This window comes from Athene cunicularia (genome assembly GCF_003259725.1).
Source record: "Athene cunicularia isolate RWA chromosome 3 unlocalized genomic scaffold, athCun1 chr3_part1, whole genome shotgun sequence".
NCBI lineage: Eukaryota > Metazoa > Chordata > Aves > Strigiformes > Strigidae > Athene > Athene cunicularia.
Window position 1 is genome coordinate 2125030 of NW_020799097.1, and position 123593 is coordinate 2248622.

Here is a 123593-nt window from a genome sequence, read left to right on the forward strand (position 1 = left end):
CCCCTTTTTTTTTTTTTTTTTTTTTTTTTTTTTTTTGAGGCGGGGGGAGGGAAGAAGGAAGAGGAAATGAAGATTTTAAGCGTGTTCGCTATTTGTCTGTGGAGTCGGGTATATCTCAAATTGTTTTCCTGCTCAGGTAGCATTAGGAGTAGGGATAAGTGGCTTTTAAGTACAAAATGTGTATGAACAAAAGCTGGAAAGATCTAAACTTTGTAGGGAGGAAAGCGTTAAACTGATGGCCCGGGCACGCGTTTGAGAGCACCGTCGGAGCAGATCTGATAGACGCTAAGCTACGTGCCCCTGCCTCAAACTAATGGTCATGGAGCAAAAAGAAACTGGTGGAAAAAAAAGCCCTACAGTTAGCGTGAATGATACCATGTAAAATAGATCGGATGGGAGAGAGGAATTGTGCTCTGCAGACGATTTTGAGGGCTGGTAAAACCCTGAAGTGCCTGCTTGCGTCCCGTGATATGACTAGCTCATTTCTGCAGGGCTCATCAGGTACAGACTCTGCTTCCTTCCTGGGATGGTGCAGCTGGCATTTGATTTCCTCCATGGATGGGAGAGGAGGAGTCCTGTGCAGTTTTTTTCCCCGAGATGATTGCATTTTCTTTGGCCTTGCTGTACCCTGCCTCATTAGTAGGAACTGCATCTATATTTATTTACCATTATACCACATCCCTCGGGATGTCGGGTGTAGTTTGGAGTAGGTATATATGGATTTATCACTCTTAACATTTTTTTTTTCCTCCCATCATGCTAGGACCAAATCTGTCAACAGCAGAGAACAAACTTAATTTATTTCTGTGTTTTGCATCTCCCTTTTTGCCATTTCTCTTCCAAATTGTGAAGAAAACATCTCTGAGATGTGGATGGGGGAGGGAAGTAGGGAAGAAGTAAGAAAGGAATGGAATATGTTATCTGTGCAGGGATGCATTTGTTATCTGCACGTTCTGGGAGCACTGGGCTCTGTGAAAGAGCAGGGCTTGATACTGCATCTGAAAACTGGGGTTTGAAAATGCTCTCTTCCCTCATGTGGGGCTAGAGAAGAATCCTCACGACAGCCCCAACTTTTTCTGTATGGTTGACAGATTGTCTGACGAGCCTGGGCATGAGACTAGGAACAAGGAACTTGTGTTTTACTCAGCGATGTCTGTTCTTCCTCCTGTCGTTCCTTTAGCACCAGTGCAAGCACCAGAACAGGCATCAGCATTTTTACTCCTGTGTCATCCAACTGTTCAGAGCAGGTCTAGACGACATTGTGGTATGCAGACTGCCAGCTGTGTTACAGGAATGCTACCATAGGTGAAACTCCAGGATTTTTAAAGAGTAGTAAGGAAATCTTGAAGAAAATCCTGTGTGGATGAGGCCTGCTTATCTCTAACTGCTCTACTGAGCAGTCTTGAGCAATTCCTTTCTGTTTGTTGACCTTTCTAGAAAATGTGCATCTCTCTAGCATTGTGATTCTGGTAATTCCACAGAATTACTAACCAGTGTCAGTGGCAGAAACCTGACTTCTGAGACAGTTTTTGTGGGGGTCTTACTAGTCTGTTTCAAAAGGATGTTAAAAGTTCATGGCTGTCCAGTGTTTTGAAAATTAAATTATTATGAAGTGTTTATAGTGATAATCCATAAATTCACGGAAGTGAATTTACGTTTTTTTTATTGGAATGTGGAGTGTAAAACAGCGAGGTTCTGACATTCACTTTTAAAACTAATTTTCTTTTTAATAAAATAAATTTTTAATAAACATGAATGTCAAGAATTGTTTTATCATTAACTTTTGGGGACTGCTTTTTTTTGTTTTATGTCAGTGGGGCAATGGTGAAGTTTGGCTCTTTAGGACGTGATGTTTGGGTGGGGAATTGGAAGAATTAATGAAACTGAAACGTGAGGAAGGAAGAACGCTGTACTGGCCCTTTCATAAAGGGATCTCAGAAGATGTTTGGTTGTGTATGTTAGAAAATAAACCAATTTGCATGAAATGACAGCACATTTTAATCTAAAGCAAGCAACTTATGCTTTACAGTGATTTCTGGGCAGGGCTTTTAGGGACACTACAGAAATACATATTACAGTGTTGGAATCTGTGGCAAATATTTTTCATCTGCTGCAAAGTTTAAGATTTGAAATCAAACACTTGAAGGGATGCTGTCAGCTTAAGAATTCTCCTGCAAAACAACCCCTCCATGCCTTCGTTTCTCTTTGTCGATAACTTTATGCAGCTTTGACACTTCTTCTAGAGTAACTGAAGTCGATTTTACTTTATACTGATTTGAATGGAGTGGGCATTGGATTCTGCATACACGTCCTCATGGGACTGGGTTTTAATTATACCTGTGCTGATAATATTATCTTGTGGGTTATCAAAGAAGTGAGACCAGTGTCATGATTATAGTGGGATTTTTAAGAGATAATGAGGAGAATTTGAATATTTTTTGGTCTAACTCATATCCCTAAAGCTGTTTTTATTCATAAGATTAGTAATAAACTGTATTTTAGCATTCTAATATTCCTGTATTGACTAAAGCTCCGTTCTGACAGGTATAAAATTAGGATGGCTGGGTAGCAAAGTATACTAAGCATTCATGTTTGAACACTCAGTCATGTAAACGGATTGCATGTTAGCTATGAATGCAATTTCCACTGTTAATGCTAAAGATAAGTGTTTTGACAAATGCTTTTAATTTGGGGAAGACTACAAGCAAGAATAACAGGATATGAAAAGAAAGTGTTATTTTTCATTTTGCAGGTGGCAAACCAAGTTGTAGAGGGTTTTAACTTGCCCAGGTCCCTACATGGAGTCTGCGGCAGAACTAGTAATCCATCTGTGGTCTCATGGGCTTGTCGGGGCTTTAATCAGAGTTTTTCTTCCTCTCCTCATTAATTGGCTAATTTCCACATTTTGAAAATAACGTCTAGAGATTTTTTTTTTTTCCTCCAGTTTCAAACTTTATAGCCTGAAGTTTTTTTCATTTTCAGTCAGGGCTTGAAAACACAAGGCTGGAAAGCTTTGTCTGAACAGCACCTCCCTGACATACGATACTATCTTGAAACAGCCTCTGACAAGTGAACCCTCTCATTGAAATCATGTGAGGAATTTTATTACTCAACTCTGAAGATCTTCTGGGGGAAAGGAGGTTGCAAACTATTAACTATGTGGTCTTCATTGCAAGTTGGCACATAAAATGTTCTTATGTATTGAGGCAGTCATGTGGTCCACGGCAAGAAGTAGAGAGTCCGCTCTGTAGTTGCTGGCCAGCTGAAAATTTCAGCTTGTAACTGTGCGAAACGCGTTTATTTTTGTGTTGTGCCTCCTAAAAAAAGAGATAATTTACCTGAAATCTGGTCTTTCTTTAAACATGGTATTGCTGTCCTTCCCCTCTCTTTCTACTCAGCTAGGTGCTTATACAGGGTTAGCCTGTGACCATAAAAGCACCTGGAGAAGCTTTTTATGATGGATAACCTTAAAAAGTGTATTGTATTTGAGATGGTTCTTTTCTTTGCTGTTGCAGTTGGGTTTACCAAAAGCTCATTGTTCATGCAGGCTTCCTGCATAATACGCTGCTGAGCAAAGTGCTCGTTTCAGTTATGAAACTGCTGCTATCGCAATTACTGCATCGTAAAGCCTAACCTAATCAGAAGTGATCGATTTATGGCTGTAACTTGTGTGGTGTGCTAGTGGAGTAGAGCTCGGATGGTTTGTGTTTGATCCATTATGGCTGAGCCACTGTCCTTCTGTGATAAAAAATACTTTGTACCTTCATTTGTAAATCTTTTAAGTGCTTTACAGAGGTATTTTGCCAGTAGAGAAACTGAGGCATAAGGTCCAAGTCAAGGACACGTGCCGAATCAGTGGCAATTGAACGTGGCTGCCTCTTCCCCGTTTATATTGCACTTCTAGATCTGTGATATATTAATATATATTACCCGTATGAGGAATTTATTGGCTGGTCATCTAATGTGTTCAATAAGAATACCTAAGTTGGTGAGATTTTTTTTTTTTTTTTTTACAGTGATGGGAGGATTTCCCATGTTCCATTGACTTACATTTTTTGACACTTGTCATTCTTATTTATTCAGTTGATTTTATTGCTTTTCAATCCATTAAATTTTTTTTTCTACCTCTGTCAGGCCAAAAGCACGACAGGGTAAACTCTCTCTCAAGACTGTAAGGGATGCCCTTTTCTCTTGCATAGCTTTTCTTCTGCTTTGTTTAATAGTAGTTTTTCAGTGTTGGACTTCAGATCTATCTCAGGAATGCACATGCATGTTTGTTATTTGTTTTGATTCAGCACCGTGTTAATGTAGACACCAAAAGGTTGAACAATTACTGGTTTTATGCACTTTTTAAAGAATTTAAAAAAAAAAAATTTATGACTGGTTATTCTACTGTCTGTGTGCAGATTTTCCAATCAAAGCTGCGTGCAGAGTTTGAAGTTAAAGACTACTCTTAAGACTGGGAACTGCTGTAGTGCAGTGCTTCTGACAAAGTGTATTCTGCTTTATCTTTCCTGTGCAGCCAACCAGAAGGTATGGAAGGTCAGTTAACTCTTTCTCCTACAGAATTCCTCTCTGAATATTTACTTCGTCATTCCATATTGGTTTCAGTGCAGTTACTAGCCTGAAACTTAGTACGAATCAGGGCCCTTCATCAGGTGGTGTGTACCTACACACCAAAAGGACTTCTGTAGCATGGCTTGACAAAGACTTAACTTTTTGGTGTATGTCTGTGATATGTTGGCAAGTACTTCTTTCAGTCACTGTTTGCCCAATGGGTGGAGTGTTGTTTCCAGATCTAGTGAAGAGTTTTTTGCAGCTTGAGGAAAGAAATTTTCTTACCTGCTTTGTGCATAAAGGTGGAATTCTTTTGTTCTCCATAAATGTAAGATATCTATTTAGGTTGTTTTAAATGGATGTGAACCCTGTTCACTGCTGTGGTTGTAGATGAGATCTTGACATTGGGCTGAGGAAGTCATTTACAAGCTAAGCATACAAAATATATTAATTATGTTTGCCTGTACCCCCAGCTGAATCTCACTTGCCCTGAATTCCTGTCATTTGCTTTCTCCCCACTTTTCAACTTAATTTAAAAAACCTTATTGTCTTTTCACTTTCTAAAAAACCCCCAAATTAATTACTACATTTTAGGTTCAACAGTAAACCAACTTCTACTACTGAAACAATACTGTAGGCTACTCTTTCAGTCAGCCTTGAGAACAGCCAGTTTTATTCTTCTGATAAGCCTATGCCCTATCAATTGGGAAGTGTAGCATATAGTCATTTCCTGCATTTTGAGCTGCCCGTTTCTTATGAGCTCTGAAGCAAGCACTGAATCTGCTTTTTGTTCTTCCAGTAGTACTGTAATACTAATGGAAGTAGAAAGCATTTAGTTAGTTCATAAAATACAGGCGCTGTTTCTACTTGGATATTTATTCTGACCTTTATTTTGGACAGTTTCTCTGCCCATGATCAGATTCTCTGATTACAATGTCAGCTTTCACTAGAAATCTCTTTGTAATTTAACTGGCAGAGTTTGGGAGTTGGAGCAACTGGCTTTGCAGCAGCTCTGACATGTCAGTAGTGCTCAAATGTGGAAAAGGAAAGCTCTTCCTGGCAATGAGATCGCGCTGGGCTCTCATTTCTAGGCTTTGTCTTAGGTCTTATTTTATGACCCAGGGCAAACTTCTTGACTTGCCTGTGTTCTAGTGTGTAATATGAAAATAATCCTTTCAGGGCTGTTGAGATGCTTTCACGTTCATAAAGTATTTGAGGATTCTTGGCTGGGTGGTAGTGCATGCTGCTGCTCTCGGTAGTATAAACATGAATGTCATAAGTGTGTTTACACAGAATAAGAACTAGTTATTTAAGCTAATAGTGATTTTTCATGCCGCGGATGGGAGAGGTAAGTAGCTGATCACAGTTTTCTCAACTGAGTTGTATTATGCACGGTTTCCAGACATCGTAGTCGGTCATTCTCTGACTGTTTGCATTTCATGGGGGCTCCATCTGTTTGATGGAGCAGTGCTGTTTAGTGCTAAGTACAGCAGTCTGAGAAAGAGAGAACTTACTGAACTTGAAACTTACTCTTCCCTCTTTAATTTCCTGGTCCATAGAAGTAGAATGATGTTAACGTATTGGAGATTCATAAAATTTAAGGCGCAAACAGACAATTAAATTGCCTCCTCTGATATGTTTTATATGCTTTGTATCACAAGCCTTTAAATTTTAATCATTTACTCTGAAAACTGAGACTAGTAACGGATGTTTGGCTAAAAACAGTTTGAAAGCTTTCCAGCCTCGAGTGTCCATCACTGGTAATTTCAGACTCATCGTTTCTCTTGGTAGTTTGTGCCATCTCACTGTTAAAAATAAGTAGCTGATTTCTGATTTGAATTTGTCCAAGTTCTGCCGCTGGTTCTTGTTACGACTTTCCTGACAAGATTAGAGCCCTTTAGTATCCAGTGCTTTCTTGCCATGGAGGTACTTACACTCTGTAATCAAGTTACTCAATTGATAAGGAAACGGAGTTGAGCTTTTAAGTCTCACTCTGAGGCATTTTCTCCAGCACTCAGATCATCCGGTGATTCTTCATGGTCTCAGTTTATTTTTAACATTGTGGAAACCAAAAATGGTGAACGTTCCAGCCTGTATCTGATCCATACTGAACACCAAGGTTTTTTGCTACGCAGCTGTTTAAAAGGTTCACGGTAGCCCTTTTGCATAGGAAAATCCTGTTTGTCAGCCTCGCTGCTCCAACACTGAGATTCTTTCTAGTAAAGTCTGCCATTTAGTAGTTACAGTCTGCATTTCTTAGATTATAAATTTGCTTTTATATTCAGATGTGGTTTGCTTTCCTGAGCTCAGTTCAGGTACATACTGAGACTTCTTTCTTTTGCTGTCCTTGCCTCGTAATAATGTACTGTTCCTATAGTCCTTTTGTCAGTCACAGATTTTTATCTGCAGTGATAAAAATGTTGAACTGCATCAGACCTTAAATTTAGTGACAAAAAAATTAGCATGATGCAATCCCAGGAAGTGGATTAAGAACTGGCTAACTGACAGCTCTCAGAAAGTACCAGTCGATAACGGAGCAGCCGATGCGGATTTCCACTAGAACCAAAGTATGCTCTATGCACATACTTTCTGCTGTTCACCTGCGTTTGTAATCTCAAAGAACAAAGTCTTTTATCAAGACATTAGTCATTAAAACATGATGACTGGCACCACTGGTGTCCCCGTTCTCTAATTCTTTACTGGGAAAATATGTTGTGGTGTTTTTTGTTTTTTGTTTTTTTTTTTTCCTCCTGTTGGATTGCTGGGATTGATATGCAGCTTGACTGCCTTACAGCTCTTGAGGTTTGCGTTTTGAGCATTAGCATAAGAACATCCACCTGGGCTGGGGGTTTGCCTGCATTTTCTAGAGAGTTCCTCATTAAAAAAGTGAAAAAAAACAAACCAAAACAACCACCCTACAAGACTGCTGAAAGCCCTCTGCAGTGTGTGTTTTTTAGGCTGATTGAAAATGTTTCCCTGCTAACAGATTTGCTGAAAAACATCTTTTATTACTGGTGCTTAGTGTGACGAAACCATGTTGCCCCAGTCTAATGAAAACCCTTCACGGTAATCTCAGTGGTTCTCCCTTCCACTGGAAAGTTCCTGGGTTTTATATTTTATTACTGTTATTTTATTTGTATTTTATATCTTGAATCCCACACTTTGGTTATTAAGAGGACATCCCAAGACCTTTTGTTCCTGAACGTCTACAAGTATAAAATTGCAATGCTTCTGGGGTGGCCGTGGTGCATCCATCTGCTGGCAGATTGCATGGCATCATGGAAGTGAAAACCTTTACAAGCAGCTACTTCTGAAGATGCTTGTGAATTATCCTTCAGTTGATTTCATGGGCATTATTCTCATAAATATTGGTGTCACACCTCTGTCACACTCAAGTAAATTCTGTTTTATTCATAGCAATATGCCTTCTTGCTTTTTGTTAGAAATGCAGCTGCCTTCACTTGCTGGCTGTTCCCTTGAATTTCCCTTTTCCTGTCCCAAACTGATTTAGCTTTTACTCCCTTCATGTCGCAGCTGTAATCAGCAGTGCACAGCAATGTCTCTTTCTGTAGAAGAGGCAGTATTTTTGCCTTGCTTTTTAGAATACTGGATAATACGGGATCTTGAAACCAAACCTCATTTAAATACCGCTGTCAGTAAGAAGTGAAGTGTGTTGTGTTTTGGGTTTGAAATTTTTTTGTGTGTGTGGTTTGTTTTTTTTTTTTTCCCCAAGGTAAGTGTTTGAAAGGACTTGTTCCTTGAGAAAGTCCCTGTTCTCAAACCTGCAAATTCCAGGCAGATAAAATGCAAAGAGGTCAGGTGAGTGGCTGAAGTTTGGGATGTCTGCTTCCTTTCTGGCTATTGAGTGGAAAACCTGCTGTAGCGATAGGCTTTGAGGAAAGGTTTGGGAGGTTGAAGAAAGGGAACTGAGGCACAGGATCTTGGAGGCTGGGAAGGATACTGTGAAAGAAGGTATGCCCTTTCCACTTCTTGCAGTCTGAGGTGTGGCACTGTGGAGGTGTAAGGCAAGTAATAGAGACTCAGAAATGCGTGCTGTTCTGTTGGACACAAGTATTTTGTATAATGCAAGCCTCTGAGCTCAGCCAGCAGCATTCCTGCCTCCTAGCTCAATCAGTATCTGATTTTTCTGTTCCTCTGCTGTCTTCTTGCAGGAGTTGTTTATTGAGTGAAATTGTTTCCATATGGCTGCAATGTAGAGCTTGATTACATTAAACGTGGCGCTTTCCTGTGGCATTGCAGTGCTATGGAAAGATCATCCCTCTTTTTCTCCTTCCAGCCTCCCCTTCCTCCATAAAACCTTGGTTTTGGAACATGTAACTTGTTTGGGTACTATCTCTTCCCCCCTCGCCCCTGCCGGCTTCTAGAATGGGAAAACTGGGATCCAGTTCTCTTTGGCTCTTTGGATCTGATTGCTTAGGTGGGTTAAGTTTTCATATAAATTGCTGATAAAATACTTAAGATTAAGATTCGAGATTAAGATTCGGATGACATGGTTGCAGTTTGAGAGAACTACTGGAGCTGGGGCCCCAGTGTGTTAAGCACTGAACAAGCATGCAGACAAGAGATAGTCTTTACTTCCAAAGAGCTTACTGTCCGTCAGGACAGTCCATTTAGATTGTATTTGTTGACACTGATGATCAGTTTAAATGCTGCTCCGGGGTGTTAAAATTCCTGTACTGGGCTTCAGGACACTAAAGGGCCAGATTCACCACTTAATTGGAGCCTGGAAGTTATGTCTAGTTTGTGGAAAGCAGATACATTTAATAGCAAATGGATGCATCTGTATCTTTGATAAGAATAAGAGCTGATTGTTGGTTAAGTTAGCTAATAAATGCAGCAGTTGAAGCATCTCCACCCTCTATTTGCAATTTTTTTTTTCTTTTATAAGCTTAAGTTTATAACCTGGATGCAATATTTGGTTGTTGTTAAAAATATTTTCTATTTAAATAGTATAAAATACATAAATACCTTTTCCTTAAGCCTAAGCCATCTGATGTAACACCTACATTGTAATGTACTTAACCAGGACCTAGGCAATGTGGTTTTACTGCCAGTATCTCAAATGAAGTCAAACCAGTGAAGTGATGGTGGTCACTCTTGGCTGAGCACATGGAACCAGAATCTGATGAAGCAGTAAACCAGCTTTTGACAGAAGTAGCCTCTCCTGCATGTGCATAGAGAATACTTTCTTCATTTCTGTATATTCAGATAGTTCAGATCACACACTATTTAATTCAAAACTGAGAAACCATTTGGGAGCTGTAAATACAGAAATGCTTGTTTTCCTTCCCTATCATAAGGTAGGAAAAAAGAACAGTGAGAAAGGAGGTTCGCTAATACTGAAATACTTCACTGGAAGACACAGCAAGTTTCAATTCACTTAATAAAGATAATTCATTTGTTTTCACTAAAGCATTTTAAAATGCAAACCATGTTTCCATAACCTTTGGATCTTAGGGATAATATTTTTCCATAACCTATGTCCAACACATGATGTATCATTCAAGATTAATAAAATTGTCATACATAAAAGCTGGCATTTTAAAATTGTTTTATAAACACTCTGGCTTATAACCCAGGGTAGAAACTGAAGTGCAGGTATGCTCTTCTGGGTGTTTGTCTTGCTAGAGTGTGAAGCTCCCTCCAGTCCTTTTTTTAATTCAATACAAAATGAAAGCCTCAAGGGGACAAACTAAACTTTTCCTAACCACAGGCTATCCGGTGACTTGCTGGGTGGTGTAAGGCACTCTGATGTTAGAAGTTTGAGGCAGCTTTATTTAAATGTCCCTCATATTTAGAGGTGTTTGACTAGTGAGCTGGCAGGTAAATGGAAGATGGTGACCACGAAGCTGTCGTGGCCATCTCCTCTGCTTGTCTTTCTCCTTGAGGGACTTGCTGCTGCCCAGTGCTTGTAGTAAAGCTGTAGGCGCCTTGTTCCAGTTGCACCAGTACAAATCTTGTGGTATGATGGAGCAGCCTCCCTTTAGCCCACACCAAGGCAACAGGAGGGTGGATTTAAAACCTTTGATTCCCCTTTACATTTCTACTTCAGAGGACTCCCTGTTCAGCATGCTGTTTTTTGGGGATCCCTTGGTAGATGACTTGTGTATGTTATGAAGAGAACTTTTTTTATGAAAGGCTTTGGATCCTACAGATTTGGTAGGATACCTACAGGTCCTGATATATCATGAAGACCCTTCTTCTACTCCTCGTTTTGCAAAATGCTGTGGGAAAGATAGGCTGGAGAAGTCTTAGTTTGCTTCCATCCCTCAGAAAATGCACTAGCTTATGTGGGAACAGAAGCAAGGATTAGAGTGCATTTAGTTTTCAGTGTTGTCTTTGCAGAAAGGGAGAATGAAAGATAAATTGTGACTGCTGCAGACCTTGTCTGTTCTACTTGCACATCAGCTGCTGCTGCTTAGCCAGTGGATAACCATCTAAAACAAAACCAAAACTTCACCCCTTCAAACCCCTCCTTTACAATAACAAAGTTTAGTTAGTTTGCTGGTTACTTTTCAGTGGTTTCCAGAACTGTTGAAACGGCGTAAGTTGATGAAGACTCTCTTGTGTATTTTATGTGAGCTCAGATGTTTGAAAAGGGAATACAAGTAGTACTGAATATCTGTGATTTCCATTAAATTTCAATGCCTTTAAGGGATGAGTCCTTAAAACAAGATGTAACTAACATTAGAGGCAGTGGGAGTGCTCTCTGTTGGCTGTCACAAGAACTGAAACTACATTGAGGATATTTCTTTGATTAAGATCACTGAGTTCTAGGTCCTTTCATACTTAAGACTAATTCTCCATATTTTTTTTTGCTTTTGACAGACTTTTACTGTCAACCTTCCACAGAAGACGGTGGCCCTTCCTCCAATTATTTGATGAAACAATTTAGTACGGGCAGCCATCCCCCTGCCCTTCATGGTAGAAATCTGCTCTTGTGTCCTCCTGGGTGCTGCTTCCCAACTCTGCTTTATGTTTTCTGTCTCGTACAGATAAAAACCTGCAGAGTGTTGGGATCAAAACAGTTTTATTCTCCTTCCCGCTCTTGAAAAAGTCCATAGTGCTGGCCTTCTAGTTAACAGCATGCGTTAACTGTCCCACAAATAACTGAATAAAGAGGATCATCCTAGTTTTTTACTAACGAGAATTGCTCTTTAGAAGAGACTGCAGGCTCAGGGCCATAGTGCCATTGCAGTATTATCAGTACATTTGGCTGCAAATGTGATTTCTTTTTTTCTTAAATATTAAAGGGAGGGGTTATGACTTTTGAAGTACAATTGTGTAGAGACATTACTTGGGCAGACCTCCTAAACTCTCCTGCATTAATTTGGATGTGCTGGGTATGAGCTCTGTGCGCTTACAGCCACAAAGGAGAGTTGTGGACTGTGACTGGTGTTCCCAGAAACCAGAGAAATTGCAAATAATGTGTCTGCTTGCTGCTGCATCTTGAGTCTCTTTTCCCTCTTTTTGCTGCTCCTGTTGATGGTGTTTCTTTTGTGCTCATTCCTATGCCATTTGCCGTCATAGTTCCCAGTTATAAACTGCGCTTAAAACCCGTTTTAACTAACTTTTCAGCTCTGGCCTTAGTCAGCCACCTAGCAAAAGTGATTTAGCAATGTTCTGCCAGGTTTCTGCAACCACCATGCCAAAAAGTATGGGCAACCCTAACCTCGCGGCTCTGAGACATTTAGTTTCATAGGAAGATGTGTCTTTGTAGTCCAGCCATTACCCCAGCACCAACCTAAATCCAGGTGGATCATCGTGTGCCTGTACATTTATTTTTAGAGCCAGTTGCACAGCAAAATTGCGTATGCAGGGAGGTTAGACCTGAGGAGCTCAAGAGGTGGTATCCAGCCTCCACAGTTCTGTGGTACGTGCAGATGGAGAAAGTAAACTAAGAGTTTTCATATGGATACATCCTTGTGCTTTTTATCCTGTCCCACATTCTTTCTCCTTATTTTTGAAAGGTGGACCTTTTAAAGCCTTGTATAATAGTTCTTAAAGACATACTGCTACTCTCACTGGCTTTAACACCATGGCTGGGAAAAGAGAGGGTTAGAAGCCAGTTGTTTAATTGCTGTTTTACATGGTAGGCTTTGAAATTGTGAATTCAGTGAGGTTCCTGCTTTGCTGCGCTTTTTCTACAGAGCAGCAGTGGTGCACGCACACAGTACTTCTAAAAATAAGGGTGTATGTCATGAAAGTATTGCTTGAAGCTAGGCTCTGATCTGCGGTAACAGCAGAGCTACGCTAATTTGTACCTCTGAATATAGGCAGCTGTAAAAGAAGATTTACTTAAGAGTTTCAATACACGATACGAGACTAAGCTCAGTTAAAATCAGGTTTAATAAATGAATGGCTGTAGTGGTCAGCTCAGAAGTTTGCCTTGTCTGTGGCACAGGTCTAGATAACCAGCAGTCGTGGCTGCTGAGGAAAGCCTGTAGGAATATTTGATACCTCAGCAGCACATACTTGCGAATATCCTCACAGTGTGCTTCAGGCGTTCGGTGTATCTTTTGTATTCCATCTTTTCCACTCACAGAGAAGTCTAGGCATGTTAAGTCCTTAATGGCCCATTTGTCTAGACTAACCGCCATCCTCCACTGTGGCCGTTGCAGTGTTTTCTACCCGATAATGTCACATACCTGGAGGCTAGGTAGCCTTTGTGAAGTGAGGTGCTTTTTTTAGTTCTGTTCCTAGTGAGCAAATGTCCTTAATTTATAAATTGTCACATTTTTGTTGTTGTTGTTGGCTGGGTTTATCCCTTCTTTTTTTTTTTTTTGGCATCTCTGTTCAGTTCCATGCCACTTAAGGCATGAACAGGCTTTTAAATTCTTTTAAATGTCCTAGATAGTAAACAATTATTGCTGCCCCCCGAAGGTAACTCACCGATCTGTTGACAGGGCTGCGTGATTAATAACTCTCTCATTTGGTTCAGATGAAATTGGGATAACAGTGACCTAAGCATAACTTCTTGCTTGATCTAGCCAGTGCTCTGCGCGATCTTGGGGAGTGCTCACACAAAGTAGGTGCCAGCAGGACTCTGCAGGGAGGTGACGGCCGGAGAGGCAGGACTTGCAGAGCTTGGCTTTCTACTGACATACCTGCATCCAGAAAAATACATCTGTCTCCGTCCAGAGTAGCATGAACATCGCAGAACGAGGGCAAAGAATGATTTCTCTCCATTCTAGGTCATCTACAAACATCTATAGGACTATCAAGTTACTGTTTAACTCCCGCTCTGTGTACTCTTCGTACATAAGGACTAAGCCTGCTGTCATTTAGAAAATGAAGGTGTTTTTCTGACTTGTCAGTACCTTTTTGGTGTGGTATGATCGCTATTTGGCTGTCATTTCTCTTAACTTGTAAAGCTGTCTCCAGTGTGTGCAGTTTTATATCCCATTAGCTTGCTCTTTCTCATGCTCATCATATTGCACTGCAATCATCTGTCCTCTTTTCTGCCCCCTAATACTGCTGGATCTTTCTTTCAATACTGTGTTTTCTGAAAACCTTCCTATAAAATGCCACTGTGCGAGACCGTTTTTTGGCTACGGTGATCTTGTAAGTCTTGAACAGGAAATTCGCATTTTAAATTTTTTTTTTTTTTTCTAGATATGTATTTGATAGCCTTAGCTTTTTGGAGCCTGACTGCCTCCTAGTTTACCTAAAACATTATTTTTTTAATAGGATATGTTGGAACACGGTTTCAAATGCTGTACAACAGTATTAGTTCCTTAATTGAGGGGGAGAAAGGAGCTGGAAACAACACTGCTAACGAAGTTCCTGTGAGTTGCATCACTGAAAGCAGAAGGGTTAATATTTTTCTCCAGATGTTAATCTGTTTCCTGCTTTTATTTTAATGTATGCTTATAACAAGATTTTGGTTTCTTTGTCCCTTTGCACTTGAACTAGAAACTGTAATCTATTTGTGGTGCATAGTAGAAAAGTATTTTTTTTTTAGTCTTCTGGTTTAACAGAAGTTTCTCCGTAGAGGAGGAAAAAACAGATAGAGACATCCTTCCAGTGAAATACAAAATGAGAGGACTGCAATATCTGAATTTAGCGTTGTCTCCCCTAATAGGAACAAAGATGTCAAAAGAGATTGAATGGTCCCTTACTCCCTCTGTTTAGGAGAAGGCAAGGCAAAGCAGTAGGCTGAAGAGAATAATCTGCAAATAAATGGCTGTGAATGACATTTGAATTTCTCCTTGCACGAAGTTGGTAACAGTTCTAACAGGAATGGATTGGAAATGGGTTTCCTTAACCTGAGATGAGTAGCATGCTTAAATTTTATTGCTGCTGCTGATTTCTAGCCAAAGATTTCAGTTTTACAGCTGTTATTAAAAATTTATGGGGCAACTTGAGATCAAAGCAAATATATATTTTCTTTATTATGTAAACTTGAGTTTTGTGCAACATATGCATTGCATCTCTACACGTCATGCAGGAATTCTTGTTCTAGCAAAGTCAGACAGCCTTCAGATTGTGCAGCTAGACTTGAGATGTGGAAAAACAGTTATATCCCGGTGATTAATGGTGGTCTGATTCTCTGTCTTCTTTCCTTATCTCCCAAGTAACTTATGAAAAGGAAGATCTCTCCTGAGGTGCTGTACTTACATGTCTCCTGCTTGAAATCTTCAGTACTGTGCTTCATACTGAGGTTTTGTCACACTACTTTTTTTTTTTTTTTTTTTTTTTTTTTTTTTTTTTTTTGGTGTTCCATATCACCTAGGTTTCCCACTGCTGTGCTGAAGGCACTACCTTGGACTAGCTCTCACTTCTTAAGACTTAGACCTGGAAACATTTTTCTATAGATACCTAACCTTACGTGATGGATCATAGTCTCACAATTGGGGCTTTAAATTACAAGGGGTTTCCAGGAAGGGGGTGAGTTTGTCACTGAGAAAAAGGTAGCCCTTGCTCCAGGTACTGGGCTCCTCCTAAATACCATCTGTTCATTCATACTTCTTCTCTAAATATCTTCTCATCTGCCATTCCCACCTTGCTGTATATGAAAGTAAACTGTCAATATTGGCACCTTTTCTAAAATTTTTAGGGTGGTTTTTTAGTGTGTCAGCTTTGAGAATCTACATGTTATCTAACAATCTCAAATTTCACCAGGACCCAAGAGCTCATTTTTGCAGTGAAAAGCTCGCAGACATGCACCCTGATGATTGCAGTTTGAGAAGACAACTGAAAAACCCGTAATTGCGTGGTTTCTGAAGGCTGTGGTGGCTTATATTCAGGCATCTCTTTGAGATTCCTGTGTGCCAGTTCTTTGGTTTGTATTCCACTTCTGACCTGTCCTGTGTCTCCAGCTAGTTGGTGGTTTCTGAGCTCTCACATGAGCTGTTACTTCTGTGCTGGACGGGATTTGTGCGTGCCGTCCTGGGTGTATCTTTGCTTTTGGTGTGCTGTTACTTTAAAGCACTGATAAAAAGACTGGTAAAATGGGTGAGGGAAGGCAAAAATCTGAAAAGCTGCTGCGTTTTAAAGATTAATCAGCCTGGTTTAAATAGCAAAGCAAAGCTACAAGCATTCTTTTCTACACGGCGTGTTTTCTTCCATTCTGCTCTTGCAAAGTTCTTTCTCCAGGGGAAGATTTCAAGCTCCATAAGACTGTGTTCTTATATTAGTGTCAGGACACAGGCTGAGATTATTTGTGTGAATATGTAGAAACAGTTACATTACCTGGGGTTACTTTCAGGCTTTCTCGCTTGGTGGAATTACAGCCTCATATTTCATGATTGCTTATCTATTACTGTTTATACATATCTTTATTTACAAACTCATACCAGGGAGCTCTTGTGTGTGAGCTTCCATCTTAAGCAAAAGAGAAGTCAGTGGAAATGATAGGGGCTTTCTAGCCCGTGTAGATGATAAAACCCATCCTGTTTATAAATACTATGAAGAATATACAGTAGTATTCTCACAAGAGGGGTACAGTCAGATCTGGAGTTGTTATAGTTAATATTTAGTTGGTTAGTGGGTTCTTTTGGTTTGTTTTTAGTTGGGTTTTTTTTGTTTGTTTGTTTTTTTTAGTTGAAGAGTATGTACTCCTATGTCTGTAAATGACTTTCTGCATCCTTATAACACATAAATAATTGTTTCAGCTTTGCTGCAAGGAGAGAAGTGATATGAGTAACCTGAAAGATGGAGTCACTTCCTAAAGCAGACCAAGCCCTGACGCAGTTTGTTCGTAAACCTGTTTTCTACTGGCAGCCACTTACCCTCTCTCTTCTCTGCTGGGGGTTTTCACCTCCTCTGCTGTGCTGGTTTAACTGCTTGCATAAGTAGGCTCAAAGAAGGGTTGTAAAGCTATGATGGGAGCAGGGGGAGCAAGGGAAATGGATAGAAATGATAATTTATTCTTTTACATTTTCTCCTCTTTTCCAAATTGATTACCAGTTGTGCTTACAAAGCACCATCTACAACACAGATCAAAAACTGAGGAGGTCTTGTTTAAATTGGTATCAAACAGCAAGTTTCCATATCGGTGTTAGTGACTTGCTCACTTTTGGTGGTCTATAAGCTATTAGAAAGGGGACCCTGGAATAATTACAGCAAAATTAAACGTTTTGTACTACTTATGGTCGTGTTCTCCAGTGCTGTCAGTGCTTGCTGGCATTGTCTGAGAAGTGTAAGATGAAAGGATGCAGGTTTTTATCCATATTTTTAATTAAGAAAATGTTTTACTAAAAGTTTAGTGGTTTTATGACTCTCCCACTTCAATGTATCTTAGTGTTAGTGGGGTACAGGGTGGCCCATGGAGTTGTTTCAAAAAAGTTGAGGCTTTTTTAAGGTTAAGAAATGTGATGATCTTAGCCTTCAGCCAAGTGCAGCGGTTGTGTATAGTGTGCAGGTTACACAGCACATCCTAAATGGCCAACAGACCTCTTTGCGTGCGTCCTATGGCATTGGACTGTGTAAAGGTGCCACCATCTGGGGTTGTAGTGAGAATTAATAGTTTTCAGTGTGTTCTGGTGATGGGGAAAAAAAAAATATATGCGACATAACCGAAAATGTGTATTCATTTATTGAATAGAATTTGATACGAGATCAGAATTTTCATTTATGGGGACACTAGCAGCTTTTTTTTATCTTGCACCATCAAAAGCAGAGAGAGGTGGGCAAAAGGGCAGGTGTGGATCATGGGGAGCAGGTAGATGTTGATCTGACCAGATGGAAGCTGGACATTGATGCAAGTGAGGATACTGGGGGGACTGGATGTGGCCCTTTGGAGTCATAGGAGGGGGGGCACAGGGCAATAGGGCTCCACCAACCAGAAACTGTGGCAGAGTGAAATGGCAGAGATGATAATCAGTGGATGGAGAGGTTGCTTGGTAGTTGGGGGTTTATTAGGAAGAATTTTGCTCCTGAGAGAGGCTTAACTCCTGCTCCATCAAAGAGTGGTTATCAGATCACCTGGCAAGCAAGAGAAAATAAGGAAAAAACAGAAACTGTGTTTTCTAGCACCCTCTGTCCTGTTGCTTCCCTAGTCATGATTTTTTGGGGACAATTTTTTTTTCTTTTTGCTGAATAGTGGACTCGCAGATCCAGGCAGTTAAGGGAAAATCAGAGTGTTGGTCCTTACTTGAAACCTCTTGGAAAGGAAAGTATTCAAGGCAACAGTGAATGCTCTGGTATAATGCAGACTAAACCATACTTAAAACAAGTCTATATCCATCACTCTGATACACTGAAATCCCAATCTGCGATTTGATGTCAGGATGATGAATTATGACCTTTTTCATTATTTATTTTAAGGTTTAGTTGCAGACTTTATAAAAACATAAAGTGTGTCTGGCTCTGGTTGCAAGGTTTATTGAATGGCTGGGAGAAGCTTTTATATTTGGAGCACAAGCGGTGGTTTGTTTTCATATATTTATATACACGCAACTGCATTTGTATGTACATGCGATTTATGTTTGTTTATTTATGTAATTTACAGTGGATAAAATTACAACCAGGTATAAATCACATGTAGTTACATGCATGGTAGTGGGTAGAGGTCAATTCATGGGTGTCGCCTTGCTGTGCTTAGCAGAGCTCTTACATGTGGAGAGACAAGTTTAAGCTGCTGGGGAACCAATTTAAGATGAAACAGCGTAAAGGCACTCACAGTGACATGCAGGTTTTGCAGACTTATTTAAATTGCTCCGAGGTCTGGTTTAATCCTTCCAGTTTGCATAGACAAGGCCATTGGAGAACATTCCTGAAAATAGCCTGCACGTGCCTGGCTTCGCATAGCAAACACTGCTCTGCTGCAGGGCTCCTGGTGGGACCAGTGGGATGGCTTCGTTCAGACCCCGTTGACTGCACTGTGTCCCAGCAAACACAGCCCTTCAACGCTGCAGTGTTTGCCTGGGTAAGACTGTGGAATCTGCTGCTTTGTATTTAATCAGGTATGGATGGAAGGGTTGCACGTTACTAGTCCTTTGTTTTAAAATAAAACTCTCAAACAGCTCTTTGGCCAAACAGCTCAAGCTGTCCATCTGCTTTCTGTTTGCCAGTGTTTGCTGGATAGCTTTGGCACTCAAGGTGTTCACTGGCTTGTGGTCGTGTTGACAGCTTGCATCAGCTTGAATAGATCTGATATGAAATATCATCAATTATTCCTCATTTGAACTAAAACCTCCTCTGCTTCTTGACAGTGAGTAAATCTTTCCCTAAACGTTTTGACCGTTGCTTCTCCTGCTTCCGAGCATGGGAGTGACCAACTTTGTGAGCTCAAAGTACAGTTTAAGAGTTGTTTATAAACAATTTACTACACCTGTTTGAACAATTCTATATATCCCATGTGATACAAAACTGATAGCCCCAGCCCCTTCAAGTTTGTGGTTTTAGAAGGTGGAAGAAAAGGTTGGTTGTTTTCAGTTTGCGTGTTTCTTCCTAAAGGATGGGTGCATTTGTTTGCTTGAATTTCACATTTCTAACAGGTTTTTGCCCCAGTTGTACCATAGAAATGCAATTGTCAATTCAATGTTGCTTTTTTTTTCCCCCCTATCAAGCCTAGAAAGCTGACCAAAAAAAAAGCTTGTGCTTATCAAATAGTGCAGAATCATTTTGTTAGATAAGGCAGACAATGTCTTTAAGTCTGGCTTCACTGTGAAAAGTTAAACCTGGCTGTACCTGTGCCTCTAGGTGTAAATATTCACAAGACGAATGCCAAATCTGGTTCAGAGACTTGGAATCCAGACAGCCCTCCTACCTGTAAGTATGGGCAGGACCTTTTACTTGAGTGTTGCTCCTGCCCGTAGCAGTGCAGCAGGGGCAGTGCTTTCTATCTAGCTTGTCATTTAGGTGTCCACAAAGACTGGCTTTGGCCTCTTAGAAGACACAGAGAAATTCCTCCAGGGAGTAACTCATAGGATCTGCAATGAGGTTCCTCTTTTGAATCGTCTGTAGAGGACTTCTGTCTCCATTACCTGGAAGAGGAGCCTAAGGAAGCTTGTTCTCTTCTCCCTGCTCTTACTAACCCACATGGAACAGCCAGTGGCTAAACCACCTAAATGCCTCTGGTCTTCTCCTAGAATTTCCTTTTCTCTCCTCCCCTTAACTGCTGAGGGCAGAGATTGAACTGCCTCCGGGGTAGGTCAAAGATCTGTTAGATACGTCCCAGAAATTCTCTTGCCTCCGATAAGTGCATCCCATAGATGCTGTATTAACCTAAGTATGGCTTCAGAGGGTGGATGGTTGTACCAGTGTGTCGATCATCGGAGTTAACACTGCGGCATGTGGATCGATTTAAATCAAAGTGGTTTGAATAGCAGGCAGGAAACTGGTTTGAATAATTGATCTTTAGTTTTGTTTTGCACCTGTATTTCTTGGGTTCTGCTGAGAGCCTCATAGTTTTCTAGCAGGTGTCAAGAATAACCTAAGCAATTAAATTACTTCCTGTACATTTATTACAGTGCTGAATTAGAAAATGGTTAATTCTCTGTGTATTTCCCAGCTGATTCTTATTTACAAATCATGTCAAGCTACATTTGGATGGAAACTGAAATTCAGTTGAAAGCGCAGTTTTACTTGATGTTAAGGCTGTGTTACTCTTATGTCAAAACACAGTTTTTCTTTTAAAATACCCTTCTTAAATACAGTGAGTCTTGTCTGGGTAAGGTAGATTTCACTTAGTTTTTGGTTAACCTTGCCCTTCAAAAACATAAAGCTGGTGGAGCTCATCAACTTATTTTTATTCCTCATTTAAAAGCCAGAAACTGTTTTTCCTGCTTTCTCAATTCCCAGCTGATTTCTTAACTTTGAAAGCAGTGGTCATTGAACTGAGCTAAATAAGCAAAGTAAAAAGAAAATGTTTGTTCTTTTGTACTTGCAGACAAGGATACTGCTTGAAAGATAGGCTGGCACTTAATAACACACTAGTTCCCAGTGCTTACCAAGTGACTTCCACTAGTTCACTGGCTTGATACTCTTTTTTTTCCCTTGGAAAATTTTTGCAAAATACTCATCTTACTCATTCATTTTGGTAATTTACATTATTTTAAATTGGAAAGTAATTTTAAAGCTTTTATTTTTAATCTGCATGACTCTGCAGTGATGCAGATGCACCTTTGCTTATGAGTATTGCAGCTGTGTTTGTGAAATCAAGGGCACGTGTAACAGCAGACCCAGCCCTGTCAGATCTCCTGTAGCTGAATGCAGGATTGACAGGGCATGCTCCCACCCGGCTTTTTTCTGCAGGATGGGGATCTCGGGTGTCTGTTTTGCTCTGGGGCTGCATCTCCCAAATCCGGGCACTCATCCATGATCAGCCTTTCAGTGGTACGTGAGGCCACAGACAGGGAAAGAAATGATGATGTCCTGGAGCTGTGGAGGGGAAATGTCCCCTGTTAGAGACTCAAGCTCAGAGTATTGTCCAGATTTGAGTCTAGTCTAGGGATTTTTCCTTGGGCGGGGAATGACCCTGTCACTGAGAGTGTGTATTTGTTGTCTGCACATCTGGACTTTAAGAAATGACCACAACTAACGTGCTTAAGAGCGAGCTCTTCTCTTAAGGTAATGTCTATGTGAAGTCCTTCGGCTGTTTGAATGATAGGATTTAATTTGGCTTTTATGTCATGCCTGCCCCTAAGTTTTTAGGATGAGTCTCTGGAAGGTTATTGGAAAAGAACTGCTTAAATTGCTTCTGTTTGAAGGATATACATTCAGGGCAAGATGCTCGCTGTGTAACAGGGCGCTCTGCTGGCTATTTTGAGCTTGTTTATCTTTCTAGATAATGCTTGCCCTGGCATCATTCGTAATACTCCTTTAACTTTTAAAGGCTTTAAATGCAAGTTAAACATAGACCATCTACTACTATATCCTTCTTTCAGACTCATGTGAGACGTTAAAGATGGCAGCAGTGTGTCCTTTTCCTGACAAAACAGAGGGTCTTCAGCAGATGGCAGAGCCGCAGCCTGTAAACACAAAAATTGGAATTAGTGTGCAGAAGAAATGATTTGAGCTCTACTGAAGGCAAGACAGGAAAGTCGCCCTGCAATCGCTAGAGCAGGAGCTCAGTTTGCAAAATGAGCATTCTCAACAGATGCAACTTCTGTGCAGTACTTAAAAATAAATTGTGAGGAGTTAAAAAAAAAAAAAAAGTTGGGAAACAAATCTGGGCATTAGTTTATAGCAACTCCAGTTTTCTGAGTGTATTGGAGAATGAATTTCTGACATCTTAAGGCAGGAAATATCTATATGCAACAGTAATAGCTGCTTTTTCTCTCCTTTTGGGATCTTAACTTTTCCTATTCCTTAGGTCTGGGCTGTTTTCTCTCCTGAAATGAGCTAAACTCTGTCTACTTTTTAAAAATGAGAAAAATCGTGTTTTGCTGCATACAGAGATTTCAAGTAGGGGTTTTTTGTTGGTTTGTCCAGCCTAGGGTATTTTAGGACTCAGCATAATTTAGAATTTCTAAAGTTTGTTTCTTTTGTTTAGTTTTGGAACAAATAATCGCCTTTAGCATGATCTGAGTTTTGTCATCTAAAAATACTGTCTTTTGCTATTGCATGTTTTAATTTACTAATTAGTGATAAACACATTGGTTATAAATACATCGATTTAGATAAAATTATTTTGCTAAAATGTAGAGTATCTGGTTTTCGTTCCTTCCCTCTTAGTTTGAAGTCAAAAACATAAAACTACATAGGATTGATACCTTCCTGGTTTTCTTAGGAAAAGATTCCCTTTTCCTTCACTTTTTTTTTTTTTTTTTTTTTTTTTTTTTTTTTTTTTTTTTTTTTTTCCTTCCGCGTGTGTGTTGGAGCTACCATTTAAGCTCTGATCCTGAAGTATGCTAGTAATCATGCTAAATCCTGAATCTCCCGAGTGGAAAAGCTCACACAGTTGGCCATGCCTTCTGCAACCAAGAACTTTTCAGAATAGTAACTTCCCATGAGAAACTGTAGCACTGCTTAATCTTCATGAAGTACTGTAAGTCTTTAAACTAAAATGTGTAAAATTGCATCAAAATGACCACTACTAGTTTTGTTCTGTGCCATAAAATGCTTGCATTTAAAAAAAAAAAAACAACATGCTTGGTACTCAAGACAATCTTGCTTTTGTGTATACCAATAAAAAAAGGTAAAATCACCCAATCTTTACTCTTCATTTTTAGAGTTGTATTTTGTGTAAAATGTTGTGCATGCAAAGCATTCTCTGAATTCTTAGTAGCAGGTTCCTGTGCTGTCCCAGCATGCTTGATAATGTTTAAATATAATTTGTGTGATCGTGACATCTGAAGTTTCCTTAGTGCACTTGCCCCCTTCCACTTTATCCATCCCTTCCTTTCTTCAGTGTACCTCAGGTTAGGGATTGGGACAGTATCAGACTCACCCGAAAGTTCAGGTGAAGAGTCTGAGGGTTGAGGAAAATAATAGTTTATGCAAGAAACACTGAGCAGGCCAGGGAGAACTGGAAGGAGAATCCAGCTTTCACGAGCGCAGAGATTGGTAGGTTCTAGCTAACGTTTTTGTTGCCTTTAGAAAAGGCACTTTTTCTTTAATGAGGGAGTGCCTACACTGTGTTAGTCCCTGCTTTGGTCCACTGATCAATGCAGGAGAAGAGCATGCTGTGAAAATTTACCCCTGTAGATCAATAGCCCCTAGCTACCCAACTGTATTAACGGGAATTGATGGGCTGAGGGGATCTTGTGAACACTTGTTTGTCCCATCAGCATGTTTGCTTATTTGTTGATAGTAGGGACATCTACAGAGGCGCTGTCAGCTGTAATATATTTCTGGTTTTACTTGGGATTACTGCAGAATGGGCATGCGTTTGTCTTTTAAACCACTTCAGCATCCTGAATATGATTAGACATCAGTAATGGAAATGTATGAGTTGATAGTGAATTTTATAAATTTTTAAATAAGAACACAAAAGCCTTATTTATGCTGGGTGAATTGAGATTTAGAGAAATATCCAGCTAACTTTGGCCCCTAGATGACATTTTAAGGGATAAACGATCAAGGTTATGCAAATGAGTGAATTGATCAAAACTGGTGATTTAAATCACTTTGATTTACATCAGCAAGAGGGAAGCTTTGATTTAAATCATTGATTTTAATCTTGTTTTGGGATTGTACTTTCATTATTTTCCTAAAGACAGGTTGATTTTCATTGGCTGGTAACTATTTGAAGCATGTTTATTTGCAAACAAGTACAGCTCTTAAGTTAATTTCTTAATTTATTTCTTTGGGCAGGAGGGGGAATGCTTAACTGGTAGGGTAAAGGGGGCAGGAATATGTCCTTAAGCAGGTACATCATTTAACAAATCCTTATTTAAATTTTTTGACATTTACATGTTCTAGAAATGGCAAAGGAGCTCTATATAGATGAGAATTGGAACTGAATGTAAAAAAACCTCACTGTTTTGAGATTCCGATTTAAATACAGCTATCTTAAAAAGCCAGCTTTTTTTTTTTTTTAAATATTTAAAAGATGACAAAAACATCTCAAATGTTTTACATTTTAAAACTGATTCATTAAACAAAGAAAGCATTATCTGCAGTTAATGAACTGAACTGTTTCTGGATGCCATATCCTTCAAGGTTTGAGAACTGGCAGATCTTTAATTCTCTCTTATTCTCTTACCTCTTTTATTATTCACAGATTAGAAGAGGAAAACAAGCTTTCCTGCTTTTTTTTTTTTTCTTTTTTAAACTCCCAGTTGGTTATTCAGCTTTCGAATGAACAAGTCATTGATTTGAATTAGATGAAGAAACTAAACTGAACAAAATATTTTTTTATATGTGCAAAAGAGGGCAAAAGTAGTTTAGCACTTGAGACTTCTTCCAGGTGTTTATGCTGTACCTTTCACCAGTTCAGGAGGCGGATTTATTTCCCTTCCTTCCAAGCTTCCCCAGAAGACAGCAACAGCTAGTGCTGCTAAATATTTTACATGTAATTTTACATAACATTATAGTAAGCTTATGCTTTGGAATAATTGATCAAAATTTTAATAGAACTTTTTAAAAAGTCAATTAAAAATGTAATTCAAAAAACTTTTTTTAATCTTCCCTTATGAAATCTAATATGAATGCAGATAATTTCCTAGCATTTTTTTTGATGATGAATGCAATCTAGGCTTGGTAATCAAGGTGAAAGAAATGTGCTAAGCTAGTTTTCAGTATGGAATGCATATTGAATTTTTTTTTTTTCTCTGAAGGACTTTAGCAGAAGGGGTTTTTAATTATTTTTAGTGTAGAGTGTGTCTGTCTCACAAGTTCAAGTAGTTTGGTCACTGTTTAAATTCACAAAGCTAACGAGGCAGGCAGACATAGTTCTGTTTTCCTGTGATTAAAACCAAGTCTTTCACTCTTCTTTTTTTTTTTTTTTTGGTTCCTAGACCACAAGACTTATTGAAGCCGTAGCGCAGTTATAATGAAGATTGAATAAGAATAGACAAGAGATACCAGTCTGTTTAGATTTGGTATTATATTTATTTTATTAAAATTGATGGAATGATGACAGTTTAGTCTTAACTGTAAAGAGCATCTTAAATCCTTTGGTAATTAGCTATTTGTTTATTGCTCTACATTCTCAGGCACTGCATAAATATTTACTTTTAGGAAGAAAGGCAACAGTTGTGCTGATGCTGATGATATCTTCATGTCTTCTTTAACAATATCAAGCCTGTGATGCTTCTTACAGCACAGTGCTTATACTCTGCTGAAAACTATGTCTTTGGCTCGAAAATGTTGCAGGGCCTCTCTTTTTCCCAGAAAAAAACCCAATTAATTCTTCAGAATGCACTTTTTATTTTTGTGCCACCCTAAAACAAATGCCTCACCGCATTGATTTACCAGCACTCTGTTGCTGAATGTGCTCTACTGTAAATCGGGGTGAAAAGTGAGGTCCCACTATTTTGTCACTCACTTTCTCTTGAATTCAGTATTATCAGGTCATTCGTTTGCTGCCATTTGTGTTCCTTGGTGATGCTGTGATAAATATCCTTACTTTCCATCATTCAAGTGGCCGCTGCTGGAAATGACAAAGCGATACATTTACCAGGTTCTTTCAGATATTAAGCTCTGTTTAATACATTGGAAAATACTTTGCTTTGTTCTGATGGGGGAGAAAAAGCCTCTATATGAATGCAAAATACTGTTGCTGCACAGATCTGTAAGACTAGAAGGAGGAAGTTATGGTACATATGACCTTATGATAAACTGGAAACGTCTGTTGCTACATCTGTGGGTGCTTATGTCCCACATTCTAGATTAGATTTCTTAATTCTCTATCTCAAAAACCCTTTGCATGTATCTGAATATAAAGCGTGAGTTAGTGACTGACACAATGTACTGAGCCCATTTCTATATATTGGAACATCCATTTAGAAATAAACCCAAGGTAAGACAGAATAGAATAAAACTATCAAAAAGTAAAGAGGAATTAAGTGCTAACTGCTGTTTGCCCATGCTCATAATACAGGAGGTGGTAGATGTAAAATGAAATGGAAGAGATATCCTTCAGGATATGTGCCAGCCTTGATAAAATAAGATTATTTCTTGCCCGTTGCTATAAAATACCTGGTTCTTGATGCCGTTACACACCTTGTCGCTCAGAAATGTGGAAATGGGAGTAGGCATACGGATTTGCAGTCTTTGATTACAGTCCACGCAGAGGCAGCTCCTGACCAGCTGTAGCACGTACTTTCTCTTGCTCAGTTGGACAGGCAAACAAAAGTGGGATGGCAGGAACGGGACTGGAAACAGGGTGTTGTGAAGTTAACGTAGAAGCCGAAAATGTGGCATAAAAGGACAAAGAGTTGAGTTCTGAGGGGATTCCTCCAGTGGAAAGAAAGGGCAAGGACAATCAGAGTGAAACCCACAGTAACCCACCCGCTTGCCAGGAGTTGTCCAGACTCGATGTGAAAGTTTCTTGTAAGGAAATGAGGAATATGCTCTTTTCTTCGTCTGCTGTGGGGAGTACAAGAAACAGTCAACCTAATTTTCAGCAGGAAGGTTGATTTTAGGAAAAGAATTCCTGTGTTGGACTTCTGGAATAGCTCACTTGCGGAGTCTTAATATTCTCATTGCTCTTCCCTGAGTTGCTTTAGGCTTTTCCTGCCAGTAACTTCATCTCAATGCAGCAACAGTTATCTGTAAAGTCTAAGTGATCCTGCAATAAAAGGGCCTTCTTAATCAAAGATGGTAAAGTCAGAGACAGTCAGTGCTTTCAGTATTGGCATCCTGTTCTGCTAAGGCAATCCCACGTAGGAGGAAGACAGACACAAAAAGTGATTTGGCTGTGATGCAGCAAAACAAATTCTGGCCAAATTGTGGACTCGGAGTTAATGGGTACACAGTGTTACTCTGCAAGTCTCTGTAATGCTGACTGGAAATCATGGTGAGTTTTGTAGTCCGTTAACTACTTAAGACTGTACTGTTATTTCAAGTTTGGCTTCAGCTAGTGAAAAATGAGGCACTTTCAGGTCTTATATTTCAAAAAATAAAAACATTTAAAGACTATTAAAGGTAAATCTTACTAGATTGCTTTAGAGCAACTGTGAGGCTGTGATCTAATCCATTTATATGCATTGTGTGTGTCATCCCCCCTTCTCCCCCAGCCAACTGGATGTTGACTTACGGTGTCAGTTTTCTCCTTGTAGATGTAGAACGAGTCTCTTCTGATGTACCATGTTTTAGAATATATTCACGCACTCTGGCTCCTGGAATGGCTGTACATAAATTGTGCCCAGGCCATTTAAGAACAGCATATCCCAGCAGGGTCAGACTGACGGTCAAACTAGCCCAGTAGCCAGTCTCTGATTACAGTAAATACCCTACTTGCGGAAACTCAGCCTTTATCTCGCAGTTGAAGAAGTGGCAGAAACCACGCTCTGGGCTTTGGCTTCATATATTATCACTGACAAAGCTCAGGCCGCCAGACATCCCTCCTCTGCCCCTACCCAAATCTCTCTGTTACCAGCTTTCACCATGAGCCTACTTAACCCCCTTTCTGCAGCTCATCTGTTGTTCAGCTCTTCTTAACAAGGGCACTTGCTGCTTCTTGACTCATCAGTCACAGGTAAGAGTGACTCCAAACTCCCTTTAACAGGTTAAGAAGTTTTTTTTGAGACCAATCCTGTTTGGGTTTTTTGCCAAGAGCTTTATATTCCCAACTATTAGGCATGAGCAGTCTTTTGAAGTTAACTGATGTTTGTTATTTACAGTATCAAGCAGACAAAAAAATGTGTTATTAAATCAGGGTTTGGTAAAGTGAAGGGGTTGATTTTGTCTTAAGGGTATAAGATGTGTATATTCACTTTACATTTCTCAGCTTTTCCACTTTTCTTTCTATTATTTGGACTCCAAGAGCTGGAGCTTAAAGAAGAGTAAATGCTGTCTGTGAACGTGAGGACAGTGGGGGAATAGCTAAGATGTATATTATTTTCCGACATGGATTCTAAAAAAAGAGAGACTGTCTGAGTAACTCCATTTGTATTTCCTTTTTCAAATCCTTAAATGGTTCCTAGTGCAAATCCTTGGTGAGAACTTCAGGGAATCAGCCAGCACTGTCTAGTCAAACTCTTCTTGATGTGCATCATACTTTTCTTGTAGAGCTCATTACATGTAGTCCAGGCACCCCAATGCCAGCAAGAGAGGACAAGGTAAAACCATCCTCTTCAGGTTTTGGAACAGAGTTGGTAGCCTGTGTTTGAGAGGTTTAGTTGTGTGGCTGTGTTGATGGAAGGCAAGGATGATTTCTGCTGGAATAGTAATACTGCACAGAGGACAGTGTTCACATGGTGAGGGATTGCTTACTTCAGTGTGCTTGTTCCCCTGTTTCTGTAGGAATAGCAATAAAAGCATCTTTATGTTTGAAGAGATGAGGGAGGAAATTATATCACTTTAAGTAATGCAATATTGTAATTTCCTAGAGTGGAGAGGCCTGGGCTTGAGGCTTAGGTAATACTGGGTCATAACTTCTCCCTCTCTCCCGTTTGCTTGCTAAGATCTTGAAAGGATTTTTGGGAGCTTTCTGTGTGAGTGGCATCTCATCCCTGCTGCTGTCATAGCATGCAGTCTGTCATCATATTCACAAAGCTCACTGTTGTGGTTTTTTTCCCCCCCAAGATTTCGCTTTTAAAATAACTGTTTTAACATACCTTTTCCATTTGATGACTGTCATCTTCATATAGGGACGTGTCATCCCTTCTGCTGTCTCTAGCTAAAGAGAGTCAGATCTTATTTAGTACAAAGTGAATCTAGGAAGATCCATCTATTTTGGCTACTACATGAGAGAGAACTCCGAACAAATACATGCAGTGAACTTGTACTTGCATCCTAAAAAAAAAAAAAAAAAAAAAAAAAAAAAAAAAAAAAAAAAAAAAAAAAGTTTAGATACTTGTTTAGAAAGGTGGAAACTGAAGGAGAAATGTAGTTCATGGTCTCCAAACGCCCTCAAACATTGCTGTCCTGTTTTGTTCTCCAGAGTATCTTGCAGCAGTCTTACTGCTGTAACTTTTGAATGTCTTCCAGGAGTTCTTAAAATTATATGACTAATCTCAGTCATGGGAATTTAGCTGTGTTTTCAGTGGTAAGTCATATTTAAACAGGGGTTAAACTGGCTTAACAAATAGTATCTTTGTTTGGATGGGGACAGATTTATATAACGGATAAGTGTGCCAGTACATTATCAACTGGATGTAAAGAATCAGAAAGATCTGAGTAACAAATGAGTTGAAAGTACTCCTTTGTATAAGTCAGTATTGTGGAGAAGAGTCTTAGAACGAACTAAAAAGAAAAAAATCTCATCCTACAGTCTCCTGTGCTTGGCAGCAGAATTGTTAGTCAGCAAGAATGTGCAGAACTTTGTGAAAAATTGTTTTTTAGATAATTGCCTGTTGCAGACTGTCTAGAGGAACTCACATTTTATTTTTGGCATATTGCATTAAACAGTAGCTTTTACGTTTTAGGACTGATGTGCTGATTTATATATCCTCCAGTCCTCTGGTAGATGTCCAATTTCCAAACTTGGATACTTCTGTTGAGTAACTAAAGTCAAAATGTTCAGTTCTCAGATGGGAAGAGAAACTATCCAAGATAGTACCTATCTAGCTTGAAGGAAAAGTGTAAGATGATGAGTGTGATGGGTCTATAAGTGTGCATGGGAAAGGCTTTATGCTCGTTCCCATCTGCACTTCAGTGTGTGTATCTTAAAAGTGCCTTGAATATCCCTTTGAGTAACATACATGCACTTAGGGAAGGCTGGGAAACTTCTCTAAAAGTTCAGAAGCAAGATGCAAGTAATGTGTGAATTAAAAAGATTGGAGTTTTCTTTCATTGTCCTTAAAATTTGGAAGCTTGTAGCATGGGTAATAGGACTAAATTAAAACAGCAGCTTACTGCCGGTATTGCCAGTTGTTAGTGTCACCAGTACACAGGAGAGATATTGCAGGAGTCTTTTTGAATTATAATTGTTAGAAACTTGTTAGCAGTCTGGGTTGCTGCAGGACGTACAGGGAAGGTGCAGTTCCCACCTTTGATACAACTGTGCCTCTTGAAGCGTGTTTTGGGAGGATGCTGCTGGCTCGTCTGTGGTATCACAGCAGCTGGAAATAGAGGGAATAGAAGCATGCATCCACACCAGAAAAAGTTTTAGACCTCTTTTAATTTGCAGCCATTGTAACTTGAATTCATATCTGAATTACACATGTGTGTAAAACCACCGGAGTCCTGGGTTTCTCTCCAACGACTGCTTTTCTTTTTTTTTGAGTGGTGGGGCAGAATAGGATGACGTGAATGGACTCTGTATCATTTATTTGGGTTTAAAATAAAGTGTGTGTGTGTATATAAAAATATATAAACGACCTTCCAGAAGTCTGAATGGTGAATTACAAAGAATCTTCCCTGATCTTTGAAAATACAGGGTGTAGCATGGAGACAGAGTAACAGAAAGAGACGTCTAGAAATGATGAAAGTCAGGGCTGGAATAATTCTTCAGATGGTTTCTGTTCATCATGTTATCGCTGTACAACAGAGTGGTCTGCAGCTTTGAAGGCAAGTCAACCTTGCTCTGAGACAATCTCTTTTGAACCGCTGTTTGAGCTGCTAGGTACCTGACCCAGTTGGACAGGAGCGAGTAGATACCTTAAGACTGTTTGACTGCATGAAAGGGTAGAGAGCTCAGCTCAGGAAAACAGCTCCAAGAAAATGTTTGTGCAAAGGGGTTTTAGAAAATAAGCTGCATTGTGAAGCTTTCTGGTTAGGGGGAGGTTTGTGGGGATTTTAGAGCTTTCTGTATATTGTCGGTCCAGCAGATAATACAGGTTGAGGGAAAAAGGATTTGCACAAACCCTGGCTGTGGCACTGGTTGGTTTTGGGAGCAAGGGCAAATAACTCGGGAGCCCATAGATGTTACAGAAGGGCTCAACACTTTGGAAAATAGGAAATGTCTGAACATGAGGAATAAATGAATGTTTTGCTACCTATCATTTTGCCACTTCCTTGCTGTTTCCCGTAGCACAAAACCGGGCCCTGTGCTAAAGCTAAGCACAAATGTTGTTTGGTTCAAAACCAGCTATATGAGATAATGCATTTTCTGCTTGTTTCTGGAAGTGGAAAAACTCCATGATCAATCAGCTACGAGAATAAATTGATGGCAACTCTGCCTGTCTTCAGTACAGATGATTTGTTCTAATTCTTCCCATCCCTTTGCCTTCTGTGTCTCTCACACTTAGTGAGTTCCCTCCAGAAATTGCCTGTGTTCAGTTGCATTATATTTGAAAAAAGAAAGTTTTCGGAGAAGTTAGCGAGTGAAAATGGAGTATGTATTGGTAGCCATAACTGTAGCCTTTGCTGCCAGTGACAGCTGTAATTATATATGGGGCACATACATTCTAGCAGATGCTTCCCATTTAAACCACATTGGTTTCAGCATAGACCAAATTTAGGATCTAAGCATGGTGACCATAGCACTCGCTAAATCTCTCAATCCATCTTTTGCCATTTACTGCCTTTCTCAAATGCTCAGTAAGACTTTTTTTTCCTAGTTGTTCTATGGAACAGCTTTGATTTTTCTCACTTTGTGGTTATTTTAAGCTTCAGAAAACAATAAGAATGTACTTTTCTTTTTCCGTGTCGTCCCCCCCCCCTCTTTCCTCTGTGCTTTTATGAAAGCAGAATCTGTGTAGATAAAGCACAGTTGATCTGTTAGGGATTACTGTTTCTCAGTTATTCTTTTGCTCTTGCATATCATGCCTTTATGTAGAAGAATATTTAAAGGTGCCGTGTAGAACAGCGAGATGAAAGATTCTTTGTGCATTGAAGAATGGTGTCACAGGAGTCCACCTGTTCTCCCGTAACTTTTTTTTTTTTTTTTTTAAACTGAAGTTTATTTAAAGTGATTTTTAGTGCTCATAAAAGCTGCTGGGTTTTGACAGCCTTAAAGATTGAAAGGCTGTCCCCACAGGTGGTGGCAGCAGCACTATGGCCTGGTATTCAGGGCACAAGAGCAGGAATCAGAAGATCCACATTCTGTTCTCATCTTTATCACAGGTGACCTTGAGCCAAGTAACATGTTGCTGAGGCTCAGTTCTCTGTGCAGAATTTTACCTCTGCTCATGAGGACGTTGCAAAGATTCGCTACCCTCTTAGGGAAGAAAAGACAAGGATAAAAACCTCTTGCATCATCATCAAGCAACGGACCTCATCTCCAGTCTACCAGCGATGAGAAAAATCGGTAGTTTTCAGGAGAAGATACTACCAACAGCCTATTGAAAGTCTCAGAATAAGTGGAAGTACTTTTTGGCTGTGCAGAGTTGTCTAAGAGGAGCTAACCAAACCAAACTGGTTTCATTCAAGTCTAAAAAGACTTGTTTCTGTTGGGGTGTCCTACATGAAATCTTAGTAATTTTTGTGGAGGGTCAAGCTGCATCAATCTAGAGTCCATTTGATGTAGCGTTGTGTGTCAAGCAGTGGTCAGTATCGGGCAGTTAATGCACCTATCCAGCTTGCAAAGCTATTCCTCTGATTAAGTACAAGAGGAGTTTTCTTCCTGACCCTTTCAGGCTATCAGCTTAATTCCCAGAAGCTTCAGATTTAATTACCCATATCATTACCACAACATGCATAGCTGCAGATTTTATTAATGACCATAAAGTTATCGAATCCTCTTTAAAATGAATGCAGATTCCCAGCCAGAAGGTCCTTTCACACATCAGCTCTAATACAAGTGAATCCCACAGGTTGGTGCAGCACCTTTCCTGTCTTTTTGTCAGATGCTGAGCCTCACTCATCCATCTTCTTCTGCACCTGATTTCCTGCTAATTTACCAACCACTAGTAATGCTCTTCTGCTGTTCTGTCACCAGACTCGGGTATTCTTGCCTCTAAAATGGTTGCTGAGCTGAAGTTTTACCCTTCTTGGAGCCCATTTTTATGTGTTTAGCAGCAGACTGACCTTTATACCTCTCTGTTTCAGACTCCTTCCGCTCACTGCATTGCTTTTGTTCCTATCCCTAGAATGTTTTTTAATCCATTTCAATTCCTTTTCCCTGCACGATGCTTTATGACTTTGTAAATCAGTCTGAGTGGTACAAAATCAAATGCTTTCCTGAGATCCTGATAACTTATGTCCACTGTTTCACTCTTGTCTAACCTAACGATTTGGTCGTATAATAAAAAGGATTTCAGCAGATTTGTCAGGCATGACCTTCCTTTTATGAATCTGTACTGGATGTCCTCTACTAAATTATGCATTTCCAAATGTTCTGCAATTTTGGCTTTTATCAACGCTTCCAATACATTCCCACAGCTGAAGCTGGATTTCCTGTTCTAAGAGAATTCAGCAGAACTGTGACAGCCCAACAAAATTCATCAGTTTTTCAGAAATCTCCATAATAGAACTTCTTGTTTTCTGCTTTTCGTCCTCATCTTAGTGGATTCTTGACATTGGAATTAGTATTCTGCTTTCCATAGCTGTGAGAGTACTGTGCTTTCAGGAAAGAACCAGCTCACCATTTGCAGTTCAGCAGGTCTGTGTGTCACATGTGGAATGAGTTGCTGAGTCTCAGCCCAGTTGCAGGTGAGAGGATGTGAGGATGCAGGCCGGTAGCTCAGAGTCTCAAGCTGACTTCAATCTTCCTAAATAATTTCATTTGAGGCTGGAGGTCACTTCACCTCTCTGTGCATCTGTTTATTTTTCTGGCCTGTTTCCTAAAGAGTATTTTACATTGCAGGCTTGCTTTGTGCTTTTGTCTGAATATGTATGTGTGAGGGGGGAAGGAAAACTCCAAATCCTTCAAGTGTTCTTGCTTAAAGCCCTGATGCTTGTGCTTATACCTACTTTGAACATATAGCTTGCCACTTGGGCTATGCTTCCAAATACGGATTTCTCTTGGAGGTATGTTCTGACCCACCTACTTTGCACTGCAGATATATTTAGCAAAGTTTTGCCGTAATAGTCCTACGGTGCTGTCCCAAAGCTTCTGATATCGTCTGCTCTTCTGCCTCCCTCCTTCCCAGTTACCTTTCGTGCATCAAAAGCCACCTGCCAGAGTTCTGCATCTGCGGTCAAGGCTTTCTGCCACGGCCACGGCTCTTTCTTGGCAGTAGGTACCATGCCAGAAGCTAAACAGCTCTGTCTTCCCTGTGTGCTGCTGCCTGGGCAATGCAGCTTGCCTAAACTTGGGTTAATTCTTCCACGCCTGTAGCGAAGATCCTGAGTTCTTGGAGAAGCCCTCAAAGTTATGAATGAGACCAGCAGAACTGGAGACTTCCATAATCGAAGCTTCAGAGCAGAAGGGATTTTTCGGGTATTTTAAAGCAAAATTCACACAAACAGATGCATAGTCCTTGCCCCCAAGCCTGGTTTGTATAAGACAAAGGTGCTGCTCAGCCTGGTTGGGTTGAGAGGAGCACAGGAGGCTCCTGCAGTTGAATCAAGATGTCGGAGCGGGCTGGGGATGGGCTATGTCTTAAGACCACAGGAACGGCTCTTTTTGGACCTAGACCCAGCTTAGAACAAACACAGTACTGGATCAGTATGTGTCTGCCCTGTATCTGCTGTTCATTGCAGGGAGAAATTGCCAAGTTATAGAGATACTGAAGTTCCAGCAAAATTATGGAAAACACTATTTAACAGGCTGGCTATTCTTTAGAAAGCCAGGTTCTGCCTCCCTCCTCCAGTATCCTGTTAGATGTCATCCAAGATGGATTCCAAGTGGGGGGAAGAAAAAAAAAAAAGAAAAAAAAGCAGCAAGCAAACCTGCACTAAGTGAATCATTCCTACTAAATTTAAACCACTTATTATGGGGAGGGAAAAAAAAAAGAAAACTCGGATTACAAGTTTAGCAAGCATGAGCACATATTTCAGCATGTATTGCTGTATTTGTAATTGCCAAACTACTGATTTCTTGGAACTCTGCTATTAGCATTGTTAAGCAGTGTTCCAGACAGTCACTCCTATAAATCCCTGTTAATATGTTAAGCAGGAGAAGCCTTTTGCAAGAATAATATTTCGTCGTCAAGCGATCTCCATTTGGGGCGTGCTGTCTAGACTGAAGGGACAGGTAGGGGAAGTAGCTGCTTGCTGTTAGGATGTCCTGCTTGAGCATCCATCCAGCTGATGTTTGTTGGAATGTTATTGCCGCTTCTAATAGGGGCTTAGGAACATTTTATTTATTTATTTACTTGGACAGAGGTGTACGAGAGCATATGAGGCTTCTGTACAGGGTGTACTTCTAGCAGTAAGGCCTGAAGTTTTCTGATCTCTTACTCTCATTTATATGCTATTCAGGCAATAAGTAATGACGTGAAAAACACCTCAGACAAACAAACAAACAAATGTCCTTCTCAGGGACAGATATTGTTCTTTTTCAAGCGTGCTATTCCAAATAATGAAGAGCCTCAAACCCTGAAATTATGAAAGCACGTTGCTAAATGCCCCTCTCTTTTATTTATTTATTTATCTATTTATTTATTTATTTTTATAACACCAGTATAACCAGAACACTTTTATCACTGCCAGTCTGCTGACTGAAGTCACGTCTCTGCCTTCTGAACTAGTCAGTGGGTACAAACAAGATGGAGTGTCTTGAAAATAAATCTACCAGAATACAGCTTTACCTTGGAGAAAAAAGATTGCCCTCTTCCACGTGCATCTGTTGAACCATGTACCTCTGCAGGGGTGAAAGAGCCCCACAGGCTTTCTGGCAAGGCATGTGAAAAAGAAAACATGTTTGCTTGACGTGGTACTTGGAGGTGGACCTGATGAAAGTCTGGGTCATCAGAGAGGAGGAAGAGGGGAAAGCAGAAAACGAGGTTAGAGCCACAGATCAGTATTTTAAACACAGGCCGTTGACAAGGGCATAGGGATGGAGAGGGGCAAGGAGACTTGTTTGATCTGCTGCTGCCATGAGGACACATCTGCCAGATCCCAGCCCAGGTCCAGCAGCAGGAGCGAACGTGTGGATTCCCCGATAACTAATCGTGTCCTGAAGTGAACAGCAGATGGGAGCCCTGGGTGCCCTATGACTGTCCATCAAACCTACCTTCAGTTGTAAGGCAGAGGGCAGGCGTCGGCAAGACTGCCATGCTTGTAGACTCCCTTTATGGTACAATTTTATGCAGACTTGTTTGGGGACAGAAAAGGGTTGCAAGCTTATTTTATTTCAAGTAACAGAGCTTGCAGAGCTTTGCAGAACACCCATTTAATGTTTTGTAGAGTTCCTAACAAGTTTATAGTTTGTAGAGCATGTTGTCAGATTATTGTTTGGGAAAAGGACATGATGATCTTAAATCCAAAACCTATTTTAAAAAAGATAATACTTAAATTTTATGCAGCATATTTGCTGTTGCCAAGTGATACCTCATTCTTCTTAATACTTCTTGTGCCATATAGCAATGTAAAAGTAGAGGATTGTAAGGCATTACTTACTTCTCTTCTGTGCTTGTTCCTGGTACTAGTGATGGCACACAGACTTCTGGTTGCTTTTCTTAGGTCAGCATCTGGGCGTAGGTTTTTCAGCTCACTTCAGCTGAATATGTATGTATTGGGCACCTTCAGATGCATATAGAACCATGTAGTGGCAGTTTTCTGTGCCTGCCAACGGTTTGTGGTACTGCCTTCAGATTAATCTCCCTCTGTCAAGTGACCTGACATCGAGTACAGTTTCTGGAATCCTGCTAAAGAAGGTTTGGTGGCATCTATTGAGGTGCGTAGGGCTCCCCTGGAGAGTCATAGATGAAGGAAGGCCTTGGCCTGTCTGGTGGGATGAACATTCTGTTTTCTTGGGGCTGTTGTACGTTTTGCAGTGCCTCCTGGTTTTGTGCTCTTGAGTTCACTGTCACCAGCAGCGAGCTACATGGCAACTGAGCATAAATCTTCATAGTGGACATCTCTGTCATCTTTGGGACAAGCAAGCTGCAGGTCTGAGTGGAACTCACAGCCAAATAGGAAGGCCTGTCTTCAAAAGACTAGACTTAAATAAGTCCAACGTGTAAACCTGCACAACTGCAAGACAAAAGCCAAGCTTTGCAAGCGCTGATTCTGGTAGTTAGTTGTCCTCTAGACATTGGGAAAACTAGTATGTTTTTTAATCTTTGTGTGTCCTGTTACTAGGAGGCTGAGGTTACTTTATCCAAGTTTTATGTACCAGATAGCCAGCAGTGACTACAGAACATCTATCTCGGCTCTGCAGGATGCTGTGCTTCAGCTTCTGGTGCTGGTTTTCCTTCAGTTGGGTACCTGTTGCCATCTGTGGCATGCAGGGCAACTGTCAGGTTGTTCTCCAACATGAGTGAGCTCCCCACTGAGACCTGTAAGTCGTGGTAGCAATAGTTTCTTGTTCCTAGTATGCACTGTTGGGCATAGTGTGCTCGGTCTGCATCCTGTTGTACCCAAACTGCAGTCAAACAGGGTAATTCCTCTGTGCCAAAACCAATACTTTGTGCTAGCTAGACGAGAGGGGTGGCGAGCTTGGAGCACTTCAGGAGGTCAAGTTCTTCCACAGTGTGCTGCATAGTAATTCATTTGAGCAGTTCCAGTTGGTGAGAAATTTAACTGCGGCATTATCACAGTCATAACCACACAGGTATGGAGTGGACGTGAGCCTGCCTGAATAGATTTAGGCAGCAGAGATGCTCACGTCTAACGATACTCTGCGATGGGGGTGTACTCGCAGTATGCACTTGCTGTGCTTGGCAATGTAGAATCCCATTTGACTTGGCATATCCAGTGCTACTGTGTCACTGTATTCCTCGCAGAAAACTGTCAAGGTAATTAGTGTTAATTGGGATCTTTTTTGAATGAGCCTCTCATTTATTGTCTGTTTGGCCTGGGCTTGTACTTGAGGATTTGGCAATCTCCCATATGCAGTTTTGTCCAGATGAACGTATATGCCTGATGGTGTACGTATCCACAGAGTTCAAGGTATAATCCCTACTGTTGGCTTGTAAGGGCTTTAACTCTTCATTCTACTTTAGGGTATGTCTTGCCCGTTGTAGCTTTGTGGGAATTAGCTGGCATTGGAGTGCTCCTTCACCTCTGCTCTTGCCTGTTGTCTCCTGACATGCACTTAGTAATTTTGTGACAGCTTCTGTTCAGTTGCAGTGCAGCTTCAAAACGTTTTGAACTGGACCATTCAACTGAGAGTCACCATCTCCTTAAATTCTCTCTCACGTGTGATTGACCATCTCACTCTTCCTCACATGTTTCAGCGCTCAAAGTGAATTAAGATGATGTATTTGATCGTTAAGGAAGTGGTCTTTGAGGCAGCCGTTAGCTATCACTGTTAACCATGAGGACGTGTGCCTTGCTGTCAGTCTTCCTCTGTTGAGAATTACTTGTCATTTTAGCCAGAAATGCCAGTTCAAGTCTGTGCTTTGGTTCCAGGCAAGTTTTTAGACATGATTGGAGAGGACAACATACTGAAATTTGGGAGATAAAACAGCATAGGTGCTTGATATGTTAGGGCTGGAAGCTTGTTTTTAAGCAATAGTGAAAATATAACCTGGGGTTCTCTGCTGAAATGTGTCTGCAGATGTATCTTAAGGACAGCATTTCATTTTCCAGCTGCCATTAAGGACAAAGCAATATTAAATTACGTGTTTTTTTCACTGGGACTGCATTGCCTTTTACAAATCTCTTGGACTTCGGGAGTAACTCAGTCCTTTCCAGTGAAATACAGATGAAATTTTTAGCCTTTCTGGAAGCCTTGTGTGAGAGTTTGGGAAATTTGATGATTTTGTGACCTTAGTCTTTCTGTAGAGAGGATCTGTTGTTAGTCTGCTTCAAAATGGAGCCCCTTGCTGGCCTTCTAGGCAATTCCACAATATTTGGGTAAGGAGGTTTCTTTTGTGTGAGGCTGGAGAGGAAAAAGGAGAGAAAAGATTTTAACTTCAATCCTTGGCTAATTGTTCTGTGGAGATCTACTGCAGGGCATGTTGTGGAAACCACAATTTACTTGCTTGCTTTTTAAAGTTTACCTACTGCAGCTTTATCATAAGATTGAAGTGTGTGTTTTCTAATGGGGAAAAGGCTTCTTTCCATGGTTTCCCCTCAGTTAGAGTTCTGAAGAAGAGGATTGCATAAAAAAAAATTGTTACAAGTTTGGCAAGATGCTTTTATATTCATACTATTAATTATTCACCATAATGCCAAAATACAACTTTCTCCTGGGTTGTACTGTAAAGGGTTTTCTAAACCAACACAGTCACAATAAAACTGAAAACAGTCTTGGAGGTAAGAGTTTCTTCAGGAATTTTTGTGTTCATAAAAAGTATACTTTCTTGGTCTTTGATTCAGTGGCACAGGTTGCGTGGAGAAGTGGTGGAGTCTCAGACCTCGGAGAGAAATCAAAAGACATCTGGCCGTGGTCCTGGGCAGCTGGGTTTGGGTGGCCCTGCTTGAGCAGGGGACTTGGACAAGGACTTCCAGAGGTTCCTTCCATCCTCAACTGTTGTGTAATTAGAAGGTCGCAACGTGTCCCTTAAGATCAGATCTGTTCCATAGCAGCAATTCATGCCTTGGGACCTTGCAACTGGTACCAAGGAGCCAACAGGCTCTTTGCAACCATTGATTCAAGGTAACTCAGAAGCTGCAGCAGATGCAGCAACTGCATTGCTTGTGTAGCAGTGACTCTTGACGAGAGCTTGTCGTGCACCTTCTTGAGGGTCTGCACAAGACCACGCTTAAGGTAAGGATCAATGTACTAACTTCAGGTAGTGATATTTAAATAACTTGAAGTCTGGGGAGATTTAAGAAGCAACTCTTCTCTTTGTGTGGTGGTACAGTGGGCGCGTGAATCTGGCTGCTGCATGTCGCCAAGCCACGGTGTGTGCTCAGGAGGTGGCAGTTCTTAGAGGAGGTCCTTAACCTTGCTTTCCAGGGCACAAATGTAATACATCCTCAAGTCATATGGCAGAGCTTTTTTTTTTTTTTTTTTTTTTTTTTTCTAATAGGCCTATTTTGGGAAAATGGGCTAAAGAGTCCTAGATTAGCTTTAGTATTTTGGACACTAGTCCTACTTTTGTGCGTGTACCCAGATGAATTTATCTTAAAGTTTTGGTATAAATGCAGTACCTGGAGTTTTAAAATCACTGGATAAACAACAGCCTGTCTGAACATCTCCCAAGAATAAAGCTGGCAAAGGAAGGTTTAACAGCAGCTACTCTCTGGAATCTGAAGCCAGACACATTGAAAGTAGAAATCAAGTACAAATTTCTAATGGAGAGGGTGATTAACCACTTGAATGAACTAGAATGGATGGATCCTTGGTCCCTTGCTGGCTTTGAGGCAAGATGGCTTGTGGACATAAGTCAGGTAACAGGTTTTGTTTACCTTACACTGGCCTCACTGTAGAGAAGGTGAAAATGAAATGTAACAGCCCATACTTATAGACACGTGTGCACACACACGTGTGCACACACGTACAGAGTCCAGCTAGAAGACCTGACCGTTCTACAGACCTTAAGCTGTACATTAAATAAAAGACTTAAATTCTGAAGTTTTTTGTTATTTCTAGGAGATGATTGGTTTGTAATTATGCATGGGGTTGAGAGTCTGTATCCCAAATTCAGCAGTGGTAGAATTTCATTCTGAATTTCTTCACCATCCAATGCATCAGGTTTATTGGCAAGCTGAAACTTGGTTGTTGTGTGTTTCAGTAGCTGGTACAGTCACAGGTAATAGTGGTGGTGTGGTAGTGGGGCTTATGTCCTTAGGCAGATACCATGTTCAGCCACTGATACTATCCAGTGTGACTTTAAGCCAAGAATTTAGCCCCTCTGTTCATGTTTTACTTTTGACAAAATGGTGATATTTCCCTTCCCAAGGACAAAAGCTTTTAATTTGTTATTTGTAAAGCCCTTTTTAAGAACTTACCAAGGAACGTATTAGTGAAATACAAAGGAATGGCATTATTTTTTTACAGTGTGACTCACTCAGAAATTAAAAGGGAAAATTAATTTCTTTTCCAAATAAGTGATATCAGCCTCATCTTTACCAAGTGACTTTCTCCTTGCTTGTGCAGGGTGTTGTGGATCAGGGTGAACTATACTTCAAAACGTTTAATTGCATACACTGAGAAATGAAGAAAACTGAAGTGGATCCCAAGAATGTATTAAAAATCTGAACTAAAATGAGAATGATTTCATGTCAAGTGAGACAAATGTAGAGTTGATACTCCAGTGCTTCGCACTTCCACTTGTCCTTGGCAGCAAGAAAATGAGATTTTTAATATCTGAAAAACAGATTGCCATGAAGACTCATCCATTGTAAATTTAAGCTGCCTTTATAGCAACTTAAGCTGGGGACAAGATTGTTCATTACATCTGATTCTACAACTGTGGCCATGATTTCCATATTAATATTGAAATTTTTTTATTGTCTGTACCAGAAATAGGAAGGAGAGCTGGTAGTGTTTTCCTTAGGAGATAATGTATTTAATGAATAATGCGCAAAGGGCAAAGGTTTGTGAGTTCTTACTTGCCTATCAACTGTAGATAGTAGTGACACCTGCCTTTGCTGCTGTGATCAAACTTGCTTTGGTGCTTCGGTTTATGCTAAAAGGAGACTGAGGGAAAGAGGGATATTGATTAATGATTTCAGAACCGTGATTTGTTGGTGATGGAAGTTATGTTGTTTTGAGCTGAATATTTTTGAGTAAAACTATAGGCAAGGGGTTGCTTGTTTCCTGTCTGATGTGCCCTTAAATTACAAAAACATTTAATCAACTTTTACATCTGTATGGGGGCAGGGAAGGTATTTCTCTGCCACTGAACTTTAGACGAACGTTGAGTCAAAGCCTATTTGTAACCCTTTTCAATAGCAACTGTTCTGTTCTGGCATCAGGCGTAGGAAGCACTAGCTTCCTCTTCTTTCTGTGTAACTGCATTTGCTTTCACAAGTCCAGCTACCAAGGCAGACCTGAGGATTCCCCAACGTGCCTTACTGCTGGGCTCGCTCTCTGACAGTTTGCGATTGCATTCAGACTGTGATACTGCTGCCTCAACCTTTAACATAGCAGAAATGGAGAATTTCTCTTATTTTCTCATGAACTCTCTCCTGCTTATTTCTGCCAAAATGCTATCGGCCTCTGTCTGCGCTCACAGATCTGGAGTCTCTTGGAAAAGTTCCTTCTTCCTCCTCTGTTCACATCCCAGATTTGGTCTAGATCCTAATGGCTCTTCATTTATAACATCAGAGGTCTGTACCATTTTTTTTCCTCTTCCATTAGTATCACTAATATCATTGTCCTGCCTTTGTCATCTCACACCTGAGTTACTGCAGCCTTTTCTTTGGCTTTCTATCTCATCTCCTCGTGTTCCAGTTTTAATACTGCGTTTCATGATGATGGAAGGTGATCTTTCCTTTCCTTTGTGGATTTTGTTCTTTGCATCTTCCACAGTCCTCACCCTGGAAGCAAATCTTTCACTGAGGAGTCCAGTTCTCTATCATTAGCCTCTCTGACCTTCAGAAAGTTTGTATATGTTTAAGTCTATTTTGTTCCTCTTTGGAAAACAAAACAGCGCTCTGTATTAAACTCTAAATCTGGCAATAAGTCAACAGCATGATCTCATATTTTTTGTGACTGCTTCAGGGAATATGTTTTAAATGCAGTTAAGAAATTGAACAGAGGAGTGTTTTGGTGTAGAACTAAGTATCTTTAAAAGGTTTGGCATGGCTGACTGTGAGGGACCTGTGTGTGTCTTTTCCACCCATCAGTACTTCGGTGTCACGGCTTCTCTCCCAGGCCACAGTCCGTGACCTGTGACAGTCTGCTGGGACGGCTGATCTTGTCTGTGACCTTGCTCTTGGCGACCTCCTTTCCTGGAGAGGAAGAAGGCAACTCAAGACCTAGATGCAGGCCAAATGAATTGTTTTGGAAATGGCAGCAGCCAGCTCTCAGCAACTCCCCTCCCTGAAAACACCCAGCGCTTTCCTTTGCCACATCTGGGTGGGAGCGATCATGTGGGTCCAGGCTTCAACCCTCTGGGAAAACTGGTGGCCAGAAGCTTGACTGCTGCTACTTCTGGAAAAGCTCATTCAGCCCAGCCTTTTGCCCTGAGAGTTCCTAAGGGTTTGTGGGTTTGTTTGGTTTTTGTTTTTTGTTGTTTTTTTTTTCACGAAGGAAAAATAGAAAAAAGCCACACAGACGATGGTATAGTCTGTGTATGCCCAGTGGAATCCATCTGGAATAGGTGCAGATCTTCCTCAAAGCCTCTAGCAGGTGTGATAGAGTCACGCTACAGTGTCTGGGTCACCCTTCACCACTGAGAAGAGCCAGGATGTGTCTGTCCACAGTGCTTAGTTGCTAATATTACAGACATCTCTTCATGGAGCAGAGTAAATTATTCCATGCAAACCCCTGTGCTACCCTACCCGCTTGTTTTCTATTCCAGCTCTCATAAACCCATAGCCTGAAGTCTAAATATTCTCTCTAATTTTCTGTGTCTGCCTGGATATAACATCATGCCTTTCTCTTTCCTGTTAGCTAAAGTTTGACTTTTGAAGCACTTTCAGCCCATGTTAGTTTGTGGAGAAAGACATCAGCAGCGATAACTAAAGAAAATTCTATTAGGTCATTCCTTTTCAGAACATAGTACCTGTCTTCTAAGCTCTTTGCGGATGTTAGCCAAATAATTCTTTTAATAGCTTTTGTGAGTTAAAAGGGTAGGTAACTGTCATAAGGCTAAATGATTGCATAGATTAATTTACTTGTGGCCAAAAGAAATCAATTGTAATTTAAATTTTTGTCTCTGGACTGATTAGGCTACCAGACATCAACTTTCTCCTTAGTGATCTACCATGTTCATTGCAGTATATGTCTGTGATTATACGTGGGGTCTGGATTAGTTACAGATTATCCAGAGTAATGTGATTGAACATTTCCAGTTTTTACCCTGTGAGTTCATACAAGCTTAGAATATTCAGCTGGTTGGCCTTGTTTAGAGCTCTGAAGTATCCATTAATAACTTGTCGTTATAATTCATAGAGTGTTTGGATATAGAAGAATATTTGCCAGACTTGCTAAGACCATGGGTCCATTGCAAACCACGTCAAAGCTCCCACTGAGGACAAAGGGGAGAAAGAGGGTGAGGCTTTAATAGGCCAGTTAAAGAATAAATTGGAAGATGATAGAAGAAAATCCAGTGGTTCCAGGGAGCATTTTTCTTAACCATGGCTATATTTAGTGATTGGTATATATTCTACTGCCTTTTAGCAGAGGGATGGATTGGGTGGTTGAGAGGGGTCCTGAAGGCATCTGTCTTTTTTTTAGTGAGAAGTGATTTGCTGCTACTGCCTGGTGAAACTGCTGTAACATTGCCCTCTTTAAGCCAGTTGTATAATTGTCAGATAACAAGAAGTCAGAATGTATTTGCCTTTCGTAGAAATCTCTTAACGTTCTTGTATCTTTTCATTGTGTCTTACAGAATGGTGAATAACACTGAAGACCCTCAAGAGGCTTTATAACGGCCCATCCCCATGTAAAGTATGCTCAGAACTTTTCCAGTAGTGTAAGTATAAGCTAGAAAACACTACAAAAATTAAAAGTTTTATGTTAATTTGTCTACAAAAAGCAGACAAATGGTTTCCAATCAGCAGTTGGCTAAATTGAAGAGTTCCACTGGTTTTGGATTTTGCTAGACATTTAAACCAGGGAACATTATTTAATTGGTCACTTGGTCTGGCTGATATGTTAGTTCTACTTTTTTGTCACTGAAAGAGAAGGGAGATCATGCAGTACTTAAAATCTCAGCCTTGATCAGAGAAAAGGATAAAAAGAGAGATCTCCCTACATCCAGGGAACATACTAGAGGGTTACCAGAGCTGTGCAAGAGAGTTTGGCACCACGACAGACTTGGTGAAAGGAGATGAGTACACCATTAATGTAGTATTGTACAGCAAAGGCAGAAAACCTGGGGCATCTAACCTAACATTAGAACTGGATGTGTTGGTCCAAGGAACCACTGCTGTATGAATCCCATAGGAATTGAAGTTGTATAAATCTCATCCTTGGATTTGAGCCTATTAGTTTGTTCTTTTAAATGACTTCTGTCATGAATCTTCAACGTGATTGGTATCCATGCTGTTTCTTCACTAAATAAGCAAATGAATTCAAAGTTTGCAGCTTGTCAGGCTGAAAGGAAAGGCTTGACCTGTACTGTGCTGTCATCCATCTCTCACTGGCCAGTCCTATATCGCTGTTCCCCAAACCTCTTTTATAGGCACGGCCAAATGCTTGTCCACTGGCAATCAGAGACTTGAGATTCTTTGACTTCATGACTTTTGATTGCACCTTCTGTCCGACTGGGTTGGAAAGATAAATCCTATCTGCAGAACAGGTAGCAAGAAACCAGGCTGCTGTGAATGCAGTCGAATTTTCCCAGCTGGATTATTTCAAGGGTGAATATTATTCATCTAGCGCATGGACATTCGTAGTGCAAGTGGCAGTGCAGTCACAGTGTAGAGGGAGTCCCAGCAAAAAATAATGACTGTCGGGTTTTGTGTTGGAAACTAAACTACTAATGTATTTCAGAAAGACTTCTTGATACAACCATTAATTAGTTATTTGCTGGTGGCTTAGTCTTCTATTCAAAATTAGTGGTTTCCTACTTTGTTGCCAGTCCCCTGAGCCACCTCCTCTTCTTTCTTTTAGCTGGAGATATGTTGGATTTCAGTATTAAAATCACCACTTGAAATTGTAAAGATCTAGTTCACAGCAGGAAAGAAGTCTGGAGGTAAGGCCACGCCGCCCTGTGCGTCTTTATTATACTGGTAATTCAGAGTTTGCAGAGTGATCTTAGAGCTCCTCTGTGCTTTGTGTAAGCACAAGGACAGTCTGTCAGCTTTAACTTTGAATCAGACTTCTAACAGAAATTTCCAAACTGAACAATACAGTTTTAATTTCCTGTGCTTTAGCTGGATTTCAGTCATGTTCTGCCCCGTGCAGTTTTAGTTGGATATCGCGTTGTTCTCTTGCTTTCTGGGATGGTTGTGGCACATTGATGTGCCCTGTTAATCAGCGGCTACCCTCCATCAGTGAAGTAGCAGCTTTTTCGATTTATTCCATTTTATGTGCAGTTAGTATGGTCATTGAGAATGCAATATAAGTATAGGTGAATAATTTTGGACTGAGTGAAAGCTGGGGTGAACCTATTTGGAGCGGATTAGAGAGTATTAAATTAGAGGAAATGGAGCAAGATGACCCATTTAGGTATGAAGTTTCCAGATTAAACCATAGATATCTTTTAAGAAGGATAAGTGAGCATTGTGGTTTCAGAAGAAGAAAGAAGAAAACAGAGTCTTTTTTTTTTTTTTAAAAAAAAAGTTTTAAATTAAATACTGAATAAGATTAAAATTGAACTGTCTTAAAACTACCATGATTAGAGAGTAGTTTGGTTACTCTTGCCATGGGGCATCACCCTCTGTCAGAAGAACAAAGTAGTCAGCTGGCTCCAGTTACCATTTCACCTACCTAATTTATCTAGTTGGATGAGAGTCAGTACTTGAGAGGAATTTGAGGCATGGTGTGAACACAAGACTTTATTTTGGTCTCAGAAGAATTAGTCATTTATCTGAAACTAAGTACTTCTGTAGCCAATGCAAGTATATCTCTATTGGGTTCTCCATAAATATAATGGGAGTAATTACTTGTACTTCACAGGCTCATGGCTGTATTGATTGATTAATATGTGTTAATAATGAGATATGACCATCAGTATTTGTGTTGCATGTTTCAAACTCGCTCTCAAAATATGGTTTCTGATGGAACTAGACAGTTTCAGCATCATCACTTAAAGTTTACCTGAATTATCAGGCCAGTGCTTATGAATCTGACTGCCAGCGATGACAGAGCTGTCTTGGGAGTGAGTAAAAGCCTGCTGAGTGGAAAGAAAATCAGTGTAATGCAGATGAAAAAGGACTAGACTGAAGCCTTGTCATCATTTAGGAAGAACAACAAAGAAAGGAGCAAGTATGTGAACCAAGCTCAGCACACATTGAGGAACAGACAGTGGAGTTGCAGTGGCTTAGAAAGTCACCCCGTGGCTGAGCTGTTAACTGTCCAGTTTCCTTGAAATGTGACACAAAACATATTAATTAAACTTGGGTGAAAGAGGACTGAGCTAATTTGCTCTTTTTGTCTTCAGTGACAAGGTGTTGTGTAAATAGTTGGTGGCTGTAGGAATAATAAGTTGGCATTTTAAGCTTCTTTTAACTGAAACAGTGTCTTGTTTGAGCCATTAGTTTTACTTTAAGATAAACCAGATGAGTTAATTCATGATTTCACAGGCAGCTAAGCTTCTCTGAAAGGGACCTAAAGAAGCCTTGTTTCATGTGTGACTTTTAACACCTGCTTCTGCTTTTGGCCAAAAGGTTTGTCCCCATCTGTTGAGTTGGTAACAGCAATCGTCAGAGCCTTTTCTGAGCTAATTCAGCTTGTTAACCCAGGCAGAACCTTGCTACAGGTGGGTTGGTCGATTGATTTTCCTGCTGGGTTAGTGAACTGAACTGGTCTGTGGAGATTTCCACCATGTTCTGGAGTTATGCAGAAGAGCAGGTCGTAAGGTTGGTTCAGCCTCTCTTGTGCATCTTTAGTCTCAGGACTTGCGTCTGTAGGTGTTTGTCCTCCTGCTCTGAGTAGGGCACAGAAAGATTTGGACTTGCCCTGAGAATATAGACTGGCTCATCTATATGTCATGCAAGAGGAAATTTCCCTACTTGAGGTCTGGGCTACGCAAAGAGATGTTTGTTGCTTTAAGAGCATCAATTAGGATGTGTGTTTCTTTTTGAAATGCTTTTAAGTAAAATAAAACTCTGATGTGGAAGCAACTGTGGCCAAAAGCCCATGTTTTTGCCATTATGATTTATATTGTTGAAGAAGCCACTGTTACCTATTCCTGAGTTGTTTTCCAAGTATAATGTCTGTCTTCACGAAGAAGACTGTGTGCCAGTTAAACTGCACTTGCAAATGGTTTTCTAGTGGGAAAAAAAAATTGCTTTGTAGCTAAGCACAAAATTAGGGGTAGGTAAGTTTCAGTTATTTGCTGGGTTTGGATTTTACTTTTCTGAAGTAACGAATTTCTCTTAAAGTGTGTTGATTGTTACTGCTGGTGATAGATCCTGAGGGAGAATGAAAATGTCTGAAATACTTCAGGATGTCTCTTTTCCTTTATGTGTGGAAGAGAGGTGGTGAAAATCGTGGTGATGGCTTTCCTTGAAACTTATCCTACACCTTGTCACATCTAATGCTATAGATGGACCCTGTAGGATGGCTGTATGTGTGGTGAGAAAACGCTCAAAGTGTGCCCAGGCGCTTGATCTGCCTTCTTGGAGAATGCCGGTGTGACTTTGAACAAGGCATTTTGGCTTGTCTGAAGGCCGGCCCCTTTCTGTGAGTTCTTGGTCTTCAAAAATTAGCATAGTTTTACTTCTCTGCCTCACAGGGATATTCTAAAGAAAGATGTGTTTCAAGTATTTAGATATTCCGGCTAACAGAATTAATGCAGAAGAACTCTGAGATTCTGTCTGAATTTTAATAAAGGTTTGGTCGAATTCTGAAGTGAAGTGGAGGAGGCAGAAGACACTGGTATACCTGTCTTCGTAATCTTGACAGCTGAAATTAGGTGACTTGCCAGTCTGGTGTCTCAGTTAGGCCCACGTCTCAGTCTTGTTGCCACAATGACTCTGTTCTTCATGTTTCTTCTTTAAGACAGTATTTTGGTTGTGGGTGAGATTTGCTTAGCTGCGTAACTCAAGCTCACAAGTCCTGCCCTGATGCTGTTACAGAGTTTATATATCCAAAGTTTAGTCTTTGGCTCCCAAATCCAAGAGCTCCTCCTTTGCTCTTGGCACAGGTTTGGGCTTTGGGCCCTGGTTCAGCACTCAGCTGCCACTACAGCTTTTCTCTCTGTTAGTCCTTCCGATCCCTCATTCTGTCCTTGAATCCAGCCTCAGAGTTTGAATTCCTCCCTCGTTGCTGTAGAATTGGAACAATAGTTGGAAGTACAGATTTTAGAAGTAGGGAAGGTTAGGGTTAGACAGATAAGGTGTCAGTGTGAATCAGTCTGTGCCTTGAGTAGAATGCAGAAATATCTGGCTCCCAGCCCCCTGCTTAATCAGAGGTCAGTCCCTTTTGTAAGACTTGGATTATGACAATAATTGGCATTTATATTATATTTTTGCCTTGTAAGATCAATCTCAAGTTCTCTCTCTCCTTCCCAAAGATGTAAAGCGTCTACTATAAAGCAAATTACTCACCCAAGTGGAATCAGTGTCAAAACTGTGCTATTGTTTGCTTACCGCCAGCATCCAGTAAAAAATATTTTATCGGCGGTGAAGAATTTCAAAGACTGAGTGGAAGAAGAGCTTATGTAGAAGTAGTGAATCTGGGTTTGGGGCTCTTTAACTAGCTGAGAAACTTGAAGCCTCCTGAAGAAATGATATGTTGATATTCTGCTCTCAGCTTGCCTTCTATAATTTGTGTAGCGGTGAGTATTTGATTACGTTGGATTTATTTTCAGAAGTTTCAGGCTGCTCTTATTAATTGTCACCATTTTGATCGAAAGCGTATGGCAGTGTTCTGCATTCATAAGACAGTGTTTTGCATTCATAAACAGAACTGGTGACGTTTAACCTCGATAGATCAGCTTGTAGTCTGATTTCACTTCTTGCTGCAGTGTGAGGCTTTCGTTTCCCTGGGATGAGAGCAGTCATTACAAGCATTACATTTTGTTTGTGAATCAGGATGAATGGGAGTAGAGTCCTCTTTGAAAATCAGAACTAAGAGATGCAACTGCAGGAGATAATTATGCTAACGTATGGATAAGGATGGCTCTGTGTTCGTTGACATGATGAGCACTTGAGGCCTGATTTTTTTTTTTTCTTTTCCCCTCTCTCTTGAAAACTGGTACAACTACACTGAAAATACTGGAGTTGCAACTGATGAGCATAAGTGTTGGCTCAGATGAGTCAGACCCTTAATCCTGTGTTGCGCCCCAGAATTCATAGCATCAACTACTGTTTTGAAGGCAGCTTTGCTTAATATGGTGCAAAGCTTTGGGTGTTTCTCTGAAATATTTAAATTGGCTGTGAATAAAAGGAGATGCATTTGTTCAGTAAGAACAGCAAAGGCCAAAGCTTGCATTTCAGAGGACTAGGTAGTGTTATGCCCTAAATGCCCCAGTTTTGTGCCAGCAGTGCCTTAGAGCTGCACTTGTGCACTTGTGTCACAGTCTTTGCGTGTGCGTGGTGTGCACCGTTTACTTTGTGATATACATCAACCACTCCGTGGAACAACTGTAGCTCGGAATGAAAGCCTCTCTCTTGAGCATCTTGTAAGAACCAGCTGCATCCTTTGGGATGGGTAATGGTGAGTGAGATGTAGAAAAGGAAGGAGGAGTGAATGAAACTTTGCTTGGGTCCTTGGTTCTCATAAAAATGTATGGAGGGAGAAACAAGCTTGCATATTGTAAAGCGTGGTTAAAAAATTAACAGACTAGGCAGACGGAAGGGGAGTTTCTTGGTAGTCGTTGGTTCTGATAAAAAGCATTCAGTGATATTCGTGTGAATTAGGTTGCTGAATATCAGGTCGGTTGATAAGCAAATTATATTGCCTTTGGAAACAGCATTGCCATCATTAATACCCATTTTTGTTTGCTGTCTAGATCTGAAACCTCATGTAGAAGGGAAACATAGCAGCCCAGTCATGCCAAACAAGGATCCTTACACCAGTGCCTGGTCTGGGGTCTGGGCATGCAAAGCCAGCCCAGCTGCTCTCTCTGCTATATGTTTTTAATATAATATAATGCAGCTGGAGGACATCCATCTCCACAGTTGTTAGCAGTTCTCACTGGTACTATATGCACATACACAGAGGGAAAAAAACTGGCAGGCTAAGGACTTCACGCTGTGAAAAAGACTGTGATAGTTAAAACACTTGTTCAGTTAACTAGTTGTAGAAAGTAATCTTTTTGCTATATACTTTGGGATAACCTACTTCAGCTGAAAAGCTGCAATTTAACCTCATGATTTTGCCTTTCCATGTAAAAAGCGAGGCGGTGTTCAGTGGCACCACGAAAGTGCATGTTACGTTGCAAAAAACGATGGTGCTTTAAACGATAAAATTACAACTTCCGGAGATAACGTTAACAGGACAGCGTAGTGCTGTTGGGGTCCTACCCTGGACCAGCAGTATATGCCATATGTCAAAGAAGGGTAAAAGTTGGCATCTCTCTCCATCCTCTTTGCCACAGCTGATGTGACTTTATCAGAATCATTTTTAAACCAATTACCAGACCTAGTATCCTGTTCTGAACACTTTGGCTCTAGCCCACATCCATATTATGCAGACGGATATCAAATATAGGTCTTATATCAAAAAGTGCAACTGGTTTTATGAATTTTGAGCCTTGCAGAGCTTATTAGATAAAGCGGTGAATTTTAATGGAAATTTGGAGAAGGACTTCTGCAGAAGAAGATCTCTTCAGTGATGCTAGAGTACTTCCTACTCATGTACAGTGAGTAGAAGAGTGGAAAAAATGATTTCTTGTGATCATTAAAGAGTCCAGAGCCATTTTCTCAAGTGTTAGAGGTGTTAAGGCTGTGTCTGGCCTTATTCCCAAATGGGTAATTGAATTGCTTTGAACTTCTGCAAGTTCAATTGGACATGGACTTAGCTCGTAGCTGTTTTGATGGGATTATTCTGCTGTGTTCCATCACCTAGAAAGTTAGTGTTGGGTAAATGATTCTTGTATCTGTGTGGGTTTGGGCTGTGATAGTAGGTGAGAAACCCTTGCTGTGTTTTTCCTTTTCTTGATGAGATGCAGGAAGATAAGGGAAGAGAACACCTCTGTATCTGGCTACATACCCCCACTCAAGATCAGTATTTTCAAAGAGGGGACAGAGCCCCTTATCTAAAGGGTGACGTTCTACAAAAAAGAGGCTAAATAAGTCTTGGTGATATGACCAGGAAAAGCAACGGTACTGAAAGCACTTATGCCCCTAAACAGCCTTCGCTCCAGAAAGTGGCATTAGAAGTAAAAAATAGTGATGCTTCATCTGGCTGGTTGAGACCTGCTGGTTATTTTATATCTGTGAATTTGGGAGGGAAAATAAGGTGGGTTTTTTTATTTAGCTCCTTAGAATTCTCCCTTCAATCTGATATTCAGGTACCTCAGGTTCCTTTTGGATGAGCCATGAAAGATAAGCATGAAGTTTTAATGCTTTATAGATACCAAGAGGCAGTAAGTGGAATTGGTCCATGTTATTTGGGATGTGACTGCCAACTTAATGTAAGAAATTTAAATAAGTTTGATACTTTAAGCTACCTTTTTTTCTGTCAGGATCTAAATAAAATTGATTCATTTTAAGGGCCAGATCTAGTTGTTAAATTGGTCAAATGTAGTTTTGAGCTTAATTAGTACTTTGCAGAGGTCTTGACTTCAAAATTTCAGGGGGAAAAAAAATGATGTTCTCCCTTGGTTGGCTCTCTCTTTCAGATTATCTTCGCAAGGAAATTTGACAGCCCATTGTAACGGGTGAGGGTTTTACTAACTGATCAGAAGATAAAGCATGTGATTATAAGCTAAAATAATATTGAGGATACTTTGCTACGCTGACAGCAAAGTTTGCCAGACTTTGACTTGAGCAAAGCAGTCAGTCGACAGTCTCAGGAAAAGTATTTGCTATTTTTATGTTCTCCTGCACACCCCCAATCATTCTGCTTGTCCTTGTCTTATTTTACTACTTGTTACTTTTGCAGTTGATTGTATTTCACAAGGAAAAAGAGGGGGGAAGCAAATCGATTTATAGTTACCCAGAGGAGTTCAGGAGGATAAGAGGCTCTTACAGCAATATGGGGGGGGGATGAAGTAGTGGAGAATATCCTTTAATTAATGAGGTGAATGAAATTATGATGATTCTAAAATGGCTGGTTTACTTAACTCCTTTTAAATTGATCTTTAAACAGGCTAAGTTTATTAAAATATTTTAAAAAGGGAAAACAACTGAAGACCTGCAAGAATAACAGTTCTAAATAATGTTACTGTAGTTATTCATTAAAAATCAGTAGATAGCTGGCAATGTTGGAACATGTTCAGTAATACCCACGTTTTGCAATATTTGTTTTGGGTATTTAATGGAAAATTCCCAGTTCTTGCAGTTGTTTTCAATGCATAAAACTCACTCAGAAATAGTGTTTCTAGATCTCATGCTTGTGCAGAAAAGCACATGAAAATGTAAATAGTTCAACGTCAAGAAGACCAGTAAGAAGTATGTCAGATACAGTATGTGTTGTGTATGTATGTGACAAAGTGAGACCAGCGAGAGACACTGTGTCTGATTTTGATGTTCTGTTCTTTTTAAGTGTTGAAAAATCATACAAAAGTTGTCTAACTAAAAAGGTTGGACGAATAGAATAATACATTGCATGGACAGACAGATCAATCATTGACTTTGGGATGTGTTGGTTTGTTTTTTTTTTTCCCCAAATTGCTAACATTTCCCAGTGATTATGTTAAACATCTTACAGTGACTTTAATTTGACAGTAGGTTTGCTGCTCTTTGATTACTTTCTTCAAGCCTTTTAGAAGCAGTACACAGATTAACAGGAGTCTGTAGAACACAAGTTGGAAATCATTGACTGTCTGATTCTCACGGCAGAGGATCGCCTTGTCCAGCAGCCCTTGCATCCCCGTGTGATTGAAATTATGCACATGCACACCGGATCCCCGCTGCATCAGAGTGGGACAAAGTGGAGGCCAGATCACTTTCCCACACACAGCTGTGTACAACAGAAGGTCAACCATTTCTTTTGCATCTAAAAACACTGCAGTTCACTATTTGTAATTCACTAGTGATTCACTAAAGGGTTACGTGTAATTCACTAAAGGAGATTAATTTGGCCTGAGAACCCAGATCTAGAAACTCAGGGCTGACTTTTTAAACAAATTAGGAATCACACCCAGATTTTAAAGGGAATGACTGGCCATGGCCACAAGCTGCTGCAGGAAATTCAAGTTCTGTGTGACTTGTCATTTTTCAAGCCATCTAGAAAGTCATGCTTTGGCCCGGTGTGAGTTTTTCAGTTCATGGGAATAGAAGGACAAAAGTTTTGGGTTTCTAGGTCTGTGACAAATGGGAGAGTAAACTAGATAATCTAAATTATGTTTTAGTATTAAACATTGAAGAATCAGTAAAGTAGGAATTTTGTGAAGAGGTAGTTGTGGATGCAGGTTCTAGTTCATTAAATTCTCCAGTTGAACCAGAGTACTTGAGCACATGAAACTTGATGTTGACAGATAAATGATCCAGAAAGTGATGACATTAGAAATAGTAAGAAATGCCAAAAATGAGTTTGTCTCTGAGGAAAGGCAAGCTGGCATATCTACTGAAAACCATCTCAACGCCAGATGTTTAAGAAAAGATTTTCTCTTTGAAAACCTTGCTACTCAGAGCTGACACGGGGGCTTTCAGCCTCTATAGGAGTTTGTGATGTGAGTCAGTAAGTCAGCGTGACACTTCTCACAAAGCTTTGAGAATAGGATTGAGCAGCCCTGCCTCCCCCAACGCAGAGGCCAAACCTAGAACACAGTGTCTGTTTCCAAATGCTCCTTGTCAAGCTCTGAACGTCTCAGTCTGAGATGCGACTTCCAAATTTTAGTTGTTACAATTCCAGTCAGTCACTAGTCTACTGCTGCATTGGCTGCTGTGCCCTCCTTTTAGTAGAATAATCTGGGTGCTTGTCTTTTAAAATTTAAAATGGCTTGTACGTTTGGAGTAATCAATTGTCCAAAGGACAGCACATTCCTGTGTTGGACTGAAGCACTTAGATGGCTGTGGTCCGTCTGTCTTCTCACAGTCATTTTCTTGGATGGGAGTCATCCCCTTGCATTGTCCTCCTGCTTCCTTCTCCCACATACACACTGTTGAAACCATGAAAGGGGCTCAGTAGTTGCTTGATGAGGAACTTGTTCTTATTTCTGTATTTTCCAGGCTTACAAATGTCATTTTTGTGGATTCATGCATCCTGGCTTCGTAGCACCATGTCCGTACAGTTACACTCTAGCTACAGCTCTACTAAGTGAGCCCGTTCTTGGTGCTGTTCTTCAACCCTAAGGCCGTTTGGCCACATCCATCCTACCAGACTCTCTTAGCCATAAGACTGAGTGTCTACATCCAAACAAGGTGTTTGTGGTTTCTATTCCATGCAGAATACTGAAAAAAGCCTGTAAAAATTGGTCAGGAGTGCTCTGGTTGTGCTGGACCAACACTCTGCCAAAGACAGTTACAGTGATTTAATAACGCTGCAGATGACTCCGTGTAGGTGCTACAGTGGCTCTTCCTGGGCACACTTTTAATTTACTAGTATTGACATGGCCATACCCTCTGACTCAAGGATAGATCTGTTCCCACTGCCTAGTCAGGTCTGTGTTGTGAGATGTTACTCCCCTGAAGAGATTCCCTTGCTACACCTCCAAAACCTACAGGCTTGGTTTACTTTGTTGTGATTCATGTATCTGAAAAAAAAGACTAAATGCAGCAATTGAAAAGGTTTTGTCACTCTGTGGCTCCTGTTGGGGACTTCTCTGTGCCAGTGCAGAAATGGAAATGAGGAGTGATCTTCAGAATTTGCAAAGAGAAATAAGCAGCCCTGTCCCTGGAAGGTCTGGCATCATCATGACAGCCATCATCCCTCTTCTGGTTTTTGCAGGGTCCTTGGAATTCTTCCTTGACTTCCCTGAGGCTGCTGTTTGTGTGCTCTCGCTCTTAGGGATTGAACATTAGCTCTGTCATGTCTCCTGGAGTTTGAGTGATCTCTTCACCCTGCTCTCCTGCAGAAATTTTAATAAACCCTTGACTCCTAAGAAGATTCGCAAGAAGGATGGCAAATGATTGGATCTCTTTGCCAGGTTCTGTCTGCCCTCCATCTGCCATCCCTTCTTCTCAAGATCTTGAGTTCTGAAGGAGGTGATCTTGTCATTTGTGTGACATTTGGATCTGTAGTGAGGAGACTTAGGAAGGAAAAGAAATTAAGGGAGCATATTGTGATTGGGGTTTTTTCAGTTCCATTTCTGGGGTTTGCAGCAAATACATGTTCATTGTTCTGGAGCTTTGGGAAGTTTAGGAGTTAAAAATGCTTTTGATGAGCCACCATGATGATCGAGTTACATGAGAAGTCTGCCTTTGGAGGGGAAAAGGCTGTAGACTTACTTCTTTAAATGAAAGCTCAGTAGTAATTGGATGTGCTGCACTTTCCTTGTTAGGGCAGGCGATCTGTGACAACATTCCAGGTTCAAAAGTTACTAACTTCAGAAATCAAACTTCAGAAATGGGACTTCAGTCAAATCAACTTTGGTCCTACAGGCCACTAGAATTTCCGATAGGTATGTTTTTATCTTCTTTTTTTCAAGGTAGCAACAAAAAGTTAGGGCAACTTGAACTCTTTGTACTTGAGATTCGAAAGAGTTGAGATTCATAAATCTCACGTCATAAGTGGTTAAAACTTCTCCAGAAAATCACAACCTCTGGCCTCAACGTAACAGTTTTGGAATCCGGGATTTCTGTCTGGTGGATACTTAGCAATGGGCAAAATTTTGTCTGAAATCAAGTTGTAGCCTTAATTACTGAGCAACCAATGTGTCTCTGTAGCAGTGGTTTATCAAAAGCAAAAGGGTACTAACTGCAGGTTCATTGTAGAAGGTGCAGAGAGTGCTAGCAGAAAAGAGAAATGCTATTTGAGCACTTCACCAAAAAAAAAAAAAAAAAAAAAAAAATAGGCCTTTCTGCTACACAGTGAGTCTAGCATTCAGGGGAGGTTTCCCGCTGAGCTTGTTTGGAGGTGGACTGTTGGGCTGCCAACTCTGTCGTGTGTGATAAAGTTTCAGACCAGAATTGCTCTTTCCTGCGTGTAAGGTACTTTTCACGTACCACAGAGAACTATTGAACTGAAGTCTTTGCTTTTACATTTTACCTTGTTTTCAGTCTGCTGGAAACCATGTCTCACTACACAGACGAACCAAGATTTACCATAGAGCAGATAGACCTGCTTCAGCGCCTGAGACGTACGGGAATGACCAGACATGAAATCCTCCACGCGCTGGAAACCTTGGATCGTCTTGATCAAGAGCATAGTGACAAATTTGGAAGAAGGTCTAGCTACGGAGGTGGTTCCTACAGCAACAGTACCAACAATGTCCCAGCATCTTCCTCTACAGCTACAGCTTCAACACAGACCCAGCATTCTGGGATGTCCCCATCACCGAGCAACAGTTACGACACCTCCCCACAGCCTTGCACTACTAATCAGAACGGGAGGGAGAGTAACGAGAGGTTGTCTGCGTTCAATGGGAAGATGTCACCTACCCGCTACCCACTTGCAAACAGCTTGGCTCAAAGGTCATACAGTTTTGAAGCTTCTGAAGAGGACTTGGACATTGATGACAAAGTGGAGGAACTGATGAGGTTAGTAGTCTTTATAAATTGGAAAGTCAGAGTGAGCAATTCCCTCAGAAGAAATCTGCATGTTGGAGGACTGCTGTAGTAGTGAGAGGTTGTTACCAAGAAAGCAGGAACTGCTTTAGACAGTTATTCCCCTGATGGTCACTATCTCAGTGTCTCCCACCAACCCCTGGCTGTATGTGGATATCCCACAGTCTGTTTTACTGTGGAAATTTTTTTTTTTTCCCCCCTCATGCTGTACCAAAAATTGAAATCAATTTTAGCACGCTAATTTTCCACCCCGCTCTTATTCAGAAGACTTCTGACTGTCAATGCACATGACCACTCCTCCTCTATTTCATTCCTATTGTATTTTTTTCCCTATACAAGGGGAGTGGGGGATCTGCTTGGTTACTGCTTTTTGCTGGGATCCGCAGAGCGTGTATGTTATCTGTTTATAGTTTGTGGTAGGGGCTGACTCTGGGATTTGCACAGTCTGCAGTTAGCGTAGGAAAATACAAATAATAAAGAAGCAGAAGTCTTCAGTGAGAGCCAGTTGGGGTTGTTTTTCCAGACTGACCTTCCTTTACTTTTAATGGCTTCTTTTTCAGTGTTATGGCAAAGATAAAAGGAGGGGGATTATACCACTGAGGATGAAAGTCAGAGTCAGTGGGCTTGATGACAAAAAGAAGTAAGAGGAAAGGCCAAATGTCTCAAAACAATTTTGGTCATAATGTTGGAATGTCTTCTTTTTTTTTTTTTTTCCTCCAAAAAATTGCAACACTTATGAAGTGTTTTGAGAGAACTAGGGTCTGTAAGCTCCAGGGTGAAAATACATTTGAAGTAGTTTGGAGATTTAGGGTAAAGGTGTGGCTTTTGGGGGAGAAGATTAGAGGTGAGCAGTAAGAAAAGCTGATCAACCTCATTTACTGTCTGCTGCAGGATGATAGAATAATGTAGGAAGGTGGTGAGTATAGCAGTACACAGGAGTATCCGTTACTGGAGTTTAATCATTCCTTTGAGTTTTGGGTTCCTGTGCAATGAGTCTCAGGTAATGCTTTTAGTGCTTATTTAAACTGAAACTACTTTTATTTGCAGGCATATGGAAGATGTGTTGGGTACAGAAATAAAAATGAACCCACCACATAGCATTTCTTTTGCATTTACATTTGCAAGCTTGAATCTCTCTTGATTGCTGCTAGGGCAGGAGGGGAGAAGGGGAAGAGAAAATTACCAAATAGTAAAGCCTAATAAAGTCTGGTTTAATTGTCTGCCTTTCTCAGAAAGGGAGGAAGAGTAGGGAAAAGCATGTGTTTACTGCAATTGAAATTTGCTGCATATCACAGTCCCTGTGCAACCTCCAAATTATTTTGGTTCTAGCATAGTTTTAGTCCCTTCTGAACGATCTTTGCACACCTTGTAAAAATCCTACAAAGGCTTTAAGTAACTGGCACTTGTTCATTCAGTGCAAGCTGTGGACTAAGCCAGTCAAGGTGGGGGGGTAGAGGTTGCAAAAGCTTTTCTTCTTTGGGTCTTTTCCTTGAAAGGTTGGGGAAGGCTTGTGTATGTATATTCATTTGTGTAGCTAACCATGCAGACCCTGCTATCCTTTATTTTTTATTTTTGTGCCTCATTTTTATGACTGAGGTTTTTATGCTGGTATGAGAGATTTATTCATCCCTGTGTAATGAAACTTTGTACATTCCATATGGCAGTGCTGCACCTAATATGAATTATATAGGACATGAGTCATCCATTCCCCTGCTAGGGTACTTTGATCAAACGTGACACTTGTTAAAAGAAGTGTCCACTGGTGAGGCACTTTTTGAGTATTTTAATGCCTGCCTTCCCCACTCCCTGTCCCCTAAATAAAGGAAATAAAGCCATTTTGCATCTTCAAAGTGCACTTTGGTCTGTCCGTCTTTTTGTGTGTTCTTTTGTTTTTTTGTTTTGGTAGGAGGGACAGCAGTGTGATAAAGGAGGAAATCAAAGCCTTCCTAGCCAATCGGAGAATTTCCCAAGCAGTCGTTGCACAGGTAACAGGTAAGAGCTCGGGGAGTCCTTTCTTCATTTTGGGAAACTGTGTCTAACTGCCTATCCGTGCACGGTGCAGATGTTGGAATACTGCTTGGCTTTCTGCATTGCAGTGCAGATCTGTCAGCTTAGTCATGATAATGTATGCCTTTGATTTAAGACCCATTGTCCCGCACATCATGGAACTTCCCCAGTGAATCACTTTTTCTTTTTTTTTTTTTTTTCTCCTTTTTTTGTGGCTTGTGCTAGCAGATTTTATTTTACAGCATTATAATAAGCCCGAAGTTCTTATCTTAAAATGAAAACGGTTTTCCTTAATTCTTAAATTGTTTGTTGAGTGCGGTGAATAGATGCGTATCTGCATCTCTGTATATGGAGAGAGATATAATATATATTTATATTATAAAATATATATGAAAGGTCAGGAGACACAGCTATAGCTGGTATCACTACACCCAGGAGTCAGATTATGATGGTGTGAAGTTTTTCAATCACTTGCCTTTAAGTCACAATCAGTGACTCAAGGTTGAGGGGATGACCATAGTAGCTCAGATTTTACCTAGAAGTAATTCTCTTTTTGCCTTTTGCCCCATGCCTTATCTCCTTCACGTTCAAGATAAGTGAACAGGCTGCAGTGATACCACTTCTTCTTTGGGTGTGTTTCCAGAGCTTTACACAAGGATTAATAAAGTCTTACTGCTCCTCTGTGGGGCGGGGTGCTATACAGGCTCACGCTGCTTGTCCAGAACAGTGTAGCTGGGAGCATATTTAGAATCACAGAATCATTTAGGTTGGAAAAAACCTTTAAGGTGATCGAGTCCAACTGTTAACATCGCACTTGGCACTGCCAAGGCCACCACTAAACACTGTCCCTAAGCACTACGTCTGCACATCTTTTAAATACCTCCAGGGATGGGGACTCCACCACTGCCCTGGGCAGCCTGTTTCAATGTTTGACAACCCTTTTGGGGAAGAAATTTTTCCCAATACCCAATCTAAACCTCCCCTGGCAAAACTTGAGATAAATTTCCACTTGTCCTATCACTTGTTACTTGGAAGAAGAGACCAAACTCCACCTCACTACAACCTACTTTCAGGGAGTTGTAGAGAACAATAAGGTCTCCCCTGAGCCTCCTTTTCTCCAGACTAAACACCCCCAGTTCCTTCAGCTCCTCACAAGATGTGTGCTCTAGATCCTTCACCAGCTTCGTTACTCTTCTTTGGATGCACTTCAGCACCTGTGTTTTTAGGATGAAGGCTTGATAAAATACCAATAGCTTAATCCCATGTTATACCTGTAACACTCTTTTTTTAACCCAAGCTTGAATAAAGATCTTGAAATATATAATTTTTACAGTTCCCTGATGACTAGGAATGCCAAGCCAGCAAGAGGGAAGTTGTTCTTTTATGATATTTCCAGTATTTGAAATGCTATAAGAACCCATCTGGCTGGGAGATCTGGGTTTGCAGACATGCTAGCCGTTGAGGTCGGCAGGCAGAAATGGGTGCTTGAGCCATGTTGCCAGGAATTCCTTCCACGTCTCCAACTCTCCTCTGCGATCTTGGGCAAAATTACTTGTCCTTCCCTGATTTCAATTTCATCTGTAAAATTATGAGATTAAGGTTTTGTGTAACTTTAAAGAATGTTATTAGCCTTCTCAATGTTAGCACTAGTACTTCAGAAATTAAATGCTGAGTCTAGTTGCTTAAATTGTACCTGACCTCTAAAGTTTTGGTAGTGAGTGGGTCACTCCCCTACTTTTGTGTAGTCCTTGCCTGAATATAGTCCTGGAATAACCCATTTCTGAATTAACCTCTGTATAGCACCCTTCACATCTACTAGCAAGTCAAACTAGCTCCCCCTTCAAGATAAGTAATGCAAAGAGGGAAAAAAATTGCAGGAAAAAATATTTCCAAAAAAGCCAGCACTTTTTTTTTTTTTTTTTTTTTTTTTTTTTTTTAAATCAGTGGGACTACTGCATGCGAGGCTGTTGAATCAGAATCACCACAGCAAAACCCTGTGTGCATCAGAAGGAACTGATGTGATTATAATTAGCTAGGTATCTTGGTGCATGTCTTGATACCCCTGCAGGCAGACTGTAGGGAAGTCAAGACCAGTCTCTTCCCATCTGACCATTTTGCTCTTTCCATCCTTAACCTGCTCTCTTGGATTTCAGTTGTTGAAGTTGTTAAGTTGCTGTTTAGCCTTTGGGAGCTTTCATTGTTTGCCAGGCTATTCCTCCTGTTAGTAATGCACTGTCCACTTCATACAGAGTTGACTAAGTTTCATACCCATCCTAGTCAACCCTTCTGTGTAATGGGGGGGGGAATCCAGAATATACTCAACACAGTGACCAGAGAAAATATTCCTAGATGTCTCTTTCGAGCCTGGCAGTGGGACAGCACAAAGACTGAACTAATGGCACTGTGTTGTTTTGTTTTCAAGCCAAATCAATGGGAAACCAAGTAGATCTAAAGGTTAAATGGCTGTGTCCTTTTATGGACGAGCCAGTAGTGTTTCCGTGGACCTTTCAAATAAGAAAAGAAAGCAATATTTTGCACATGATGCACCAATCTGTTCCTCCTGCTACCCTTTGCAGTTGAAGGGTGTCATCCTCCATATGCTTGGTGGGAAGGTCTATGGGAGCTGATTCATTTTAAATATAACCCATAGCCTTGTGTAAGCAGATGTGTAGTACTTATGTGTCACTATGAAGTACATAGTTATGGCTTATCTGAAAGAAATAGTAAATCTCAAAGAGATGTTTGAAGGGACCAGATTAAAGAGTGTGCTCAGCACTACCGAGGGGAAACATCAGCTTCCTTTCAAAAGCACAGTACGGTGAAGAGTGACTGAAAATAGCTCAGGACAGAGATCCAGAGCAGAAAGCATGTGTCCCAGGGCGCTCACTTCCAGCCTTGTCTTAGGCCTGATGAGTGCTAGTTGACTTGTGTAGTCTTCAGATGTATCCAACATCCCTTCCCATTCAGATGTAAAACGGGCTCCCAGGAAAGGCCTATAAACTACTTTTGGTTCACTAAAAAAGCAGTTTGTATAGACAAAGGTAATGCTTTTCAGAATATACGATCCCCAGTGGTGTCATCTCAGTGTTTACAGACTTAGTCTTACTGGTAAAGCTGTTCTGTAAATAATTCAGTAAACAAGAGGAAAAATAGATAAATAAAATCCAAAGTGTGGTCAGTAACAGATGGCATAGGGGAGGACCATAAGAGAAATAATACCTTTTCAGAATACTGTTCAGCTTCCAGTGATCCGTGTCTCAGGGTCCTCTTTATTATATTGCACATCGAGGTGGAACCCTGCTCTGGCCAACAAAGAGGCTGTGAAAGAGCACGAAGGGGGGCAATTGTGCAAGAACAGATCAGCAAACCGCAGATGCTGGTGTGCTTACAGCTTCCATCACCGTTTGTCGTAATACAAACATAGCAAGCTGTTTCTGGAGGCTGTAGTGCAGGTGTTGGGCATATTTGACTTGCCTGTCTGCTGGCTACCACCCTGCATCAGCTGGAAGTCATTTGTTTAGCACTGGAAATAAATGCAGAATAGCATGGCCTTGGCTTTTAGCGTTCATCTCTTCTGCCTTGGGAAGAGAGGCAAGAGAGAAATGAAAAATTTATGGCTGGCTCTGTCCAGAAGGAGAGTTGTTTGGCTTGGCTACCCATGCTGTCAACTTTGTCCTTTCAATCTCTACCAATTTCTTTACTACTCCAAAAAAATTGTGTGTGTAGCAGGAGGGGAGAATGCCATGGAGAGGGGAAAGGAGTAGTAGTGCATCTTAACAGTGATATTAGACCTTTAGCTAGGAACCTAAAATCTTTTCTTCCTTTTCTTAATTACAGTTGGGTTTGAAGTTGGCCGAATTAGACATACAAGTGATGAACTTTAGCTGATCCAGTGTATTTGCATGTCTTTAAATTACAGGTCTTGGATTAGCTCGTCAGAGAGTATAAAACTTCCCCAGGACTTAGGACCGTATTTGTCCCCATTCTGTATCTTACCGTGTTCTGTCCTTGGTGCAGGAACCTCCACTTCAATTTCTAACCCTTGAAACTTCCATTTTACCTTATTTCACTGATTCCTCAAGCCACTTAGGATTTCATTATGAAATACCTGTCTCCTTTTTCTCATTTTAATTCTCATATTGCATTGTATAAGAATACACATTCCTGTATCACCCACAATCCTACCAAGCACACTGAGCAGCCTGGTATTTACAGACTGCAACCATAAACAGCTTTTCCTTTTGTTTTTCCTGTGCTGCAGCGCAAGGGGATGGAAAGTGATGGAGAGGGAGGATACATGAGAGAGGAACACGGAGCTGAAGGTTAAAGTCAGCTGTTGCAGTAAAACAAATTTTTTAGGCTCTCTCAGTCTTTATAAAATTACCAGAAACTTTAAAAGTCATTTAGATAATGAATCTGACAGGGAAAATTAAACCTGGAAGACATACTGCAGGGCTGCCTTGTGTACTGAGAGAAGAGGGCAGATTGGAAAATAGTAACAGAGTATTAAATGGTGACTTGAAAATAAAGGAATGATTGATAAGAAGCAAAAACCTAGCATAACACTTATTAGTGCTGGTCCTAAATACAGGAGCTGCTTTTTATAGAAACTTTTTTAATGGTGTCTGTAATAAGATAAACAAGAAGCACTTGGGTTGGGCTCTGTATAAATAATCTCCTACTGATAAGAAAAATGACAGTATAAACAGGAGCTAATAATAGTTCCTGCTGAATTTCCTATCTTGTTATTTGAAGCTCCTTTTAACATAACTGCGGCTTACTCGGGGGTAGGTATTTAGCCCTACATGTGGCAGGTGAGATGCCAGATTTTTATTAACTATAATTTGAAGTCTTGTGCTGCGATTCGTATCTGGGTACCAAGTAAGTTGTGGTCAGAAGGCAGAGGATGAAGAGATAAATGTAAACTTACTAAGAGATGCTGTCTCTTAGATTCCAAATGCAGATGGAGGGTGGGGGAAATGTTTTCAGAAACTAAGATCTTTCGGTTATGTACTACACTGAAGGAGAGAGGGAGGAATATGCATAGATGAGCCCTTTGCAGCCAGGCTAAATGCTTTGATGGATGATGCCTCTGCGAGGTTTGGAAATAGTACCTTTTCTATTTTTTACACTTAGGGAGTGAAGGAACAAAAGCCCCTTTGCTTTCCTGAGGTCACGGTGGAAGCAGTCTGTTGCAGAGCAGGAATTTGAATTTGGATTTCTCAATTCTTAGGTCACTACTATAAAAACTGAACCACCATTTAAAAAAAAAAACAAAAACCACCAAACAAAAAACCAAACCAAACAACAAAAGAACAAGAATAAAATGCAGAGGTCTCGTGAAAAAACAAAACAAACCAAAAATCACCACATAACACATAGAGCCTTTCCAGTGTGCAGTTCTGCTAACCTTTCCAATTCTGCTTGTACAGTTCAGCCCTGTCCTACTGTCTGTGCCTTGATATGAGATCTTCAGGACACAACTCGATATTATGCTAACCGCACACAGCACCTAGCGTGGTGGAGGGCAGCCTTGAAGTGCTGCTGTAACATAAATAAAATCCCTCAAGGTTTGGAACCTACACACAGGGATGCTGAACAAATCCAAATGCAAAGTGGAGCTTAACTAATTCCATTGGAAAGAGAGTTCAGAAAATTACTGAATTACTGATTATCTGAAGTGACAAGAAGCCAGATTTTGAAAAACATTTTCCTTCCCCCCCCTCCCTTTTTTTTTTTTCTATACTCATGACAACAACAAGGAAAGATTTGTTTTTCTATGATTTTGATCTCTGCAGGTTCTCTGTAAAGAAGCCTTGCTAATCTCCTAAATTGATAGATGTCCTTTGCAAGCACGTATTATATGAATCTAGGACGTTGCTTACAAACTGAAGAATTAAAACAGTCAGTTTCTTTCTTCTCCAAATCTGACGTATTTCAGGTGCTTCTAAAACTCTCTCCTGAAAGAAACATTAAAGAAATGCAAAGTAGAGTTGCTGAACAAATCTATCTGTGAAGGTGAAAACCAGTTACCAAAGACTTGATGAATAGCAGTTTTGAGGGTTAGGAGGAGATTTGTACTGCAGATACCGGTTACCTTCTCTTGATGATGCATTTTGCCATTGATTTTATGTATTTGAAAGGGAAACTTTTTCCCCAAATAATTTATATAGGAGAGAGGGGGGCTGGACAGAAGAGCATGCTTGTACTGTCATCTCCATTTTGTTTATAATTAGGAAGTGTAACCTGTTACGGGGAGGAGTGACATGCGATACAAGAAGTCAGCATTTGAATTACCATAATCCTTTGTGATTACTGCTTCTTTCTTCAGTGTTTTCTGTGAGAAAGCTAGTTGTGCTCATTACAATGCGTTCGTGTCCCTGCTGATGCTGAGCCCAGAGGATGGCAGTCTTCCTTGAGGTCCGTGGCTCAGTTTGAGAGTGAATTTCCTCAAGACAGCTGGATTTTCAGTACTCCAGAGAACTTATTTCATTAATCTGCTTCTGGCAGCAGGATGATTTCTTTTTTCCTGCCAGTGCAATTTCCTAAAGTAGCGTGATTACAGACAATGTGACAGGATGGTAGTACTAGTCATTGTCCCTATGAGTCAACTGTGTAAAACCCGCTTGAGATGCAAGAAACTCTTGACATGACAATTTGGGGGGCTTGGGTTTTTTTAATTGAAAAGAGAGAAGGATGGGTTTGTGATTAAGACACTGTACTGGGATCTAAGAGATCAGTTCTTCTGCTACGGACTTTGCATGTGACCTTGAATCAGTCAGGCTACTGGAATAGATAGTTTTGGGGCCTCTAAACCAAGCTGAGGTACAGATGAAGGATATTTTATATCTTAAAAACAAAAAGAGAAGGAGTGGTATAGGTAGAGGAAACCCTTAAGAAGCTCAACTCTTATTACAGATCTCTGAAGCAAGGAAAGAGGATAATAAAAACCAGAAATGAATGATAAGAAATAAGACTTAAACCAGTTTTCTAGAGGTCATCCACTGCATCCCTATGACCAAACCCAAGATCAGGTGCCTAAAGCCATACCTGGTGTGTTGTCTGGGTTTGCAGCATTGCTGTAGAAGTCTGCTAGCTAAAAATGCAAAATGGGCTGTGGGCTATGGACTGCAGTGCTGTTCATGAGATACCATAGTCAAATAATTATGTACTGGGAATTTGCATTCGTTGAATCTGTACATCTCAGTGCCCTTTACAAAGCTCTGTTTTGCAGAAGCGACTTTATAAACTGTGAGGACTCGCAACGAGTCAGATGTGGACATGGCAATACACAGCTTGAATCTTTTGGCTCCTGCTCCTTTGCTTTGTCTCGAGCACATTGTCTGAAGTGGCTAACATCTGTACCACTTTATGATAGTATCAGGCAGCCTCTTGAGCAGAATTTGGATTTTCCACTATACAACTCATTGAAGATACTTAATCTCTATAATTTTTATCTAATAATGCTTTACATTTATATCTTACGTTATCTAAACACTCAACAAATACTAATTCACTGCAAAAAGTCTAAGTTGACTGTAGTAAACAAGGAAATTAATGATGTTGTTACCAATTGATTAATAGGAGCCATGCAGCCAAAAGCAGTGAGACACAAACATTTGTGTCCCACAGCACTCTGTTAAAGAAATGGCTTTTATAAATCACAACAGTGAAGGGCTGCAAATTTTCAAAACCTGGTCTTTCCACTGGCGATCAGGCATCTAGATTGCATGATTTCAGCGAGCCTTGTTTTGGGCTGGAGAGTTTTGTCAACTTATATTGACTTCTTTGGGTATTAACTTTTATGTTTCCACAGTTACTTGATGTAAACTTGGCAAAATCTGAGGCTTGTGTTTGCTTGAGTAATTCCACTTCCCGAGCAGTATAAACTCAATTATATATCCCCGTGTGGGTCCTGGGGGTAGTCAACTCTTGACTGCTCCAACTGTTTCTGAACTGTTCCAGTTGTGGGGCAAAGGCAGCATCTGGGAGGGGATGTTAAGAAGATCGCTAGATGTATGGGCAACAAAACCAAACCAGGGGATAGTTTGTGGGAGGAGCGCTACTGAATAGCAGTAAGCTTCTGTACTTGGAGTAAAACACACCTATCCTTTTCCCCCAGGACAATTGAGACTTCATAGGCTCTGGAATTTTGTACAGGAAGAGCAGTTAAGATCATAAACCCTGTGATTTAAAAAAATCTGGTTGGAGTAAACCCACCTGAATATGATACCTGAGGGTCAAATTGAATCACTGTAAAGTTAACTAGCTTTAGTGTTCAACACAAAAAAAAAAAAGAAAGCACGGTTAACTTCTCTCCCCCACCCCCCCCATTTTAGAAGTGGTAAAACTACAGGGGGCTGTTTTTCATGAGTTAAATATGATTATGAGATCTTATAAAACCTTGATGAATCTCAAGAGGGGAGAGGTAGTTCAGTTTCGGTGTGAAAACCAGCCTTCTACCTGCCTCGGTATTATCACCAAGCAGGTGGTAGCACAGGTGGTGTTCAGCTGTATATTGTTACTTTGGAGCATCCCCTAAAACTTTAGTTCTCAGGAGGGTTTAAATGTTGTTAACCCGTTCTGATAGCTGAGGAACCTTGTAGAAAGCACAGAGAGTAGAGAGTCTTCCTACCCGAAGTACTGCTTCAGTTATTTAGCAAACTACGTATTTTCTGATATTTTCAACTAAGCCTACATTCACCTCCTAGTGCACTTTTTATTTGGTTCTCTCACTCTAATCATTTCTGTTCCCTTTCTGCGTTGATCATTCAGTGTCATGCTTTAGAAATAACTGTATTAACTTCTAGGGGGTTTTCCCCTTTTACTGTTTTCTTATAAGTCTTGCTTAAAAAAACTCTGGAACTTTTTGTCCCTAGTCGTGCTTGGATACATAGAGCTTGAATCCTGCTTTGCTGACAGACAGCTGCCATTTCTGTTTTGTTTTCTGGCCGTTGTTAGAGCTGCTGATAGTTGGCTTGCTCCATTTCTGGGCTGATTTGATCTGTATCACATAAACTGTTTCTGTGTTCATCTCCCTTCTTATTCAAGCATTGAATGATAATGATCTCATATCATTTATATATAATAGTGGGTAAGGGACTTGTTCCCATTTCACAGATGAAGAAATTGAAGAACCAGGGAAGTTGTGGACAATTCGAGTCAGCGGTAGATGTGGCTTCCCAATTTTTGTGTGCCCTTTTTTTTGTAGATTGATTGTGCTGATTCCAGGATGTACCTTGAGTAAGGTTGAAGATAAGGACAAGGATAAGTTAAAGCAGTTAGGGACAGGGCGGGGGCGGGAAGCTTGAACTCTCTACTTTCTCTGTGATTGAACCATTATGAGTTCCTGGGCTTTGTAAGGCAACACCTTTTATCAGTATATAAGCCACTTTAAAATGTTTTAAAAAGAGCAAGTTTTCTCTTCCTCTTTCTCTCTTTGTGTTTTTTTGTTTTGTTTTGTTCTGGTTTTTTACAGGTATCAGTCAGAGCCGGATCTCCCATTGGCTGTTGCAGCAGGGGTCGGACCTGAGTGAACAAAAGAAAAGGGCATTTTACAGATGGTACCAGCTCGAGAAGACAAATCCTGGTAAACAAATATAGCCTAAACATCTCCTGTTTATTTATGGAAAGAAGCCCTTTGTCACTGTTTTTTTATCATTCACTTCTTGGTGTACTGGAGGGGTATTCCCTCTGACCAGTTTACTTTTTAGGAGGGTAGGAACAAATCTGCACTTTCCTTTGCAGCAAAAGATCCAGATCTGACTCATCCCTAGCTGGCTGTCCAGCACCTCGGCCCCAGTTACTCGCCCTATCCTCTCACCAGCTAGCCAACTCTGGGAGTCAGAACCCATCAGTGAAGTTCTAGTCTGCTAGAACAAAATTTATGCTGAGACTCTTCAGAATGAACAAATAGGAAACATTAATAATGCTGCACAATTAATCAAGTTGCAACAAAAAATACACAGTTTGGTGGAGAGAAACTTTAGGATAACTTCAGAGGGTTTTGGGTTGGATCTCAAGCTTATGGATGGCATATTGATAGGTACAGTGATAAGTTGGAGATGTGTCTCTCAAATCCCACTCGCTTCTCCAAATCTCAAAATAGATCTTAAATATAAAAAGAGAAGTAAAGCTCCGCATTATCTTTAACTAACCAGCAATCTTCAGAATCACAGTTGAATTAATTTCCTTGCATTGTTCTTCTTCATGGATGTTGTTTGACCACAGTTCTTATTTTTCCCTTTAGCAGTTTTATTGTAAAGATAAAAATATTTACATTTAATTTCCTTTAAACAATGACATGATTAAATTAACTGTGTAATTGTTTTAAGGAATTTAAGACTCAAGCTCTCTGATGTGAACTTGGCTTCAATATCCAGAATTCTATTAAGAAAAAGTCCAGTGAAAACAGATCCTCAAAACTCCTGCTTTGTAAGTAAGCTGAAAATCAAGAGGCTCCAGCTGTCAGTTGGCCTGAGAATACTTCAGCTTAAAGTTGGGTGGGTTCAAAGTGACAGCTGAGCCTGTCCTTTCTGTTAAGTGTCTAGAAGATTGTTCTAAAGAGAGAAAGTGCCAAGGGTTGTGAGGTGCTGGCAAGCAGCAGGGATCGCCAGGAGCCTTGGTTTTGCAGCGGTTGGAATTGTGAGACCAAGGATCAGCAGGTTACTGGATACAACCGTTCAGTATCAGCTACGTGGAAAGCCTCAAGTTGCACCCTGTGAAGTAACTCTCAGCCATTTCCTTTTGATGGAAGTTACTGCCTCCAAAATAGTGGAGACAACTTGAGGTTTTTTGGAAGGTGTATTTTGGAAAAAAAACCCAACCCAAGTCCTCTCCTCACAATGAAAACTGGTTTGTGGGTCTTTCCTTTAGCCTTGCATCTTTTCTTGCCGACATCATTTGGAGCTGTTTAAGAAATATATTCTGTGCTGGGATAAGAGTAGCCTTGTCAAACTTAGCACTAAAATCTTTACTTCTTTCTCTTAACCTTCTTTCTTTCCCCATATCCACAAGCTCACATCTTGTTTGTCCTTTCGCTCTTGAGAAGTGTCTAAGGGAGACTTGCAACGCTGAAGGTTACGGCTTAAATTGAAACGAATCATTAACCTCTACTTCTCTGACACGCTGTCCTGCTGAGGTCTTGTTCACTTTTCTTTATACACACATGGAAAAATCTCTACACTCAGACAACCACTCTTGAAACCTTTTTTTCAAGTAAGAGATCTTGTACAGCATTTTCAAGAAGTATAAAAGGCAAAATGGCTTCTCTGCCTCTGTGAAGGGACGATTTGGATGCAGTTAAGTTCCCTTTAGAACCAAATAACATTTGGTTTCTTTAGAGAGTGAGGTAAAGGGGGAAAACCCTTAGGTTTCCTGTAGCTGTTGGAAAAGTTTACTTGAGGAAAAGGTGGTTATATTGATGTATTTAGTGTAGGATAATCCACTGCTTTGAATTATTGCCACCTACTATATTGTAGGTCAGTGTGGCAAGCAAAGAGATAATTAATATGCATATATGCAAGTGTACACAGTATGTTGAGGAAGGTACCAGCCTTGTCCAAGGAATCCTGGATTTAAGTTATTGTTATAAAACCAATTTGGAGCCTAAGTGTTGGATACTATTTAGAGTATCCTGTGATTAGTAGGCTTGACTAGCTGGTCTGTCTGCCTTCTTTAGTCAGAAACAGATGAAATCAGTAGAGCCCCCTGCCATGTTCACAAAGAAGCAGTGTCAAAAGATTGTTCTCCTTTGACAAAACTTAAAGAGATGAAGTGACTGACATGTTTTTTCTTCTATTTGCGCACTTCCTAGGAGATTATGCTTTGCTTTCTATTCTCATATATCCCATTTTTTTTCAATTCCAGCTGGTGGGAATAAAATCTCAATCCTCCTCCTTTGAGTAGCAGAGCAAGGTGTCTCTGTGTATAAGCACCTGTGTGTTTGAGTTACCAATGGGCAAAGGGAGGTCTTTGGGAACTTTTAGTTCCCTTATTTTTTAATTCCTTATTTTGGAAAACTGGATCTTCAGATGAAGTCCATATTCTGACTGAATTTGTGTAGTAATGGAAAGAAAGATATAATCAATTTATGAGCTGTAAAGGAAGAATAGTTGTTTCATGTGGAAAGAACTTGGCAGACCTGTAGTCTTTCCTTGACTCTGCCAGTTTTTCTGTACACCTTGTAGCAAATGATTTCCCCTTTGCACCTCACCTCTCCAACTCCTGGATAAAGATAAGACTGTTCCCTGTGTGACTTGCCTGCCTTGACTGTAAGGTCCTCACAGCAGGGACTTTCTTACTACGCTTACATAAGCAAAAGATGCGTTAGATACAATAAAAGATTTTTTTAATATATATATTATTTTTTCAAACGCACAGTGGTGCTCTATAATGCTTTAAATCATTCACAAGCAGTCTTGCATCTGCTAACCAAAGAACTTTGTGTTGTGGAGGCTTAGGGCAGTTTTTAGACACCACTGTTGAGATGTTCCTAGATGTTGCTCCTATGCAGAAGAGGCTCAGCAATTCCATCACTTCTGTTATTTGCCAGCTTGCTTTGACCTCTTCAATATGCTGTTTGTTGTTTGCTTGGTTTGGATTTCTTATTTGCATGGGTACTTTCTATATTTCTCTTATCTTTGGTGATGGGTCTTTAGGCAACAGCAAACTGGAACATTTCAGAAGAGACTTCAGTCTCATGGATCAGAAAAAAAGACCCCCACTTTTCCTACTGTACACAATAATCTTGCTCAAAAATTTCTTGATCAACATTTTCCTGGTAGGAGTGATGTTGGAGTTAACAGCAATGCTGCAAATTCCAGTGTACTAGTGATTGTAAACTTTTCTGGAAACAGTTGCCAATTAGGGTGAAAGGCACTTTTTTTGTTGAAAGGAAGAAGTCGGTGCTAAATGCTAGTGTTTGAAAGGTCTTTAATCCAATTAATAGGGATGCTTTTCATTTAGATCGGGTTTTGTTTTTTTTTTTTTTGGACAGTCACCACATCTCTTGTGTTTTGTAGAGGACAGAGCATTTTGGCAGTAGATAAATAGTATATGTTTCAGAAGCCAGTGTATGAGTGCATAGAGTCCTATAATGTACTGATTTATTTTTTTTCCCAGAGCCCATGGGGTTTAAATAAATAAATATTTCTTTTTACATTGGTAGTTGTTAGCCTGATTGGTTTGGCCAGCACTGGGTCTTGGGCAATGTGGAAAGTCTGTTACAGACTAACTTTAGCATGTCTTTTGCCTCTGTGCACTGCAAACTGAAGCTGGCACCTAGAAATGATGTGTTGAAGTTACAGATGGATACAGACTGCTTCCATTTAGGCTGGATATTTATTTCTGCCAGTCTTCTGTAATAGGAAGGCAGCTGTGGTCACCTTGGAGAAAACCATGTGCTCTTCCTCCTTGAAAAAAAAAAAAAAAAAAAGTAGTTATTATCAGGATGTAGCATCTCTTGTGATATTCTTATAGCAGTTCTTGTTTACCTATGAAAGAAAAGCCTACCCCTCCCCCCCCCCCAAAAAAAAAAAATCAGGGACTGGATATCCCATGAGATTTGCACTGAAAACGTATTGTTGGTGATTTACTCTTTTACAGACCTGCAGAGAAAATAGTCCCTGGTCTGATCCTTTCCATCCAAGCAATGATCTCTGTAGGGAACCTTTGCTGTGCAGGCTGCTGATTCAAATCTAGCTTGGCTCAGTAGTCACTGAAAGGTGTTTATCGTGTGATCTCAGGTCAGTCTGGCTAAAAATACAGCGTGACATCTGTTCTGATCAGTATAATATATGATAGGTACTTGCTGGAAAGGCTTGCTACTAAATGTTTTTTTGGAGCTGGGAGGTGGCCCGAGGCTTGCTCCAGCCTCTCTGCACATCGCGCCTCTGTGGCAGAGCCTCTCTGAAACATGTGATGTGGATCAGCGATTGCTTGTGATGCTTTTAAGAGCAGGGCTCTTTCTTCAGGATAGTGTCTGGGATGTGCTGAGAGGAGGCAGGCCTTTGCCAGGAGGAATTTTTAGTACGGAGATAGAGCTGCGTTCCGGTTGGAAAGCACCGCTTTTGACTCCTCTGCCGAAAACCCCCCTGCAGCATCCCCAAAGTCGTAGCCCGCGTTTCAGAAAATGCTGGCTTGCACGGAGAAGATTCTGTATTGTTGCAAGAGGTACTCAGCACTGGCAGGTAGTGAGAGATGTCGCTTTTCATTTTTCTCTGCAAAAGGAGTTCTTCCCAGACGGTTCACCTCTATACCTCTTATAGATGTCTTGCTTTTTGATGCATATACTAAGATGAAAATCCTATCCTGCATTTGCTCATTCTGCTCAAGAGAGAAGTTTCACTGCTTCTTAAAAGCTGTTTGAGGGGTTTGTAAAAAGAATCTGACCTAGTAACTAGGAAGTAACTTATTAAGTTGTAAAGAAGCGGAGCTGGGTGGCAAGAAGATTGTGATGAACGGTTGGAACAGCAAAATAAACAGGATCCCCAAGTGCTCGCTTAATTGAGGGGGATGAAGAAAAGCTCCACAGTTACCTTATCAAATGTGGCAACAGTGCATATATTCACCACTTCAGCCACTCAGAGATCCAAGCACATTTTGGACCTCTGTATGCATTCAGATGCTTCTGTCTTTATGTGTGTGCAAAACCAGGGGTGGGTACTTGTAATCTCAGCATACTTCTCTCGTACTGCTGCTGATATTGGTGTTACCCCGTGGAAAAGAGAAAGAGGTAAATTGATCTAGCAAGGCTACTAAAACAAACAAAAAAAGCATCTTCTATTCAGGAAGTGAACATACCAGTAGCAGGAGCAAATTTATGCTTTAAACGCAGATTTATTTTTTTTTTTTTCAACCTTTGTCTGAAAAAATCTCAGGCAAATTTAATGGAATTACGTTGCATCTCTTACTTTGTTAGGCATCACTGATACTCTTGTGCTCTCCCTGTGAAATAAAATCCTCAGGTAGGGAAAGTATTTGCTAAAACAATGCAGGGAAAGCTAATTTCTCATCCTGTTCTCCCCTGCTTCTCTTAAATTTTTTTTTTTTAAGTTTTTTAGTTTTTGAAGTGTACTTAAAACCTAGCAACTTGATACCCAGACCGCTAAACTGTGCGAGTACTAGGAAGAGTTGATAAGGAACTTTCCTTGAAATGACCTCCCAATGAATTGGCAATATAGGAAATATTTAATATGTCAGTAAAACTAAGTAATCTGTGTAGGCTTGTTAGCTGGGAATTAGTAAAAGTCACTGTTGTGCATGCAAGGCAGAGCTTGTGGCCTTCATTTCCTATAGACTTCTTGGGTAAAATTTCTAAATTCTTTTGGACTCCACTACCTAACATAGATGCAAGCCCCTGGCAGTAAGGAAAATACTCATTGTGCATTTCTGGAAAGGAACACAGCCAAATGCATAAATAGATAATTTCTTGCTTTTTAATTGTAGGAATTTGTTTATTGGTTAAACTCTGAAGTTCCCTTAACCCTTTTACTGTGTTTTAAATTAAATAAGCAGTGTTGTTTCATGGACACAGTATGTTTTTATGATTCAATCCTAACCATTCTGAGCAAGTCTGTGTACCTGGAGGGATTTGCTGTCTCAGCCCTGCTTTTACGTGTGCACAATCCTGTATTCCTCCTGTGAGCAGAGCTGCCTGCTTCTCTTGGATCTATCCTGGCTGGTTCAGTGCATGAATTCTAGTTGAGCTCAGTATGCATATGGGATATAGGTGGTGATTGTCTTTTCATACAACTGGGGTTTTTCAGTTTTTGTGCACAAGAACAGCTGTTTCTTCCCTCGAGGGGAAGTCACTGAGCACAAAGCTGTCCTTCAGAATGTACCCTGCTTTACCTACTAATGTCCTATACCAGGTTGCCATCCTCACCAAAGGATATACAAAAGATCGATCTCCCAGTGTATCTTGATTTATCTTGATTTATTAACTGAGAGGCTGTTGTGGAAAGAATCAGGGGTAAGTTTCAAAGGGCCTTTCCTGAAGGCATTGTGCCAAGTTCTGTCTCTTGCTTGACGCTTTCCAGCTCAGGCTTGTTCAAAGGAGGAATATATCCATAGAAAGGGGACATAAGAGGAAAGGTGTGATGTTAATCTGCTTTCAGTGACTTTTTCAGGCGACCTGGCACTCAGGAGCCTGTGTTTGCACAGGTCACAGGGTGTGTTCCTATCGGTGGAGCTATTTCAAGTGTTTACTCAGCTCTTCAGACACATGGAATTTGGTATAAATTTACATTTTGCTTCCTGAGACTGCTGTACAATTAAATAGAAACCTGCTATTTCCCATTTTGTGGCGGAAGAGGTAGTAACACAACCTAAATAAATCCCAGCTGGGGCATAGCTCACCCTTGCTGTAAGACAATTTTCCTCTTGATGAAGACAGGACAGCTCTTCCTAAGTGGCAATCAGCTCAGTTATATCTCCCTTAGATTTCTGTGGTCACCTGATACCTCTGGTTTGGAGGTTGGGGATGGGAACTCTAGCTGGCTTTATGTATCTTTAAGGTGTCTTTGCTTGATAATGCTTTACTTTTTTTAGTTTGAATGGTTTCATCATCTGTCTTGTCTTTTTTTCACGAGCAGGAGTGAGGAAATGGGCATGGTTTTCAATCCCCTAGGAAAACACAGTATTTATTATTCTTAGGGGCTACGTTAAGCATGAGACCCGCTCCTATCCCAATAGAAGAGCCAGAATGGAGACAGACACCTCCCCCAGTCACAGCTACCTCTGGGACCTTCAGACTACGGCGAGGCAGTCGGTTCACATGGAGAAAGGAGTGCCTGGCTGTTATGGAAAGGTATGTCACTTTGGGGGTTTGGAGATGGGGCATTTTAAAGCCAATACAAGTATCCTTTTTCCTGCTCCGGCGAACACCAGTTTCATTTTCATGGACGTGTTTTAGCATCACGCAAGCCAATAACAGTGTAATCATTTGATTCCAGATGATAGAGTAGGAGGAGCCGGCTTAGCCCTTCTGTTGTTTAAAAGAAATGTTATACTGCTCTGGACAATATCTCACTTTTTGTAGCCCCCTAAGACATCTTGTTTTTAGCTCAGTCCGAGTACTGGGGTTTAGCTCTTCCTTTGCTTTTGCAGAAAACTTTCCTAATCGGAGCTCTGTCTTGGTGGGGGTCGGCACGCTCTTTACAGTCTACATTTCTCCTTTCCCAATTTCCTAATTTGTCCTCGCAGTGTATCACGTTAGAGTTGATACTGGCATTTCGGCAGCACTATAATTGTTCAGGATGCAGAACTTTGCCTAACAAGCAGTAGATTCCCTGTCCAAAAAGGCTCTTACAACCCTTTTACATGAGCTGGGAACAGTACAGAGCGAAGTGGATCTTTCAAATACATATGCAGAGTGGCAGGTGATCATTAGAGCTCCCAGCTCTTCAGTCCTGCAGAGACGAAGCACTCTCTGAGCCTGGTCTCCTGGCTGCCTGTGTGCTTTGCCTTTCCCTCTGCTTACAGTAATGTCTCTTTTGTGGATAATATTGTATAATAGAAAAGGGCTAGTGAACTCAAATGTAGTTTAGGGATGAATGCTTGTTTCTGTTAAGGGCTAAATGCCTGGGAGGAGTTTTCTTCCCTCCAAGAGCATGAGGAACCTCCTTTCCATGAAAGCACCTGATGACTCTGTGTGTGTGCTACACTCCTCTCTGGTTTGCAACTTCATTGAGGCCTTGGCCAGCAGATTTTTAGGAGATGGTTTTGCCCTTTGTGTAATGCTTCTCTTTCCTCTTGCTTGCACAAGGGTCTTTGGAACTGAGCAGGAGCAGGACAGTGTCTCTTTTTGTCTAAGCTAAGACCAAAATACTGAGCCCCCTCAGGGACCCAAGCCATTTTCCACAGAAGATGGACATAATTCTGTGCGGCCACTGTGTCTTTACAGGGCTGGCACCAGTATCTTAGGTGTGTGTTTGTTTTCCTATTCTGTCCTGGCACTGCCCTGATGTTTCCAGCTTCAGCTAAAAGTTTCCCCAGAAGACATAACGTAAATGTTTGAAATCTGTTCTGCTTTGCTAGACCCAACTAATGCAAAGTCCTGAAATCTGCTAGTGCAGGGGATTGTTTTTTAATGTCCCCTTCCACACAGGCAGTACGATGTGCTATGCAGGATCTTTAGCACGTTAAAATGCTCGTATGACTGTCCTGATTGCAGTGTGTACCTTCAGGACAGGGCCGTCTCCTTACTAACCCTCTGCCTGTGAAATATTTAATTGCTGAGAAGTAGAATCAGACCGCTTTGGGTATGGGTGTTTCCTTTCTTGGGTTCCATCTGGCCTGAAGTGTGATAACTGCTGTTACTTGCTGTTTGAATGATAGTGCCTTGGCCTTGTTTGTGCTAGGTGCTGTGGAAACACAGGGCAGAAAAGAAAGCTAAGCGAGCAAGCACTACCTTTTCCTCTGTCAGATCTCTCCTTAAAGCCACGCTCTGCTGTGACACGCTCAAGAAGCCAGGCAACCTGTAATTGTTTAGTATGTGTCTGTTAGAAAGGTGTGAGGTTTGTTTTCCTGGATGGAAGAAGCAAGTTGGTGCTGACATTGGAGATCATCCAGTCGTGTGCGGAGATACATACCGCTTGATCTAATTTTTCATCACCCTCTTTCTTTTTCTTTGTAATTCTTGGTTTTGTTCTCTGTGACTTGTGCTCTGCAAGGTCTTTGCTGCTGGGGTTTTCTTCTTATTCTGCTGTTTAATGGAGACTTCTGCCACATTGCCTTAATCCTGGCTTTAATATTAATTTGCAAAGCCCTTGGTAGGTCCCTGCAAGCACTGAGTTTCACAGCTTTGTGTGTGGGTACTGGAAAACATGGCTGAGGAGTTTTACTTGAGGCAAGAACACACTAAACTCCAGCCGTGGTAAAAGCTTTGTATGACGATAAAACTACACCATAAAGCAAGTTGGGAATATGGATGGTTTAACTGTTACACTTAAAAGGCCTAGTTGAGCTGTAAGGATGAGCTGTTTTATGTGACAGGTTTGAAAGAGTGGGAGAAAAACACTCTCTTGGGAGCCCTAGGAAGAAGCTAACTAATTTCACTTACAAGTCACCAGAGTCTTCCAGGCTTGTCTGTAATTTGACTGATAACAACAGCCAGGATAAAGGTAACCAAACTCCTGGCTGCCTGGCCCAAGCAGATCAGATTCACTTGATGCCACAACAGGGTCAGGAATAAGCATTTGGCCCACTAAAAATGCTGGTTGGCATTGCATGTGGTCTGATGCTATTTATCTGATAATTTTCATTTTCCTCTGAAGGATAAAGTTTTGACTGTGAGTGGAGGCATCTTACTGAGTTTAATGGACTATTTCCCTTAATTAAATGCAGGTTGCGTTGCATTTGTATGTCCTTCAGCATCCTGATGCGCAGTTGGGGCACACAAGGATTTAGGCACCTAGTTTTGAGCTTCTTACGTGGGAACTTCAGTAAAGTGCTTGTTCATCTAGGCTTCTAGCTATTCAGCGGTGAGAAACAGAGATCCAGAAGGCAATTCCATCCCATTAATGTAACTCATATGAGGGCTATATCTGCCTTCCTCTCTGGCTACAAAAGAGGAGCCTTCTGCAATTAGACCTGACTTTGATGATTTAGTTCAATGCCTGAAGATAAGAGGGTTGAATCTAGACCTTAATGGAAACTCTTGTGTAGGTAATGCAGAACTACTTCTTCCTAGAAACTTCTGAAACATTGCTGTAAAGCTGTAGAAACATTTTTTTGGGTGAGGATCAAAGTGTTGGGCTGCTCTCTACCAGTTAATTGTGGTACGTGCTTTTGACTTGGGTTCAGTTGGTAAGAAATGCAGTTACTAAAAATCCATGTGGCAAACCAGCTGAGAGCACTTCAAGGAAAAAAATCTGAATCTGATTGTAAAAATTAGCAATCTTTGCCCTAGGAGCAACTGAAAATGCACAGCACGAGCCAGGATTTGGCCTATGAACTGAATGAGAAGGGTGAGGGTTGAAGGGCTGGCTTTTCTTTTTTTAAAAGATTTAAATCAACAAAATTTCCAGTGCAATTAATTATTATATTGGTGCCAACCTGATATAATTAAGATGAGAGTTAGGACCAGCACATATACTTAAATGTCTGATGTACATAAGTGTCTGTATACAGGCTATGTGTATTAAAGAAACTAATTGGTTTATACTGGATTTGCAGAATGCTGCTTGCGGTTTCTGTAATTCAATTCTCCAATCTTTACTGCTTTTTTGGAAATTCTCCCAGGGTAGTTTATTAGTCGCTAGGCTTAGATTTCGGACAATAGATTCAGGTCTCTTTCTCCTTCTCTCCTTTCTTTTTTTTCTTTTTTTTTTTTTTTAAATATCTCACCGAATATTTATGCTCTGAAGGTTAAGAGGAGCAATAGTTCCAGAAAGTAAAGTTCTATATTTAACTGCAGACTAGGTGTGGTTCAGACAACTGCAGTACAAGCTCCCTCTTGCTGCTGTGCTAGTGATATCAACCTTGACCTGTTCTCTTCTTGAGCCTCCTGCTCATGAAATATGCTGAGTTTTGTGTGTGGTGGTGTTGTCGTGTGGCTCACCCTCCTTTGGGAGCAGAGCTAAGACTACAGTAGTCCTTTCTGTGAAAACCTGAGGTTAAACTTGAAAGTCTGTTCCTGGTTCAGTTTCATGTTCTTCCTTACGTCTTGTCCCAAAGATAATTTTTTTTTTTTTCTTTTCTCAGCTTTACTTCTTTTCAACCCCTCTCATTAGAACTACGAAATTGAAAATTCCCTTAGGGTTTTCTCTTTTTTAATGAAGCGGTGTTGTCTTGTCTGTCTATTTTTTTTTTTTTTCTTTTACAAGTGATTTGTGCTTCTCCTCTAATCATATGTTGGAGTTGAGGTTTTGTTTTTTTTTTCAGGCAAAAAAAATAAATCTAAGATTGGCAGCAGAATCAATGACTGAATACCCGTTTTAAGGCACTTCTACTGAGTGCCATTAGAGACTGGGGGGGGGAGGGAAGTTGAGTGTTGTTTTTTTAAGTATATGCTTTATCCAAAGATTAAATTAAAATAACTGTAAATTCTGCTCTAAACAAAATGAATAATTCATCAGTTGAAAGTATTTCAGTTTGTCTAGGGAGTAGGAACTTTGCTTTCTGGTTGAGGGTTATTTGGTTTGATCTTTTGGGTCTGGGTTTGGGTTTTTTTTTTATTTTAACACGTGTCTGTGCTCTTGAAGCATCCTTTCGTAAAGATGTATTTAGAGTAAATAAGATGATACAGATAACCTATTATTCCCATTTCATAGATGTTAAAACAGAGTCAGGTGTTTCACTGGGCTTTGTGATCCAAGGCAACTTTATTTATAAGAAAATGGGTTTTGATTTCTCCAGATACTGAGGGTATAGTTTCATGATATAGCTGAACTGAATTAACGGTTTGTCACCATCTCATCCTTAGGTGTTATCCTGTCTCATCACCCTTCTCAATTCCTCCTCCTCAGTTTCCCTTCTCCTGCCACCCTGCATTGTGTCAGCTATGTTTGTCTGATTGAAATACCAGCCAGTTCAGCTCTGTTTGGAAAAAAGCAATCTTTTTATTTTCCCCTGCATTTCATTGAATTGGTTCAGCTTGCAGTGAGGGTGTGCCAGAACTGGCCCAAGACAAATGACAGGAATGCCCAGCTGAGAGCACAGGGAAGAGGAAGTTTAACAAAAAGACGGACAAATTTTCCGTGGCGTTTTTTGATCTGCTTGGTTTTGTTCTGATTTTGTTTGGTTTGAGTTGGATGAGTTCCTGGTTTGGTTAAAAGCATGATCAAGCGGACAGTTGTGCTGGCATCATGGAAGAGGTGTCCTTTGGTTTTTTGCCAAGGAGCAGGAATGTGTTACTGTGGCATCACTGCCAAACTCTTCGTCTAATTTGACCAGGTTGTATTCTGTTCCCCCTTTAAATTGAACCCAGGTTGGTGAGGAAAGCCATCTCCGTGCCAAAACCAGTCACTGTTGCATTTCCATCGGCCTCAGAAGATTCAGCATTGTCTACCCTCCTGAAAGAAGCACCTTCTGCAGTGGTCCCAGCAAGCTGGTGCCGGGCTGGGCCAGCGGAGCCCTGGGCATGGTTCTGGCCCTGAGTGATATCAGTCCTGACATGCGTTATTAGAAATTCTTCTGATTGTGAAAGCGCTATTACTGCAGCTCTCCTGAGCGCTGGGGCTTCCACGGCTTCCCTGGGGAAAATGAGAGCTCTATTAGCTCCTGAAATTCAGTTAGGAAATTTTCTTAGTTAATTTCATCCCATTACTCTTAGTTATGTCTTCTAGCAGAACCTTAATACCAGCCCCATAGGGGATCTAAGTTTCCTGTGCAAGGCTTAGGAGGAGATTTAAGTTTGGGATTCATTGCGTTTCTCCCTTTTCAAGCTGACAACAGAGCAGGAAGTAATGTCCTTCGGCCTCTTCCATTAGGCTTGTACATTGTTAGAAACAGAACATCAGTTTCTCATCAATATAACGATGTTCACTGGTTGGCTCGGGAATGCTGCTCGTCTTCCTAGGGTTTGTTTTGCAGCCTGCTGGGAGGTGAGGAGTGCTGAGAGTTAGGCTCTGCTGTCCCTGTGACCCTCAGATGTCATTGAACTTTTTGGTGGCTCGCCGTTCTCAGCTGTAAAACAGCTACTACCTGTTCGGGAGACTGAGCCAAACCAAAGAGAGGATGAGCAGGATGCTAAAAGCCTCCAACTCTTGGCTTACCAAGGAAGATTTGTGTTGAGTATTAGGAAAAACTTTCTAACTTTAGGATGATTGAGCACTAAGCAAGTTATCTACAGAAATTATGGAACGTTTCTCAGGAGCAAACTAGCTAAAATCTATCAGGATGGTTCTGATATGCCTAGTGCAGAGGGAAACGCCAGGTGATAAGGTGTTTGTTAGCAACTTGCAGGGGGAGACTGAACATCATGAAGTCCTTTGAGATGTAGGAAAGAAGTGGGGTTTTAGGATCTTTTTCTTGTTCGTGTTTGTGAAATGCCTTGAGATGTGTGCGTGCAGGCACTTCGCAAAGGCATTCAGTAAAGTTCGCTTTACAGTTCAGACGCGGGCAAGATCTTTTTATTGTCTGAAAGTTCAAGTGGCTTAGTTCAGGGTCATTGCTGTATGTCTTCATAAAATGCAAGAGCAGCCATTTTATGCTTGCTACGCCGTATCTTTCTTATTTTGCATTAGATCAAGCTATATTCCCTCTTAGACATGCATAATATGCAAGCTTCCTATTCTAATGAGCTGGAAGCAAATCCCAGTTGTTTGGCAGATTTTATGCAGTAAAACAGAATGCTAGGATGTCTGTCCAAAGTGCTCACCAGACTCTGGTCTCTTGAAGGATCCAGCACCTAATGAGTTATTTTTCTTTTCAGGGAGCTCAGGTGCTTTTTGTGTCTTTGTGTTCTCTCTCTCTCTCTCTTTTTTTTTTTTTAAATAATAAAAAAGAAGATCTGTGGGAGGGGCAATTCCTTGCAGCAGACTCCAGATAATTTATTTTTTTTTATCTGCCAAGGTCAAAATAACTGAAATCAACATTTGCAAAAGGAGCCTTGTCAATCTGACCTGCAACAGCACCATCTGGTACAGTAACCCCACATTTTAAGAACGGGAATTGTTCTCTGGTCCAGACACTCTCCTGCCTTTCTCCGGAACCAGTTGAGATGCTTCAGTATTCTGTCTCCCTGCTCATGAAGGTGAAAAGCAGGATCTCATCCTGCTTTACAACATAGTCTTCTCAGGGCATAAAAGCGATTGTTATACATATACAGGGTTGGAAATCTATAGCTGCCCAGATGCTTTCACTGAAGATGTAAAAAGACACAGTTGTTGCTTACTGTGCAGGCTAAGGTGATTTTTGCTAGCCCCAGTAGCACCAGTGTGGGAGGATCTGGAAGACCAAGTTTACCTTTAATTTACCTCTCATTTGCTTTTAAGAACATCTGCTGGTCATTCAGGTGTGCACCAACTCACAGACCCCATACTTGGGAGTGTACCCCTGAATGCTTACACGTGCAAGATCCAGCTGCCCACTTTGCCCTTGGAGTGATTTCACGTCGCCATCCCCAGCGTGTAAAGCGATGCTGGAGCACTGCACAGGGAGAGAAGGTATAGAGACAACCTCAATTCCTCCTGAGTTCCTACTGGGGAAACAGGAATGTCTGAAGAGCTCTGAAAACCAGCTTGAACTACAGGCTGCTTAATATCTGCCTAGTCAGCCTCATTTAAGACATTAAAACAGCTGTTTTGTCCTTGCTGTCCTTTTCAAGCTCCATCTTTTGTCCCTGGCACAAGGGTTGGTTTTGGGATGTGTGCTGGTACTGCACCAGCACTGTGGGCCTCCAGCCTGTGACTAAAGCTTCAAGGCTGGGCAATAACCCAGGTGATGATGATGGTGGTGCTTGTCATGCTTTCTGCCTGTCCTCTTCAGTCTGTAACTAGCTCATACATGGCTAACAACCGTGTAGCTGTGGACAAAAGCTCTTATCTCCTATCCTGTATTTTTTTAAATCCTCCTGTTGCAGCAGTGGGCATTCTTATTATTCATATAAATATGTAATTCCTTCTAAATCCTGCTAAGGTCTTCAGGGTACATTTGGGAGATCTAATTATACCTGGTTTCATTTTATATGCTAAAATGTGTTTAAAAAGTTGGAGGTCCCTTTTGCCCGAGTATCATGAGAAAGAATAAGAAAGAACATTGTGTTTACCTTCCCGTGATCATTCATTTTATATACTACTATCAATGTGCTGGTTATTTATCTCATTTCTAAACTAAACAGTCATTCTCTTATCTCTTCTCAGATGACAAGACTTCCCTTGCCTCTAATAACATTCACTGTCACTCTTCTCTGGACCTTTTCTATTCCTACATTGAATTTTTAGTGACCCAGGGTAGGTGAGTAGGGACAGGAGCAGAGCTGATTACCATATTGTGAATATTCCAGTTTATACAGGCAGCTGAATCTGATTCCTACTGTTCTCTGACCTCCAGCCTAACATCTGGCTTGTGCTGATCACTTCTGTGTATTGATTGTGAGTACGTTTTCTTTGAGTAGTCCACGATGACATGCGTGTCTTTTTCCTGAACAGTTTTTAGAACTAATTTAGAATCATGTTTGTGAGGAGTTTGAATTTGTTCTTTTCTGTGGGCATTACCTTGCTTTTTGAAAAGATACCAAATTAGGCTCAACTGTGAGAATGTTTAGACCTTTTTTTAAATTCACAGCAATTATCTGCTTTATTTGTATCCAAAATAAATATTTCACTTTCCAGACCGTTATTTAACGTAACTGTTAACACCAGTCATTTTAGGTCAGAACTCCTCTGAGCCGGAGGCTTGTATTGTGTTCATGCACAGAGCCTGGTGCAGTGGGCTCTCTGCAGTCATGTTGAGACCTCTAGATGCTGCTTGCTGTAAGGACGGTGTAAAAGTCAAAGTCTAGTGCTGGGGGTTATCTGTCTTCAAGCTTTTTTCTGTGCCGGCACTCGACTTTCTGTAATCCTTCATGGTATTCTCCTTCCTATTGACTGTTCTGTTTAAAGCACGCAGAATCAAATAGTAACAGAAAGCTCATATTAATTAGCTAGATTGTTGCTTTTTTACCTGTTAATGTGATTTCAGGAGTCAGGGGAAAGTCGTGGCATACTTCTCACAGAAAGAGTGAACCAGACCCTGGCACATTCAGTCTACATTTTGTGTAGCTGTTTCATAATGACTCTCACTGTAGGCTGTCTGGAACAGAATTTCTTGATCGTCTTACAACCCACGTGAAGGTGATGTGCTCTGGTGCAAGGGTATAACAGTTATACTCTTGCTGTCTCTGTGTCTGTACTGAGGGAGCTTGAGATGGCGCTGGGGACTGGGAGTCTTTGGGAGCAGACTCCTGAGAAGTTTAGCAGATGGCTCCCTGGGCAGTGACAAACACAAGTGACCATAAAGGTGTGATCATTCCCCCTTTTGGCTCTTTTTCAGCCTGCTTAAAAGTCCTGAGAAAAGACTAGAGAGCCCTGACCTGCCAAGGAGGGTTGTTCCAGGTCTAAGTTCAGCTAAAAGGGATAGTCATCGCTCACAGTGAGATTTACCTGACCTGTATGTAATACTATCCATGGAATAAACCCACTTAAGCGAATTACAAAATTAACTTCTTGAGTGATCTGGAAAGTGTTTGGAAGGAATTAGTAATCAGGTTGGCACCTTGTCACCTCTCTCTTTGATGCAGCCAGCTGTCAGCACGGAGCATACGTGAGCACCATCCAGCTCAAAGCACCGTTGGATTTTCCCGTTTCTGGTTTCTAGAAGTATGCAGAGTGTTCCTGCTGACTCTCACTGCAGCTAATCTCTGAACAGAATCCAAACCTACCTCAGTGAAAGGAAACTCTCTGCCATCTAGTAACAGATGTGAGGTCTTTATACAAGTAATAAACAGAGTAATTACAAGGAGAAGTGAGGGAGGAAAATTCCTAAGTAAAACTCTTAAGTATGTTGCATCATGTATTTATGGGCTCTTGGTCAGACTGTGGAGTGCTTTAAACAGACTAAAAAGAATGCTTTATCAGAGAACCATATGGGCTTTAACCACAAAAGTCACTATTTTTTTTTTTTTTTTTTTTTTTTTTTGGGTAGTCCAGGATAGCACAATTGACTTTTTTTTTGTCTGATTTTTCTTTGGAACATGCATAAGTTTTAATTCATTTTGAATACTATGCAGTTTGTGAAGGAACTCTGTCAACAGAATAGAAGACGTGGACCTCTTCCAAAGAGCTTTTTTAATATGATTTCTTTATAAAGAAGAATGAGAAAATAGGGCACGTACGTACAAAACATATAGAAAAAGTCATCTGATTTGTTGCTCATTATATAGGTAGGCTGGCGCTCTTGCAGTCTAAATGCCCCTTGATTTTCTCTTAATCACAGGAGCATTGGACCGGGACTTCAAGTCTTATGTCCAGCTTCTCTTGTTTTAGTCAACCTTTAATATATCCTTTACAGAAACTGATTAAATTCTGTCTTAGAAGCAAGTATAGCCAAGGGTACAAAGCCCATTGGGAGATGGCCTCTTACTGCTTCAACGGTTAATATCTAAAATCTTGAGATTGTTTGTGACCCATCTTTCTTGGATCAATATTATCATTTAACTAAAATAAATGCTCACCTCCATCTCTTGTCTCTAATGTTGCTTGCCTTCATGTATTTCTGGTAAACCATAACCTCATCCCTGCCTTGAGGCTTGCTCAGGTAAAACATGTTTATGTCTTGCAAGATAGGCTTTCCATTCCTCTGTTATCCTGTGATTGCTCTTTGAGGTGTTCAGGTTTAAACTGATTGTATGTAGTCCAGGTGAGGTCTCGTGCAGGTATTTTAATGCTTTTCTTTCTGGATTGGAAACAGCCAGCCTCCTCGGCTGTATCAGGCTTTGCCTTTTTGGTGGTTTTGTTGCACTGTGTCCTTTGGTCCTAGTGACTTAACAGAAAACAGTCTGTCCAGCTGGTGATCTTTTTGTGTATATGAGAAGTTGTTGTTCCTGAAGTGTATGACCTTGCCTACTGCACTGTTAAATTTCCTTTTAGTTCTTGCCCTTAGGATTTTTTTATTACATTTTATGGTACTTCAGTTCACTGTGTTGACATGACTTTTGACTTTGTCATCGGCAGATTTTGTTACCATGTTCAGACATTGTCTCCAGATCTCATTAAGTGTTTTAGTTCTTAAGATACTCTAAAGATGATACTTGAAGATATCACTGATAGCAGTCTTCTGAGCCATTACTTATAATTTTCAGCCCAGTCTTTGTTATATGTTTCCTTTCTACCCTGTTGCATAATTACACTAATTTTTGTCTTTTCCAAAATTATGAAGAGTTCCCCATTTGTAACTGTACCAAATGCCTTACTGGAGACCAAAAATCATAGAATCACAGAATGGTTTGGGTGGGAAGGGATCATCTAGTTCCAACCCCCCTGCCCCGGGCAGGGCCACCTTCCACTAGCCCAGGTTGCCCAAAGCCCCGTCCAACCTGGCCTTGAACCCTTCCAGGGAGGGGGCAGCCACAGCTTCTCTGGGCAGCCTGTGCCAGGGCCTCACCCCCCTCACAGGGGAGAATTTCTTCCTTAGATCTCATCTAAGTCTCCCCTCTTTCAGTTTAAAACTGTTATCCATTTTCCTATCCCTACCCTCCTGATCAAGAGTCCCTCCCTGCTTTCCTGCAGCCCCTTTCAGCCCTGGGAGGCCGCTCTAAGGTCTCCCTGGATCCTTCTCTTCTCCAGCTGACCCCCCCAATTCTCTCAGCCTGTCCTCACAGGGGGGTGCTCCAGCCCTCTGAACATCTTGATCATGATAAGAACTAATTTATTTTTCTAGACACAGGGTGTATAGTCAACAACTCAGCTGCTTTTAGAGTGTTACTACCAGTACTGTTTGAGTCATGCTTCCTAAAGAGACTGGCCCCAGGGAACTTGGCCATTCCGAGCTGGAGTGGGAATGACATTTAAGAGGAAGCACATGGCAAAAAACACAACTCATGACAGGGAGCACAAATTAGGAGTAAGGAGCTGCAGATTGATTTCACAGCTCTGCAGATAGTTTCTTGTGCCTGTATCTCTTAACTTTGCTGTTCTTCTACCTGTAAATTCTTCTAATAGCACTGAAGAGTAAGATTAAAGAACGCAATTTCAGAATACTTCTAAGGGGTTTATGATCTGGTTATAGAAAGCACATTTGAAATACAAAGCATGGTTTGTATTTTTTAATCAAGTAACACTTCTGAGTCCTTAGAGCTTATTATTTCCAAGGTAACTATTCACAATCCTATAGGTGAAAAAAATTATATAAAGTTGGATGATAAACTCAGGTGAATGGTCATTGAATAATCTTTAGCAAATAAATAAGATGATGTTGCTGCTGCCAGACTTCTTCAAGGATCCACAACGCTACCTCATTGCTTAAAACTTTCCTTAAACCTCCTTCTTTGCTATGATGTCTCCAAAGAACCTCATGAAGCTCATCTCGATACCATAGTAGCTTAAGCAGCTAGCGTGCTGGCCTTTGTTCATTCGTTATTTCTTGTTCTCATTTGCTTATATCCATCTGTTGCATTGTATTTAAGTTGCAAGGCAGAGAATAGATCAATATTAAAATAGTTTTTTTTTCTGCTTTGTGTCACACAGCACTTAATACAATGATAGTTCTAGTCCAGACCTTGGAGGTACTAGGCATTAGGAAAAGTATATTGAAGGAGTCCAAAATCACAAGCTTTGATCCTGAGCCTCTTGACTTTAGATACTGGATATTTTGCAAGAATTGGCTTTATCTTGTCTTCTGAGTCTTGTAGGTTCCTTTCGTTAGTTTAATCAATTTTTATTTTCTGAAAATGTAGCAGCAGTGGTGGCTGGCTGTGTGCTTCTAAGCTGAACCGAGTCTGCTGCAATGCTGGAAATTGAAAATAAAAGCTTGCAGATCTTTGAGGGGAAATGCTAGTGATTACGTTGGAAGTTGTCAGCTCATACTAAGCTTTATCACAAATCTCATGATTGGTATTTTTCCTCTCCTGGAGGCTTCAGAAGTGAGACTTCAAGCTTCATAGCCAGAAGGACTATAAAATTTTGAAAACCATGACCTTACTGAGGCTAAACTAGTAACAACTTGAGGGACCTTGCTGCTTACACTTGACATTCTGTACATAGACGTTTTGTGATCCAGTGCTGAACTTCCCATTGAAGTACAATTCTGAGGCAAGGAAATGCTATTCTTCTAGAAATACCTTACCTTTAGATGAGCAGAAAACCAAGTTCTGACTCTTGAGTTTAGTCATTTCTTCAAGAGAGCAGAGATTGATGTTTAGAGTTGAGTAACATAAAAGCCAAGTCATACATTTTGCTATTTGTTTCTGTTGCCAAATAAAACCTTGGAATCCTCTGCTGTCTTGCAAGTAGTGTCTCTAATAACCTGTCATGCTTTAAACCCCGGCTGAAACCAGCATGCAACCATAGCGTTGTTTACATCTCATTGGAAAGGTGGGTTGTCACTGAGCAGCGAAATGGTCCTGATGAGTGGGTGGGCTCTTACTGAAGGTCTCATCACTTTTTGGAGATATTTTGTCCATGGACTTCACCCTGCCTTAGCTTTACCTGCTTTTGAGAACGAACTAATCGAGATGATGTAACTTTAATGACTCGTCCTTGTAGAAAGTGAAAAAATGTAGATGAGATGTTTGTTTCACAGTTCTCTTCATAAAGGTCTTGTTTATCAATTGGTTAAGCCCAGAGGATTTAATGCACATAAATATCCCTGTATGTGTAGGTCTCAATTTAAATATTGCAAGTAGATAAAGAAGAACAAGAGATACTATTAGTCATGCTTAGATGCCTTGTTAGGAAAAACTTTGAAGGTGCTGTCTGCTTACACCAACTGTTGTTGAAATATTACAGAACAGTTCTCACTTTATCATGTCTTGGATGGTTAGTTACTTGCTGGCTTCAAAAAATTTCCTTTTTTTTTTTCCTTTTATTTTGTGAACAATTTAGTTAACGATGTTGGTTTGGGGAGTCTGCGATACCATTTAAGTGTAAGGGTAGTCATAAATTTTTAGCCATTTTCTTTTGTCAGTGTCTTCAAGGTGCCTTAAAGTACCGGTATATTTCAAATTGCTAAAAACTCCAGATCTTTCTACTCAGAAGAGAGCTGTTGTATAATTTCAAAAATACTCTTATCACCAAATCCAATTACAAGGAAGAGTAAATCGCCACCTCCAATGTCTTAACTATTCTTTTTTTAATTGTTAATTATCTCGACAGTAGGGTGCTACAGATTAGGAGGCATAGATTATCTTTTGCAAGTATGAGGCTTTCAGAGCTATCAGTTAATTCTGTTTTTAAACAAATTTTAGGATAATACTAATAACTTGATAGGATTGTGTTGGTGCTTGAGACCACTGTCAAAATACTGAGAAAATGAGTTTTAAAAAATTAAACTTGATGATGTTGTAGTAGCTTTGAAGGTCATACAGTTTTATGCACTCCAGTGCAAGGTGTATTTTTGGCATTTTAATCTACATTGCAGAGTAGATTCCTGCTAGGAAACATCAGTAAAATGACTGTCTCCGAGTTTAGGCACTGATTTGTAAAACCAGAATAGAGAGTCAGCTCTATTGTACCATTTTTTTTTAATGTGTACTGAAATGACTATGCAATTTATGTACACAAACACATACTGACATGCAAAATAATAACAATTTCTATATGCCTGGTGGTCTAAGTGATCTAGTCCTGTTGAGAACTCTCCTCCACGTTTGCACTTTCCATGAAAAGAATTACAAGAATGTAACATCTCTTAAAATGAGAGATTTAAAAACTATTCTCTCCCTGGACAGAGACTATGGCAATACCTTGGACTTGAAAGCTCAAGCTAGGAATGACGTGCAGATTTTTGAAGAATGAGGATTTTTACAGTTTCTTTCCAAAGCTTAGCTAAAGTTATGGTAGATTCAACATTGGATAAAATCCTAAATTTTTGTGTTGGGACTGGATCTCTCTGTAGGTTGACCAGAAAATCTGGGCTTAATGCCAGAATTGCTGAGAAACCTCTGGTCAGTGCTGTAGAAGAGGTTAAGCTGGAGTCCTGCAGTGGTTTCTTCAGTCCTTTAAATCCATACACCTATGAAAGCCATTAGTTAAATGGTAGTGCTATAGGGAAAACAGTAAGGCTGCAGCAATCGTGTTCATCAGTGTTTTTTCTGGATTTTGGATTTTTTTTAAATTGTATTTTATTTTTTTAAATTTGCCTTTTGCCTGGATGGAAGGTCTAGTTGAGCTGACACTGCAGGAACGCCTAGATTCAAGTTCATCTACTTGCATCCAGAGAGCTGCAGTTCTCATCCTTGGCTGATCTGAAGTGCAGAAGTGGCTCACCAGATGTTTCCTGTAGCGACTAAACTGGTGGTTACATTTTGCAGTCCTAGGGGAAAGAGAAGATGGTGCCTTCAGTGTGATTCTCAGCTCCATCAGAGTTTATCTTTGGAGAGGATATCTGCGCTTTAATTTTGCTGTGTAAAATAGAAATGCCTTTACTATATATTGTGGCGTGAACTGTTGACGTGCATGCCCGTTATTATAGAATCTGTAGAAAGATCAGTAGATAAAATGGATGGTGTTGTCCGTTGACCTCACTGAAAATGGCATTAGTGATATTCTTGGCCGGTATTTACTGGGAAATAAACCAGTCATTACACTTTCCGATGAGATTATGCTTTGAATGTCACTTCTCTGACAGTCTGTCTCATGCCACGCAGAGATAAGATCTCAGGCACAGATGACAGACTAACTTCAGAAATATTTCCATTGATTTGACAGCCTGAATAATAGTTCTGTTAAAAGCCACAAAGACTGAAACAATGACCTCTTGCTACTGGGTGATACTATGTTGATAAATATACTAATGAGAGATAAAGTAGGTAACTATATTCGAGTGTTTTATGTAACTTGTCAGTGGAAAGCAGAGGTACCGTGCAAAGGGAAACCAGATAGGGAGCTGAAATTACAGGCAGTCTTATCGAAGACAAAAGAGCAGCTTGCACTCTTGTGTATTTTGAGACACCAGAGGGTTTGGCATGGAGCTCAGTCCCTGGTGGCAGCAAGATCTTCTGTTCATCAACAGGGGTCAGATGGGAGCTGGGGAAAATGGGCAGTTGTGTTTTTCCATATGTCCCTGGGCCAGTCGCCGAGCCCATCACTCAGGCTTTGCTTTTAGCATCAGTTGAAGAGGACGTGTGTGAGCTGCCATGGAAGGAACCGGTCCCAGCTGCGTGTTTCAACCATCTCCTGCCCGCCTCCCTTGGCTGTGCAACCGCTGCTCTTGGCATGTGTGGAAAAGCTGGACCAGAGAAGCAGTCGGGCAGAAAACCTTCCCTCAAAAAGGGAATGAAGGAGAGGATAGGACGTTCCTTTTAGTCTGTGCTTAAATTGCGTTAAGCTGCGCTGCGGCCTGAGCCTCGGTGAAGATGCTCTTTGGTGGAGGAGTTAGAGCCCCAGCCCAGGGTGCTGGGACATTTCACTCGGGGGTGCTTCCCCCACTGGTGGAAGTGGGAACCCAGAGACACAAAGTTAAGCGAGGGAGTGAGCTGGCAGCACGTCCACTGTTCTTCAATAAATATCCATCCACGTATTCCTGCCTCCTGTTAATTGCCAGGTAAATTATCCTTCTCTCAGGGAGACTGCCCTGATGTACACATACCTGCATTACCTCACCTTGAGTGTGTGTAATTCTGCTGTAGCAGCTGACCTGCGGTGAGTTGTTACCCTGCGACACATTTGAGCCTCTCTACTTCGAATCACTTCGACACTTTGAAGCTTTAACCCTTACATCATGCTGTAAACTAAGCCTAGCCCCAACCCAGAGTCTTTTGAGCAATTCTGGGTTTTTATGTGCTTGTGTCTGACATCCAGCCCTATGAAAAAGCGCAGAACCTGGCCATCCTTCCTCTGCTCCCCAGCTTGGGTCGTTTCAGACACATCCCTGGCAGCTGCAAAGCTGATACGAAGCAGCAAAACTTCCAGTCTGGATTATCAGGAACACTGTTGAGGCATTGCTTAATGCATCTGATATCTAAGCCTGGATAACAGGAGCCGTACAGCCAAGCAAAAAAAAAGATTGGCAGCTATTGCACGAATTCAGAGAGGGGCACCTTGGTGAAGGGTGGGGGGGAATGCATTTACTTCCATTACAGAGCCCAGGGCCGAGATGGATTCTCTCTCTGTCATTGTCCTAAGCACATTATCCCTGAAAGAAAGAGGGTTTCTCTGAATCTGCAATTTTTCTAGGCTTCCAGTGTTATTGAAATGAAACTGCTTCAAGGATATCTACATTCTTTACCATCGTATGGATTCTCATCTCATGTAAATTATTTGGCCACTTTTCATTTTAATCCTCCACTGTCATTTTCTACAAAAGAGATCATTTGGTTTCTTCATTGAAGGTATTCAGCTGACAGCTGCCCTTTGTCTAGAAAGCAGTGTGCCTTTGCAGGATTTACTTGTGCCTGCTTTTTTTTTTTTTTTTTTCCCCTTCCCCCTCCTTTTAAGTTCATATTGCTTCATATTTTTCATCTGTAGTTTTCAGGAACTTTTCAAATTGTGAACAGTCTGGGGTTTGTAGCTGTGAAGAGAAATTCAGACATCCTGTGTTCTTTCCCAGTCCCTTAGCAAGACTATACCTGGCTGATAAGAAACAGAACTGGAGGCAGATGAATTAATTTCCTGCTTGCCAGAAGAACTGTAGTCAGAAAATTCACAGTGTTTTCACAACTTCTGCATGAACAAACCAAAACAGTCAATGATGAAGTATTGAATTTTTTTTCTATGGTTTCCCTATCTCAAAAACCCAGTTATTCTCACCTACTCTCCAGAAATGTTGGGAGGCTTTAAATGCTGTGTTTTGTGTTGTGGTATATCACCCACAAGTCCCATTAAGACCTTGAAAAAGTGATGGGAACAAAATAAAATGTGTTGATGGAGTGTATATACAGAGAATTTGGAGGCTGAGGATGAAAATTATGTGTTTGGATACCTGTAGCTACGAAACCTTTTCTTTTAAGACTGTAAACTGCTGAGTGTGATCTCTTCTCTGATAAAGCCAGCTTGCACTCTGTCAGAGGTTAACAGAACAATATGGTGATGGAGAAAAATATTATCAGGAGAAGAAAACAGTTTTGGGGAGCACCAGTTAGTTGAGTGTTGGACAAGTTCATAGGCAGCTTGAATGTGGGGGGGGAGAAGAGAAGAGGGACATCATTAATGTGGATAAGCCAGCGGGTGGAAGGAGAGGTGGGTTCTAAAATTAACGTGTCAACTGCAGAAACAGAATTTAACTACTCTGGTAGTGCCTTTCCAGCTCCTCTCTGGCACCAACTTAGCTTTGTGATCTCCTTGAAGATGTCTTATTTACCAGGAGAACTGCCCAAAAACTTCTCCAAGTTTTGGTATTTTTTCAGAAAACAGCGTTTTGGGGTGAAAAGAATTTCAGATTTTCAAGTGGGAATCACTTGTCCTGTCGAAACTTACAGGCGTTTACATTGAAAGATAAGAAAGTTGTGTTAGAATGTAAAGAAAATACTTCAGAATGATGAACAATATGTTTTGATCCAATCTGATAAAAATTTTTATAGCTTGTTCGATTGTAAAATGTGTTAAGCGAAGAATTACGGTTTCAGCAGCGAGGTTTTTTTCTAAATCACCAAAATGATGGGACTACACAAAGCAAACTTCCTTGTTTGCCAGAAGAGGTGTCTCACTCGTCCAGTTCCGAAAGTTAGCACCATCATAGAGAGATTTCCTATTAGCCCAGAGAACTGTAAACTTGAGCCTTAGTTTCATAATTATTAGAAAATGTGAGCTTTTTTGTTTGAGCCAGCAAAAGTGTATGGCAGTCAGTGGCTTGCTAAAAGGATAGCCTTTAGGTACGTGCCAAGAGAAGGATCGCTAGTGGCTCTTGCGTTGTCTTTTCTTCATTAATCGGTGTCTCTTACATCGGCACAAGAATGGGCAGGTCAAGTATACACCGTTTCTTAATTTTACATCTTCTGTTACTGCTTCCATAGTTAGGAACTGTCCTGTAATTTTGTGATCACAGATGATCTAGATCCATAAGATCACATGGTGTCAGGGTTTCACCTTCTGGTTTTAGTACATATCCATGTAGATGCATCAGGTTTTCTAATTTTATGGGCTTTCCTCTGTGGTGTTTGTTCTTGACTTTTGACAAGTATCTATAAACAAAATAAATAATCTTGAGCAAAGGGAGTCCATAAGCTGTTATGCCTACCAAAATTTGCTGAGTTAATTTTTTGTACACACAGTAAAAACCTGGAGTCCTCATTAGGAATCCAGGTCATACAATATACGAATGTAAATAATAGTACAGCAGTTTTCAGCTGGGATGTCTTGATGTTTGTTTATCTTGTGGCACTTAAAAGAGAAAGTAGTTCTTGGTGCTGGGCAGAGTGGAGTGTTCTATTTTGTAGGTGGAAGAGCCGAGACACTGTCATGAGGCAGTTAGACTGGGATCCTGAGCTTCTGCTGCCATCACTAACTACTGGAAAAAACATTTTACGGTCTGTTTTCTAAGCTCTCCATTCTCAAAAAACCCTTTGTAAGAACACAGCCCTTTTGAACAGAAATTTGCAAGTTAAGATAGACACACGTATCACTTCAAAGCCTATAATAATAGAAAGGATGATATATCTGGAAGAGGAAAGATTATACTTTAAAAAATAGCATGCCCAGAGAGATTGCTGGAAGGGGGAGAAAAAAAAATAAATTTCTTGCTGATAATTCAGGGAGCATTCCTGCTGGTGGCAGTGCCAGAGTTGAGCATGCTGTGTACATGGAAATTCCCAGAAAATAAGTGTAACCAGGTGTCCTCCTCTTCAGATCTAATGGCAAGATCTCAGCTGTTCTGTCAGAGTAGGATCAAGCTTAGTGGGAATCACAGTTATGGTCAGTCCCTCTGGATTTACTTAATCAGAGCAACTCAGAGGTCCCGGGAAGAAGGAGTGGATGTTTTTGTGTAAGTGTGCTTGACTCCAAAGCCCAAATTGGTAGTATGGATGTAGTCTGCCCTTCATTTGGTGAAGATGGAGCTATTGCTGTGGTTTTGTTTGCTCTCCAAGCTGGCAAATCAAGTGGAAGTACGTTAAGCAGTACAACCCTAGCTGTGCTAATGTGTGATCTCTCAAGTCAGTGAGTAGCAACTTTGAAATAGGGCTGTGTTTGTGGGCATAGCTGCAACTGTAAATAACACTGTGAACAATGGGATGAAGAAGTAGTAGCTAAAATTCAAACTGAATGATCAGAATTTGTCCTTAGAGTGAATTGGTCTAAAGTGGAGGTGAAACAGTGAGATCTGCATTAATACCACTTAGTAAAAAGAAGGTTGGACAGAAGCAGTTGCTGTATGGAACGGAATCCAGGTGCCATAGAAAGTAACTGTGCTGGGACTGATCTACTGGAAGAGAAATACAACCATGGAAAAAAAATAATTGCTTAAATATGCCTAAATCTTCCACTAACAAATGATCTACAACTAAAGGAAATACCTTCTTTTCAAATACGGAGCAGTTGTCCAACAGTTGAAGTTGCTGCTGATCAAAGTTGATCAAACATCCTTATGATTATATATTATGGACAATCTACAGAAAAAAAATGTAGTACTCCCTGCTTGTGGTGTGCTTATCAGTCCATTGGAGTAAACAGGACTTTTTGTTGCTTTTAATGCAAATCTGTTAAGCTTTGTAGGATGTGAATCAGTTCATTCAAATTTGTAAAGCACTTAAATGAAGTAAAAAGAGAAAACAGTTTAACTTTTGTAGGATGTTTGCTGCATATAAAGTACAATAAAATCCCAATTATTTAGAAAAAAAATACTGTTAAAATATGCTGTATTCAAGATGTTCTGGGGAAGATTTAAAATCTTTAAATTGTGATTTTTTTTTTTTAAAGAAATCTAGTCTGAGTCTAGAAATCTTACTATATTACTGTATAATTTTGTCTGTACAATCTTCATACCATATCTGTCTAAATTAGGCAAAATTTGTGTGTGTGTAATATATAAACAAATATGTACGTGTGTGTGTGTGTGTATATATATATATATATAATATATTAACCCAGGGATCAAAATAAATATTGAAAAGCTCCTTCATTTGCAGGATGCTGCCTAAGTTAGGGGTATGTCAGGGGGAAAAAAAAAAAGAAAATCATAATAAACAAAAGCAGAGGCATGGCCTGTGATGTTTTCTTGACAGTCTTAATTCTGATATTCATAGCATTGCCAACTTTGTTGTATCTTCTAGTATGATAGTACAGTGTTCCAAATACTGAGATAATATTAATTTATCTGAGGCATTGGCTAAGTTTTGTAAACTCTATGTGGGTATGAGTGCATGCTGATAGTATCTTATGCATGTACAGTTTTACATAAAATGTACTGCATCTGTGTTATCTCCGAGTGATGCATAAACTAGCACTTGACACCTTTTTGCCGCTTTGGGGTCTTCATGCTCTGTTTTCTGAAAAAAACTTTTTTTTTTTTCTTCCCCCCCTTGCAGTTACTTCAATGAGAATCAATATCCAGATGAAGCAAAGAGAGAAGAAATTGCAAACGCTTGTAATGCAGTTATACAGAAGCCAGGTGAGGAGCTGGTCATGGTGTCCTTTCCAAAGGCAATTGCAATTAGGTTTCAACATCTCCTGCTAAATTCAGCAAATCTCATTTTCTGGCTATTACTAACATATGTAGTGCCCTCAACTAGCAGTTGGTTTCTTCTTGAGCATTCTGTAACTCGTGTTGTTCGGAGCTGCCATACTTGGATGAACATGACAGTCAATGCCAACACCAGCAACTGAAATTCCCACCGTTCCAGATACGAAGGGCAAGTTGTGCATTTGAACATTGCCTTTATACAGCTTTGTAAATGGCACTGCTAAGAAGATAAACACGTCTGGAAGGTTTTCATTCTTTACATTCAGTTATTTCAAATACATCATCACATCAGCACTTAGCAGTGATCTGAGAATTTCGTTACACTGCACGGAAGTGGGTTTTACTGGTTCTGTTTTACAGATGGGGACTCTTGGGTTCACAGACTGAGGCTTGCTGAGCATCATACAGCAGGTCCTCAGAGGAGTAAGGAGCACAGCTTTCCCGTGTTTCAGTTTGCTTTACAAATTCTAGACAGGGGTCTCATTAGAATCTGCGTATTAATGGAGGACCTTGTATTTGGGTCAACAAGTTGCATTTTTCCCTGTTCCTGGAGAAGTCATGCTTGGGAGAGAAATATGAATATTCAGCGTAGTACGAGTGGACGCACCTGCCTTTGCGTAGTTTTGCTAACCAAACATTTACATAGTTTTCAGAACTTGTATTTTGGATATATTTAGATTTTATATAACCAGAATAAAAATTAATGCAAAATAAGGCTAAGGCATGACTCCTGAACGTTGGAATAGTCACAGGATAGCACAGAATCATAGAGCAATTTAGGCTGGAAATAATCTCTGGAGATCTGGTCAGGCAGGACCAGTTTAGATTAGGTTGCTCGTTTAGTTACCTTGTTCAGTTTTGAATATGTCCAAACCCAGAGGATTTCCCACCTCTGGACCCTGTTTCACAAGGTTGAGCAAAACACTTTTTCCTAATACCTCGTCAGAATTTCCCTTGTTGCAACTTCTGTGTGTTGCCTCTTTTCATTTTGGAAGGAGAATGATCTAGTGATCAGAGCCCCAAGGAGGTGAGGGTTTTATTCCTGGCTAGGTTGGTTTAGTAACTTTGAACAAACTCCTTAAACACTGTGTATCAGGATTGGTAAAAAGTACTGATGCAAAGCATTAGGAAACAGCATAGCTAGCTATTTCCAAGTTTTTCTTTCTTTCACTTGACTCATATCTCCTTACTTATTTAAGTTTGCAGATTGCTACAATTACGTGAATGTTTTGTGTGCTGAATAAATAATTGAGAAATGGTCTGATTCGGGGGAGTCTCCTCCCCGTGTAGCCTGCAGAGACCCGAGGATGCAGCTACATTGAACAGGGTCAGGGCCAGCTGAAGAGGTTTCTGTGCTGTCCCTGCAATACTGAATCCCTCCGGTCTTCCCTCTCTTACACTGGTGATCAGGAGAAGGATTGTGTCTTGTAGCTGGCTGGTGACTGTTGGGATTTTATTTGCTGGTTTAAGTGTAAAAACTCCAGTGATCCCGTTTCCAACATCCCCCCACACTTCTCCCAAAAGATCACAAGTGGCCGTGCACGATTGAGAGAGTGTGATTAGTGCTGTGGGAGCACTATAGTGGCTGCTGGTGGAGAGGGAAGAAAGCAGATCACGAGGGAAACACAGAATTTCTTCATTCATTTTGCTGCTGAAGAAAACAACGTCATTGAACTATACCCTTGCGGCACATGGTGAGAGAACTAGCCCAAGGGTATGTGATTTGTGGCAGGGCTGTGAATTGAATTTGAGGTTTTTTTGAATCTTAGTTTTGTGCTTGAACTAGCAAAGCAGCCCTCTATTCTCCCACAGCTCTGGATTTGATTGATTTAAGCTGCAAGGAAATTCCTGTATTTCAGATTTAAAAATTTAAAAAAAAAAAAAAAAAGAAGAAAGGCTACTTTGTTTTTAGAGAGATATTTGGCATTTATTACCCTAACGTCTGGGCACAGTACCCCTATTCACATAAAATTCACTTTCTTCTTGGTTATAATAATTTTTCAGTGCTGTCTGTATCTCAGGGGTTTATAAAATGTGTAAGGGTCTTTTGCCTACCTGTAGCACCCACTGAGTAACAATGCTGTATTTCCTCCCCACTGCCCCGTTACTTTCATAGGAAAAAAGTTATCGGATTTGGAGCGAGTTACCTCCCTGAAAGTGTACAATTGGTTTGCCAATAGAAGAAAGGAAATCAAGAGAAGAGCCAATATCGGTAATGTATCAGAGAGCCTGCTTTCAAGGTTTAGTACGTACACTTGCTCAAGAAAGATGGAAATTACGTAAGATTGTATTAATGAAAATACTAGAGGTTCTGACATTCTTAATAGAATCGTGGAGCAATTTTTAAAATTAGTCTCCTGCTGTTCAGATTTTTTTCTAAAATATGAGTAAGAATTTCATTTATGAAATTTCATCGTTAGTGCAGGAAAACGGTGCAGTTACGGAAGATCAGTTTTAAAAAACAAAGTGGGAATTTTGTTGGTGGAAGGAGAATCGTACTCCCCTCTGCTCGGGTTCCTTTGGGTATCCGGAATAAAATCTGAAATAAAAACCTCAGAATATCTGCATTGGAGATAAGGGAAATCGAGATGATGGCAAGTTCACAACCTTAGCATGCTGTTTAAATGAAAAGTGGTGGTTGTGAAGAGCTTTTATCTGGTTATAAGTTTCCTTGTGTCTGTGTTCCAGTGAAATGTGCTTGTTTTTTCAGCCTAAACCTGGGGGTGTCTTTCTTACTGCCATCTCTGAAACCCCGCAGGGATCTAAGAGTCCAGATGAGTTGTTTTACACCTCAGATACAGCCTCTAGGACCAAAGGTGCTGCAAGCTAACTATTTTCTGGTTTCACCTGTGCTCCTTACAGCTTTCCAAGGGGTTGCACAGTGACAAGGGGCTGGAACAAAGTAATAATTTTTTGTGATGAGCAGGATAAAACAAAAGTGACATCAGAGTTAGCCCTGCAGGTTCTTCGTGTGAGTAGCTGATCATGAGGAAATTAGAAGTGACTCTGAACTTGTGAGCAGTAAACCTTTTAATGTCAATAAACATAAGAAATTCTAATGAGAATTAAACTCACATTAGTGGCCAGGATTCAACAAACTTCTGCAAAATTTTATGCGCTTATTTAGATACTATGCATAATTATGTTTGCAGTACACAAACAGATCCATACCTGCCTATTGCCAGTATTTTTGCCAGTGTCAAACGTTATGCCCTTTTGCTGTCTTCTTCTTTTTGCCATATTTGAGAACAAGAAAAATTTCACGTTGCTTAATGTGTTACTGAAATTTAATCTAGATTTCTTTTCTAAAAATGAAATCTTGTCTGTTGAAGGGAAGGGGAAACAAACCAAAGTCAGTACGAGGTGGGTGGAGTTACAGCTGTATCTGTACTGTTTGGGGTGGAGAGTTGGAAACAGATTAAAAAGAACCAAAGGGAGCCTTAGATGCATGATTCTTCCTGGAAGATGAAGATACCTATGTTTTTAAATCCCTTAAGTGCTTTAAAAAAATTCTCCATCTGTTTTCAGACGCTCCCCACCCCCCTCAAGTCTTGCCACTCCAAACTTTGTGGGAAGATCTACAGGGAATGCCCTTGCCTACTCCAGTGCATTAGAGAATAAGCTAATTTCTAATAGGACTGACTGGAAAACAAGGATTCTTACTTGCAAACAAGTCTGTTAGTTGGTAGAGAAGGATTTCAGGCAAACGGGTATCTGTACATTTGCAACTTTTCTAAATACTGAAGAGTAAAGGGGAAGAGGCTAAGAACTATGTTTTTCCAGTTATTCTAACTTCTTGAAAAAAAAAAAAAGTGTAGTTACTTTTAATTACTCTAATGCATCAGATAAATTAGGGATCCATTTGCTTTTTTCGAAGAAGCAGCAATCCTGGAGAGCCATGGAATAGATGTACAGAGTCCAGGAGGTCATTCCAACAGTGACGACGTTGATGGCAATGACTACTCAGAGCAGGTAAGCCCCACGGGTGAGCCACGTGGCCCAAGGAGGGAGAGTTCACGCGACAGATGAAGAGGCCCTCTACCTCTTGCAAATCAGAGGTCTCTTGTTTTATTTTTGCTTTTTTTGTAATTGTAATGGGGAAAGTGGAAGAGCACAGCTCCCCTATTTGAATGTGTTGAGCAACCAGCATTCACCCACATGGATTTATTGTCATACAACAGGAGACTTGGCAAGTACGCAATGGGGAGGAGGAGGGAAGATGTACAGAGGGAGGCAGAGAAGCAGAGAAGGTAGAAGAAGACAGGAGGATCTGCTCCAAACAAGCAAGTTACACCATTCACGCCACACGCAATGTATGAAAAATGTTAGGAGAGTGTTCACTCACCCAGTGCACCATGCATAACTTGCACTCTCCTTACCCCGGCGCCGTTCTAGTTATCTACCCTCCTCCAGAAAGGGTGTACAGGTCTTTAACAGTTGCTCCTATATATCAGGCACCAACATGCTTCCTGGCAAAACTAGGCCTGTGTGTTCCTCTTGCAGCTATTATTTCTTTCTGCAAGAAATGTCTCCACTGTAGCCTGTGCTACAGCTACTGTGAGTTTCTGATCTGGCACCCAGACAAGAACAGCAGTAAGCCCCTGCCCAGTGCACTTTATAATCCCTTTTGTCAACCTTGCTCAGCAAGATACTGAGCACCCTCCTATAAGGTGCTGAGCTCCCTCTCTTTGTCCGTGGGAGTACCTTTCAGGAGCGTCTCAGAATCCATCCCTAAAACACTGACAGACAAAGGGTGAAGGGTGGGGGGAGAGGATTTGATTAAATGAAGTTTGATGTTTATTTGGCCCCATACCTGTTCCATATTGTTCTGCAATGATGTGCCATTATTTGGATTGTTTACGTATTTTCTGTCTTTTTTTGGTTTGTTTTTTTTTTTCATTTTAACTCTTGCCTATTCTCTATTTTCCTTGGTTATTTTTAACCCTTGACAGCAACTTCTTTTTTAAATTCTCTAGCAAAAGAATACCCCTTCCCGCACTCTGAGCCCTCACCTACCCTAAAGTTGGTGACCCTTCCTTCACACACCTTCCTGACAGGTATTGCATCCCCTTCCCAATTTTCCTTCAGGTGTCAGTGTTGGCCAAATTCCCCCCTCAGGACTGTGTGTGCTCGGCACCAGTCGACCTGAACAGTTCAGTGCTTTGGTTCTGGTTTTGATCCGAGCTGTGTTCTGTGCTACACCCAACAGCTGGGGTGGGCAGATCGCTTTTAATTGACTCATTTGGGAGAAGTAGGTAGGTCTCCCTCTCTAAAGGCTGCTGGTGGAGTGTATTAGCAACTGAGTGTCCTGGAATGAGTCCCTAGCATACTTGGCTGTGGCCCAGTACGACAGATATCTGGCAGAGGCATTCCCAGCCGCTCTGCTTCTGATGGGTATTAAGGCCCTTTTTATAGGTCATCACCAGCAGATTTGGTGGAACCAACTTTGCTAGCTCTGGATGATGAGAGGCTGCTCTGTGACTGTTATAAAATATTTTGAAACTGCTGCCGAGCACAGATAATTCCTTGTCAGTCAGATACAGGACCTGAATATTAAGATGAAGCGTTATAGAGACTCCCAAACTAATTTTTTCCTTCGGTGTGTTATCCCGAATACTTCAAGAAGAGAAATAAACTGGTTCTTAAAATTTAAAGATTTTTGTTTAGGGTCCTTAAAACTTACATTTCTCAGTGATCTAGCTGGGCTCTGTGAAGTGTAATTAGGCATTAGCAGCCAAGCGGATTAAGTGGCAGACCCTCCTGATGACCATTTCACATCCCTTAGCTGTTAAAACCATAAATTCTGGTTTCCACAAGGACACTTAAACTCTAGTAAACTTCTAAACACAAAATTCATCCAAATACTAATGAAGTGCCTAAAACTCCAGAAGTCAGGACTTTTTATTTGTTACAGTGCTAAAGAGTACTGAGAGGCCCTCAGAGTGTGTGCACATCACAGTATTTCCCTGACATTTGGTGTAAATGAATGCGTTCCTTTAAGTGGCTTCAGGATTTTACCAAATCCTGGCTTTTCTGTCCCCCTCAACAGTTTTGTCACCTGTCATCTTAATTTATAAAACACATAATATGTATTTTAAATATTAAATTTCACAAGTTCATCACTTAAAGGCTGTTGGAAGACTGAGAAATGTTTCTCATTTCCTTTCTGTAAATATTAATTTTTTAAAAAGCGAGATGGTGGTGTGGTAACCATTAGTACCCCATTTTACAGAGGGGAGGACACCGTGATTTTGTGTCGAGTTCCAAACGAATTTATTTGACAGCTGGAATTGGAGTTTGCGTATCACTGGTTCTCCTTCTTACTGAAAACCAGGCCCTATGTCTGGTGTAGACAGAGAAACACGGACAACTCACTATCAAATTTACGCTGGAATTGCCAGACTTTTAGATCTGCTATTGTATGGCCATTATGCACCTGGAGAAGGCAGCCCTTCTTGTTCACCGATTTTTAAAATTTTCACTGCAGTTCTACAGCAGCAAAGTTTTTCTGTATTAGTTTTGCTTGCTGACCATCACAGCTGTTAACGTGGTGGCCCTCCTACGGCTGAGAGACTTTGCTCTTTAGAAAACAGATGAAGAAATATATGGCACATAATTCAGTAGGCTGGAGAACCTGGCAGTATCTTCACCTGCATTTTGAATTACGGTGCTTCCAGTCCCCTGACATCGTTGCACTGTTAGCAGTCTAGGAGTTTTTCTGCATCTTTTTCCCTATACCTGTGTGAGTTCAGTGTCCTCACAGGATACTGGCTCAGACCAAAGGTTAGTCTAGGTTTACATCCTGTTTCTGAGTGAGGTCAATAGTTGTATTTAGAGAAAATGTAAATTTTTTTATTATGGTAGTTTCCAGCTTCTAGAAATAAGTAGTTTTGAGAGGCTTCCTGAGACAGGCATCCACTTCCAGTTTTAAGTTTGTAGTAGACTAATTTTCCCTGAACTTGCCTAACCCCCACTTTTTAAAGCCATTTTTACTTTTGTCTGATGAAAAAGAAAAAAAAATAAGTGAATCCTACAACTGAACTGTGATAAGTAAAGCAGTGCTTCCCATTGCTACTTTGCAATATATTATCATTCCAGTGAGTGCCCTTGCTTACTAGATCACGAGAAGCCACGAACAGTTGTCCTCTATTTACTAATTATTTGTAATAAACGTTTCCTGTATCAGCCATCAGCCATTTGCTTTCCAGACTGAAGAACCCGAGTCTATTTAGCCTCTCCTCCTAAGGAAGCCACCCCATGCCTCTCTTCCCCTGGGTTGCCATTCTCTCTACCTTTTCTAATTCTATCGTGTCCTCTTTAAATGGGATGACCAGAACTGTATATTCAAAATGTAAGCGTATGATGAATTTGTGCAGTGCATAACAATTCCTATCTAAGTTTGGTTTCCTGACATAACCTTGTGTATCACTTACCTTTAATATTTCCGCCCCCCTCAAATTTCTCTGTTGAGAATTGGGTACGCCGCTCCTTGCCTTGCTTACCTTTGTCTGCACAGTGAGGGAAATCGGTCCTAAATTAATTTTGTAAATTCCTGTCACTCTCTACCCCTGTATCGAATGTGCAATTTGCTGCCCCTAGTCTTCACACACTAGTTTTATCTACTGGTTCTCTACTTACAGAGTAACGATGCTTCTCTCTTCTCCTTTCCACATGCACAGGATGACAGCACTAGCCATAGTGACCATCAAGACCCCATTTCATTAGCCGTGGAAATGGCAGCGGTAAACCACACCATCTTGGCATTGGCCCGGCAAGGAGCCAACGAGATCAAGACAGAGGCTCTAGACGACGACTGATACAAAGAAAGGGGAGGGTCAAAGCAAGAAGTAACTTAGTTTTAGACGTAGCACCTTAGCAGACTTTCCTCGGTCCTTAATATGTGTTCTTACAGTATAACTTTGCAGTTTCTTGTACGTCAGTTAGCTGTTAGGGTCTTGTTCTGTGAAGATGGCATGGTGCCCTCAGCCTTTGCATATACTCTCTCAGTATTAATTCCCAATAAATAATCAATCAACCAACCAACCTCCCTCTCCCAGCCCCAGTGGCTAGAAAAATCTTGCTGCTCTGTCTTAGCATTCAAAGTGCTTCCAGGTATTTTAGACAGCCCTCAATGACAAGTCTTAGGCTACACTTAAAATCTTGGATACCCTTAGAGATTGTGTTTAAAAAAAAAAAAAAAAATAGTCTGTACGCTTTTCCTTCTCTGAGACTGAAAGGATGCAAGCTGAGGTAGTGGCACAGGGTCGATGGACACCAGATCGGGAATATCAACAGAGAGTAAAAAGAACACTAGAAACCCCACTTCAGCATGGGAATAAATGATTTCCAGCTGCAATAAGCCGTGCCTCACTGGTCATACAGTGACTTGATATACTTTTGGGTGCTGTGCTGAGAATGTCCATTGGAAACACATTCACATATTTCAGTTGATGTTCACATATTCAACACAGACATCCTCTACTCTCACAAGCTGCGTGGCTTAGTGGATAAGCACTGCCTTCTGCCTCTGGGACCATGATTGAAGCCCAGCCTGGGATCATATGAAAAATGAGCTGAATGTCTAATGGACAACAGTCCACTTCTCAAAACCACTATTCATTATTCGGCATGGCTAGCAGTGCCTGCTCAGAAGAGGTCTAGACTCTATTGATCTGTCATTAACAATTCCACCTTTTATTTTTCCTCTTGCCTTTTCTGACCCCACCCTGCTCCCCTTTCCACTTTGCCACTTTCAAAAGCAATGTTTTCCAGGAGGGTATTAAGGTCATAAAATGGGTGAGTGGATTTTTACACATCTGTGTAACTAATGCCTACGTCCTGACTAGCCTGAAAGGTTGCTGGAGAACTTTTGCATCTGACCTTTGCTAGATAGCCATCATAGCATAAATATTCTCCGAAATACGAACTTTTTTTTTGTTTGCTTAAAGGCAGGAGGATCTCTTACCTGAGAAATGGGGTGTGAATGTTTTGTGTTCTCTTTACTCTGTCCTTGTTAAGATGCGAGAAAGCTATACTGCTACGAGCAATTGAATTAATAATTGGAAGCCATACTGATAATGGATGTGGTAATATTTGTAAAGCAAACCTACTTTAAGTAGCAGAAACTAATGGAATTGTTTTCCTTGATCATATGTAGCACTTTTGTTACTTTTTTCTTAAAGATATTTATATTTGATAAGTCTTTTTTTTATCATTTGAGAATTCAAAATACCAAACAGCAAACTTGCATTACAGAGTCACCCTGCGATCACCTTGTCATCTAGTATCTAAATGATGAACTGTGTGTGCATCTAAGAAAATTACATCTGCTGGCATTGTGTGGAAATGATCTCCTGGCATTCTGATAAAATGATACGTTGCTGCTGGTAAGAGGAAACGTTTCAATGGAAACAGCACGGGAGTTGTTAGAGACGGGCAGGACTGTGCTACATTAAAAATAAAAATTAAAAACCTATGTAAATTTTTGTATATAGATATATAAAGATTTGCATAGCGTTTCCTCAACATTCCATTTTTATCTTCCCCGTTTATGTGGGAATAGCTTAAAAAGGGGACAACAGCTTAGTCTGAAGGATGGGTTTCCCTTTTCTCCCCTCCACTTGAAAAGAATGAAGGGAAGTTGCTATTACTTGGCTTGTCTTCATCCCTTCCTCACGCTTAATGTCAGATAGCATTGGGAACTCCTAAAATGTGGCTCCTCAGCAGGTTTTTAGCCAGCCTAAACCCCTTCAAGGCATAGGCTAACTAGATCATTTTTACATCTGTTAATCTTGTGAAAATTGCTTAGGTAAGTGTGGAGGAGATGCTGTGCTTTCAGAGGGCACACAGCTGGCACCTCTTTGTCTCTGTAACTTTGAAGATATATAGGTAGGGCTCAGCCTCGTCTTTCACTTATGGATTTCATTGGAAAATTTATGTGCTTTCCTTAGATATAGATCACTGAAGCAGAATGAAGCCATCTTTTTTTTTTTTTTTTTTTTTTCTGTTTTATTGCATTTCTTGAGTAGGCAAATTCATAAGTACCATCAGGGCAGACTCAGGAAAGAGAGGAATCGGATCAGCGGCCGTTGCACCATGGCAGTTTTTTTCTTAATGTGTGTATGAATGTTTTGGTACTAAGGAGTGAAAGGATGGGGAGAGCTTTTATTTCTATTTTTGCACAGCGGAATGATCGAGCAAACTATAGCCTTAGTGGAATTTTACCTCCTTATTCATTCCACAGTCACACACCAAGCTGACAAGCAACATCCACGATTTATAGTAAGGAGATTTTAATAATCGATGACCTCTTTACGTTGGGCTTGCCACCACCATTTGTTCTGGCTGCTTCATTTTAAAAAGAACAGACTCAAACTGTTGGACAGCTGCAATTTTAAAAGAAATACTGCTTACTATACCATCTTAAAAAAAAAAAAAAAAAGTCATTGTTCCAAGCATTGCATTTTTAAAGCAATAGGAAAGGATAAGAATAGTACTAGAACTTCTATATCCCGATTGTAGGTTCATGTGATGCAGTATTAAAGTAACACCACTAAAATTTTATGTCTACACCATTTAATGTGGAATATTCTGGTCTTAATTCTGTTTGTTGCTGTCAGGTAGCCGCTGGTCTCGTCGTGCATCAATGTCCTGTCTGAAGGTTAAACACTTAAACCCCTTGTGAACAGCTGGAGATAGGCAGATCCTCCTTGTCTGTAGCTTCCTGGTAAATACTATCTTCTCACCAGAGAAAATACTACAAATTACTTCACTGGGGAATCAGACACTTAATTCCGTGGTGCCAGTTTTTGGGTTGCCCCTCTCTATTTTGGCTTTTCTTTGACCATCAAGAGGTACAAGGAAAGAGTAAGACTGTTACCAGGGTGCTCATGGCAGTCTGTTTCCTTTATTCTGGAAGTTCATAGTGAGCAACTTGCACTTCACTAATAAACTTGTTGGTTTGACATGAACTAGCTAAAATGGATCAGACGCTGGTGTGATGATACTGGGAGAAGCATATGTGATCTGGAGTAAGTGAAAGAATCGGTGGAGAGTGTGTCCTGGAATTTAGCCTTTGTTCTAGGGTTTTTTCCACAATATGGGAGTCATCTTTGTCCTTCTGTCTCTGGATTTTCTTGAAAATCAAGCCTCATTTTTGTAGCATTGCAATGCAGTTGCAATTTGTTGTAGCCAATCTGGAATTAGTGCAGTTTGTTCTCACGTGGGTTCCCTTGAAGTGGATCTGGTGGCAGACTAGATCTACCTTTTTGTTCTGTGAATAGAGAAGAAATTATTTAAGATGCTTCTCTTCTGTGATGGGCACAGATTGCTTTTAACATTGTAGAGTAAGTTCTGGCTGTTATTTTGTCACTCAAAGTCCGTATACTTGAGTTGTTGTCTCATACCGTCTTCTTAAAACAACAATTTCTACCTCCTCTTCTTTTTTTGGGTTGTTTCGGGTTTTTTTGTTTGGGTTTGGGGTTGGTTTGTTGGTGTTTGGTTGTTTTGTTGGGTTTTTTTTTTTTAATTCCCCCACCATTTTTACTGAAGTTTGAGATCCCAGGTGTTTGCAAAAGCATTTTGAGGTGATAAAAACAAGTCGACATAGCAATGAGTAAACATGATATCTGTAGGTGCTCTAGTGTTGTAGAGACAACTTCTACCTACCCTGTGAACATAGGTGTTGTTACAGTGCAATCCCATTCCTCTGGGCTGGATGTGAATACGTTGGTTGTGAGTCAGCAGTGCACCCTTACAGCAATTAAGGAATCTCATTAAGAAGAGCCTTCAACAGGTCAAGGAAAACGATTGGTCCCCTCTGTGCATCACTTGTGGGACCACATCTGGAGCACTGGGTGCAGTGTTGGGCAGGAGTGAGTCCATCATAGGGGTGCTGAGATGAGAGGCTCGGAGCACATGTCGTGTGGTGAGAGGTTGTGAGAGCTGGATCGTTTCAGGCTCTGGGGACATCCTGTATTTTGTTCTTCGGTTATCTTAATGCGTGGGTTTAGAGAAGACTGAGCCAGGCTCTTCTCAAGAGATGCATAGCGAAAAGGTGAGGGGCAGTGGGTTCAGGTTGCATTGAAGAAAATCACAGCTGAATATGAAGAGAAGTATTTTCATACTCAAGAGTGGTCGAAGAGTGGCCCAGAAAGGCAGTGGGAACCCCATCTGTGGGGCCATCCAGAGCTACTATGGGCAAGGCTGGATTAGAGACCTCCGGAGGTCTCTGCTGACCTAAACTATTCTGTGATTCTGTACAAACCTGCTCAGGTTGAAGTGTTTCCTAGTTCTGACTATACAAGTTGTTGTTTAAAGAAATTATCTTAATTTGTCGTTGGCTTTTTTTTTTTCTGTTTTGCTGTTCATAAAAAGTTATCTTTCCTGTTCTTCTAATAAAGGGGAGCTTTATTTGCAGGGTCTGGCTCCAGGTTCCAATCAAGCCATAAGTAATAAATTTCGTTAATTATTTGCTCTGTTTACACAGTTCTTCAGGGATATTTGAATTATTCTCTTTGTGTCATTGCCTAACATCAAACCGGTAAGTTTTCCATGTTTTTGTACCATTTGTGCTGTAGATCAGTTTTTGCCTTCGTTTGCAATCGTTGTCTTGCTGCTGTGAGTGCAGGTGAAAAATTTCACACAGCTGAACTTTTATTATAGGAAAAATTGTAGTGAACTTAAGCGCACTGGTGACTGCTATAAGCAGCTAGAAATTTTGGGTTCAGTAAATCATTAATTGGTGATTATCAGAAGCTGAAAGGACATGATTGGGAAGGAGTTACATTATAGTCACTTGGATCCTCCTTTCCTTAAGTATTTTCTGTTGGCCACTCCCAGGGGAAAAAATAAACATCCCTAGGCAGACATTAGGTCTGATCTGAATGTTATTTTGAAGAGAAATAGCAATGGTGTTTGCCAGCGTGGACTGGCATGAGGTCAGTTACACTCCCATGTGTTATTTCTGCCTTCAAGGTGCACAAGAATATGGAGATGAGTTCCCCAAGATTTTGAGTTCCCCAATGTGTGGTATGCGATTTTTTTTCCTTCACAATGAGATGCTGCTTGCAAAGAATTAAAATGGAAGCATCATTCTGGCCTTCCCCCACAGCAGTTGAGTCACCGAGGTGTGGTAGTTCTAACAGGGTTTCATAAGGAAACAGTTCTTTATTTTTCATATAGGTAAAACCAGCAAAAATTGGTGTAAGAGTTTTCAAAACTCAAAGTCGCTGCCCCTAAAGCACTTAAAGCAGGATGTTGTTTCCCTGTGTGTAATCTTAACTCGGATGCAAAGCTGGTTTCTCACCTTTCTCTGCAGATTACTAAGACTCAGTGTGAGGTTTTGCCCATAGTGCTGAGAGCTGTGGATGTTCAGTAGAGTACTTTTCCCCCCTTTATCCCTGGAATTCTAATTTTCTTACGAGAAGGTTTATGTTCTTCCTCCCACCTCAGCTACATCATTGTGCAGCACTCATTCCCTGGGGTTCATCAACCTCTTTTTTTCAAGTTCATTGGATAATTACCAGCAAATTCTAGGGGTTTTTTTTGTCAAAATAAACTTTGCTCTTATTTTAGACAAGGCTTCCCACCCAAGTAGCTCTTGCACTCTTTGAAGTTATTTAACCTGATAATATTATTTTGATCAAAGTCTTAAGCTTGTAGGCAATAATCTTGAGTTTGGTGTAGCTTTTATCACTTGGCAGGAATCTTTTTTGGCAGGATCGGTCTTGGAAACCGTGTTATATGTCAGTGACCGCACACGTTCATTCGTATAAGACAGCTGAAGCTTCTGTGTGTAGTAGCACTAGTCAGGGTTGTATCGTGATCCTGGAGTTTTGTGGAGTCAGGCGTTTTCACTGTGATTTCTTGGAAGGGAACGTTGATGGCCCGACCAAAAAAGTACCTTGCAGTTCCCAAGAAGAGTTGCAGAGACATTTCAAAATACAACATTCCCCTTTGGGCTTTTTTGCAGCTGGGATCTTTACTCAGGATATTGAATCAGTTATTGGCCAACAGGCATTTGGCAAGCTGAAAAAGCAGAGCCCTAAAACCTTCATTTTAGCATCTATTACTGTTGCCTGATTTAAGGGGCTTAAACCGTCTGACTAAAGATGTTGCATGTTAATGAAAAAAAAAAAAGGCATTCTAGAGATGGCAGCTATAAATTCAGATTTAAAATACGTAAAAATGAATTTTCTCCTTTGTGAGAAACGTTGTTATAACTAGAAAAGTGGACTTGGTTGTTTTGAGGACTGTCAGTAAGATGACAAGATTCTGATGTTGGTTTTTGTCCAACAAATATAAATAAAATCAAACAAAGTGGCACCAGTGAAACAGATGTGGGGAGAAAAACTCAAACATCTAAAGAGTTGTTCATTGCTAACCTTGGCCTTAGGATTTCTGTCACTTAAAAATAGCCTGGAATTGTTTGTTCGTGCCTGTTTTCACGTAGGCATCCACTGAACGTAGGTGATGCTGTAGCTAAGATGGTGTTGGCACAATTACAATAATCAGTACAAACTACTTTCTGTTCTTGTTAAGGTTTTTCTGTCACACTCTGTTTATGAAAATCCATATCATACTTTACTTTGAGCTTGCTAGGAAAAGTAAACAAATACATTTTGCTCTTTGGAGATACCAAGATGGGCTCTGTGATGCCTGCAACGTGCTTATCAGCGTAGTATCTGGGTGATAGTATTGACAGTTTATGTCATGGAGATAGAAAAGGATTTGCCATTTTGAGAGTGTGTGTGTGTGTGTGTATGTGTGTGTGTGTGTGTAAATTCACAAAACCTCTTTTAAATGCCTCTTTTAATCAGGCTGATCAAGGTTTGATTGCTGCAGTGGTGTTGTGCTCTTCCCCGTTCTTTCCGGTAAGCTTTGGAGTGCTCTGGCCAACAGCTTAAGCACAAGTGAACCAAACCCATTGAACTGGAGTGAACTGCATAATGGGCCTTTTGATGTTTCTGTATGTACAGTGCATCTCTCACTCAGATGGCTTGGCAGAAGGCTCTCCCTGCCATTTATTCCCTCTCTTCCCTCCGCTGTTAAATGGATGCGGGTGTATTCTGCTGATCAAAACATCCAGCACACTTCTGCTAAATCCTTTCAAACTGCAGCCAGGGTAATTGGGATGGGTAGGATAAATGCATAAGACTATGGCAGTAAAAAGTGATGGCAGCTCTTTTGAATGACTGGGTGTCCTCCTGACATGTAATTAGCTGCTTTAGAAAGATATGGATTGGCATGGTCATAATTAAAAGGATTTCTGTCTTTTCTGTGATTGAAAACAGAAGATCTTCCGCCCCCTAATTCTCTTTAATACCAGTGTTATTAGTGACACTTGGAACACAGCTACTTCGTAAACTTAAATAATGACCTGTTCCTAATGGTAACTTACAGCAGCAGGGACTGAAACCGAGTTTAGTTTTCTATGCAAAGCTGCTTCTCTTCCTTTTCATGCTGGCCCCCCTCCACATACGTATTGCTTCTCAGTGCGTTTTAGAAACAAAAAGGACGTTTAGTTATGTGTGACAGCATGATTACAGATCACCCCGGGTTCTGGTTTTAGCTCCTCTTGATCTGTTTTAGAGTTGCAGTGTTGAGGAAGATTAGCCACGGCCCAGGACTCCGCTGAATTCCTCCTCCTGTGCTTTCCCCCTTCCTGCAGGTAGAGGTTACCGACTGCGCTGCTCCTGGAGCAGGGAATGTGTCACTGGCTCTTCTGTGCTGCTCCAAGTTCTCCTTCGTAGTGTCTCTGTTTGGAAGCCTTACCAGCAGTTGTTGCCAAGTATATACCCGTGTTGTCCTCAAGCTGTCAGCTGCCCCCTGTTGCAGTTGGCATGGGGCAGTGATACGAGCTAACCCACCTTTTTCTTAAGAAATCTCAAAATAGCCTGCAACTGGGTCGTTGGCTGGACAGTGTGCTTGCCATTCATGACAGGAGAGGATATATGGTGGTGACCTAAAATAACATCATCATCTTTCTCTGATACGTTGCTAGATTCTCAAAAAGCATCTGTCATAGAGGGTTATGTGCCTTTTTATTCTGTTTTGGTTTTTTTGTGTGAGAAGTGTTACCTGTTGACCAGTCTTGAGTATTGCAGAGCCTGCGCTCCATTTTTGCCCTTAAGTTTCTTGTCCATCTTTTTCCACAGTGCTGTTCTCCTGCTGCAGTTACTTATCAGACAGGTTTATGGAGTTTTTTGGTATGCAAAGATGTGTATAGAGACTCTCAGCCAAACTGAGAAAAATTAGCAGGTTCCTACCTCCAGCAGATCTGCAAAAGAAGTTGGGAACTTCCTTAGGCTCTTAATTAAATCCTCCAGTTACTTTTCAGCTTCTTTGTACTGCAATACTTGTGTAAATCTCATCCAGTGTCACTGTGGTTCAGACCAGACCTGTGGGTCACGGGTACTTCACTTCTTTCCGCGAGGTTACCACTGCTGGTACTACACTCACAGTAGCAATGGTAGCAGACTTCTTTTCTAGGATAGAATATTTTGAGACATTAACTTGCTACTGTCACTGGCCTCAGTTCAGCTTCCTATCCTCCTCGCCCCACCCTTTCTCCTTAACTAATTAGTCTTCCATGTTATGGCAAGATGGCATATGTAGCTTAAGTAGCCCACCTCTGTAATTAAGAGGTTGACATCAGCCTTCTGAGATATATTTTACATCATTTGAGATTTAAAAATACGTTTTACTTACAAAGTTTATCTGTCACGTTGCTCAAGGAGGGCAAAGAGATAATGAAAGTACATTATTAATTAATATTTCTCACCCAGTATATTCCATTAAGAATATTAAGCATATATTCCATTCCTCAAAGCACGTTTGACTTTGGATATTTTTTTCAAGTCTGCCTGCTGATAAAGTTGCTGCTATCTCTCTTTGACAGGACTGTAGTGACAGTGCTAAAGTATCCTTCAGGAGCTAACCGGAGCCAGGAACTCAGGATATCAACTCACTGACCAGTTTTTCCTGTAGCAGAGTGCAAGCCATTTCATTTATGCATTATGTCAAGCGAGCGGATCTTTTGAAGACCAAAATGACATAGACTCTCCTTTGACACATTCAAGCTGTTCTTCAAAAGGTTTGATGTAATTTTGGGGTGGAAAGTAGCAGCAGGAGCATCTCACCTTTCTATGTATTGGATAAAGTGGTCTGAGTTGAGGTGGAGCTCCACCGGGTTCAGAATGGCAAAGAAGAAATTCAGTTGTGTGGCTGGGAAAGACAAGATTTATTGCATGAAATACGTAACTACTGCTTGGGAAGGGTGAACGTCTTGGATGCTTTATGGATGAGATAGTTGAAGCAGTTTATGAAGTGTTCCGAAATCTGCTACTTACGTTTCTTTGTGCCCCGACGTGTCTTCGTGGCACATCATATAAAGTAAAGTTCATTACTGGAATTTGAGGCGTGCTCTTGTTGGGTTTGTTGCAGTGGTAGTTGCCTGTCAGTTTAGCTAAACCTTGACATCTTGGCACACAACTCATGGGGTCACACACTGCTCATGGGGCAATAACCGTTTAATTCTGCAGCCCTTCCTTCCTTTAGAGCTCTCTTAAGTCAACAGTTCTCTTTCTCCAGGTGCTTAGAGAAAATAAAAACTACTGAAGGAATAGATCCACTCATTTGCAGAGCTTATCGGAGTTACCATCAGTTGAGAATCTGCCCCTGGACTTCAACAATAGTCACTTATTAATGCTGGGATTTGTAGCAGAGCAAGAAGGAAATGGTCCTGATGTTGCGTTGCCGATAATTCAGTTCAGTGAAGTAGCCTTGAAAATTAGGCATCTGGTTAGGAGTAAAGAGTTAATAAAGTATCCATGGATGTTAAGAAGGTATTTATAAATGTGTTGAGAAAAAAAAACCCAACTATTATTCAGTTTATATTTATAAATCCCTTGGATACAAATGGTAGAATTTGTGAAGAGTTGTGTGGAAAAGGCAGACACTTTCAATTAGGGGATTTTTTTTTTCTTTTTTCTTTTTTTTTTTTTTGCATTTGGAAGGGCAGGATGTTTTGTTCATCTCGTTGGATGGAGTAGGGAGTTTGCATCAAGATTGTGGGAGGCCATCTAATATTCAGGATCTCCTTGTAGCTGATAGACTGGTCCCTTCTGGCCTTAATTGTAAAACTATGATTCCAAAGAGGTAGACTTGTCTTCTACTCTTATAACCTGTTCATAGTATTTAATAATTTATATAGAGATTTGAGTACTAGAGGGGTTCTCTGCCGTAAGAACTTCTTTAAAAAGTATGACTTTCCATCAGAGAACATATTGTGCCTTACGTCTCTAAACCACGTGAAGTTCCAGTTGTGTATGATAAATATCTTTTTACACTTTGTACTTCTGCCATGATGGGAGTCAAACAAATGTAGTTTTGATAACAGGTGGTTTCTGTATGCTGCCGTATTACTTAAATTTGCTCCACTACCTTACAGATTTAGTCTGTTCCACTGACACAGCGACGCATACATTCATACTGGTCAGTGTTGAGCAGCTAAAGGAGCTCTGGAACAGCATGATTCTGTTCGACTGTTATTTTTGCTTCTTAGTTGAAAGTAAAGGAAAAAAAAAAACCCCTGACCAAAAGCCTGGCTCAGTCTGAATTTGTAACCCTAAATTCTTTGTTGCTATTCCTTACATTAGACATTTGGGTACATGAATTCCAGTTGTTTAGGGCGCTTTGCAGTGATTTTTTTTTTACTATTACCCAAGAACGTTCAACATGAAAATCGTTCAACGTGAATAAAATTTGATCAGTCGTGACCATTTCCTCTAGCGGCTGTGCCTCAAGCAACTCTTTTTTTTTTTTTTTATAAATACTTTCATTGCTTGCTAGAGTGTTTCAAAAAAATATCACAGCCAGCAGAAGTCTTCTTGCTAAACTGATGTCTTATTTCCCACACTGAGCCTGTGTTTCCTTGAAGGAATTCCAAATGAGTGTTTTGAGCTATACCTCCTCCAGCTGCTCTGAGCCATTCGCTTTCCTCTGAAGTTGATTCTTGTTGGTACCAAATTTGTCACGTGTTATTTTCCCCAACTTCAGTTCTTTTCATAGAGGTAAACTTCTTTTATCTCGCATCCAAGCTCCTTCACAGCCTGGTAATCCTATTTCACCTGGTTTACTGGTGGGTTCCTCATACCGAATTAACTCTGAGCTGAACCTGTTCTCACAGTCTCTAGATATTATTTCCATCCTAATAAAAAGCATTCCGGTGTAATGCTGAAGCTTAGATTTGGTTCAGTCTTAACGATATTTCCAGAGCTTTCTAGCTGAAAGACCTCGGGTTTATCCAGTGTGGTTAGTTAGCAGCCTTCCTCTCTTCCCTCATTTCAGTTGGATGCTTAGATTAGCAAATCAGGGAAATAATAACTTTTAAGTATAATCTTTTTTTTTTAATTATTATTACTACTTAGACTGTCTTTTTTTACTGGCAAGACTGGATCTGGGCTGTGCACTTCAGCAGGCACTCAGCAATGTTTTAGGAAATTGCTTGCAAAAATAAAGGTGTATCTCAGATACGGGCAGGGCTTCTGAGCAGACTGATCTGAGGTTTCTTGCACACAGTTACAGTGCTCAGGTTTATCTGTTCTGTTTAGTTCTTTGTGCTGTTCGCTGCCTCTCCCACCCCTGTCAGCACCCACTTGTTGCTCTCCGCACCCTTTCTCCCCTTTCCCAGTCTTGGGTGACTTGTGCTGTTTTAATTTTGTTCCTACCTGCATTCTCTTGTTTCTCCTTCTCTTTTTTTTTTTTTTTTCCTGTACAGGCACTTTATTACCTTCACAGCTTCAAGCAGCGTGTTTATTGTTGGACATTTTAAAATTCTTTTAATACTACTTTAGTCCAGGTCAAGAGGTGTTCACCTTTCCTTTTGCCTATTAGTGCTCTATCGATTGCTTATTTGAAGTACAAATATATATAGTCCACAGCATAATAGAAATGTGAAAATCTTTGTCTACTCTGACCATATAAAAAAAAAAAGCTCCTAAATTTAGTTGATTTACAGCAGGTTCTTCACTTGCAACCTCCCATGTGAAATAAGGTAGTTCCAAGTCAGACCATGGTTAAGAGAGAGGGACAAGGTAGTAGCATTTTATTTTTTTTTCTTTCATTTTATTTTGTCTGACTTGCACCTGGTGTTGGAAGCTGTCTTCGTTTGGTACACTTGTTTTTCTTGGTTAGAGTGCTGTTGCCTGTTTTGTTTTGGTTTTTTTTTTTTTACTGTGAGGGTTGGGACACGGGATACATGAATTTGCAAAGCTTTACTGAAGGAGGCTGCGTGCTGGTTCCCCTTGTCATTTTGTCCACCCAGGGCTTGGGAGCACCTTTTGCAGCCAGAGTAGCTGCTTATTACTATTATTAAGTGGTTTTAGATTTGAAGGTGGTTGTGAAAACTTGAAATCACTTTTCCTAAATGAAAAATGACAGTGAAAACAGTTTGGATTTTGAGCTTCCCGTCTTTCAGTATTATCCACGGAATTTTTCTCTTGTGACTTCGGTGTAAATTCAGATGTCATCTTGAGACTTGGGCTGAACTGAAGCTTGTGACTCGTTTGATTGCTGTGGGGTCAGAGCCCTCTTTGTTCTTTCGAGAGGGACAGATTTTTCCATTTCACCACTCTTTGCAACACAAACTAGATTTTTAGAGAAAAAAAAAAAAACAAACAAACACAAAATAAAATAAAAAAAAAAAAACAAAACACCCTTTCGCCTTGCTTTTGGCTCTAGCTGTACCGTTAGTCATGTCTTTCTGAATCTCATCAACAGCCAACCCTCCTTAATTTGCTGCCAGAGTTGTTCTTGAGGGTTCTGGGCCGCGCTTCTCACACCAGTGCAAACACTCGGTGTGCTGCTGCTGGCTTAAACTGGGAGAGCACCGCGTCTCTTTGGAAGTCAGATGTCAGATCCGATGTGATAAAGTGATATCATCGTGCCACAGAACCACCGTAAGACAGGCTTTTACCTTAAAGATAATACAGGAGTAACAAATGTAAACCAGACTTAGTTCAACAGCGGCTCTATCAAAGGGTGACAAATAAAAGTCAGTGGTGTCCATGGGGAGCACTATTTTCTTGACAAATCGCCTTGGCTGTCTCCCTCTTGGTCTTTTATGATCTTCCCAAGGCTGACGAAAGCCTGGGAAGTGTGAAATATGTGCAGTACTTTTTTTAATTTTTTTTTTTTTTTTTTTTTTCTTCGTGTCAATTTAAAAAGTGCCTAAGTGAGTAACAGGACTCCAGAGTGAGCTGGAGGAACAGGATTAGACCTCATTTCCCTCTTAAGGAAAGAGCCCTCCCTGCGGTCCCTCCGCACGTACGGCTCCAGACGGGCGGTGGGAGTCTGGAGCCCTGCAGAATCCACCTGGAAAGAAATCTCCTTCCTCATGCTGCCCCCCTCGGTTTTCAGTCTGTGGGTGGGGATCTGCTTAACCAATCTCATTTCTCAGCCAAACTTTAGCAATCTCCGATTTGGGGTGGACGGTAAAAAAGGGGGGAAGCTTGGATAGAATTCAGTAGGAAACCGCCTCTTGGACTGCAGGTACAAACAGCTTCGTGCATCAAACATGCACCTCTGGATAACCATACGCCCGAGACTGGATAAAAAAAGCTAATACGCATATTTCAACAGCCCTTTTTGGAACCACAGAGGCAGTTTCTTCCTCTATTCTTAATTATTTCTAGGCTTATGATAGTGGCACCTGCTAAACGTTTTGTCAAAATAATTGTAAGTGTTGGCAGGTGGTTATAATTTTGTAAACATACATGAGAATTTTATGTGGGTGAAAGAAAAAAAAAAAAAGATATCAATGCTAGTATAAAAAAAATCATGTTAAAAGAGAATTTCTTCTGACCGTAGTAAAAGGAAATAACAGAACACTATTAAGATGTATTAGTACCACTTAAGGATTTAGAAAATGAAAGCAATCCATATGTAGATATTTTATTTTTCATTAGTAACAAAAAAATGTTGTTTTCACTGACAACTTAATAACGTATGAGTTGGGAAAGCCTAGGAAATTACTATTGGCAAGAAAAACTATAAGGACATCTCTTTTGCAGAGAACAGAAAATTAGCTTGTAGGATGTTGATGGGTGTTGATATAAGCAATGATCAGATGGGAATCTATTGCTGGGGTACTAATGAAAATAAAGTAGTTGTGGAGCCTGGAGTGCACAGGGACCGTTTGACGTTGTACTGTCGCCCTGCTCTAGAGATGCCTTTTTTAACAGTGATTTTTTTTTTTTTTTCCTAAACCAAGTGATTGTCAATAACAGTGGTTGTAATTGAAAAAAAAGATTAATGTAGTCGTGAGTGTTGCAAACCTAGAAGTGAGAAGACAGTGGAACAGTATCAGAGGCACAAAAAAAAAAAGCAAAAACCCCAAACACAAACCCTAGCAAAGCTCGGGGGGAGCCACGTTGGTTTAGTTTTTTTTTTAATTCAGAATTTTGTGCATCTTAATTTTGTTCCACTGTCACGTTGACTCGGGGGCGGGGGGTGGGGTGGGGGGTGTCGTATCAACCTTGCATCTCCGCTGAGGGCAAGCGAGCAGGACCGTAGTGGTAGTGGTGTGGGTGGTGGATGGCTGGCAGTCGCCTATGGTTACTTCACGTGTCTACCAAACGCATCAGTAACGCGCCGTGAGCTGTGTCCCATCTCTGCTGGGCCCCCTGGCTCACCAGAGGGCTCTCCGTGTCTCTTTTCCTCCGTCAGCATCTTCCACTCGTGTATTTGTTTCTCCCACCATGTGCCTCGACGAAAATGGCACCTGTGTCTCATCTGCTGTAGGTGTTCTGCCTACCTCAAGAGGTAAACATGGTATCCTAGAGTCCTGTGTTCAGTTTTTTTTCTTCTTTTTTTTTACACGAGCACTAGTGCACGCACACACCACACACACACCACACACACACACACACTGGAATGTATATTCTCCTCCCCACCCCCCACCCCCCAAATAACCTCTTGACCTGATCCTTGCTGTAGCCACCACCAACTCCTCTTGCAAATTGGATGCTGCTTTAAATGTGAAAACAAATGTTCAAGAAGCTATAAAACCTGAATGAAAGCTAAAGCTGAATTTATAAAGCCTTGTTGCATATGAGCCAAAAGTGCAAAAAGCTCTATATAATGAACTAACCTGCCACTCATATAAATATAAATATATATAAATATATTAAAATCAGACTGTTCTACAAAATTGTGTATTTGTATTTTTGTGTACGTACAATTTTCTGCTAAGCAGAAGGAGGATGTAGTATAGGATGATGTGAGAAGAGATTTTGTTTAATCATATTTCTTTGTTACTTATTTTTGTTAACATCCAGATGCCTGTCTTTGTCTTATGTGTATGACACTGTTGGAAAGGTGCAGTATCTCTCTCCCGCCCGCGTCTTAAACCTCTTCCACCGTGAAAACAGTTGGGTGATGCTACACATCCTCATCACACCCTACAAATATGCCCGAGGTCTATGATCTTAACAAGGGCTGCTCGTTCAGCTTAAAGACGAGATATTTCATGTTGGGCTGTAACGGGCGTGTTGTGTTGTTGCTCCTGGTAGTAAATGTCAGATATGTGGCGATCGGTTGCGTCTCACACGGGTGTTCTCCGAGCGTGCTCTCCACACCATCCACGGTCTGTAGTATCTTTACTACTGGAATTTCGGAGCGGAGGGGGGTGAAAAAAAAATGAAGTAGGGTATATTGGGAGGGAGGATGAACAGATCCTTGTGTTAGGAAGTTGATTGTGGAAACAAAGACACCAGGGAAGCGGTACTGCGTATCGCCGGGGAGTGAATCTCAGGTAACGCCCCCGCGGAGGAAGGTGCCACGGGGAGCTGATGTTCCCCCCCAGCTGGCTGCACGCTGCCAAAGTGTTATTTTTGTGCTTTCAGGAAGGCAGGTTGGTAGGGCAAGTAGGGTGGAACTTGCCCTGTGCCCCTTCAGCCGCATCCTGCCCTCCCTCGCAGGAGTTGCAGGCGCAGCTCCGCTGGCTGTGGGACAGTTGGGTCCGTCGCTGCGAGAACACTTGCAGGAGCCTTGTTTGATGAGGTCCATCTTCTCATGGCTTGATGCCCTTGCAGTAAAGACACTGATTTTTAAGAAGAATATTCTGAAATCTCCCCCAAATCACTGCATTTATCTGCAAGGTGCCAGTGGGTCTGCTCCATCATTTACCCCAAAGGAGAAAAGTCATCGTTTTTCTCCCTTGGTTGCTCTTGGGAATCCGTTGCAGAGAAACTACCCAGGGAAAGGGGGGGAGTCAAAGGAAAGCTAGATAAAACGAGGTGTAGTAGAAAAAGTAACGCAAAGCTTTGGGCACGAGGTGGTGGGTGTTCACCTTCCAGCCCCTGCAGCAGACCGGGCCTTTCTGTGTGCTTCAGCCTTCCCAGCCCCGACGTGCAGGTGAGAGTTAACATCTGTCACATCTTCCTCGGGCGCCCCGTACTGCGAGAGTAGGAACTATCAACTTCTTCCCTTGTGTCCTTTGCTCTCTTTTAATATTTTATTTTAAAATTTAATTTCTGACGTTGTTCGAACTGAATTTTGGCCCAGGGAGAGCGATACTGCATCTTTACATGTAGGGCTCATATTTATAACAATGTGTAATGACTGTAGCAAAAGTCCTTGTTTCTATATGTGAATGGACAGAGAAACAAGTGCTCTATTGTATTGATTAAAATAGTTAAAATGAGTCCTGTATCATTGTATCTCCTATTCTGGATTAGTGCCTTTTGGACAGTAGACTGTTCTGTAATTAAAATGTAGTATAACTGCTTTTTTGTACAGTTTTGTTTTAATAAAACTTTTTTTTAATTTGTGTTTATTTTAGTATTGTACCTATTAGAAAATAAAAATGTATAACTCAACAATGATGCATTTCTTCTAGAGTCCTTTTTGCACAAAGCTGTGACGGGGTGTGAGAGCCCGGGAGAGGCACCTTGGACGCAAGTAAAGACCTAAAGTGTGTCTTGAGAACTTGGTAAATGTAGAAAAGATTAACTTGGACTTAAACTCTCTGTGCCTTCCCTTTCTGGTCAGGACTCTCTCTGGGAGGGATGGAGGTGGTAGATGCTACGGTGCTACATTTAGAGCCGTGGGCTGGTACCAGTGGCCGTTGGGGCTCTTTCCACTAAAAGGTGTTGAGCAGAGTTTTACCTCCTTTGAGTGCAGCTGTGTTGGTCACGAAGTAAACAGGCTGGTCATACAGCAACATAACAGCCAAGGCGATGGTGTGTGCAAGGCAAAAAGGGGCAGTTCTCCTTGGAAATTAACAGAAGAAAAAAAAAAAACCAAACCCACCC

The 123593-nt window shown here is 40.7% G+C and overlaps 1 protein-coding gene across 15 annotated transcripts; it reads left to right on the plus strand.

The window, feature by feature from the left end:
- Positions 1–44953: 44953 nt before the first annotated feature.
- On the plus strand, positions 44954–107333 carry HMBOX1 (homeobox containing 1). 15 transcript variants are annotated; one of them, XM_026844851.1, is made up of 11 exons: positions 44954–45044; positions 57511–57990; positions 59924–60009; positions 69503–69613; positions 76681–76834; positions 98123–98205; positions 100394–100489; positions 102155–102249; positions 102459–102527; positions 103254–103334; positions 105957–106019. In XM_026844851.1, the coding sequence occupies exons 1-10, from the start codon at positions 45022–45024 to the stop codon at positions 103296–103298; spliced, it is 1242 nt and encodes a 413-aa protein (XP_026700652.1). In that variant the 5' UTR covers positions 44954–45021; the 3' UTR covers positions 103299–103334; positions 105957–106019. The 15 variants fall into 15 exon arrangements, with proteins under 15 accessions (XP_026700652.1, XP_026700636.1, XP_026700640.1 ...); XM_026844841.1 differs by lacking the exon at positions 103254–103334 and adding an exon at positions 46187–46268 and having other exon boundaries at positions 44959–45044; positions 102459–102590; positions 105957–107333; XM_026844842.1 differs by lacking the exon at positions 103254–103334 and adding an exon at positions 46187–46268 and having other exon boundaries at positions 44975–45019; positions 102459–102590; positions 105957–107333.
- The last annotated feature ends 16260 nt before the right edge of the window (positions 107334–123593 follow it).

Coding starts and splice junctions, on each gene's coding strand:
- HMBOX1 (XM_026844835.1), top strand. CDS start 45,022: ATGCTCAGAACTTTTCCAGTAGT. Junction 57,991..59,923: donor AAAGTGGAGGAACTGATGAG/GTTAGTAGTCTT, acceptor TTGTTTTGGTAG/GAGGGACAGCAGTGTGATAA. Junction 98,206..100,393: donor TGCAGTTATACAGAAGCCAG/GTGAGGAGCTGG, acceptor TTACTTTCATAG/GAAAAAAGTTATCGGATTTG.